The 144,179-nt window shown below is 41.1% G+C and overlaps 1 protein-coding gene and 1 non-coding gene across 13 annotated transcripts; both read right to left on the bottom strand.

Annotated features, from left to right (window-relative positions):
• Positions 1 to 58,870: 58,870 nt before the first annotated feature.
• INO80D (INO80 complex subunit D) lies at positions 58,871 to 119,535 on the bottom strand. 12 transcript variants are annotated; one of them, XM_069578100.1, is made up of 12 exons: positions 118,629 to 119,017; positions 106,459 to 106,772; positions 99,899 to 99,991; positions 99,547 to 99,793; positions 94,334 to 95,076; positions 87,402 to 87,510; positions 77,412 to 77,636; positions 73,532 to 73,641; positions 71,664 to 71,797; positions 65,011 to 65,228; positions 64,129 to 64,286; positions 58,871 to 62,700 (listed from the first exon to the last, which is right to left on the bottom strand). In XM_069578100.1, exons 4-12 carry the CDS (start codon positions 99,762 to 99,764, stop codon positions 61,535 to 61,537), a joined length of 3,081 nt encoding a protein of 1,026 aa, XP_069434201.1. In that variant the 5' UTR covers positions 99,765 to 99,793; positions 99,899 to 99,991; positions 106,459 to 106,772; positions 118,629 to 119,017; the 3' UTR covers positions 58,871 to 61,534. The 12 variants fall into 12 exon arrangements, with proteins under 12 accessions (XP_069434201.1, XP_069434200.1, XP_069434196.1 ...); XM_069578099.1 differs by having other exon boundaries at positions 106,459 to 107,043; XM_069578095.1 differs by lacking the exon at positions 106,459 to 106,772 and having other exon boundaries at positions 118,629 to 119,535.
• Positions 119,536 to 129,272: 9,737 nt separating this feature from the next.
• TRNAW-CCA (transfer RNA tryptophan (anticodon CCA)) lies at positions 129,273 to 129,344 on the bottom strand. The gene has a single exon. It is a non-coding gene; the product is annotated as a tRNA-Trp (tRNA).
• Between the last annotated feature and the right edge of the window lie 14,835 nt (positions 129,345 to 144,179).

Raw genomic sequence — 144,179 nt, forward strand, 5'->3', positions numbered from 1 at the left:
AGTCCTGATTTGTTCTTACCACCATCATTGTTCCCATTTCACAGAGAAGAAAACTGAAGATCAGAGAGTCCAGGAAGTAAGCAATCTACCCAAGGCTCTTCATTTAGAGACAAGCCTCCAACCCAAGTCTTCAGTGTCAGTCCAGTTCAGGTCTCATTCCTCAGGGCTGCCTCTCACAGAGCAGATCTTAGGTTCATTAGTTCACTTATTTAGTCTTGAAAACTGTAACTACATCTTATGGTCAGAATAAGTCACTGCAGAAGGAGGAAGCAGTCCACACGAACGAGCCGGTGAACGAGCTGAGCTCGAGGCGTTCTGCAAGTGTGGCAGCCGGACCCGCGTTTATTAAAACGCTTCCCACCTGCTCAGGCCCGTGTCCTCCACTATCCCGGATGGTCCCTGCCAGGTCCATATGGGTTCAGAGTCTGAGCCCCAGGAGTGGCGACCCCTGAGTCTCACAGACACGGAGAGCGGGGCTGGCTGCGCGGTTGGCGGGGTTGGGACTGGGAGCCTGACACGGACCCGGGTGCCGCTGCCGCCTCCCGGAGCCGCGGGGAGCCCTCCCTTTCGTGCGCGAGCCGGCAGCGCCCCCTGGTGCTCGGCGCCAGCACCAACACATCCCGGTGAGCGCAGCTGGCGCCGAGAGGCCATGCGTTCCTGCCAGCCAGACACTGGAGCAATCTCAGACTCTTGTTTATCTCAAATCTTCAGCCCCTCGTGGCCAGTTCAGACGATCTGACAGGTTTTCCAAAGGGGACTTTGTTGGCCTGAACACGTTCACCGGGAGTGAGGACGACAAGGAGCAAAATGACTGCAAGAATTATCAAAACCCTTAAGAGGCAGAGACAGATGGACAGCCCTGGGAGAGAAACCCGATGTTTCAGGAAGAGCCAAGCAAAGGAGATACAGAGAGGAAAACATGGAACTCAGCCGCCCTGAACACATCATTAAGACCAGCCACTGCTGAATGATAGATACAATGAACAAAATCGTTTTCCCATGGAAATAAAAAAAGGAGAAAGAGGAAAGGAAAAAAGATACATATGTGCCCAGGGAGATTTTTTTTTTAACGGTGATAACAGTACCAAGGGGCTTCCTCTGTGGCTCAGCGGTAAAAAAAATCTTCCTGCAGTGCAGGAGCCACAGGAGACAGGGGTTTGATCCCTGGGTCAGGAAGATCCCCTGGAGGCATCCCACTCCAGTATTCTTGTTGGGAGATTCCCATGGACAGAGGAGCCTGGTGGGCTATAGTCCATAGGGTCTCAAAGAGTCAGACACGACTGAAATGACTTAGTATGCATGCAGCAATACTGGAAAGAGGAAAATGCAGGGTCCTCTGAAGAAACAGGGAGGAGGCCACTGATTTGGAATTCACTTGAGGTGGGGATGACGGACTTTCCCTCTGCACCCGGCTTAAGAGTCAATCAGTCTTGAAATGCACTAGAGAAACCAACAAACAAAATATTCCCTTCTCCCACATCTCTCATGCAAAGTGTCCCAAAGAGGCTCCTGCAGAATGGAATTGAGCCGAACTCTGCAATGAGAACGCATACACGCTATAAAGGAACATTCTATATAGAAGCAATCAATCCAAGGTGATTCGCGTGATCAGTCAGTCAGAGGTGTAAATCCCTCGGGACGCATGAGGTGTGTGGCTGGTCTGAATGCCTATTTTCTAGGGGCAATGAATGAATGGATCTCTCCCTCCTTCCCAGACTCCAGTGCTTTTAGCAGTTGGCACTGTGGCAGGATTTATACAGTTCTTGTAAACTGTACCTTCCCTCTCTCCTTTCCAAAGGTTTCTTTCAATAAAATGCAGATGGAATTGTTCGAGAGTTGCTTTTCATGTGTTTATAGATTACTTCTGCTGGGCTGCTTATGCAGGTGCAGGTCTCTAGGCCTCTTTGTTTTTTATTTTCTCTGCCTATTAGGAAAATGGAAACATATGGATTCCTGGTCTGGGCCCAGCAGACCTTATAGAATCATATTCCTCTTGCCTTCCTCACACATCTTCCTGTAATCACATGACTCTGAATTAGCCTCTTAACTCCCTGGCGGAAAAGCCATAATATGGGAAAATTCAATAAAACATATACGCCGTCTGAATGCCAAAGCACTTACAAAAATAGATGGGAACGTGGTCATTTATACAACTGTGAAAGGAGAGTCTTAGCTGACATTGGTGATAAGTCACAGTTGCATAAAGAAACGACATTCAACATGGCAGACATGAGCCTGGTGTTCAGGCAAACTAAGATTGTTAAGTCTAATTGGGAAGACAGTAGCACTCGAGTATAAAGAAATTGCAGGCTTGAATCTGGATCTGCACCACCAATACCAACATTTCCAGGTTACATGAGCAGTTTGATGTAGAGATTTATTGACTATTCTTTGCGTGGAAAATGAAGAGTCTAGAGACATATGCAGAGTGTTCCCAGAAATGAACAGTAAAGCCCTGCTATAGGTTATATTTCCATGTCATAATTTTCTTTGAAAATAAATAACTCACCTACTGAAGGCTGCATGTGTTTTACGAAAATAGCCCACTACATTCCTTTAGGAAGAGGAAATCAGTTAATGTTCACCCAGGAGGCTGTCCACCATTCCCAGCAGAGTGCTCAATAAGACTAATAGGAACACATAGCATCTACGTTGCTCTAATTTTCAGGAAAAGAACATCCCTCAGGTGAAGATTATAATTTTGCTGTCCTTCTTCCATGCCAGTCTACAGACAGCCTAGGAAGGAGGTGAAACACGCAGACAACCATCCCCAGCTGCATCTGGATGAAAAGACAAATGCATCCTGCGAGGCTGCATTTGGGGGCCTCAAAGAGATTTGCACAAATTCAGACTAAAATATGGCGGGATTCCATGTGCTTCCCTGAGCCTTTCGGGAACACTGCCAAAGCTGCAGTCTAGAGGGAGTCACACGGTTGAACCCTGCCAACCAGAGTCTCTGACCATCTTCCTGACTCAATGGGTGCTCTTCTGTCTGGATAGATTTCACTTGGGTGGGGCACAGACTTTCAAACCTTCACAAGCTCTTCCCTGGACCCACTCTGGGATATGGAGCTAAGGTACCCCAGAAAGGCAATGGCACCAGATGCCCCCTGGTGAAGGATCAAAGAAGAAAGAGAGAAAGTGAAGTCGCTCAGTCGTGTCCGACTCTTTGTGACCCTGTGGACTGTAGCCTACCAGGCTTCTCCGTCCATGGGATTCTCCAGGCAAGAATACTGGAGTGGGTTACCGTTTCCTTCTCCAGGGGATCTTCCCGACTCAGGGATCGAACCCAGGTCTCCCGCATCGGAGGCAGATGCTTTAACCTCTGAGCCACCAGGGAAGCCCTAGAGGGTTACTGTATGCAATAAGTGTATTGTTGATGGAGATTTGCTTGGTGAACACAGTGAAAGCAAAAAAAAAAAAAAATCACGGATAAGGATCTACTGATAAAAATCCCTAGTGTTATTCAACTCCAATATAGTTCAGTCACTCAGTTGTGTGTGACTCTTTGTGACCCCATGAACCGCAGCACACCAGGCCTCCCTGTCCATCACCAACTCCCAGATTTCACCCAAACCCACTGAGTCGGTGATGCCATCCAACCATCTCATCCTTTGTTGTCCCCTTCTCCTGCCCTCAATCTTTCCCAGCATCAGCGTCTTTTCCAATGAGTCAGCTCTTTGCATCAGGTGGGCAAAGTATTGAAGTTTCAGCTTCAACATCAGTCCTTCCAATGAATACCCAGGACTGATCTCCTTTTGGATGGACTGGTTCGATCTCCTTGCAGTCCAAGGGACTCTCCAGAGTCTTCTCCAACACCACAGTTCAAAAGCGTAAATTCTTCAGTGCTCAGCTTTCTTTAAAGTCCAACTCTCACATCCATACAGGACTCATTTGGTCTTGTCCAATTCTTTGCAACCCCGTAGGCTGTAGCCTGCCAGGCTTCTCTGTCCATGGGATTCTCCAGGCAAGAATCCTGGAGTGGGTTGCCATTCGCTTCTCCAGGGGATTTTCCTGACCCAGGGATTGAACCCGGGTCTCCTGCATTGTAGGCGGATTCTTTACCATCTGAGCCGCCAGGGAAGCCCCAGTGAAGTTCTGCTTGGGAAACTGTTACAATGAGCCTCATGACTTGAACTTGGCTTTTCTCTTCGCAGATTCATGAGTCCGATTCTACACCAGGTGCTTCTCCAAAGAAAGTGAAACAAGGGAAGGGCAAGCAGTGGGATCCCTGACTCCAGCCTCCACTGTGGTTCCAGTTTGGCCGTATACGTATAACCTCAGGCACATTGCATGACATCTAGCATCCCAATTTTCAAATCTGAAAAATAAGAAGTTTTGACAAGATAATTTCTTAAATGGCTTTCATCCTTAAATCTAAAACTCTACACATTAAATGTTAAAAATAAACTATTAAGATGAGCTGCCCGTACCATGCAAATACAACGCTTGTGGCTCAGGTGAGCCCAGAATAGGTTTCCCAAGGTGGCAAAATTGGTCCTTTCACCTTTGTGTGGACTCGCCTTCTGACCGTCAGCCTTCATCTAAGAGAAGCCTGGTCAGAAAAAAAAGAACAGCCTGTGTTTTGTTACAGAAGCGTTTTCTCACTTGGTTTCTTATCGCAGGTAGGAAGATGTAATAAATACTAATTAAAATAACCTGATGCAGCATCTTTCATCTTGACAAATGGCCTCATCCCCCATCTTTACATAAACAAATTAGAAAAACCAAATGAGAATACATGGATCTAGGGAGAGCAAAAGAACAGGAGTTATACCCTGAACGGAGGCGATGCTACCAGTTCTACTGTGAGCCCGTGATCGCAGCTATTTCAAATGTAATTACCTCAGTCACCCCCCACTGGGCAGGGACTCTTAAGGTCTGCTAAGCTTCTAGTGCATGGCTTGTGCTCAATAAATGACAAATGCAATTATAATAATTAATAATTCATATATTAATAATGCAATCCCTTTCCCCACACTCAGTAATTGCCCGCGACATGCCGTGCATACACAGGAACGGGTGCTGCCAGGCACCCTGGAATTTCTCTACGTTTCCATAAAGCTGCATCTGAAGGTCACCTTGAAGAGATCACAGCCGCCCGCTAGTCTAACAAAGATGGCTGGCTGGCATGCTGCATTTTCTAGCTATCTCCTTCCCATGTCAAATATTTAGAACTATCTTTGAGAACCAGCCCCGAGAAATAAATGCCATGAAGACACAGTTGACATCTGTCTAGAAGCCTCACGGTGCCTTCCAGAGGCCCAGCCATCATGATAGGTCTCACGTCCCTGGCACCTCCTTTCTTATCCAAAACTTGCAAAGAGCTCAAGCAACCACAGTGTCCATCCGGACCCTCCCCCGGCAAAGCCCACCCTGGCAGCAGAGAGCCTTGGAGGCTCGTGGAGCCGCTGATCTGGGGTGAATTGGGGAACTCGATTTGGCAAATCCTCATTCCACAGTGAACAGATTGTTCATTTCGCAGGCAGTCACGAAAATCAAAAGCTCAAGCAGGTTATTAATATCCTAGCAAGCCTTCCCAGAAGAGGGTTAATGTTGATCTCTTTATCTCATCTGTGTTTTCTTTTTTTTCCCTGGCATTCTTTGATTTTTCACAATGCAGGTAATTCTACTCTGTTTGATCAGAACGCACTCAAGTTGTCTAATGAATTTCAATTGTCGGTTTATTTAGTTTTCCAACTGGCCTCTCCTCCCCGGACATTCCAAGCAATTTCCAAACTGGGATTAAAGCTCAGTGTTTCAACCTCCCACTTCATCCCCCACTCCCCACTCCCCATCCCCTACCCACTGTGCCTGCCCTTCCTCCCCCCAACCCGCTCCCCCACAAGCCCGTTTGCTGTAATATTAAGGCCGTGGTCAGCAGGAAGCACAGAGGCTGATGTCATCAGACAGCTCTCTAATCCTTCTGGAGCCCAGAAATGACTGACCTTTTGTTACGCATAAAATCCACTCCTACACCCTAACTCTGAGGGACCGGAAGGCAAGAGTTCTTTAAACTGATCATCTTGCTTCTTACAAATTGCTTTCTCACATTGGGTGTTTTTTTTTTAGCATTACTTTTTTCCAGGCTCCAAGTAAAAACCAACTAAAATAAAGCTTCTGGTTTCACCTTCAGAGAATGAACTGTATACAGAGCTAACTTTCAGACTTAATTTTCTATGTGTTGATTGGATCATTTCATCAAGACAATGCTTAATTCCAGAGCTCTGTCGAGCATACTGCTGTCACCGCACTACCCTAAGCAGCGACTGGCGATGAGACCAGGATCCCAGTGTCCGCTCCGCTCTGTCTTCCGTCTCCTGGTGGAAGCTCTCTGTGTGTATGTCTGGTGCACCTTGTGCCCCATGTGCGTTACTCACTCAGTTGTGTCTGACTCTCTGTGACCCCGTGGGCTGTAGCCCACCAGCCTCCTCTGTCCATGGGATTCTCCAGGCAAGAATACTGCAGTGAGCTGCCAGTTCCTTCTTCCTGATCCAGGGATTGAACCTGGGTCTCCTGCATTGCAGGCAGATTCTTTACCATCTGAGCCACCAGGGAAGCCCCTTATGCCTCCTGGGGGACCGAGTATGAAAGCCTTGAAAGATCAGGTTTTCTCTCCGCCCATGCTTCTGGTTCAGAATCAGTGTCCAAAGCATCTGTAATCCGTGTTAACACTCTCCTTTGAGGCCATTAAAAAATTATCTGTACCTTCAGTTCAGTTCTTTATTTTACTGAATTCCAGATTTCTCATTAAATAAAAACATTGCTCATCTGTACCTATACCCATAAAAGAAGCCCAGTATCACAAACCCATTGTCTTTCCCTATAAATCTGATCTTCCTCTCACAGTCTTTATACTAATTCAAAGACACTGCCATCACCTAGTCCAGGGGTTAGCAAACTCTATAAAGGGCCAGTTAATAAGTAGTTTAGGCTTTGGGGCCATATGGGCTCTGCCACAATTACTCAGTTCTGTGGCTGCAATGTAAAAGCAGCCACAGATGATATATCAGTGAATGGTGTGGCCGTGTTCCAATTAAACTTTATTTACAAAAACAAGGGATTGTCCAGTTGGGCCCTAGGGTCGTAATTTGTCAATCCTTTAGACCAGAAACCTGGGAATCACCATCTTTTCTTCTCTAATTCCATACATCCAATCAACATATGAGCCTGCCAGTTATTACCTCTTAAACATTTCTGATATCTGCTCTTCTTCACCATTTTTAAGTTCTTAGTCTACTTTAAAGGGGCTTCCCTTGTGGCTCAGCTGGTAAAGAATCTGCCTGCAATTCGGGAGACCTGGGTTTGATCCCTGGGTTGAGAAGATCCCCTGGAGAAGGGAAAAGCTACCCACTCCAGTATTCTGGCCTGGAGAATTCCATGAACTGTATAGTCCATGGGGTCGCTAAGAGTTGGACATGACTGAGCAACTTTCACTACTTCAAAGATATTGCAACTGAAAAATTATAGAAGATGCAAGAACATCAATATCCAAAGAAAACTTCTCAGGCATCCAGTTTGGAGGATTAATTTATGTTTACTGTGTTTCATCAAATCTAAGATCCCATTGACTGTATTAATAAGATATATATTATATTATGCATGACACTAAGAAAGATAAAGTACAGCCAAGGCCATAATCAAAACTTTCTTATCAGTTAGAACTTTGTCTTACACTTCTTGAAAACATTATTTTAGACATAGAAGACATAGTTTTTCATCAGTTTTGTGCATACATGAAATATACATATATATGTAAAATAAATCGGTTAATGCATTCCTAAAACTTGACATGAAGAGTCTGATTTACACATCATTTTCCTTCTAGAGTCATGGAAGTCTGTATCTTTCAGCTCAATAGACCATCAGGGTGATGGAAAGGCAGCATTTCTTAGAATAGTGCTCCATGATTTTTTCCAAGAATTCTCCCCAGCCCCTGACACATATTCGACAAGTTTTCATGCTGTCCCTTTCTTGATCTTACTAGAATGTGTCAAGCAATGCTTGCCAACAACAGCTAGGACTCATATTCACTCTCCAAGGAGTCCCTTAGATTGTGATTCAAAACATTGAGGATCTTCGGTGTCTAGTTGTGCCATCAGGAAGAGTAAACTAATATTCTCATGCCAGCAACGACAGCTAAATCTTGAATTTTGCCTCACAGACAGTGATTGCAAAACAATCCCAATTTCAGACAAGTTAACGTAAAAATAATGTACATCCATGAGGTATGGCACACATTTTAAGTTAGAACAAATGTTTATTGCATGTATGTAACATTTTTTATCATTCCCCTACTTCAACCAGTTTTTTTTATTAACTAGTTAACTACCCATCATTGTTATCTATAAAATAGTAAGGGCATTCCTGCTCTACATACCAAACAGGAATTTGACAAGCTCAGCTTTTGCTGGAGATGAGATTTGGGCCTTAAATGACTCTCTTTCCATGAGTATATGTCACAAGCAGCTACACTGTCTCACTGCCATTACCTTTGACAATTAGAAAAAAAGGAGAAACTAGTTTTCCCTCAAAGCTTCTCCCAAAGGACTTGAATGGTTCTTGTTCTCCTACTGACTTGGCTTGAAAAGACTCAATCATAGTGGCAGAATGAGCACTAAGATTTTTTGCACGGGGTGGTTTCAATTCTTTTTTTTTAATTGGAGTATAACTGCTTTACAATGTCATGTTAATTTCTGCTGTACAACAACGTGAATCCACTATATGTATACATATATCCCCTCCCTCTTGAGCCTCCCTCCCACCCCCACCTCATCCCATCCCTCTAGGTCACCACAGAGCACCAAGCTGAGCTCCCTGTGCTACACAGCAGGTTCCCACTAGCTATCTATTTTACACATGGTAGTATATATATGTCAATGCCCCTCACAATTCAAAAAGACACACGTACCCCAATGTTCACTGCAGCACTATTTACAATAACCAGAACATGGAAGCAGTATGACATGTCCATCAACCGATGAACGGATAAAGAGACCGTGGTACATATTTACAGTGGAATATTGAGGGCATGCTGAGTCACTCAGTCAAATCCAACTCTTTGCAACCCCATGGACTGTAGTCTTCCAGTCTCCTCTGTCCATGGAATTATCCAGGCAAGAACACTGGCATGGGTTTCCATTTCGTACTCCAGGGGATCTTCCTGACCCAGGGGTCGAAACTGCATCTCCTGCACTGGCAGGTGGATTCTTTACCACTGTGCCACCTGGTATGCCTTTGCAATGGAATATTACTCAGCCATAAAAAGGAATAAAATTGGATCATCTGTAGTGATATGGATGAACCTAGAGTCTGTCATACAGAATGAAGTAAGTCAGAAAGAGAAAAACAAATATCCTATATTAACACATATATAAGATTTTTAAAGCCAGAGCTCCTAGACCAAGGATTATACCATGACCTCAAATTAGAGGTCTTATGGGATCCACAAGATATAAAAGAGTTAATTCCACAATGAAAGTCTTCTGAACCTGAGAGGTGAGAACATTCTTTCAGATTCATCCCAGGAGGGACATGCACCCACAGAGGAAAAGCTTCTGAGACCTTAAGGCTTCTATAGGCTAGCTCCTCATCAGACACTGGGGCTGGCCCCACCTTCCTCCTAGAATGAGTTGCTAGTTCAGGTATCGATTATGGAAAGATCTTCCCCTGGGTCAGGAAGATCCCCTGGAGTACGAAATGGAAACCCATGCCAGTATTCTTGCCTGGATAATTCCATGGACAGAGGAGACTGGAAGACTACAGTCCATGGGGTTGCAAAGAGTTGGATTTGACTGAGTGACTCAGCATGCCCTCAATATTCCATTGTAAATATGTACCACGGTCTCTTTATCCGTTCATCGGTTGATGGACATGTCATACTGCTTCCATGTTCTGGCGATTGTAAATAGTGCTGTAATAGTGGGAACCTGCTATGTAAATTATTCATTTACATAATGTTAGAGCTGGAAGAGACCTCAGAAGCCAACCCCGTAAGGCTCCAGCTGGGAAGACTGGAGAAAGTGGTTAAGCCCACGGGACCACTCCAAACCAAGGACCGAGTGTCTAGACCCCGAAACCAGCGTTCCGTGCCCCACACCTTGAGACCTCTGCTGGCGAAACCCCTCAATTCTCCAGACAGGAGCTACCCGCGAGACAACTGTTTAGTCAGTAAAGTAAAATGCCACTCACCTCAAATTCTAGAAACGGAAATCATCTTCCCCTCACCACCCCCCACCCCAGCCTTGAAAAGTAGATGAGAATGGTGCTGAGGAAAGTTCCAGCTTCTTTTAAGCTTTATATGGAATTCATTAACGCGCATGGGGAAAAAAGGCTACTGTCTGATTTTTGTGTGTTTCTAAAAGACAGCGTTGCTGGGAAAAGGAAGCCAGGGGATGGCTGGATAAAGCCACCAAGCTTCCAGCTCCAGCCCTCAAGAGTCAGACTGCTCCTGAGAAGACACAACAGCGTGAAGCCCTGTCCCTACACACCTGTATCACCCTGAGCTGACCCACTGCTGTGTGCCCAGGAGAGTGCAGAGGTAGCAAGTGATGGCGGAGTCACAGGCTAGAGGAAGGCAGACCACTGCGCTCTGTTTTACTTCAGCTGTAAATTTTCTGGGCTATATGAGCGTGACAATTGATTTATTTTTCATTTAATACAGATTTATCCTGTGACGCTTTGAACACTCACTGACTCAGAATGGAGAATTTTCAGTTTAGTAAAGCAAACGCTCAATAAATATTATTGGATATGAAATTTGTTAATCTGCACTTCCCCTGTTTGGAGATAACCAGATTTTCTGCTGCCCCATTTGACAGATCTCCAACCTCTAGCATTTCAATGTTAATCTGAAACAGTAAGTGACCAAGGCTCAGAAATTATTTTCTTTTCAGTCAAGACCGACATTAAAAAAAAAAATCAAATTCTTAAAATCGCCCCAAAGAACAAGTCAAGAATCCCTGGGGAATCTAATCAGATCTATTATGCTAACTATGAAGACACTATTGCCCCAAGCCCTCAAGAAAAGATCTTAAGGATATAGAAATTAAATTGCCACGTCTAATGGATTCCCAGTGTGACTAAATCATTGTATTATTTCTCATGTTTGAGGAGATACACAAATTTCACGGACATGCCCACTCCCGGCTTCCATACTCCTGCTCTAACAGCTGTCGCCTTGCCCCGGTGTCTAAGGTCAGGTTCATTGGTGATGGAGCCCAGCGGTTCTTACTCAAGTGGGCTGAATGCATGAAAGAGTTTTCTGTTGACATTATTCTGATGCTTTTAGAAGACCCCCCTCCCTACTCCGTCCCAGGGAAGATTCCGCCTGGCCTCTTCGTGATGGGAGGTAGAGGCGATTAAAGCCACGGGCTAGATGAAAGCTCTTTCATCTGAGAGTCTGAATAGCATAGGATGGTTTGGGTCACCCAGCTGAACTCAAATAAGCTCTCCCCCTCCCACCCGACCCCTGCCCCCTGCCATGGCTCCCAACCTTCACCTTTATTTTCATCAATTTGCTTCTTCTTGTTCCCCATTTCTCATGCAAACTCTAGAGAGAAAACTAAATCCTTTCTGGGGAAAGGATGGCACAAATACATTCCACAAGCATAGTAACGAAAAACTGTGACCTTTGCCTTTCCTTTCCTGAGCTCTCCCATTGATTGTCCTTGTCTTCCAACTGCCACCTCAGTAGCATAATCTAAAATAGCCCCAAGGCTACAGGCATAATGTTCAGTTCTTTACGCTCAGTTCCACTTACTGCATTTCAATATGGTGTATCTGCGTATGTACGTATGTGTGTGTGTATATATATTTCTATTTAGAAGTAATTATTTAAACTATATTGAAATATGAAACAAATGTTATCATCATACAGTTTCATAATATGCATATGCATTATCTGAATAGTACAGTGTGTAATTTCATTTTTTCTCAAGTGAATTATAAATAGTGTTAATATATTTTTTAGCTCCCTAGAGGGCTTCTTTATCTGAACTCAGACAGGGACCGTTTCCTCTCTTCTTTTGCTTTTTTTGTTTTTTTTTCTTTTTTTCTGACTGTGCCAGGCAGCATACAGGATCTTCCCTAGCCAAGGATGGAACACACCCCCTGCAGTAAAAGTACCAAGTCTTACCCACTGGACCATCAGGGAAGTCCTCCTCTCATTTGTATGAATTCTTCGCCTAGTGAACACTAAAAGTCCTGTGATGCCTAAAGTTTAAAGTTACCTCCTCGGGGAGTCCTTTGCTCTGATCATTTTTACCAGTTGCTAGGAAATTATTTTCATTTCCAACATCAGTTTTAGTTATGTTTTTTTGTTTGTTTGGGTTTTTTAAAAAACTTTTTAAGGATTCCCTTTCAAAAACAAATTTTACTGGAGTATAGTTGGTTTACAAAGTTTCAGGTGTACAGTAAAGTGAATCAGCTATGTGTATACATATAGCCACTCTTTTTATGATTTTTTCCCACCAAGTGATTACAGTATTGACTAGAGTTCCCTGTGCTGTACAGTAGGTCCTGACTGGTTATCTGTTTTATGTATAGTATGTGTATATGTCAATCGCAATCTCCAAATTTATTCCCCCTTTTCTCCTCTCGTAACCATAGTTTGTTTTCTACATCTATGACTCTATCTCTGCTTTCTAAATCAGTTCATTTGTACCATTTTTTTAGATTTCACGTACAAGCGATATTATATGATATTCATCTTTCTCTGTCCAACTTACTTCACTTGGTATGACAATCTCTTGGTCCATCTGTGTGCTAAGTTGCTTCAGTCATGTCTGATTTTTTGTGACCCTTTGGACTGTAGCCAGCAAGGCTCCTCTGTCAATGGGATTCTCCAAGTAAGAATACTGGACTGGTTTGCCATTTTCTCCTCCAGGGGATCTTCCTGACCCAGGGATCGAACCCACGTCTCTTTCATCTCCTGCATTGGCAGGCAGGTTTTTTTACCGCTAGTGCCAGCTGTGTTTAAATAGGGGCTTCCCCTTAAAAGTGTATCTACCTGTTAGAGAAAGAAACCAGAAAACACTGTGACTACATCTCAAACTCTCCCTTTAAAAAGAAAAAATCAAGCTACTATTTGAAATGGGCAACAGAAAGAAAAAAAGATGGTTCTGAGTAGAAAGCAAGGTGTACAGCAGTTCAAGAGGGGATGCTGGTTATACCTGGCCACAAGAGTGATGGTCAGAAGGCAAGAGGCACCCCTCGGCAGAACAGGGAGATATCCAGATGGCAGGCTGGTGTGCATGGGCCCTGACCTCAGCCCGGAGCCCACAGACAAGGATGGGGCACCAAATGCAGAACTTGGAAGGAGGAGGTAAGAGAGAACTTCCAAACTCTCACACAGGCTCACTCACTCATAAAAAGGAACCTAAAATAGGATACAAATGAACTTACTTACCAAACAGACTCACAGATGTAGAAAACAAACAGGGTTAGCAAAGGGGAAAGGGGGTGGGGGAGGGGTAAATCAGGAGTTTGGGATTAGCAGATACAAATGACTACATATAAAATGGGTAAAGAGCAAGGCCCTACTGTAGCACACAGGGAATTATATTTAGTTTATTCAACTAAACCACAATGGAAAAGAATATGAAAAAGAATAGGTACACACTGAATCACTTTGCTGTGCACCAGAAACTATGGCAACATTGTAAATCAACTATATTTCCATCTTTAAAAAAAAGATTAGGGAGTTCCCTGGTGGTCCAGGGGTTAAGAATCTGCCTTCCAATGTAGGGAACGGAGGTTCCGGGTTCAGTCCTAGTCAAGGAACTAGGATCCCACATGCTGCAGGGCAACTAAGCCCACACACCACAACTACTGAGTCCACACACCACAACTACTGAGTCCACACACAACTACTAAATCCACACACCACAACTAGAGAGAAGCCCGTGTACTACAACCAAGAGAACGCATGCCACAGCTAAGACCCAACACAACCATAAATGAATAACTAAATATATATATAAATATAAAGAAATAAAACAATGCATGAGTACTTGATTCCATATGAAGTGTGAAAATGTTAATCACTCAGTCGTATCCGACTCTTTGTGACCCTATAAACTGTAGCTCACCAGGCTCCTCTGGTTCATGGGGTTCCCCAGACAAGAATACTGGAGTGGGTTGCCATTCCCTTCTCCAGGGGATCTTCCCAACTCAGGCATCAAACTCAGGATTCCTGCATTGCAGGCAGATTCTCTACCACCCGAGCCACCAGGGAAGCCCCAATTCCCTACAGACTATTTTTTAAAGTGTGCTATATTTAGATCTTTAATATGTATAATTAAATAAATACCATCATGTTGGGGGCTTGTGGCTTGAACACATGAATTGGGATGTGGGACACAAACACGCAGTCCATTGCACAACTATATACCATAAAACAATCCACGCCTCAGTGCCATTCATCAACAGTTGATTTCTCAAAATCTATGAGTTCAATGATTTCATCCAGACTCATTATGTATTTGGGATCCAGCTGGGGGGCAGCTGTTTCTGGACTGGATCCCTTGGGGCAGCTCAGTGGCCCATGTCTCTCTCCTCCAGTGGGCTAGCCTGGCCATGTGCTCAGGGTGGTGGCAGAGGAAGGAGAGAGAGAGGCTTTTTCCATCATTTGATTGAGTCACATTTGTTACCATCCCATTGGCCAGAGCCCATTCCCAAGTCTGAGCCACAGAAGCTTGGAGCACACCATAAAGTTACATCCTCGGTGGGGGGCACAAGGGGGACCCCTGGGATAACCATTTAATTCCCACCACCACTCAATAGCTGCTCAGGTATCTTACCTCTCTGCAGACATTCCTCTTTCCTCTCCTGAGGGGCATCAGAAAGTGTATGTAAGTATGTAAGACCCTTTCCAGCACCATGATTCTGTGACAATTGCCTTAATGTTACATTTCATGTATAGCTTTATCCTACTGATGAAAGTTAAGTAGTATTTTTACCCTAGTTAAATGGTATTTTAAGTGATATTTTGACATATTGTGGGGATGAGGTGATTTTAAGTTTACAGTGTTCAATTAAACTAAGATTTCTTGAAAGAGCTAGAAAGTAGGACTGCTCCAGTTTTCAGCAAATCCACTCCTGGATATATATCCAAAAAAATGAAAAACACTGATTTAAAAAGATACATGCACCCCAATGTTCATAGCAGCACTATTTACAATAGCCAAGGTATGGAGGGAAACTGTCCATCAACAGATGAATGGATAAAGAAGATATGGGCTATATATATATATGCATGTGTATGTATGTATATATATACACACACACACGTACACAATCGACTACTACTCAGTCATAAAAAAAGAACAAAGTTCTGCCCTTTGCAGCAATGTGGATCAACTTGGAGGGTATCATGCTAAGTGAAATAAGCCAGACAGAGAAAGACAAACACTTTCTTTTTTTCAGATTCTTTCCCTTTTTTTTAGATTTCACTTACATGTGAAATCTACAAAACAGGACAAACTAGTGAATATTTTTTAAAAAGAAGCAGACTCACGTGTAGAACAAACTAGTAGTTGGAAGTGGGGAGGGACAATACAGGAGCAGAGGGGGGAAGTATTATTAAGGGATTGCAGGAAATCATGTGTGGGAAACTTTTGAAAACTGTAAGTACTATAGAATGTAAAGCTTTCATTCAATTTAAAAACAACCACAATAAAAAGACTGCTCAGGTTCTGTCTCTCCTCTGCCATCCCCGACTAGTCTTTTTCTCTGAAGAGAACTAGGGTTGGTTTAGGTAGCATCAAGTATCCAATGGGGCCTATTCTCAGCATATCCCAGTGTGGGTGAGAAAGATAACACCACATCCTGAAAAGCTACAAGGTGCAGGGAAAGAAAAAGACAAAAGAGCTATTATACCGACAGTCTGACGAATTAAAAAAAAAAAAAACCCTCGATGGAGATTTAAGCAGAAAATCTAAGACTATGAGCTCGAGAGTTGTCAGGATAATTGAGAACATTATCCTAAGTGATAATGAACTAATGTAGAAGAAAGGTGTTTTTTCAGCACTGGAAACAGGTTGTACCAAAATATCAAATTCAGGGAGATCCCAGAGAGACAGTGTGACACGCGTGTTCTGGGGGTGAAAGGGCTCCCCCATCCTACAAAGCTGAGCACATTCATGCCTCCCCAGTGTAGGGAGGCGAAAGCCTGCAGCAGATTCTGGTGTCTGTAACTGGCCCTCCCTTTCTGCAGGGGGGCAGGGTCAGCCCGGAAGGGGTTGCAATGGCACAAAGCAGGCAAACTCTTGCCTGAGCAGCCAAGAGTGTGGAACTTTGTCTCCGGGGAAGGTGCACTTCACTGCTCCTTCCTGAGTCCTCCCTGTGGCGACCCGGCTATGGCGCCCCTGAGCAGAACTCAGGAGCTCAAGGAGAACCCTCACCTCCTCTTTTCCATCTGGGGGACCGAGCCATTCAGTTCAGGCTGGCTGAGGGCAGGCTGTTTGGACCAGAAATCACTGTCTGGACGTGTCACCCAGCATCTCCCATGTCAGGGGCCATGCTAGCCCCTCCACACACACCAACTCTCAGGCTCACACTCTGTGAGTACCAGCTCCCTAAGTACAGACAAACCAGCCTGGGAGGACTCACAGGGCAGGAGCCAAGCCATGGGGAAGAAGATGAAATGTGGTCAGCCGGCGCAGCGTTGGGTGACTGGTGGGAGGAGCTGGTGTCCTGCTCAGTCCTGGTTCCCCCATCCCCTCCCAGCCCTCCTCTGTCAGGACAAGGCACACGGCCTGCCATGGACGTGTGTGGATGTGGAACTCCACACTCAGCCCACACAGTGACTCAGAGACGCCCGTGAGCTGATGCTGTCCCAGTAGTCACCAACGCTCTGGGCGCTGCTGGTGATCGAGGCTGTGCCAGTGGAGCACCATGCTATAAAAGAGGCCAGGGAGAGACTTGGGAACATCTGGAGCTAGCAGATAAAGCAACTGCTGGAAAGTCTCTTTCCATTGAACTAAGATGCGAAAAATGTAGGTTATCAGCTGACACACATTCACAGTTTGATTCCACACCTGGATTTCTGAGTAAAACTCTGAAGAAAAGATTTTATCCAAAAGAAACCTAATAAAGCTATTTTGATGCTATGTCCCTTCTACGTCTTTTTTTTTTTATCATTTATTTGGTTAATAGACAGAGGTGAATCAAAATTTTTTTAAAAACAAACCAAATGCAGGAGACATAAGAGATGCAGGTTTAGTCCCTGGGTCAGAAAGATTCCCTAGAGGAGGGCATGGCAACCCACTCCAGTATTCTTGCCTGGAGAATCTCATGGACAGAGGAGCCTGGTGGGCTACAGTCCATAGGGTCGCAAAGAGTCAGACATGACTGAAGCAACTTGGCATGCACGCAGAAGACACCCTCAAGCCGTATCAGAAAATCACCCAAGTAATGGTAGCTCAGTCGGTAAAGAATCTGCCTGCAGTGCAGGAGACCCTGGTTCGATCTCTAGGTTGGGAAGATCCCCTGAAGAAGGAAATGGCAAACCTCTCCAGTATTCTTGCCTGGAAAAATCCCGTGGACAGACGAGCCTGGCGGGCTACCGTCCATGGGATCGCAAGAGTCAGACACGACTTAGCAACTAAACCACCACCATAGAAAAACACAAACACGGAAAGGAAGCCAAATGGTAGAGACAAAGGCATGGCCCTGACTCGGAAGGCAGTGATGTCTCTACTTCCCCAGTCTGCACTCTGTCTGCACTTCCCCTTATCTGCCTTCTGTCTCTCTGCTGCTGCTAAGTCGCTTCAGTCGTGTCCGACTCTATGTGACCCCACAGACGGCAGCCCACCAGGCTCCCCTGTCCCTGGGGTTCTCCAGACAAGAACACTGGAGTGGGTTGCCATTTCCTTCTCCAATGCATGAAAGTGAAAAGTGAAAGGGAAGTCGCTCAGTCGTGTCCAACCGTTAGCATGAACTGCAGCCTACCAGGCTCCTCCATCCATGGGATTTTCCAGGCAAGAGTACTGGAGTGGGGCGCCATTGCCTCTATCTGCAGACAGACATGAGACTGAATACCGCAAAATAGGCTACTTTTATACTAACAGGAGTTCAATAAAAGTGAAATACGTAAAAGCTGGGGCTTATATATTTTTATTACGATATTTTCAGCCAAGCTTCTAAAAATTCTCTATGTTGGGAGAAGTCTAAGCCTTGTATCTTGCAGGAAGAGACATAAGCAAACAAAGCTGGCGTGTGTGCACAAAGACAACCCCCGCCCGAATAAAAACCCCACCTTTCCTACAAGAACCTAAATTCAGGCTCCACTCTCCTCAGCCCCACGTGATTTGGGGCAGCTGGCTTTTTCATGCTGGTCTTCTTGACGGTTTTAGGTGCCAAGGAGGTGGTCCCCGCAAACTGCATCTTTCTATGAATCTTTCATAAAAGCACTTTTTCCCTCTTAAGCAGTGGTAATCTGATGTTCATGGAGATTGATGAGGAGCCCTGGGTGTCAGCAGAGAATCAGACAGATGGCAATTGTGACAATAAATAATCGTAATGCCTTTCACTCTCTTGACCTCAACAATTCAAGGGTCTCAAAACACAGCAGAAACTTAGAATTATAGGGCAGGAAGAGACCTTGGGAAAGGGCACCTCATTCATCCTTCCAGCTTCTCACCCAGAGCTCAGATTAAAATGAGGCGCTCTCATCGGCACTTGGCCTCTGACTGCAGTGGGGCGGCTGTGTTGCTGGCGAGAACACCGATGTAGCCCATGAGTTATGGGACACGCTTTCTCCCTGCCCCAGGGGAAATCGAAGCTTCCAGACTCAATGGCAGAGAATACAATGAGCTTGAGCTCCAGAGCCCTCCCAGGGAGATGCGGAAGCTGAAGAGAAGTTGGTGCCAAGGACCTGGCCAAGAGCACCGTCCTGGCAAGAAATGGCCACTCCGGCCACCAGGAAGGAGAAGACGCTGGGGAGCCCGGCTATGCCACAGACCATGCTGGCCCAGACCCACCACACCATGGATACACACTGTAAATGACACACCTCTTGGAGCCCAGGCCAAGACTTCATATGTGTCAATTCATCTTCATTGGCTGCTGATCAGCTGTTAAGAGGGAACTCTTTAAAAAAAACCTTTTATTGAAATATAGTCGGAGAATTCCATGGACAGAACAACCTGGAGGGCTGCAGTCCATGGGGCCGCAGAGTCAGACACGCCCGAGCAGCTAAGTACATAGTTGGTTTACAATGTTGTGTTAGTTTCTGCTTACAGCAAAGTGAACCAGTTAAACACATATCCCCTCTTTTTCAGATTCTTTTCCCATGTATGTCATCACAGAGGGTGGAGTAGAGTTCCCTGGGCTCTGAGAAGGAACTTGGCATGAGCTGGTAAACAACCACTCACCTCACCTCTCACTCCCCAGCCTCCATGATAGGGCACCCGGTGAAGGACAGTGTGCAATTATTTCCAGATGGGGTGGGGACAGGCAGAAGAGTGCAGTTCCCAAATCTCGGCTGGGCATAAACAATGGAAGATCAAGTACAGAGAAGAACTGAAGCTTTGCTTTCAGTTACTCTTGTCTTCCCATTTCCCGTCTTCAAGAACCAATTTGAAATGAACATCTGGCAAATTGGCTGTAAATATCCTTATGCTTAGTTTTTCTTCATTTCAAGGCCTCTTGAGACATTCTGCCCCCTTCATGGATTCCATAATCATAAATATTCCAGCCAGACCACCCAGAGTTCTCTTGTTTTCTGTCCTGAGATCTCTCCTTTCCCCCTTCCCTCCTGAGTCTGAGCTGTGTTTTAATTCTCATCTCTCTTGAAAAAGATCATCTTTGACTAGAAAGACAGGAACCCCTATACCCATGAAGATCTATAGTAACACCCTTGTTCTTGAGATGCAAATACAAGAAGTAGCAGTGTTTTAAAGCCCTTTGGGTCTTTGCAGTTTCAAAAATTAGCAATCTGAATTGAAGGAGTTTTAAATCTTAACAAATTTCTCAACTTACTTTTTCCAATTAAAAATATATATATATGTATATAGTAGTGTTATCAGAAAACTGACCTTTAAGCAACAAATGCCCACAAGTAAATAGTGCAGTTGACAAATCATTAAGAAAAAATGAAATTCTTTTTATGAGTCCTATTTATGGCTCAATTATCCTATCCTAAGTACTGACATAGAAATAAATTAGTGGGTGCGCGTGCGTGCTAAATCACTTCCAGTCATGCCCAACTTTTTGCAACTCTGTAGATTGTAGCTCTCCAAGCTCCTCTGTCTATCCAGGTATCAGTAAAACAAGATAGATTCGAACGTTCGAAGTGTTCTAGAAATAAACTGTTCCTCAAAGGCACACATACAGCTCCTCCTCTGCCAGCCAAAGCACAGACCTTCCAGAGAAAGTCCAAGCATCATAGTACGACAGTGCTCTGCCATCTGGTGGTCAAAAGTGAAATAACAGTCAATCCTAAAGGAAATGGATCCTGAATATTCATTGGAAGGACTGATGCTGAAGCTGAAGCTCCAATACTTTGGCCACTTGATGCAAAGAGGTGACTCTCTGGAAAAGATCCTAATGCTGGGAGAGACTGAGGACAACAGGAGAATGGAGAGACAGGGGATGAGATGGTTGGATGGCATCACCAACTCCAACTCAATGGACATGAGTTTGAACAAACTCAGAGACAGTGAAGGATAGGGAAGCCTGGCGTGCTGCAGTTCATGAGGTCACAGGGTGTTGGACATGACTTAGCGACTGAACAACAACTCAGCCAAAGTCTGCAAATAGTCATATAACTTCATATAAATCATGAACAGTAAGGTTTTCTCAAGTTCTTTATCAATGAGGCAAAGGAAGTTGGGATTCTGAAAAAAACAAACCAGTTGTGGAGAATCTTCTCTAAGGCTTACAGGCTCTTACATTGCTTGGTTGGATGAGCCTGACTGGTAACCAAACAGGTTCAGAAAAACTGCTGTTAAAAATGGAAGTCTGCAAATCCCTTTGGTCAAATGTCTGCAACCGTCCATCGTGTCATGCACATGTCTACTGGTGGTCAAGTGGAGGAAACAAGTAGCTCATTTTGACAACACAGTTGATAATGGATATCAATGGATACTTGATAATACAAGACAGGGACCTGGAACACGCTGAGAACCACTCGTGGGTTTATTTACCCAGCTATGCTCTTCGTGAGCACTTCCCAGGGGGCTGGTCTATGAAAAACCAGTTCCAGAGACAACTTACAAAACTGGTCAGAGATGTTTGGAAAACCACCACCCCTTCTCTAGTCTGCCTTCCATTTATTCTTCCGAGGAGATCCACAGGTTCTTTAGCATATGAAAGCCTCAAAAAATTCTGGCAGTAAAGGTGCTTGGCTTTGCTTAGCTCAGAACATCTGAAGTTTCTTGAACCTCTGAATATATTTTCTGGCTTCCTTATTATACTTTTGTTCTTGGGTACTTTTTTGTAAGCTGTGTGGTTTTATTTTATTTTTTATTTTTTTTGGCCACATCATGCAGCCTGTGGAATCTCAGCTGAATCTCAGTCCGACCAGGGACTGAACCCACATCCTCTGCTTTGGAAGCAAGAAGTCTAAACCACCAAGGAAGTCCTGGGTCTTTTTTTTTTTTAATTGTTATGATTTTTAATATCAAAGAATTTGAGGAATACAAGTCTAAATGCAGTCTAAGCTTTTACACTAGTTGAGCAACATTTTTGAAAGTTCCCTAACCTCTGTGTGCCTTCTTTTTTTCAGATGTAAACCAAGAGAGAAAAAGGAAGACAGAAAAATTATTTTATCTCAGTGGTTCTTAAACTCTGCCCTTGTCTCCCCACACACAACTTTGAACAGTCTCTGTGATGGGTTACCTGAAGCCATTATTCTGTGATAACACTTCATACTAGCCAGCTGAGATGACATACTTGTTCCTTCTCCTCTCCACACTCAACTAGACTGTGAAGGAATAATAAAAGCATATTAACTTATACGGAAAAACTAGAAGGGGAAACAACCAAAACGTGTAATGTCGAAAAATAAGAGATGGATGGGGAAATAGCAACTGGTTTAACAGAATGGAGGAAGTTACAACATGCGGTAGATTGTATTTTCCAAAAATGGCACAACCTTTCCTCCTGTTATATGTATTCTGCAATGTCAGCTTGCCATTCTCCCTTTAAGAAGTGTGGTCTTACTTCCGTCTCCTTGAATCTGGACTGGCCTTAATGACTTTCCTATAACCTACAGAAGACTAGCAGCTCTGCCTGGGTGTCTTGGAAAGCTCATTCCAACAACTCCATGCTGTGATGAAGCCCAAGCCACATGAAGTAGTTACCTGTAGGCTCTCTGGTTCACAGGTCCAGCTAAGCCCAGACTTCGAGTCATCCCAATCCAAATGGGACACAGGCGAACAGAGAACCTTGGATAGAGAAGCAACTTTCCCTGTCTATTCTATCTACAGCAACACCCTCATCCTGCTTCACTTTTATTCATAGCCATGATTTAATTCATTTGTTTATTATTATTCTCCCTTGCTAGGATATAATCTTCCTAAGGTCAGAGGACCTTATCTCATCAACCGCTATATTCCCAACACCCAGAACAACACCTGGCGCATAAAAAATAGTCAATAAATATTTGATGAATAAGTAAATGAATAAATTATTTTAAAAGGAATGGGGATGCAATCAATGTAAGGAACAAAATTAAACTTCAAAGAGGCATTAGTTGATACCCTCAGAGAGGAGTATAGTGTCCAGATAACAAGAATTGGAAGTTAATGGGATGGTGGATTGACAAAAATAAACGGAATGAAAAAGAGCTTTACAAAGTTCTTAAATTCAGTAGAAGGTTTATTAGATTAAGGTGACAAAATCTTCCAGGAAGCTCAAACAAAAGAAATGGAGATGGAAAATTACAGGGAGGTAGGGAACAGAGGAGGCAGGGAGAAACAGGGGATCAACCAAGTCGGCCTCACTTCTAATACAAGTTCTGGAAAATAAGAACAGAGAAAATGGAAGATAGCTGAGCAGTAGAGGGACAGCACCGGAAGGCCTGTGTGCCCCAAGCCCGATGACCACAACCAGTGGAAGCAGACCACAGAGGATGGGGACTCAAGGAAGCACGGGGCTGGAGGCCTGTGCGATTTGTCGAGCGCTTGGAGACACCATTATAAAAAGCATCTTGTTGGAAATTTCTATTGAAGTGCTTAGGGGAAAAAATGTTTATATTTTGGTAGATCCACAGAAAATGAAGACAATGATTAAAACCAGGAAAAGCAAAACATGATGTGATGTCAAAGAATTAATCAGTCAATCTAAGAAAGAAAGGGAAAATTGTATTTGAGCCAAACTGAGGATTATAACCCTGGAAGAGCATCTCTGAAAGCGTGGGAATTGTTCCACCCGTTAGAAGTCAAGGCACGGTTATATAAGTTTCTTGAGACAGAGGGTTGTACATCAGATGACGGATTATTGACAGTTTACACAATCCAGATCTCAGCGTCACCATGGCCCCTTGCAAGATCAAGAAGGAATGCTATCTTTTAAGGAGTTGTCCTGTTGATGCTGGAAGAAGGTTGCTCTTTATGGCTGAGCAGGTATTTCTGCCCGCGGAGGAGGTTTGGTTGACGCATAGTGCAGTACACAATGCATAGTGTGGGAGAGAGGGGGTTGAAGGGCAGAGAAAAACAACTGTGTTTAAATTTTTCCTGTTTTTGCCATAAAATATGAATTTTACTTCATGAGTGTAATCGAGCAGTAAAGAGATGGGACATTAATTTACCCCTCAACTGTGATTTTGGGAGGATGGGGAACAGAAAAGCAGAGAGAAGGGAGGAGCATGTAAGGAGCTAATTCTTCAACTACAGGGAGCCAAGAGATGGTGTCTGAATGGGTAAATACTACACAGTAACATAAGCATGCTATGAATCAGTATGAAGTAAATACAGAAGAAACAACCACTGAGTTCTCAATGCAGGGCTATGGAGAGCAGATACAAACAGAGCAGGAAATGAGTGCTATTCTTTGAAGCCTTTTGATATGCACTGACTTTTCAGCTAAGTGCACACGTGTCTTTGAATAAATACATTCTTGTGTGTGTGCAATTATTTCAGTCATGAATGACTCTGTGACCCTATGGACTGTAGCCTGCCAGGCTCCTCTGTCCACGGGATTCTCCAGGCAAGAATACTGGAGTGGGTTGCCATGCCCTCCTCCAGGGGATCTTTCCAAACCAGGGATCAAACCGATGTTTCCTGCGTCTCCTGAATTGCAGGCACGTTCTTTATCACTGAGCCATCTAGAAAGCCCTACATATACCACACATACATTTTAAAAGAAAAGGAAATTGAATGAGATACATGGGGAAGTATAGTAGATAGAGTGGTTCTAGGCCTGATTTTGCCTTCCTTCTTCTTATTTCACATTTTCCAAATTTTCTGAAAAAAAAAAAAAATTTAATGCATTTGTAAAGGAAGTGTTCCAACAAACAATTTTAAGAAACATACTTACAAATATTTATGCCAAAGTCATAGTCCCAAAATGTTGATATGCATAGACATTACCTGGAGAGTTACTTAAATGCAGGAGACCAGGCCTCACCCTCTGAGATCTTGGACCATAAGAGATGCTCCAAATAGACCAAAGGGCTTCCCTTGTGGCTCAGCTGGTAAAGAATCTGGCTGCAATGTGGGAGACCTGGGTTCAATCCCTGGGTTAGGAATATCCCCTGGAGAAGGGAAAGTCTAACCACTCCAGTATCCTGGCCTAGAGAATTTCATGGACCACAGTCCATGGGGTTGCCAAGAGCTGGACACGACTAAGCAACTTCCACTAAATAGACCAGAAGTATCACAAATGGTTCAAAATTATAAAGCAATACCCAGCCAAGAAATTTTTTTTAATTTTCTAAGTTACCCAATCCATATTATATATTCAACAGATATGAAGTTTACATAGTGCCTTTCTAGCCTGGGCAGTTTTCTAATCGTGAGTGTGTGTCCCTGCAAATGCCTCTGCTTTGCACATGCTCTCAGCAGGTGCCAGCTGGGGTACAGAAATTTACATTTGCAACATTTGGGGAAAAAGCTATGACAAACCTAGATAGCATATTAAAAAGCAGAGACATCACTTTGCTGACAAAGGCCCACATAGTCAAAGCTATGGTCATATACAAATGTGAGAATTGGACCATAAAGAAGGCTGAGCACTGAAAAATTTATGCTTTCAAACTGTGGTGCTGGAGAAGACTTTTGAGAGTCCCTAGGACAGCAAGGAGATCAAACCAGTCAATCCTAAAGAAAATCAACCCTGAATATTCACTGGAAGGACTGATGCTGAAGCTGAAGCTCCAATACTTTAACCACCTGATGCAAAGAGCTGACTCATTGAAAAAGACCTTGATGTTAGGAAAGATTGAGGCAGGAGGAAAAGCGGGTGAAAGAGGATGGGATGGTTGGATAGCATCATCAACTCAATGGACATGAGATTGAGCAAACTCTGGGAGACAGTGAAGGACAGGGAAGCCTGGCTTTCTGCGGTCCATGGGGTAGCAAACAGTCGGACATGACTGAGCAACTGAACAGCAACCCCAGGTGATGTCAGAAACGTAACTCTAGGGCTTTATTCCACATGGTGGTGCTCTCCCCGTTTGGTCCCTGTACCTCACTGTCCACATAAGACCCAGTTCTTCATTCAGCTCACAACATCTGGGACCACTCTGTAACTACAGGGGCAAGACAGACACTGAACTTTCCTGGAAAGTACAATTTGGTGGAGAGCAGCAGTAGCAGCTTGTAAATTCAACTGAAAAAAAAAGAAAAATTAACATAGTGAAGCAAATTCCCTCAGGAAGTAAAAGTGTTCAAGCATCACTCACTCAGCTAACCGCTCAACCCTCCATCAGGGGATGGCATAGAGAGCTTCCCACAGCCAGGAGGTGGCTCGATTTCAAGGTCTCTCATAACCTGAGAGTGATGGTTACCTACAGCAACTTTTCCTTCCCCCCATACCACCCCTAGGTGGTTCAGGGGTAAAGAATTTGCCTGCCAGTGCCGGAGATCCAGGAGACATGGGAAAAATCCCTGGAGAAGAGAATGGCTACCCGCTTCAGTATTCTTGCCTGGACAGAGGCACCTGATGGGCTAACACTTTAATATGCCACCCCCTAGCCCCCTACACTCACCCAACCCTGAGAACATTTAACAGTGTTTAGAGACGTTTTTGTTTTTTAGAACTGGGGCATAGAGGGTGGGGTGCCACTGGCACCTACTGAGTTGAATCCAGGACCGCTGCTAAAAATCCTGCAACGCACAGCACAGCTCCCCCCACCTACTCCAACAAAGTATGCTCTGACCCAAAATGTAAATAGAATCTAGATTGACAAGCTGTGTGCTAGAAATTGTGATACAATTATTCAAGTAAGATAAAAAGATTGGCTGTCCTCTTCTTTTATCACAATAAAGCTCTATTATCTATTAATACTTGTCTTGATAAAATGTGTTCCATGTGCAAAAGTTAGAACCATTTACAGACAGGTGCATCACTCAACCTTTCCCGAATAGGATCAAAACACACACTATTGCCACCTCGCCTTAGCAGGCCCAGCTGTAATCTCATAAAAGATGCTTTGCATGGTATGCTTTTTTTAAGTCTTAATTCTAAACAGAAGCTGGATATGGTGAAAAAAATAAAATAAAATCTGTATAAAAAGCAAGAAAAAAATTTGATGAGTGATGTCCAATGCTAAAAATAAAGTAAGAGGTGTTAGTTTCCTAATATTAAGGAGACTATAAGACGCTATAAAACACGTTTCAAGATAGCAGCATGGCATTTGTTGGAAAGAATGGTACATTGTTAGAATTGTGATATCATGCCAGAAATAAAAGATCTGGCAATGTGCTAGGATAAGGTGCCCCATTAGGTTTTATCACTGCGTAGATGCGGCGAGGCCAACAGATCAGGAGATGATAGCCATTGAAAAGAATGTCTGTGACTCATAACTCTCAAGAGCAGGGAGAATGCCACGCCACCAAGGGCCACACAAGGATGCACCAGGGTCAATTAGGAGGCAGAAGAGGGAAGCAGGGGCAAGAAACTTTTTTTTTCTTTTTTGGCCACACTTAACAGTATGTGAGATCTTAGTTCACTGGCCAGGGATGGAACCCACAGCCACTGCAGTAGGAGCTCCGAGTCTTAACCACTGGACAAGGGAAGTCTTTATTGTGGTCTTCATGGGAAGGAATGGGTGAGACAGGGTAAGCAGGCTAGTTTGAACACTTTGAGCAGGCTGGGCACAAAGGGTATCTCTAGTTTCCTGGTGCCTGGCCCCAGGTGACTAGGGCCGGTGGACAGGGGCCCCGAGTGTGACAGCCCCAGGGAAGAAGGTGATTGGGGTTGTGGACTCTGGATCAGTTGTTTTTGACAAGTATACTGGGCGCAAGCTGTTTCCTGTCTCTAGGAACTGGCTAACCCTGAGAGGGGCAGTCATTTCAGGGTCATCCAGGCCACAAATAACAAAGCATCAGAATATGGAAAACAAAATACATGGTTAATACAAAAAGGGAATGTCAGAATGAATAACGAAATATGTGAAACAGTAAACTTATTCTTGCTGAGTGTGCATAGCTCCATGGGAAGAAGATATATGTCCATGAAAGGCGAATGGAACATGAGAGCGTGGTTTCTTTCTCTGCTGCAGATCAGGTTTAATTCAAATAGGTGGGTCATATACTGGGTTAACAAAACCAGACATACACCCAAATGCCATTTACTGAAGAGTGGATAACAAAATGTGGCATAGTCATACAAAGGAATATTGTTGTTTAGTTGCTAAGTCACGTCCGACTCTCTTGTGACCCCACAGACTGTAGCCTGGCAGGCTCCTTTGTCCATGGGCTTTTTCCAAGCAAGAATACTGGAATGGGTTACCATTTCCTTCTCCAGGGGATTTTCCTGACCCAGAGATTGAGCTCACATCTCCTGTATTGTCAGGCTTTACAGCTGAGCCACAGTGGCTCAGCACAAAGGAATATTATTCACCAATAAAAAGGAATGAAGTACTGATACAGGCTACATCACAGATGAACCTTGAAAATGTAAAGCTCCATGAAAGAAGGCAGACACAAAGGGTCATATATTGTATGATTCTACGTATATAAAACATCCATAATAGGCATTATAGACACAGATAGAATGTAGATTAGTGATTGCCAAGGCTGAGGGGAAAGGGGAATGAGAAATGATTGCTAACTGGTACAAAGTACCTTTGGTGGGTGATGAAAATATTCTAAATATACTAAAAAAATTGAACTGTACACTTTAAAATGGTGAAATTTATGGTATATTAATTATATCCCAATAAAGCCGGTATAAAAAATAATAAATAAGTAAACAGACTGTGCAAGTTTCTTCCTAAGACATGGTGATGAATGTCTTGTGAGTAAGCAAGCAGGCAGGGCTCAGGGCTGGCTGGCAGCCCAGAGGAAGGACCAGCCCCCAAGTCCCTTCCCCACAGCCTCAGTGGGTAACTGTATTCCACCCTAAGCTATTTATGACTTTGAGACTTGAAGGCTTTTGATAGTTGAGAGCCTCCTATTAACATGCAAATACGCCTGGGAGAGTTATAAAATAGCAATCACTCCCCAAGGTGGAAGGCAATCTTGTGAAAGAAGGAACTGCGGGCCACCTGCATTCAAACGTGTTAGTGTAGGTATGGCCAAAACATCTGTGAGCCTCAGCTCAGCCCTCAGCCGCACGTGTGTGTGCGTGTGTGTGTGTGTGTGTGTGTGTGTGTGTGTGTGCAGAGAGGCTGACAGCAGGTGAAAGCAGATGAAGGATAGAGCATGCCCCAATCTGGAACAGAGGGTAAAGGACGTGGAGCCTGGGAACATCAGGGCTTCACAGGGAGTCAGAGCAACAGAGACAAGCCCACACACACACCAACAGGACCCTTCATTCTCCCTGAGGAGACAGCGCAGCCGCCCGCATCAAGATGGGACTTAAGAACAGACTGAAACAGATCTCAAGCAGGCTTCGGGGAAAGCAGAGCAGGACAGATGTGAAAAAAAAAATCAGCAGCCACAGCATCTGAGGCCAAGAGGCAGGGGGAGTGCTGCCTGGACGTATATTCCCTTGGGCATATATCTCCTTCCCATGGACCCATGCACACCCAGCAAGAAGGAGAGTACGAGTGGGCCCAGCTGGCCTCACCCAGGTAGAAGGAGATGCCAGGAACCAAGGGGCGGGGCCTTGAAGCAGCAACACCAGGACAGGCACGATGAGCCCGAATCGCTCCCCGCCTCAGGTTCTGACTGAGCTTCCGTTCTGTACCAACTGAACACAAATGATGGGAGAACCAGGCCGGCCCTCACCAGCCTCAGTAGGAGGAGGTGCGCTAAGAAATCTGTTGCCGGTCGATGGACTGCCAGGACTTCTCTGCGCCAGCAAACATGACTGAAGCACACGTGTCCACCTGGCACAGGCCCAGTGGCACATGGAGAGACCGACACTGGGTCCCAAAGCAGTGGGGAGCTAGCTACACTCAAGAGTCAGAAAGGAAGAAGATGCTCTTTCGGTGGTCCCTGGCAGAGAAAGACACCCTCCTTTTAGACTCTGGGACAGCATCAATTCAGAGAAGAAGGTTGAGGGCGGGAACCTAAACCGGGTCACCAGCTCCTATTTTGTGAGCAGATGCAACTGATGGTGTGAAGAAATGGTTCTCAAGAAGGAGAAGAGGAAGGCACACCTGGAGACACTGCTGTATCCAGAAGCAGGAAAGCATCCTGCATCTCAAACTTGAGCGAGCATCAGAATAGCGGGTAACGGACGACCGGCCCCCACCCCCAGCACCTCTCTTCCTTGTCTGGGGTGGAGCCTAACAATTCCTGGATGAACTGATGCAGATGCTGCCCATCCTGCAGCCAGCTATTCAAAACCAGCCCCCTAGATAAACTCTCACCTGTTTTCTCAAGTCACCTGAGCAGATGGATCACAAGAGGAAACACACACAGGTCTACAAGGAAAGGTCCAGGGACAAACAAGCTAGCTAGAGAGAAACAAGGGGAGAGATTCCATTGAAAAACACAAGTAGGGACTACATTGGATAAGAATCCACCTGCCAGTTGCAGGGGACGTGGGTTCGATCCCTGGTCTAGGAAGATCCCACATGCCACGAAGCAACTAAGCCTGTGTACCACAAGCACTAAGCCTGAGTTCTAGAGCCCTCAAGCGGCAACTACTGAAGCCTGCACGCCTAGAACCCGTGCTCCACAAGAAGGGAAGCCACCGCAATGAGAAGCCCAAACACTGCAATGAAGAGTAGCCCCCACTCGCTGCAACTAGAGAAAGCCTTCACACAGCAATGAAGACCCAGCAAAGCCAAAATAATTAATAAAAAAAAAAGAAAAACACAAGTAGTGGAACAATAGTAGCAGCTAACATGGATTTATTGTGCCCTTAGCCTGTGCAGAGCATACCCTGAGTACTTAATGCTTTATCTCACTTACACCACCAGCAAGCTGTGGTGCTATTCATATCCCCTGTTTACTTGGACTGGGAAACCCAAGCAGGAGGGAGACAAGCAACTGGTGGTGCCAAGATTCAGGTCCAGCTGTAGGGCCCGCATCTTTAACCGCTGGGCCCTGCTGCTGGTATAGGAAGGAGAGGTGACACTGGGAACAGGGACGCTGGAATCTTCTTTCCCTCATGAATCCTCCTGCTAGACCTTTAGGAAGGCAACTCCACTCTGCAAGTCAGTCACTCTCTGGAGAGAAAGGAGGTAAAAAAGGGAAATGTATTTATCGGTAGGGCTGCCCAGACGGAGCGCCTTAAACCACAGTATTGCTTTGTTTCCCGTTCTGGAGGCTGGCAATCCAAGAAAAAGGTACTGGCAGGGTTCATGCCTTCTGCTGGGGTCACCTGGGGGTTTGCCGGCCATCTTGGGCGTCTTTGGTGAATGGACACATCACCCCATCTTTGCCTTCATGTTCACATGATAGTCTCACAATGTGCATGTCTCTCCAAATTTCCCCTTTTTGTAAGGGCACATTCATGTCGGGTTAAGGGGTCTGACGACATAACTAATTACTGGGTTTGCCAAAAAGTTCATTCAGTTTTAAGTAAAGATGCATTTTTCATTTTTACCAAGAACTTTATTGAACAACATATTCACTAACGAAATGAATTTTTTGGCCAACCCAATACACCTGCAATGACTTAAATTCCAAATAAAGCCTTGTCCTGAGATGCTAGGGACTTCCCTGATAGCTCAGTTAGTAAAGAATTCTCCTGCAATACAGGAGACCCTGGTTTGATTCCTGGGTTGGGAAGATCCACTGGATAAGGGACAGGCTACCCACTCCAGGATTCTTGGGCTTCCCTTGTGGCTCAGCTGGTAAAGAATCTGCCTGCAATGCAGGAGACCTGGGTGCAATCCCTGAGTTGGGAAGATCCCCTGGAGGAGGGAAAGGAGATGCTAAGAGTTAGGGCTTCAACATTTGAATTTGAGGGGGGACATAATTCAGTCCATAACAGGAAGCAAAAATCTTCCTGGTGTGAACTAAAAATGCCTAGATCCTAAAGACATCAAAAATATTTGCAACCTGCCACATGTACACACTAAATAAGAAGCCGCCCTTTTATCCAAGACTTCAAAATCGTCGCCTACAATACAGAATCAACTAGGAAAGAAAGAGGAGTCCACTAAGGGAGTTTTGTAATGAGAACTCTGTTTTCCTAACACTTTACTTCAACTTTAATGCTTCTCTTTCAGATGTATCTACGATCCAATTATAAGGTAGAAATGCAGCCAGTATGGTGAAAATTGTCTTCAGGTACTTGGCACTGATCCATGTGTGAACCTCTCCTCTTCGAACAGTATTTGAATAAAAACAGTGCTCATTTGGGAAAAGCAAGGCTGACTCAGGAAGGATGGATGTGGTGATTTCTCTAACAGAGGTCTAAGAAGGGAAGCAAATAGAACCGATGTTCTGTATCAAATTACCTGGGAAAGACTTAGTAATGTACTGATCTTATTATTTGAGATTCTCCCACTTGCTTCCAACACTTGGGGTGGGATGGGGCCAAAGGTAGAAAAACACAGAGCTTGAATCTTAAGAGAAGTTCCTATGACTAGGGATGGACAGAACAACTTTTCTTTGGGGACGGAATGTAGCCTCCTCATTAACTGGAGAGATGCCAGTTCACATCCAATGAGGAATTCAATTTGGCTTCACACACATCATGCTTGTTTAGAGGGGAGATGATGAAGGCACTTGGGTTCCAGCCTTTGCTGTAAAAATCTCATTCACACTCTCCTATAGTCACTGTTTGCTGGACTCTGACGACGTGTCAGGTGTTGTGGTCACAATGTTAGAAAGTCAGCTTGAACTGGCCCCCCTCTCATGGAGCTCTTCAACCTTGAACAGTACTTTTCTTCATGTATTAGTTCCACAACCCAAAATCTGAAAATTGAATTTCCCTAAAGAATTCAACTAAATTCAAGAAACATCTACCTAGCCCTTAACATAGTGCCAGATCGTGTATTCAAGGCCAGAAGGCTAGAGAGCAAGGAAGGAAGATGGGGTCTGGGGTGAGTTAGATGGGACCGTGCCTTAACAATCAAAACTGCAATGAGACCTCACACCGGGCAGAACGGTCATCATTAAAAGATCTACAAATAGGACTTCCCTGGTGGTCCAGTAGTTAAGAATCCACTTGCAAATTCAGGGGACATGGGCTTAATTCCTGGCCTGGGAAGATCCCACATCCTGAGGAGCAACTAAGCCCACGAGTGCCAACTACAGGACACTGCAACGTGGATTAGCCCTTGCTCTCTGCAACTAGACAAAGCCTGCACGCAGCAGTGACGCACAGCCAAAAAAATAATTTTTTAAAAAAACGTCTACAAATAATATGCTGGAGAGGGTATGGAGAAAGGGGAACCCTCCTACACTGTTGGTGGGAAGGTAGTCATAATTTTACATAGTGTTGCCACTATGTAAAACAGTATCCATATTCCTCAGAAAACTAAAAGTGGAGTTGCCGTATGATCCAGCAATCTCACTTCTGGGCACATATCCAGAAAAACCTCTAATTGACAAGATACAGACACCCCTATGTTCCCAGCAGCGCTATTCACAACAGCCAAGACACGGAAGCAACCTAAAGGTCCAGCGACGGATGAGTGGATAAAGATGTGGTGCGCATACACGATGGAACGCTGCTCAGCCACAGAAAATAATGCCGTCTGCAGCCGCACGGAGTTACCCAGAGATTATCATACTAACTGAGGTCAGAGAAAGATGAATAGCGTATGCTACCACTTATACCCGGAACCTAAAACATTATACAAATGAACTTATGTGCCAAACCAAGACAGACTCACAGCCACAGACACCAAACTAAGTTACCAAAGGGGAAAGGGCATAGGGGATGGACAAACTAGTCTGGGATTAGTACATACAAATTCTCTCTATATATAAAATAGAGAACTATAGTCAATATCCTGTAATAAATCATAATGAAAAAGATAAAAAAAAAAAGAAAGAAATGGGCTGGGGAAGGCAGCTACAGGACAGATCAGTGCTCACCTGAGGTACAGGCACCAAGCCAAGGAGGGACTGACTCTGGGTGCAGAGGGAGAGCAGGAAATTCGTTGTTACTAATGTCCAACTCTTAACCCCATGGACTGTAGCCCCCCAGGCGCCTCTGTCCATGAGATTTTCCAGGCAAGAATACTAGAGTGGGTTGCTATTTCCTTCTCTAGGGCATCTTCCTGACCCAGGGATGGTATGCAAGTCTCCTGATTGGCAGGCGAATTCTTTACCACTGAGCCACCTGGGAAGCCCCCAGTGGAGTGATGTGTGTCCTTTACTCTGGGTTTTAGAGGAGTAGATGCCTTCCCTGGTAAAGAACTGGGAAGGGATAGCCCAGGCCGAACATCCAGTATGAACAAAGGTCCTCAGCATGGAAGCGCTACACTGGCGAGAAAGGTACTTAACACACACGGTGCTCCTCAGTCACATGGCTCCCATCCCATCTGCCACCCTTCCCTCCTATTCCCAGGAATTCAAAAATGTGGTTCAGAAGCGAGTTCAGGAAACAGCCGGGCTCCAAGAACCATCAGAGCAGTTCAGCTAAGTCAATGTTGGAAACTGAAATATTGACATGGGTCAAGGCGGTGATAGACAGCTTGTCACCTAAGGGAGACTGCTACTGCTAAGTTTAGCCCAGTTGGAGGAAAGTGAGAGCAGTCAGATTTGGGGACTTTTCAGAGAAGCTAGACAATATATGTGTGTGGGGGTATAAACATACATATATAGGAAAATATAAAATATATATATATATAATGTGTATCAGTCACACATACATACACAGGATGGATACATATGTACACATATTCTTTATATTTATATTTTTCCTCTTAATGTTCTTGACAGATGCAGGGCAAATAAAACACATGTGTAAGTGTGGGCCAAATTCAGACCCACATTCCACCTTGGTGTAAGTCCAGAGGAAACTCAAGTTCCGAGAGGATAAGAAACATGCATGGGCCAAGACTAGCAGGTACGGTGGCTAGGGTTCAAATTTTGCTCTATTGGACTCCAAAGCTGAGCATGTGGGAGCCTGGGAAAGGACAAGGCAATCATTCCCATTATGGAACCGAAAGTTCTGGAGGAAGAGGAAAGGAAACTGTGAAGGTACAACCTGGGACGGGGTTGGCGATCTAGAAATGAGATGCTCACAGAAGAAATATTCTTTAGATAATTAGGAAAGTCAAAACACACAGGCACGCTCCCATGTGAAGAGCAGTGAAAGGAACTGGCCAAAGTGAAAATACTCAGGTGCCAAAAAAGACAGACCAAGGACCAGCAAAATGAGACCACACTGGGAGTAAGCACAACTGCCAATACTAAATTATTGAGTTAATTCTCAACAATGGCTTCAAACAACACAGTGAAAATGTATGAATGAAAGGAAAACACCAAACTTAACCTGAAAAGAGAATCCTGGACTCGCCATCCCCAGCCCTTCCTTCAAGCCTCAGTCTCTTTCTATCAGTAATTGAAACAACATCCTCCAGGCATATTGAAGACCACAAGAAGTGAGCTCTGCCCTGCAGGGTGCCACAGGTGAATATCTGCATATGTCAGAGGGAAGCGCATTTCCACCAGCCTCCCCTGTTCTCCAAAGACAACCCAGAGCCTTGCAAACATCATCAGAATTTCTGCGGAAGGTGAAATGATGCACACATGTACCCTCCCACTGCATGTGTGTGTGCGCGCGTGTGTGTGTGTGCGTGTGTGTGTGTGCACACGTGCATGCAGATGTCTGTGATCTGTGACACTGGCAGTGAACCAAGGTAGAGAGGAGAGAGGAAAAAGGAGCCTTGAGAGACAGGAGAAGGGAGAGATATTTAAACTAAATGTAACCTTTCAGTAACATTTCTTTCTGCAGCAGCCATACAACTACTGAATTACACAGCTCTTCTTGGGTTACACCTTAAGGAAATTTTTTGATTGAAAATAGGGATTCTTTTCAGGAAAATGGGGAAAGCTACCTATTAAGATGCATGGTATCAAGCCATTCAGGCTGAAGACATGGCCAGATATGCCTTATTGGGTATGAATGTGCAATGAGAACATTGTCCTGTCAAGCCTTTGCTGTAATTAATTACACACACCTTTTGAGATTTCAGCGTACATGAAGCTCTGAGGACTTCTTGGGGAAGATCCACAAGTCACAAAGCAGATCTCTTTGACACAGACTGAACATCAGGTAGTAAGACATTCCCTTAGCTTGATTCATGGAAAATAAAAGGAAAAATAACTTAATTTTGGTATTTGTGACAGGCAGGGCCTGGTAATCTACAAAGGCTCCACAGACCACAATCTAATTTCTCTTTGCAAGTTTCCTCCTCTTCCAAGAAGGCCAAACTGGAGGAAATAAGAAAGCAACAACGTTTCATTCCAAGCCATTTCCTGGAGGAGCAAGGTTAGGGGGTGAGAAGGACAGGGGCATGTGACCCCAAGGACACACAAAAGCCAGGGCGGGCTGGGGGAAGGGGGCAGTGGGGGGAGGATGGCACTGCCCCAGCCCCTCCATCCCAGCCCTAGGCCAGGCACACGGTGTGAAGTTCTCCCCTAAGAACTCCTTTTGCTCTCAGGAAAACTATTTTTCTACTTGACATCTATTATTAAAGCTTTTCTCCCCTGTACACTCTATGCTCTGGTCAAAACGTTAACAGCCCACTTTGATAATCCTTTCGAGGTGCCCCTGTCCAAGCAGCTGACACAGGTGCTGAGCGGCGGGCTACACACCTGCCCAAGCTCACTTTGCAAAAGTACAGAGTAAGAAAGCGACCAGTGAGGGATGAAGTACTGACCCTGGACAGAGGGGGTGGGAACGTCCAAGGTCAGGCAGCTGCTTCCTCACCGCATCTCAGCACCAAGCTGATCTGGCTGGAGTCATGGGGGTTCCATGTAACTAACCTGCCTTTTTTCCTTTTCTTTCTGCCTAATGGCATGTGTGTGTGTAGAGAGAGAGAGAGACCCACTCAAAGAAAGACCTACTGCAGGGGACACAGGTTAACTGTGGTGTGGTGAATAAGAATCCGCCTGCCAATGCAGGGGACACAGGTTCAATCCCTGGTCCAGGAAGATCCTACATGCCCATGTGCCACCACTATCGAGAGCCCGTGAGCCTCAACTACTAAGCCCATGCATCCCAGCTACCGAAGCCTGTGAGCCTAGAGCCTGTGCTCCACAACGAGAAGCCACGGTAATGAGAGGCCCACACACCGCAACTAGAGCAGCCCCTGCTCGCCACAGCTAGAGACAGCCTGCGTGCAGGGATGAAGACCCAGCACGACCAAAAATAAAAATAATTTCAAAAAAACTTTTTAATTAAAAAAACTAAGGCATGAAACAAGATATTTTCTAGCCAAGAAGAGACTATACTAGATGTGTGTATGTGTGTGTGTGTGTATATATATATATATATATATATTTGTATCCCTCAAACATATATTTCTCGATTATGTTAAGAGGAGATAAAACAGTATTAATATTCACATCTCGTTTTCAGCCCAAGGAGCTCACTGGGCCCAAGCAAGCCTGGATCTGCTACTTACCTTGAGCTTATTATTCATTTCTGCATTTATATCTCTGGGCTTTTATTGCATGTATATTTATTTTCTTTATGAAAATCATCATTTCCATGCACAGCAGAAGATCCATGTTTAGTTCTCCCTCAGGTCTCCTCATTCTTTTCTCTGAATATTGAAAAATCTCCTTTTTTTCAGAAAAAAAAATTGATTAGACTTGTTTATTGGATGAAAAAATCCATTTTTCAAGTGTAAAATGAATTAATAGGAAAGTAGTTATTTGGGAAAACTAGAATTATTGAATCTAGATTTGTGTAGCATATCTTATATTACAGTTGACTTTGAAGAAAGATATGAAATATAGATGATATCATTCTAACTGAAATCTCTCTGGAAAACTACTCCTTGGCTTTGAAAGAATTTTAACAAAGAGCATTTTAGAGGTAAAGGTTGAATCACATTGTAGGTAAAAAACAATTAAACATCCACAATTTCAATGACTGAATCAAATACAAGAGGACTGAGAAGAGTATCATTACATTGTTACAATAAAAGTTATGTTTGAATTTAAAATAGGTGAATTTTACAGCATATAAACTATAACTCAATGTTATAAATTGAATGTTTGTGTCCTCCACAAATTCATGTTGAAACCCTACTCTTCAATGTGGCCTTTCAGAAACAATTAGGATTAGAGGAGACTATGAAGATGAAGTCCTCATGGGTGGGATTAGCGCCCTAATAAGAGTGAGGAGAGAGTTTGCTTCCCCTTTCTGCTCCCCACCACAGCAAAATACCAGAAAGTACCCATCACAACCCGGAAGAACTCAACCATGCGGGCACCCTGATCTCGGACTTCTAACCTGGGAGAAATAAATTTCTGTGGTTTATAAACCATCCAGTTTATGGCACTTTGTTATAGCAGCCCAATGTATTAAGGCATTCGGCAAAGCTGTCACAAATACTACTAGAGTTATTTATTCAAAACTATTTGCAAAGACTAACCCATTATTTATAGGTAGGAGGTCTACTGAGTGCTCACGAAGCTCCATGAGTCATCTCACTTATCCAGAGAAGAGGAGAAAACCAGGCCACAGTGAAAAGCTGGTCTCACTCTTCCTGGCTCTGTCCCCCGGTTCACAAGACTTGGGTGTCAGAGGGCCTGGTCTATTCCCAGCACTTGCTGTTTTGCAAGACAGGGGGATAATCAAGCCAAGGCCACAGAAGTTTGTAGAGAAACAGCCAGAAACTAAAGTCCACAGTCTCAACTGCTTCTTTCTCCATAGTAGGTTAACCATTAACTTGAGACCAAACAAGGACTTTGTCTTTTTGTCTGAGGCTTCCCTCTTCTATGGTGACACACCTGCTTTTCCCCACCCCAGCTGCCAGCCCACCTTGGAAAATATTATCAGGCAATAGACTCCCTGTGGAAGTTCACCTCAACCCAAGGGTCCATGCTGGGAGACAGGGAAGGGAAAAAAGAAAAACAGAATCTGCAGCCACACTCTGCAAGCCTCTTATTTGCTGTCCAGTATGTCGCCGTGCAGAGGCCACACCAGCATGCCTTCCTGGAAACAGACGGGTCAGCTGAACCTACCGGAAGTCCTCTGAGGGTAGCTTCTCACACTTGAATCCCCCAGGAATCTGACTAAAATGAAGATTCTGATTCTTTAGGTCTGGGCTGAGCTCTGAGAGTCTATTTCTCATGAGTGTTCTGGAAATGCTGATGCTGCTTGAGCAGGGACAACACTAAGTGGTGAGGTTCCAGAACAGCGCTCACTGTTCAAAAGAAATGTAAGGCAAGGCAAAAATGTGAGCCATGCACTTAGTTTTATATTTTCTGGTAGCTACATTAAAAAAATGTAAAAAGAGGGACTTCTCTGATGGTCCAGTGGTTAAGACTTCATGCTTCCACTGTAGGAGGCACAGGTTTGATCCCTGGTCGGGGAAGCTTCCCTGATAGCTGGACTTCCCTGATAGCTCAGTTGGTAAAGAATCCACCTGCAATGCAGGAGACCCCAGTTCAACTTCTGGGTTGGGAAGATCCACTGGAGAAGGGTTAGGCTACCCATTCCACTGTTCTTGGGCTTCTCTCGTGGCTTAGCTGGTAAAGAATCCGCCTGCAATGTGGAAGACCTGGGTTTGTTCCCTGGGTTGGGAAGATCCCCTGGAGAAGGGAAAGGCTACCCACTCCAGTATTCTGGCCTGGAGAATTCCATGGAATGTATAGTCCATGGGGTCACAAACTGTCAGACATAACTGAATGACTTTCACTTTGTTTTCATTTTGGGGAAGCTTCCCAGGTGGTGATAGTGGTAAAGAACCCAACTACCAATGCAAGAGATATAGGAGATGCTGGTTGGATTCCTGGGTGGGGAAGTTCCTCTGAAGGAGGAAATGGCAACCCACTCCAGTATTCTTGCCAGGAGAATTCCATGAACAGAGGACCCTGGCGGGTTACAGTCCATGGGGTCACAAAAGAGTCAGACATGACTGAGCATGCACACACACACACACACACACACACACACGGGGAAGTAAGATTCCTCATGCTGCATGGTGCAGCCAAAAAAAAAAGACAAACAAAGGATAAAATACAAAGAAAAAGGAAAGTGACACAAGCTGGAGATAAAACAATCCCAAGGAAAACAAACATGCCTCTAAACCCTTAACCTCTATTTGCTTTCTCACTTTCTCGCCTTAGTTCCTAGGCTACACATAAGAAGATAACTTTGGGAGACTTTTTTCCTGCCTTGGTCTAGAAACAGGAGGAGACTTGATGCTGCCACTGAGCCATATAAAACCAGGCTAAGAGGGTCCCTCCTGAGTCTTCTACAGAATTTGCTTCTATAAGCCGTAGAACTGGAGGACCATTGACTTCATATTCCCTTCAAGGCATGAATTCTTTCAGAAACAAGAACAGTCAGCCCTTCCTTGAGAATTTTCAGAAAGAGTTCACCATCTTGATAAGACATCCCTTTCTGTTTTTAAGAAATGTTACAAAACTATTTCTATCATGTTGAAATTTACCTCCATTCAATGTTCATCTGCTCATCCAAGTCCCATTTTCCAGAACTATGCAAAATATATGTCATCGTTATCCTTTAAATAATTGGAGACAGATGTTCTGGCGTGCTTGTCCTAGATCTCTTCCTGTTCAAGTCTGCCAACACCTACATATCAGTTTGAGAGCAATATATATAATACTATAATTGTTCAGAAAAAGGATTAGTTAAGTAAGCTGTAGTCAATCCATACAGTGGATTATTATGCAGCCATTAAAAAATGATGATTGAAATGCAGATTTATTGACCTGGAAAGATTTTAACCATATGTTAAATGATTAAAAAGCATGCTAGCAAGCCATGCTAGCTTACTCCTTGGAAGAAAACTTATGACCAATCTAGACAGCACATTAAAAAGCAGAGACATTACTTTAGCAACAAAGGTCCATCTAGTCAAGCCTATGGCTTTTCCAGTAGTCATGTATGGATGTGAGAGTTGGACTATAAAGAAACCTGAGCACCGAAGAATTGATGCTTTTGAACTGTGGTGTTGGAGAAGGCTCTTGAGAGTCCCTTGGACTGCAAGGAGATCCAACACTCCATCCTAAAGGAAATCAGTCCTGAATATTCATTGGAAGGACTGGTGCTGAAGCTGAAACTCCAATACTTTGGCCAAGTGATGCAAAGAAATGATTCATTGGAAAAGACCCTGATGCTGGGAAAGATTGAAGGCGCGGGGAGAAGGGGACGACAGAGGATGAGGTGGTTGGATGGCATCACCGACTCAATGGACATGGGTTTGGATGGACCCCGGGAGTTGGTGATGGACAGGGAGGCCTGGCGTGCTGCGGACATGACTGAGCGACTGAACTGAACTGAACTGAGACATGTTGTAGGAGCATGTGTTGTAGGAGTGTGCTTAATTATCCTTAGGAAGCAAGAATTTCTGCTCAAGGTGAAGATGAGGTGTGAGGTCAGGTTTGAGGAAAGAGGAGAAAGTGTGAACATGTCATTTAGAAGAGGGAGAAGAGCAAAGAGATTGCTTATTTGCTAGGCAGCATTAAAGGTGAGCACACTAGAATTCAGTGGCCATAAAATCATGCTTAAGGCCCCCCTATTTATAATCCCTTTTTAAAGAATATGAATTGATCAATGGAAATATTAACTTTACTACTAAAATCATATAACTCTAGACTTTTTGAATTAGAAGATATTTTAAATATTATCATTCAACTTCTTGCTTTCATAGTGAAAAAAACTAGGAGATCAAGGAATTTAAGATGTTTGCTAAACAAGGTCCCTAGGAAAATTAGTGGCAGAACTCATACCTGTTTGGTGGGGAAAAGAATAAATAATTGAATGGTGTCTCCCCCAAACATAGACTACACATCAATAACTAGAATGTATAGATTCCAGATAAATATAACACTTTCTTGCTACAGATATACAATAACAAGATGGGAGTTTTAAGTGTTGTGAAGGATGGTTCTTGCATTACAGTGGAGTTAGTCTAAATTACCCTTCTAATTCTTTTTCATTTAAACTTTTATGTATTTATTTTTGGTTGCACTGGGTTTTTACTGCTGTGCATGGGCTTTCTCTGGCTGCAGTGAGTGGGCTTCTCATTGCAGTGGCATCTCTTGTTGCAAAGCACAGGCTCTGGGCATGCAGGCCTCAGTAGTTGCAGCTTGCAAGCCCTAGAGCTCAGGCTCAGAAGTTGTGGTGAACAGGATATGGGATCTACCTGGACCAGGGATCGAATTGGCAAACGGACCCTTATCTACTGCTCTACCAGGGAAGCCCTACTCTCTAATTCTGATGTTGTACACTTCAGAGGAAGTGTTCAAGAATACGGCGCACTAAAAGCACCCCACTGGCAGCGTCAGGACTGCTAGGATAACTAAGGCCAACAGCTCACGTAAAACCTCCTCCCCTAAAGCCTTCAATTACAGCTTTTGAAATAACAGAACTGGCTGAAGCCCCTTATTTCCTCTACCCATGCTACAATACCTGTGTTTATCCAGCAGGAAATGTCCATAAAACAAGCAGCCAGAGGAGGAGGTAGGAGACGTAGATGCTTGAATAATAAAAAGGACAGATAATTTGTCTTGAATAATTGATGCACTGAGGCTCCAAGGCTATTAATCTGACAAGCATTTCTAATGGTGCTAAAACTAACCCAAACGTTTCCCATCACCAGCCAATGAATGGACCACAGTTTGCTCCAAAGTTCACACTGTAAAGAAAGGACAATTACATTGCTATTCCAATAAACAGGAATGGCCACCGCAGGGAAAATGTCTGTAGACACAATTTGGGAACGTTTTCTCCAATCCAGTTTGCTCCATAGCATGATTGTACTTGTAAAATTTTTCTATAGGATATTGGGAAAGAACTGGGGAATGATAAGGACAGATATACCATGTCCACTGATAACCGCCATGTGTCGAGGCTGGTAGATTCCACCGGAGCCCTGTCAGATTCAGTTTATTATTTATGTAGACAGCAAAAAGAGCAAGGAGTGAAGGTGCCAGCTCCTTGCGTCCTCTGTCTCACAGAGGGATCAGGTGACTACAACATGAATCACAGGAAGCTCTGTTGCCGAGAAGTCATCGCCAAGCGGAGCTAATCAGTTTAAAGCCTGCAGCTGTGTCCTCACAGTGGGGACAAGGTCTCAGACCTCATCGGAGGCTGGAAATGAGGAGGAAGATGGGAGACAAGTGAGAAATGGCCTGATAGCATCTTCTCACAAACCTCTCCTGTTCTGAGACAATCCAGGGCCCATGTGGAGACATGCACAGATCACCAGGGCAGAGCCGTCCCCCTACACCATGGTGGGCTTAGAGTCTCTGGGGAAAGATGATGAACAAGAGGGAGGAGTCTGACGTGAGAAGTCAGTCAAAATAGTCAACAAGGCTCTGATTAGAGAGCTGAGTCACTGACTGGTTAGCAAAGGAAAGAGGATAAACAGGCAGCTCCGGCTCATGGAGGTGGGACCCACCAGGAGTAAGGAACTGACAAACAGCCCATTGGACACAATGGTGGAAACAAGCAGGAAAAACTTTGGTGTAAAAGAGAGATCCAAACAGTTGTTTGCTTAGCACTCTATACTCCACAGTAAAGACACTGTGTTCAAAACAAAAACAAAAATTGATAAAATTTTAGATTTGGAAGGAATCTTAGACATGATATAATGTGAAGATTTCCAAACATTGAAAGTTTTTAGCTCCAGAACTCACTGTTCAAACAAAAACCCACGAGAAGCGAAGTGTGTGCATGCTAAGTCTCTTCAATCGTGTCTGACTTTGCAATCCTATGGACTGTAGCCCACTAGGCTCCTCTGTCCATGGGATTCTCCGGACAAGAATACTGGAGTGAGTTGCCGTGCCCTCCTCCAGGGGGTCTTCCCAGCCCAGGGATCGAACCTGTGTCTCCTGCAGCTCCTGCATTGCAGGTGGATTCTCTACCCCTGAGCCACTAGGGGAAGGAAAGGGGGACAGTCTATCCCACTCCACCATTTTCTAATCCCATCCACTGCTCTGGGGGGCCTTGAGGACATGCCCAGAGCAAGTAGAGAAACCCCCTAATTTAGCTGAATTCTTGCAGTTTACGGATAAGGAAACTAAGGTCCAGAAAGGTGAGGCTATTTTTCCAAGGTTAAACTTTTAGTTTAGAGAAACAGCTTGCACATCTGAGCATTTCTTCACACTATAGTGCTGTTTCTACTAAACTATCATTTCTAAACTGCCACACAGCTTGATTTAGTAATACAAAATCGCACCAGTAAGGAATTGTTCCCAAGAAAAACTGACTTTTAGAATTCTATAGTTCTGAGACTGAAATTATACTTTTAAAATTCACTTTTTGGACATCTCTGGTAGTACAGTGGATAAGAATCTACCTGCCAGCGCTGGGGACAGGGGTTCGATCCCTGGTCTGGGAGGATTCCATGTGCTATGGAGCAACTAAGCATGTTTGCCACAACTACTGAGACTTCGAGCCAAAAGTACTGAAGCCCGCCCACCTAAAGCCTGTGCTCCACAACCAGAGAAAACACTGCAGTTGAGAAGCCCGCTCACCACAAACCAAAGAGTAGCCCTTGCTCGCTGCAACAAGAGAAAGCCTGCGTGCAGCAATGAGGACGCAGCACAGCCAAAATAAATAAATAGTTCACTTAAAAAATTAATAAATAGGACTTCCCTGCTGGTCCAGTGGTTAAGAATCTGCCTGCTGATGCAGGGGACATAGGTTTGATCCCTGGTCCGGGAAGATTCCACATGCCTCGGGGCAACAAAATCTGTGCGCCACGACTACTGAGCCCAGCTGCCTTACAGCTCAGGAGCTGGCAACAGAAAAGCTACTGCAGTGAGAAGCCTGTGCACCTCTGCTAGAGAAAGGCCACCTACAGCAGTGAAGACCCAGCATAGCCAGAAATAAATAAATAAAAATAAATTACTTTTTTCTTCTACTAGACTAGTTCCATGGCATCAAGAATAGCTTCTATTTTTAGTAATTTAAGCATTATAAGACATTTAAGAATATGTGACTTTAATGTTTCATTGCATTTTCTACCAATATTTTAGTTTAGTCTCAGACGTAAAATACTTCCCAAAGGAGAGCATCTCCAATTTGTAAGTTATGTCAACAAGAAAATATGATGAATTAATATAAATCAGATTTATTGCCAACTTTTCATGAATAAATGTATTTTGTTAAGTAGCTTGTTAATTAAATAGGAGTATGATAAGATAAATGATCATAATACAAATAAGTTATAGCCCCACGTTTCTTGTTATTTTCAGAGAGAAATGTTGTAACAGCCATGAACAGGAAAACGTTATACTTTCAATGCCAAAATTCAAATATAATTTTGGCACTGCTAGTCCATCATTATATGAAAATTAAATTAAAAAGACACCGGTACACACTCTTAATGATTAATATTCTGCACAGGTTTTGAGCAAGACATGGATAAATGAAATGCTGACAATTTATCATATGCTGTGACAAATGAGTGTAATAGACAAGATCACCAACTTTGAATATCAAGATATATTTGAAGATTCCTTGTCTTCTCCCTACCCAAAGAAACCAAATGTATTATCTGGCTTCTGCTTGCATCACAATGAGTAACAATTTACTGAGGTTCTGCAGCATGCGTTGGGCCCCCATCCAAAACAATAAGGGTTTTTAGAAAACAGCTATCCTAATGTAGCTTGTTCTTCTTGAGCAGGCATAGGACATAGAAAGATAAATTAGTCAAGGAAACATATTTTGCATCAAATTATTACTAGAGGCAATGGATGCAGCCCCCAAACAGAAGTGACAAAGGATTTCTCTAGAGGAGGGAGTCTTCTCGAGGGTAGGATGGCTTGAAGGAGAGGAGTTCTTAGATAAGCAAAGGGAAGGTCTTCACAGTATGCACTATCACAGGTCTGCTGCTGCTAAGTCGCTTCAGTCGTGTCCGACTCTGTGCGACCCCATAGATGGCAGCCCACCAGGCTCCCCCGTCCCTGGGGTTCTCCAGGCAAGAACACTGGAGTGGGTTGCCATTTCCTTCCCCAATGCATGAAAGTGAAAAGTGAAGTCGCTCAGTCGCTCAGTCGTGCCAGACTCTTAGTGACCCCATGGATTCCAGCCTACCAGGCTCCTCCGTCTATAGGTCTAGAAGGACTATGGGTGTATGCACTGAGGTATGTATGGATGAGTTTGGCTGGAAGAGAGGAGCTGGGAAGGGAAGCACATTTGTTGTCGGTGATCACACAATGAAATGTGGTTCTTACAGGTTAGAAGAGACAAGATGAGGATCCTTGAAAACAAACCTATGGGACTTTCCTGGTGGCCCAGTGGTTGAGAACCCACCTGCCAATGCAGGAAATGTAGGTTCGATCCCTGGTCCATGAAGATCTCACATGCCAAGGAGAAACTAAGCCTGCGCACCACCACAAAAGAGGCCTCCACAATGAGTAGCCCACACCCTGCAACAAGAGAGTGGCCATAATTTGCTATATCTAGAGAAGGCCCAAGTGCAGCAACCAAGACCCAGTGCAGCCAAAAATAAAGAAATAAATAAACAGTTAAAAGAAAGAAAAACAAAAACTGAAGCTATGTGGGGACCTTCCAACGAGGGAATGCAAGGAGACTGAATGAAGGAGCTTTCCACTGGAAATCATAAATTACTGTCGGCCAATCGGGGAGTTTCGGGGAAGGTCAGTCTGGCAAGAGCTACGTAAAGGTTTGGTTTGAGGAAGATTAGAAGCATGAATACCAGTTAGAAAACAGATGTTTTAGTTACTGGTCTAGTCACCCAGTGATGAAAAGCTGGGAGAAATCAAGATGACTGAAGCTTCTAGTATGGGTGATTAGGAGTCTTTATAGTTGCTGAATGAATGAGAGAACAAGAAAGCAAGGGACGAAATTCAGAGCAAGCGCTGGTTTAAAAGGGAAAGATGGTAAGTTTAGGTTAGACAAACTGAATTTATAGTGATGACTGAATAGAGAGGTGAAGGTCCTCAGGAAACAGTAGGAGCTGGGAGGCTAAAGTCTAACCACAATCAAAGCTGTAGACATAAGTTTGGAGTTAATCTCCAGAGAGGTCCACATTTAAGCCAGGTCAACATTTAAGGCAGTAGAAGCATCCTACACTGGAAGCTCGTGTACAGAAAATAACAGAAGGTTGAAGAATGAGTGTGAGACATGTTCAAATTTAGGGAAAAGAAAGAGGAGTTGGAACTAACAGAGAACCCAGAAATGACGTAATCTGAGAATTAAGTGGAGACACAGGACAATGTAACGTTGTCCATGCTGACTGGGTCAGAGAGGTTACAGAGAATGGCATCAAAGTTCATTAATAACTTTGGAAAGAATAGCTTCAGGAAAATAAGGTGGAAGCTAAAGTGCAATGGTTAAAGAGTAATGGTGGAAAAAGCAAGGATAATGTTTAGCAGTAAATAGAAATGAAAGCTATTGAAGAGAAAAGTAAGGGAAAGATGTTAGTCTTAAAAAAAATCTGTGACACAGAGGCTGAGTACCACAGAGCACCATATTGACCTCTCTGCATTGCAGGGGTGATACATGGTTTGGCTCTGTAAATTTGATTTCTACTCTTAGTAGGTGACATGCACATCTTTTGATAAAGGACCCTCTACTAATTCCTTATATTCTATTTTCTTAAATGCTTAAAAAATAATTATACATATTTATTTTCGGCTGTGCCGGGTCGTCGTCACCACACTGGCTTTGCTCTAGTTGCGATGAGCGGGGCCTATTCTCCAGTTCAGTGTGCAGCCTCTCACTGCAGCAGCTTCTCGTGTTGCGGAGCACAGGCTTTAGGACACGTGGACAGTAGCTGTGGCACACAGGCTCAGTTGCTCTGCGGCCTGTGGGATCTTCCTGGATCAGGTATCGAATCTGTGTCTCCTGCACTGGCAGGCAGATTCTTTACCACTAAACCACCAGGGATGCCCTCTTAAATGCTTTGTAATCCAAACTATATTCTACAAGTCGGATACAGTGATACATTTTGTTCCACTACATAATACTTTGTACTATGAAAGAGTAAATATAGGACTTCCCTGATGGTCCAGTGGTAAAGAATTTGCCTGTCAATGCAGGGGACATGGGTTTGATCCCTGGTCCAGGAAGATCCCACATGCCTCAGGGCAACTAAACCTCCGTGCCACAACTCCTGAGCCCATGCACCCTAAATCCTGTGCTCACCAAGAGAAGCTACTGCAATGAGAAACCTTAGCACCACAACTAGAGAGCAGCCTCCGCTGGCTGCAACTAGAGAAAGCCCGAGCAAAGCAACAAAGACCCAGTACAGTAAAAAAAAAAAAAAAATTAAATGTAAAATCTATAAATGTTAAAAAGCAAAACACAAATAATAGTTAACAGGGCTTCAGTAACTGAATCCATCCTAGAATATTTTGGAACTTGAGTAAACGTAACCCTACCTGTTGGTGACCCATATCCTCTTATGTTACAAAAATCAGCACTGCCTTTTTCTTTAGAAACTTCTTGCCCAAGCTTCTTACCTATCTGCATCCTCCTTCTCCACAGCTAACTTTTGTTCATTTTCCTATTTTCTTTCCACTTTCCCCCAGACACCTATGTTGTTTGTATCTTCCTTGAGTCATAAAATGAGCGTAACTAAAATAACCAAGTGTTTACTTAGTGTGTGCACTAACCACTGCACCTGCTTTCCATAGGTTGCGTCATGTAATCCTCCCATTGCATTTAATGGTTGAGGAAAGCGAAGCAGGGAGAGGTTAAATGACTTACTGGAGATCACAAAGTGTGTATAGTGGAGCCAAGATTAGAATAAAGGAAGTCTTACTCCAAAGTCAGTAGCCGTCACCAGTTGCCACAGTGCCTCTCACCAGATCCTCTAAGTCTCTTCAGATCTGCATTCTTTCTGTCATGAACTTCTTCAGAGTGCTGAATCCATGCAGTAATACTTTCCTGTGATTATGGGCAACCACACGGTGCTAGGGGCTGGGGCTTCAGGCGCTAATTGTACGGACACTGGGTGTCCTGTCCAGGTGGGATGGGCAAGTAATTGGAAAGGACTGTGAGGGGTGAATGTCTACAGGCCCTCATGAGGCCAGGGGTGGGGAGGGCCTTTCCTCAATACTATCACCCCTAGGCAAGTCAGTCTGCTAGCCTCTGTAAGAGACTCTGGAAAAATTATTTAAGCTCTTTTAGGCCTGTAAGTAAAATATAATAGATTATGTAGAAGTGGTCTCCAAAATTTGTCCTTATCTTTCTTCCTCATCATTTATAGCTGGTTTCAACAAGCAACTCTATGTCCATAACTTCCGATCTCTAACTTCAGTTTGATTCTCTCTTCTGAGCCCTAACTCTAACCAGCGGGCCATGCCAACAGAGAGGATATCCCTGTTTCTGACTCAACCTTTATGTATTTAAAAACATTGTAAAAAATAATTGACTCTGAAAACCATTATGTGTTGAGAGTGGTGCTGTCCACTCTCACCATCAGTACCACTATTCTTCCAGAAATCCAGAGATGAAGTCTTGTTTTCGTTTCTCTTCCTCCTCCCTTGCTCCTGACATCTGAGTGGTCCCAAGCTTTTTTTTATTCCTTCTTCCTTTCCACTTTTCACTGCCACAGTCTTGACTTCATTAGCAAGCCTAACCATTGCAGTAGCAACATCCCAACTCACCTCTCTATCATGAACCTCTTAAATGATGGTATCAGATTAGCCCCCATCCCTCCCTTGTCCCACTGCCTGATCTAGCCTTCCATGCTCATTATGCTCTCATCCCCATTAACTTCTCCACTCTATTCCTCACCACCCTCCCTCATTCATCTTATACGTACAGGTCAAGTTAACCTCTCACACAAACCGTGAGGCACCTGACCGAGTATGCACCTTCCTCTCTGTGGAATACTTCCTCTGTTTTCGGATGTCCAAATACTGTTCATCCTCAAATGCTCTGTTCAGATGCACTGTTCTCTACAAAATTTTCTCTCCCCTTTGGCTGGAAACGATCTCTTTTGACATGAACTTACATAGCATTTTGCTACTCTTCTAAGCACTCGACAATTTCTACCTTGTTTGTATAGTTACACATCTTCTCTCTTCTATGTGGTAGTCTTGAGGGTGTAGAAACTCGTTGAGATTCATTCTCACATGTCCCATTGTCCTTAACAGGAAGTGCTCAAACATATAAACAAGTGAATAATAATAATAAAAAAATGAATGGAAGGCCCAAAAGACAGATCAATGGGAAGACAGAAGAACAGAAGCAGCAATAGCATACCACCAGCAGCTTGAATGACATTTCAGAATACTAAGCAGTAGGCATCTCTCTATTACAGAGATTTAGAGTAGGAAAAATAACTGACTACAGTCACAACAGGTTAGAGAATTTTCCAGGACACCAGTTATGTGAAAGAAACAAACTAATACCTCCTTAATGTTCAGATCCACACATTTCTAAAAGCTACAAATTAATGTAAATGTTTTTTAACAATACAGGTGTTTTTTTTTTTAAAGAATTACTGTTAATGAGGCAGATGATAGGGTAAGGAGCTGGAGATATGCTAATAAAGAAATTAAGTATTAATTTTTCTTTGTGAATTTTGTCCTAGCCTCTATCAGTACCACACAATTCCTCAGCACAGAAAATGAAGCATTCCAATCTACATATTAAAAAAAAAAAAGTAATTCAATTTCAAGGAGATACAAGGCAGGCACTTGATAATGCCTTAAAGGAGGAGTGTTAAAAGTCTTTTGTTTGTACTACTTTGGTTATACAACATGAAGTTGTTCTTATACTTTTCAAACTATGAAAATGAAGAGAAAAAGGTGCTCCTGATAAATTAAATAGAAACTGACTTGCAAGACCTCCATTATAGTACGTAACAATTTCCTATGCAACTTCTGCTTGGATTTCAAGGTTGGATACCACTTTAAAGTCACTTTGAGTAGCACTTAATTGATCCACAGATATGATACATGTTAATCACTGTTAGTCTAAACCATGAATAAAGCCCCCCGGAGTTCTTGCCAAAATATAAGATATAAAAAACATGTATATATACTCTAGCTAACAAAGGGGAGAAAATCCTTACTCTGGATTAACAGCTTCCATCAACATCCAGGCAAAAGAAATTAAACCAACAGCAAGGCTACTTCACAGCAAGATTTATTAATACATCCAAAAGAAAGAAAGAAAATCATTTTGTCACACTATATACAGATAATACATACAGTGTTTTATACACATATTACATCAGTTTTTACACAAGAAAAATATACATAAAAATGTAAACTTTTGTATACAAAAACCCTTAAACAAATTAAACAAGGACCAGAAAACAAAAGGAGACCAATCCATTATTATTTCATCAAATTTTTAAAATGGTAATACAGTACATTCATTGAGATATACATGGAAAATGTGAGCCATCTCTTCTTGTTTAAAGGGAAATTACAAACCAAAGCCCATCATTTCCCCAAATGTGGTCTCCCCACCAGCAATAGCACACCCAATATCATGGATACGCCTTTCCTCAGAACTGGGGGCCCTGTCCCCAAACCTGCCAATCTCATCTTGCTCCTACAATCTGAGTAGAAACAAGTGGCTTCTAGCTTTTGTGCATATAACTAAGCTTCTAGCCACTATTAACATAGAGAAGAGTCTCAGTTTGTAAGTTCCCTTTAAGCAGCTTTAAATTTTTTTTTTTTTTTGTATCTATATTCTAATGTATGGCCTGTTGAACATACTTGTGTGCCAAGGTAAAGGAGAACACTGAAAAGGGCTTTGAGGACGGCTCGTCCTTGCTACCGTGCAGCTACTTTGTTAGAACATATTTCAAAACTGTGCAACCTGTTGTTTCACTGGTTTTGAACCTGTTACCTCACCTTTGATTTCCCACTGCAACTTGGTTTCAGCGTGCACTTCAGTACTCTGGTTAGTACCATACAACTGCCAAGAGGCTTCTGTTAAAGGCTGCTTCTGATATCAAGTTTTAGCTAAGCTACTCTGTGAAATCCCTCAAACCCCAACTTCTCTATTTGTGTCTTCAGGGTATTCTTACTCCATCTGTTTTTTGTTAACATCTTACAATTTAGGATTGTCCATCTACACTCCTCTCTCTAGAAGGTCTTGAAATGGAATCTGCTGCCAACTCATCACAAAATAAAATACTGAACAGTTTTTTCTTAGTATTCTTCCATTCAGCATGTCAAACTGATATACTAAGGAAAAATACCTGAAGCTGTGGGGAGTAAGAATTAAATCTAGGTCGGGTACATGCAGACTTGGAGTTCTTTAAAAAAAAAAAAAAAAGTCTGGGAAGACCTTTGACTATATAAATGTAAAACCTGCTTAAGATAGCTTCATGAGAGAGCTGTCTTCTCTCAAAGTTGAATTTTGAACAAGGCAGAATAACAAGTAGGTGATAAATTTCCCTGCAGCTAGAGAGTAGTTAACTTCCCCCAGGCAAAATGATCTCAATGATCATTAATTATTAACGAAAGGAAGAGGCAAATTGGTGAATTAAGTTGATCTGGGAGATGGTGGATGACATACGGTAATGGAAATGTTAGGGTTGCTTTATAACTGAAATAAACAGGCTGGTTTGTGGTATATCTCCATTTCAGAGAGAGGAAGACATATAAGGGGCCTCAAGTGAGTCTCCAGTTCTCTTCCTCTCCTGGGATAGGTGGCATTTTTAAAATGACAGTCTCCCTTTCAGTTAAAAAAAAATAATAATAACAATAAAAGGAAAAAGAGGAGAAATAAATAATGTGTGGACCTCTTTAGATGAGACTTCTAAATGTTCTTTAAATAACTTTTGATAATGTATTTTAAATCATTACATACAACTGCTATTGCAGTGACAATATTCCAGTAGGGGTAGCATTTTGCTAAATGTAAAAGATTGCCATTTAAAACTCATACATATACATGTGTATATACAATATATCAACACTATTTATATACATATATATCTAGAGAGCAACATTTCATTGCCTTTGAATATCTATATATTCACTCACACAATATATACTAGAGACATACTGTGTGAGTATATAGGAAAGTATATGTACACATGCTCCAACATGTATATATACACTTCTGTCTGTGTGTGCATAAAAGCTTTAAAGGCACAATATATAGGGATGCAAGTTTTCCAGAAAGCTGCAGCAAAGTTAAACCAGATGTCACAAATGTGAGAAAAGTCAAAAGGAAATATAGCAGAATTCATTAAAGCAGTTTAATCATGAAGAAAATGAGTTATAGAATTCAAGAGGCTTTCCATTAAAATGAAAATGGTAAAAGTATGATCAAATCACAAAGTAAAACAAAATTTTAAAATGACAAATTAGTCACAATAAATGACAAAATAAATATAATACTAATGTCAATCATAAAAGCACAATTATATTTTTTCAATTTAAGTAAAACATCCCCAAATTGTCTAGGTAAAACTTTCAAAGTAGTTCTGTTTGAATGTTGGTCTTTTGTTTATTGGTTGGTTGTTTTTGAGACAAATGATGCCCAATTTTCAAAATTACCATAGAAAGTATTGCCAAAATTTGTGTCTTCCAGGAAATTTCAGAGACAAATGAAGTGTTAATGAAATATGGTTAGGCCAAATGATTCTGGCGAAAAGGACCTAATAAAGGAGAAAGAAACACAAAGAAGCGTGATTTTTAAGTGGTGAGAGACTGACTTAGAAGTCAATGAAAATGAAGAATAGTGGGATTGGCCAGTAAGAACAGTTCTAAGAGGAATTCATAAACAAGACTATAATCCTAAGGACCTTCATCTTTGTATGCTCTGATAATTACGCTAGACTGTCCCTCTTCTTGCTTATAGAATAATCCACAATTCTCCAAAGATGTATAATCTTGCTTAACAAAGGCTGTTTATCTATTATACACACACTTTTTTCTTTTAGGGAAATATATGTATATAGATTTATCTATACACACACATATACATACGTGTATATATAGATTTATACAAATGTATAAATAAACATAATACTTCTCAATCTTTCCATCGACAAGGCAAGTTCACATTCAGCAAAGTGCCACCACATCCCATATACACATCTCTGTACAGATATACACAAAAGGGCTTAGCTTCACCCTTCAATCGGGGGAATTTATTCTAGCAAATCCCATTAACCAGTAACTGAAGGGAGAAATGGCACCAATACAACCTCCCTTCTTTCATTTGCATGCATATGTACAAGAAATACGCAGATTTTTAAAAAATCCATAAAGCAAGAGTGAATGAAACTGGGAGATGCTGCAAAAAATACAACTGTAAAAACATACAAAAAGCTTTCCTAGGTCTTGAGTATATCTAAAATGAATGAGGCTTCAAAGAACAACAAATCCAGACGTTATTTATCAGAAGTTGTTTTAACATGTTTCAAAGTATGATTTTTTAATGTTAAAAATAAATGTGATTGGAGCATTTAATAAAACTCTAGCTTTGACTATTTTAGACCACCAGACACTTCAGTAATGAATGTATAGCAAAATGACAAAACTCAAAATACAGGAATGCATTTTTTTTTTAATTGCATATAAACCAGATAAAAAGTCAAGGGTAGCATAATTTTCCTATAGCCAAAATATGGTGGTTTGGGGGCATGCTAACTTCATAAAATAACAACACAACTGAGTAATTTAAAAAAATTTTTGGAAATAACTGAAATCAACCCAGCTTTGAAATGTGCATGGTGAAATGATCCCACCAACTCTTTAAACAAAGGAGCCCCTTTAAAAATGTCATTCCTTATAAAAGGCCTCTACTTTTATTTCACCAAGAAAAGGTGATCCATAATATTTTATAACTCAGAATATGAAGAAATCTATTATTAACATAAAAAAGGTTCAACTGATCTCTGGTCCCATCACCCCAATAGACAAACACAGCTCATGTCCAGGTCTGTTTTTCTCTTATTTTTACACTGAAAAGCAAGAGGCTGGTCTTAGAACCTGCTGTTTCTTGTGTTATTTTAAAAACGTAGCATAAGCTAATCAAAAGCTTGAAATAAAATGCACATGATATCAGAGCTAGCCTTTTAACATAACACAATCAAGAATTTGGTGTATTTATACAACAGAGACAATGAGAAAGGAACTCCAACGCCCTCAACTAAATAAATCGTATTTCTACCATACATTCTGTTGCCTTTCTCTTTTTATGTAAGCACACATTCATTTCTCTCATACACGTGCCCCCAATGTATATTTTTGCATGTGTGTAAAAACACAGACAAATACATGCACACAAGTACTTTAATTCTATTTTTAAGTCACAGTGGGAATTCCTTAGTGAGGAGGGATAAAAAGTTCCTGAATAAGACACTGAGAACATCTAGATTTATTATTTTTCCTATTTTACTTCCCAACTTACAGAATAAACTGTAATTAAAAGAATAAATCCATAGGAAATAAAAGAGGTCTTAAAAACTTAATTTACAAATTCCAGCTACAGTAGTTGGGAGTTTTTACTTGATCTATGTATTTCTATTTACCCTGTAACTAAGCTTCTAGCCATCTTAAGTGTAAACCACAGATCATTGACTAAGGAAACGTGATTTCTCAACGGTTCTATGAGCAGGAATAAATGGTCTAAAGGTGTTCTACATTTTGAGGCCCCAGGATATCCTTCTATTTTATATATCTGCAAGGTAGCAAAGGATAGCTATACACCTTGACACGGCAGAGATCCAGTGTAAAAAGGTGCTTCACTAGTTTGTTTTGTCAAAAAAAAGAAAAAAAAGCTCATATATAATTTTTTAGCTATTAAACACATAGGCAACATAATTCATTACACTCAATACAGCTTTAGTATAAAACATAATTTATGAGGTGATGTTAATAGCATAAATTAATATACCTTTTCTCTTAAAATCTACAATAAGTATTCTGAAAGCTCATTGGGGAAGGAAATTTTTAAATAAAAGTTTTAAAGCTGTGCATGGTGGGAAAGGATTCTGTATGCTGAGGCTGAGATGAGAGCCTGAAGGAGAAGGAGAAGCGTCCCAAGCAAGACACCATGGGCTACGAAACCAAACGTTTTCTCTTTCCTGCGCTCTCTCAATGATGAGTCACCTTTAGTTGCTTTTAAAACTAATTTATTTTAAAAACTGCCCTAATTTCCACAAGGAATCCCTGAGACATACTCAATACTATACAGTGAAAAGAATTATCACTGTTGAGAGGAACTGATTCAACCCTTCCGAGCAGATGAAGACAACGTCCTAAGTACCAAACTTCCCTATCCCTTCCAGGCTCATCAGCTGGAGCCAATTGTACTTCAGTGACGCAGGGTGGAGCCATATCAGGGCAAATCAGTCTATTCTCCAAGAAAAAGCAAGGGTGGCGTTTAAACTGCACAGGAGCCTTCTGCACTGCATGTTGAAAAGTTTTCCATGAGGAACTTTGGGTGCATATAGAGCTTACTTCAGTGGCCCCCAGCTTAAAAAAAAAAGAACCTAGTGAAAGAAAAGGTTCTCTTGGGCCAGGAGCAGTACAGATCATGCATGTGTGTGTGCTGGGGGTGGGCTGAGCAAGCAGGCAGAAGGGAAAAACGGAAGGAAAGCTGTGCTCTCCTACTTTGCTAAGAGGGAGACAGGTTTTCTCTTAGAAGACTGTTTTCCCAGACTGCACTTGAGACCACCGCAACGCTGCCATTCAAAGTAGCCAAACATTCCCAAGCTTTGGGAACCTGGGGGGAAAAAAAGTCATCCCACATTTGCTCTTTCACTCTCTCTCAAATGCCACATTTCCTTTCCTTTGCTCTGTGTCACAGTGCAGAGAGAGGGAAGCTAACAAAAAATCAGAGGAGGAGTAAAAAGAGAGAATTTTTGCTATTTAGAAATAAGGCTAAGTTTGACCCACAATTTTTGCATTAATGACACTGGTTATTAGAAGAGACATAACTACTCATTTATGGTTTACGTTTTCTTTCCTAACTCACTGATCAGAAAAAAACACTTGAGATATTCAAATATATTCTTCACTGACCTCTTATTACATCTTTTTAAAGATAGTATTATTAAAAAAAAACATTGCTTTAATTTACTAAACATGGATTTTGTGTCCCTCCAATATATGATATTGGGCTTCCCTGGTGGCTCAGAGGGCAAAGTGTCTGCCTGCAATGTGGGAGACCTGGGTTTGATCCCTAGGTCGGGAAGAGCCCCTCGGAGCTAAGGAAATGGCAACCCACTCCAGTATTTTTGCCTGGAGAATTCCATGGATGAAGCAGCCTGGTAGGCTACAGTCCATGGGGTGGCAAAGAGTTGTACACGACTGAGCGACTTCACTTCAATATGATATTAGAAATCTTTATAAAGTTCAAGGTAGTAAGCAGTCACTACATTGTTTTACTTTTCTATAGAATGCCCATTAAAATTCAGTTGTTTCCAATGTATTGGGGGGCAAACAAAACCTATGTTCTGTCACATATATATTTCCACACTCACCTTTCTCCAAGAAATATAATTCTCGGCAGGAAAAAAAAATCCTTGGAGCAATGTAGCTGTCTGTGATGAAACATTCGGACTGACTACACTTTCTTCCAGGGAATCCTTTAAATTGCCTCATTAAACTGCAGAATTCTGTTGACCATTTAAACAACCACTGCATTATTCTATATACACCAGATTAAAAACAGAATTTAATAAGTGTTAAAAGAAGGCTAAAAAGAAAGAGGATGAAGAAACCAGAAACTAAATACCTAAACAAATTTTAAATGAATTTCAAACCTATTAGCTTGAAATGATAGTTTAGTGTTATTAATAGCCTCAGCTCTTTGCAATAACAAACCACAGCAACCTTTTGAACTCACTTGGAGAAAAAAGCAACTTCCCTCCCACAAACACTGCAGATGAAGCTACCACCACCATTACCAGCCCCACAAGGCAGGGGCACAGGAAGTACTGCAGGCAAGTATCAGTGAACTTACAGGACAGGGGTGACCTACACAGGCTCAAATTCTAGTGCCAAATGATAAAAGCCCAATAGTATGGATCAACAGAAATATTTTTTTCAGGTAAGAAGAAAATCACACAGGTAGGGCAGCTGTGTGTATCATGGACACTGTCTTGGCCTCTGTGGATTTACGATCATGGACCGAACGACCTCTGATAAGGAAAAGCTTTAGTGTTAGTCACAGAAAATGATGCTACTTAACTTACAGTTGAGAGATTAGGCTTATTTAAGAAATAAATCTTATAAATAATTATTTGGCAAAGATAGAAGTATTCGCTTTCTTTAGCCTTAAACCACTCAATAACTATGATTTTAAGGAAAAGAAAAATTTTTTTCCGACTTTATGTCCATACCTACTATTTGCTTCTCATTAAATTATACTCTTTTCATGGAGGGACTCTAGGCACATCAAACTGCCAGCCAACATGAAATTGCTCAAGAAGTCATTTATGAGACAGTTCTAGTTCACATGGTAGGTTACTAGAGAAAAGAATTCTTCGCCATATAAGCTATGTGGTGATAATTAGAAAATTTTTCCATTGCATAGTCTGTCACTTGGTGGGTTAAATGTAATTGCTATTTACTATTGTGGATTGTTTACTAACGACATAATCTACCCAGATGTGCAAATAGCTAAGCCATTTTTACAGGGGAAAATCAATGTCTTAAGCACTTTAACTAAAATAATATTAACAGTTATGTAGAGACCGTAAAGGAGAAAAACACATCTTTCCTTCGGATGCTGTAGATCACAGCCAGTGAACATTATACATTAGCATGGAATTCAGATTCCCAGAGCACAGAATGTATCCATTAACTGCAGCAACTTTGTAAATTGAATCACATTGACACAATCTAACTGGCCTTTATAAATGGTCCCAAAGAACTGCAGAAACAGAGTGAACCTTCTTTGCCACTATTTCTCATAAGTTGAGTTTTAACACTAAAATGACAACTAGTATCCCCGTAGTAAGATAGAACTTTATATAAAATTTGTTTCTGATTCCAGTACTGCCTTATTGGAGCATTAAGTGCTATTTTAAAAGACACTAATTTTCATATTTCTGGAGTAAAAGATATTTCATTCCTTTCTTTCCATGTTAATAGCAAACCTGCTGCTAAGAGACTAAAATTGCTCCATTAGCTCAACCAACAACGTAACGGTTATCTCTGGGTTCACAGATGTTCTTCTCTTTCCAAAAAGGGACTCACAAGAAACAGCAAGAGTAAAGTGAATCGCAAGCTTGGATATTTGTTTTGAAGTAGACAAAATGGAAGAAAAAAAATTTTTTTTGCTACTTTCTTAAATCTACACGGGTACTTTCTACGGGTGCCCTTTCTTCAGCTATTATCATGGGCATCTACACAAAAACGAATTTACTCAAAAGTTTTTGGTGTGAAGCTGTAACTGGCAACATTCCTGATCATTTCATGCCTCCTTACCAGAAAGCAGGAAAGGGCTTAAAAATGCACAGAAAACAGAAAATTGCAAACAATAAAATGTGCAACTTACTGCAAACTCAGTTTTGATAACTGAAGAATTTTAAGCAGCTACCACAAGGGACAAATTGCCAGGAAAATTCAAATCGACATCCCATGACTTTCCCTTCACTGTCAAAGAAGGGCTGATAAGAAAGTCAATGTGTATGTACCACTTTTACCTCAGTAAAAAAGAAAGTCAACGGGCTGCTCTGCTACAACCTGTGATTAGTACACAATGGAGACGGAATCGAATCACTAAGAATGGACAATTAGCATGTGATGGTTATAATGGGATATGAAGAGTTCAGTGAACTAAATGACACTTTTGAGCGGAGGTAACTACACATAATCATTTCATTACAGTACATTAAAATTAAAAAGCTTACTAACATAGGTTCACAGGTGAGAAATATTCAGATTATCTGTTCTCACCATTCAGAATAAAAATTTACGGTGCTACCAAATATAATTTTGCTTTGTGACATAATTTTATAATTTAGAAATTTCTCAATCTGCAAAAAAGGCAAAGCTATTAAAAAATAAATCTTCCAATCAATTATCATGATTAAAAAAAACCTAAATATATTACAAACATATTTTTGGCCCACAAAAAGAAAATTTCAATAAATACAAAATAGGGCATATCATGATTTCATACAGTCATGTGACATTACCCCTCCATAATCTCAGGCACGTGGTATCTGCATAATGCCTGCTGATCACCATCATTCCTTTAAAAAGCAGAGAAAGAAAAGCTTTCAAAAGAAGGGACTGGTTAGAATTAGCATGGCATAAAGAGAAATACATAGAGGAAGTAGGAAAATACATCCAAATCTTTACCTATTGAAAAGGAATTAAGATCAAATATTCCCTGACAAATGAATTATTATATCACATCATTAATAGATATGTTCTCTCTATGCATCTTTTAAAATATATATATGTAAATTAGACTAGATTCAGGTATAAATAGCCAATGGTATCTCAAGGGACAGTGAAACTTCTCAGCAAAAGCAGAGAACAGATGCCTTTAAAATCTAGTTCCACGGAGGGTGGGGGGTCGGGGAGAAGGCAAGTTAAAAAGAAACCTCACATATTCATCTCATAGTCACCAACTTACTAAACTATCCAATATGACTTTTAACCTTCAAGATCTGGTATTTCAAAAAAGTTCCCCAAACTTAAACCTAAATACTTAAAATTATTTTAAAAGTACCAAAGGGTGAGTAAGATTTATGTCTAATTTCCATATTTTGCTTTGAAAGAAAAATTTAAAATGTATATCCTTCAGATATTACATGTCACTTCACAACTGGTACATTGATTCTACAAGTGTCATTAACATTTTACAAACTTTACCAAAGAATCACTACTGTAAACATGAAAAATCCCAAAGCAAAAGATGGATCAAGGAGTTCACAGATCCCATCTCTCCAAACCAATCTTGAACTATCCTGCTTTTCACATCAAAATATTTTCTTTAATTACATCTTGCGAATATATTCCATGGAAGAGGGATTCAGAAACAAATGTGTGTCTAAAAAGGCAACGCAACCAACCACCAGACCTCAGAATCGCAGCAACCCCTGCAGTCCCTCTGGCCAAGCTCTTCACCACATCCGCCGGGCACTGATGTGAATTCAGCTTTTTGTGTTCTGGGCTAACTTAGCAGAAAAGGGTTGTGCTACTCACGCCGCCAGACCGCCACCCTTCTCCATTTACCAAGGTCGGCTAACTCAGTGGGAAAGAATGACCAACCTTATTAGGGCTCTGAGATGTGGGAAAGGAGAAGAGACTTCTACTTATTAGGAAATAAGGAAAAAAAAACAACAATGGGACAGCTGCTTCCTGCCCTGCACAGAAATACACGCGTGGGTGCACACATACACACAGGCAGTCAAAAGACTAATTCTTTTTCTTTTTAATTAAACATGATCACAATTAGGAATGGAATCCTGGCCTCATGTGGTGTTTGAGCAGTTAGTGCTAAGACAGAGGCCTGAATCTGCCTCTGCACACCATTTGCCATCTCTTACACAGAACTCGATGAACAGGCTCATTCTAGCTAGAACCACCTGTGTAAAGACCTGGTATTAGAATGGAAAGCGTTGATCTGCAATACTAGGAAATAGTAAAGGGCACTGGTAATCTGAGGTATCTTCCACTTCTAGGACTTGCTGCTGAAAGTCGATTCTATCCAGTCACTGTGCTGAGCCGCTAAGGAAACCATTGGGGGGAAGGTGGACCCGCCAGGAGGGAACGAGCACCAGTGCCAAGGAGCACATGTGAACACTGAAGCGAGGTCCACCGCAGGGGGAACTTCTTTAACTGGAAAAGGGGAGTTCTCCTCTAGTCCCCGTTTGTTATTTTTAAAATCTTCTTTAGGAAAAGGGGCAGAGGGGGTGGGTGATAAAGAGGGAAAAGAAGATAGAAAACACCAGGTTCCCCACCTGCCTGCAAACACACAGACACGCTCAGTTAGGGGAGGTAAAGGGAGGAGACGCGTTATTGGTACTTGTAGCTGTGGCACCTGTTACTGTGAAGCCTGTGGGAGGCGCTATCGAGCTGTGGCTGGGCTGCAGGTCCTTGGGAATGCCACTGTGAGAACTCAGCTGGTGGCCGAAGGCTGCGCTGAACTGAGGGAGTTGCTGCTTGGGGGAGGTGGAGGCCAGCAGTTCAGCGGAAGGCCCCATGCCACTGAAGCTGGTCTGCGGTAACCCCGGAAGCACACTGGAGCTGCTGGGGGTCACGGTGGCGAAGGCAGGCTGTGTGGTCTCTGAGTTCGAAGTGGTGGGCGGCGTGGAGAGGGACGTGGAAAGAAGATGCCCATCAGCGACGAGAAGGTTGCTGAACGGAGAGGGGTCTCCGAGGTTGACGGGGAGACTGCCCCAGTGAGTTCTGGGGTTCACGACCCCTCCGAGTGGCACCTCAAGTGGCGTCGGGAGCAAGTGCTGCGCCATGACGGGCATCTCTGCTGAGAAGGTAGCTGCCATGTTATCACCAGAGTAGGATGTCGTGTGGGGAGAGGTGATGTGGTCACTGTAGGGAGACGGCACGTGCTCGCTGTCATAATGGCTTCCATGGGGCGAGGAGTGTGAGTGATCACTGCTGTATTGCTGTCGTGAGGTGATTAGGTCATCTGCCTTGCTCAGCAGCTGGGCAGGATGTGGCCTCTGGGAGGCATGGCTGCCATCATGAAGTCCATGAAACTGTCCTGGGAAGGCTCTCTCCCCAAGGGCACTCTGGCTCATCAGAGTGGCAGAAGTAAGGCCGACGCTGGCGGGGGCCGAGAACTGCCCCTGGATCTGCCCTGCCAGGGGTGTAGGTGGGTTAGACAAGGTAGCTGAACGGAGCAGGCTCTCATCCAGCTCTAGGCTAGAGAAGTTGTCATGGACTATACGCCCATTCAGCAGCTCCCCCAGGTCCGTGTTGACCTCTCGGCTCAAGGACGGGATCCCCGACGCTCCCGTCCCTGTGGAGAACACCCCTATTCCTCTGTCTGACAGCTCCTGGACGGGCACACCGTCTGACTGGGTGAGCACCCCAATGGTACTCAGGCACTCGAGAGAAGTCACGGCCTGCAAGGCCCGTTCAAGTTCCTCGGCCTCTTCGGTGGTGGGGAGGAGGTCTCCGTTCTTTCCTGGGTAAACAAGAGCTATCAACAAGTCAGTGGGGCTTCCGCCATCCTGACCACAAAAACCATACATTGGAACTATCTGTCACGATATTCTACTAAGGGCTGGGTTGGAGAGCAAGAGTGACATATTCACGGCAGGACAGGTGAGCCTGAACCACATTTTCGGGTCACTGACAGCACTCTCACAGCCATCTCAACACAGTGTGCAATGCTCAGGAATCTAAGGATTACCTATTTAAAACCCGGGGTCACTATCTGATTATAGGTATGTTTTTACCCAAAGCTATATTAAGACATTAAAACAGAAAACATATCAGTCGGTTCACATTTGAGACAAAAGGCTGTGCAGGAGGAGCCCTGTTAGCTCTTCTGCTCTTGGGCTCTTTCAGCTGGAGGGACAGCCGTGAACCCAGAACCCAGAACTCACACGTGTATCTCAGCACAAAAGCAAGTGCTCAGCTCACTTCGTTGGTTACCTTTTCCCACGTTTGTGCATTACTCTCTGCTCTTCCCCTCTCACATGTCTCCCATTTCTAAGGAATTTTCATAAAATGGAAGCCACACTGATTTCCTTTCCAATATCAAAAAATCTACTGTTAGGAACTGGAGTAATCTCTATAAAAATATCCAGTTTTTAATGGTGAAGGAAACATTCTCAGAGTAGAAAAGATTTCCCTTGAAAGCACTAAACAATTGGTGGGGTTAAGCAAACTTTGTTGTGGAAAAGTGCACTTCAACTGAAGTACCGGGTGGGATATCAAAATGAAGACAAGTTCTGAAAAGTTCAATAAACTCAAGTTTAAAATGTCTTTATTCAAAAACAAACTAAAGTAGGGACATTCCCTGGCGGTCCAGTGATTAGGACTCAGCGCTTTCACTGCCACGACCCCTGGTCAAGGAACTAAAGATCCCATAAGCCATGCAATGTAGTCAAAAAGAAAAGGTTAGAAAATAAACTAAAATTACTGATTTTGGGGCTTCCCTTGTGGCTCAGTTCAATGCAGGAGACCCAGGTTCAATCCCCGGGTCGGAAAGATCCCTTGAAGAAGGGAATGGCAATACACTTCAGTATTCTTCCCTGGAGAATTCCATAGACAGAGAAGCCTGGTGGGCTACAGTCCAGGGGGTTGCAAGAGTTGGACTCAATTTAGTGACTAAACCACCACCACCACCACCACCACCACTCATTTTAAAGGAATAAAGTTATAAACCTAGCTATCAAACCTACTGATTTACTAAGCCTAATTTATCATTTTTTAAAAAATGTAAGCCTTCTAAAGAAAATAAAATAGCTTCAGGCACTTTATACTTTCTGTCCATGTTACATGTGAGGAGGAATACTTTGAACATATTTTTTAAAAACTATTTCCCTCTTTTTAAAAAAAATTCATTTGAAAAACGAGTTTTCTTGAGTCAAAATACTGACCATACCTTCAAAAAAATCGAAATCTTGTAAGTCATCAGGTAGCCGTGGAAGGACGTCAGAGAAGTCCTCCTGGTTCAATTCCAAGTCGTGTGGAATGTCAGTGATCTCATTGGCAATGTCATCCGGCAACTCATCAGCGCTCAGCTCCGGTGTGGACGGGCTCCTGGGGAAGATGACACAGTTGGCCCACCATTCCCACTTTACCTTTGCACCAAGTCACCAGAAGCAGAAATGGAAAACCCTAACTCAAAATAATCTCCTTGCCTACTTTAAGATCTAAAACCAGAACGGCAGACCTCACCATATGCAGTCACATATTTCTACAATTTTTCACCCATGTATTAAGAGAAGGAAACCAGTTTGAGATACTATTTTTACTGCAAATTAGTAGAGTGAATTGCAATTTGGTGTACTAGTAGAACGAATTACAATCTGGTCTATCAAGTGTGTCTTACTATTTTCTGGTAGAATTTTCAATCTGGCCAAAATAATTAAAAAAAGAAAAAGATAAAACTGAAATTTGCAGCTGAAACAGAAGCATCATTCATCGGGTCAAAATGCTTACCCCTGTCAAAATTAATAATGTATCACATTTCTGATGGAATGTTTCTGTTGGAACATATATGCAATTTCTGTTGAAACAGAAAAATCTGAGAATAGACAATTAAATTCCCAATATCAGCATCTGCTCTCTTGGGTTTTAATCAAAAACTTTACTTCAGATCTAAACCTGTCAGGTATCTGGTAAAAGTCCTACTGGAAACTACAGAGTCTAGGCTGATACACCACAGGGTGCCTTTAGCCTACTTCCAACAGGAAAGGAAGCCGATGTTCTGAGAACAATCAGAACACGTAAAGGAGACGTGAGTCTTGGCGCAGTCACTGACCGCATGTGGGAGGCCTCCACTGGCAGTGAGACGCTGGTGGGCATGCTGAGGTTCCCCTGGGGGACTGCAGGGGGGATGGGCTTCTGGGGTCGACGAGGTCCACGCCTTCTCTTCTTCTTGTGTTTTTTGGTAAGTGCAGGAGGCTTGGTTTTTTTCCTGGGTTTCCTCTGCTGCTGGTGCTGAACTTTACGGGAGCTATCTCCTCTCAAGAAATTATCCTTTGGAATGAATAAATGGGTATTTTTAAACTCAGATTATTCAGGAAAAAGCAAACCGCTATCTGAAAAAAACACTTATATCTCTTATTATTTTATACAGTGCCCCAAACTATTATAACAATAATTAAATGAATAAGAAATTCATTTTAAAATTTAATTCACATCAATTCAATATATACAGAAAGCTCATTCCGCACTTAAAAAGGCATTGTCACAGGTGCTGTGGTATAAAGGAACTGAATAAAACTTGATTTGCACTCCAGAGGAACTTACTTGGTATCCCATGGGAAACACATGAATACGAGTATACATAAATACTGCAGGAAAAACTGGGCAATGATGATATAAATACCATCTAAGGGTATGCAAATGGAAAATTCATTATTTGTAGTTATATGGGATTAAAGGATAAACAGGACTTTCAGTTGTTGGGATAAGGGGGAAGACCACTCTAAGCTAAAGGAAATAGCACAAATGAGACAAAAAGGACAGCAAATAACTGAGGATGGCCTGTTGCTTGAGGATATGATGGAGGGTCAAATATAAAAATCAGCTGTGAGGAAGTCGGGCACCAGATCCTGTATGACTCTGAATACTCTGCTCAGAATTTTAAACTTTATTTTGTAGGCAATCGGGAATGATTTTTGATGACAGCAAATGTTTTAAAAGGATTAACTGGACTTCCCTGATGGTACAGTGGATAAAACCCCACCTGCCAATTCTGGGGACGTTGGTTCGATCCCTGTTCTGGGAAGATCCCACATGCTGTGGAGCACAGCTAAGCCTGTGTGCCACGACTACCGACCCGCACTCTAGAACCTGCGATGTAACTACCGAAGCCCATGTCTTAGAGCCTGTGCACCACAACACGAGTGCACCCCTGCTCTCTACAACAAGAAAAAGGCTGTGTGTGGCAATGAAGACCCAGTGCAGCCAAAAAATAATAGGGATAATAATAAAAGGATTAACTAACCTGCCAGTAGCACTGTAAATGAATAAAGAGAAGAGGCAAGTGAGTGAAGGCAAAAATTCCAATCAGAGGGCGATTTCAACAGATATCAGAAGATAAACGGCTGAGGGCAAAGTGAGCAAGAACAGAAAAGCAAGGGCCTGCTGAGAGAGAATTCTCAACATGTGACAGCTGCGTGGATGTGGTGAGGATGAGGGGAATATAAAACTCTCAAGTGTTTCTAGAGTTTCTAGTCGAGGTGATTGTTAGGTGAGGATGCCGTTCGTGGGATACCGAACACAGCAGAATAAACAGAATCAGAGTTAAGGAATTCAGCTGGGCTCACACACAGTTTGAGGTGTGAAGATGGCAGGGAGTGAGGGCAGGAGAAAATTGTATCTGGTGCACAGGATGCCAAGAAAGGGATGGAGGTGTAGACTTGGAAGTTGCGACACAGTGGAAGTCCTTCAAATAATTCACATGGTAAAGAGAGAAGACAGTGGGGAGACAGCTTTATAAAACTGCTGCAGTTAAGTGAGGAGGGAAAGGAAAAAGAACCAGCAAAAACAAGCAGCTTGCACTATAACTAGCTTTCTTCAGCTAGTAGCCTTAAATCTAAATATGGTATTTCATCAATTCCCAGATGCACATTTTACTATCACTACAGTCGGGGAGCATTTTACAATAATGGCATATTATTATCTCCGTCAGCCAGGTCATTATAGTTGCTGCTGCCTACATGTTCGAAGTTGGTCGTAGCTCTCTGTACTCTCCTTGTTTGAACTGAGGTTCGTGCATTGTTGGTTTTACAATGTAGAGGAAAAACATGGGTATGCAGAAAGGCACAGAAAGAAGCAAGGTAGAAAATTGTTATTAGCGAAGCAAATATTCATTATTAAAGAACTGACCACAATCCCCACCTCTACCTTTTTTTTTTTTCCGCAAAGCAACAACCAAATGAGAAAGGAAAATAATCACAAAGAGAACAAAGCTGTGTTATAGCACGTTATATACTGCCTTTCACACATCAAGAATTAGCTGAAATCAGGAGTGAAATAGAAGATAAAAATATTTATGTCTAAGTCTAAAAAAGCTATTTTGATAAGTATAAAATAAAAAATTTAAGTGATAAGAAATGCACTGTGCAACATTTTTCCATCTGGGTGGTATATATAATAATTGTGGTTTTTATGATTGATTTCACCTTTGAGTTGATGAATTCAGTAATAACTTTTATAACCAAATACATTAAAAGATCTGAAGACTAATAAGTATCAGTAGCAACAAACATACCAAGAAAGAATAAAACTAAGCATAAATCCAAGAAATCTAAAGGAAGGTTAATCCCAGCCAAACACCTGAATCCAAACACAATTACAAACTCAAAAGTTGCAAACAAATTTAGAAAACAACAGAAGACAGGCTGCTTTCCAGCCTCTGTAATTCCTTTCGGTTCAACACTTGATATCTACATTTTTTATGCCCACTATGCAGTGAATAAGCAGCTGCCAGTCCCCACCAGGAGCTGGCATGCACTCCAGGATCTCCCTCTAGCACCAGCGTGGGTCTTGAATATGAGGAAGTCAGAGAGCTCTAGTTAGAAATATACAAGCCCTACTAGTTCTGGTTCTAGGCTTCTTCCTTACTCTTCTATGCTTATGCTGTGTATCCTGACAACACTCCACAAAGAATTGCCCGTGACCGAGGCCCCGCCTGGCTCTTGCTATCCCCTTACTTGGCTCCTCCAGAAAGCCCAGCACCCATGTCCTAGAAGCATTCCTTTACTTATGCGACTCACAAACACTGTTCATGAACACTGTTCACTCCCAGCGTTCTCAACTGTCCCCTTCTATTAATATTTCTCTGCAGGACAACAACCCATTTAATAACTTACCCTCTGTTCTATGAGTTCATTCCTGTTGAATACCATGTTCTGTCTGCCAGCCTGGACCTCGTACAGCTTGAGTCGCTTCTACCAATGGCTGTCCTATCCAGAATCTCCCCCAACCCCACAAGCCATGTGCCTACTAATAATTTATTCAACAATTACTTATGGAGTATCTTTGCTCCAAGCACTGCAGATACAGCAACGAACAAACAACGTTCCTGCCTTTGTGAAGTTTACATTCTAGTAGGGGGATTCAGAAAATAAATTAATAAACAACATGAGGTAAATACAAATGTTAGGAAGGAAAATAGGTAGAGTATGAAGATTCCCTGGTAGCCCAGTGGCAAAGAACCTGCCTGCCAATGCAGGAGACTTGGGTTCGATCCCTGGTTTGGGAGGATCCCCTGGTGAAGCAAATGGCAATCTATTCCAATATTCTTGCCTGGGCTTCCCTGATAGCTCAGTTGGTAAAGAATCTGCCTGCAATGCCGGAGACCCCAGTTCGATTCCTGGGTCGGGAAGATCCACTGGAGAAGGGGTAGGCTACCCACTTCAGTGTTCTTGAGCTTCCCATATGACTTAGCTGGTAAAGAATCCACCTGCAATGCGGGAGACCTGGATTCAATCCCCGGAGAAGGGAAAGGCTACCCAGTCCAGTATTCTGGCCTGGAGAATTCCATGGACTGTATAGTCCATGGAGTCGCAAAGTGTCAGACATGACTGAGGGACTTTCACTTTCTTTCACTCATTCTTGCCTGAGAAATCCCATGGACAGAGGAGCCTGGTGGGCTATAATCCATGAGGTCACAAAAGAGTCAGACACGATTTAGTGACTGAACAACAACAGATGAGAATAAAAAGTGGCAGGGAAGAGGGGAGGTGGAAATGAACGGACATTTGATCAGAAATCTGAATGATATGAAGGAGTGAGACATGGAGAATTTGGGGAAAGAACATTCCAGGAAAAGACAAAAACAAGTACAAAGCCCCTGAGATGTGGGGCTGTGCTGTGCTGTGCTGTGCTGAGTTGCTCAGTCCTGTCTGACTCTTTGAGACCCCCCTGGACTATAGCCTGCCAGGCTCCTCTGCCATGGCAAAAGGAGGCATGAAGACTGGAGTGGGTTGCCACGCGCTTCTCGAGATGGAGGCATACGTAAAGCGTTTAAGAAAGAGCAAGAAGGCCAGTGTTGCTGGAGCTCTAGAGGTGAGGAGAGGGTGTAAGATGAAGCTGGAGAGGTTGCTAGGGCCAGATGAGGAAGTGCCTCACAGGCACGATTAAGAATTTTGAACTGGATTCTAGATGCGATGTGAAGCCAATGGAAGGTTTTGAGCAGGGAACTAAAACGATCAGATCTATTTTCTGAAAGGCCTGCTCTAAAGGCTACATACTGAACGATTCCATTTATAAGACACTGGAAAATGTAAACAGAGACAGAAGTAGATCAGTGAGGATAAAAAAGGGCTGACTACAGAAGGCAGCACTAGTGACTTTTGAGGGGGTGATGAACTATTGTGTATCTTGATTGTGGTGTGTTTATGCAACTGTATGCACTGTCAACATTCACAGAACTGTACAATGAAAAGAGAGAACTTTATTATATGTAACTCAAAGACAGTGGGACCCATGTACACGGTCTACACCGACTGATATGCAAGCAGCACGTGGGTGCAGGAGGCATGGCACGAGGAAGGGAGCCTAATTACGAGACTTTTACAATAATGTAGGGAAAAATGATGGCGTATAGTTGGAAAGTACAGCCATGAGATTAGCATGGTTTTTACCATCGAGATTCTCTCACTGGCGCACTGATGGAATACAAGTGTTGCTATACTCTCTTATGTAATTTTCCACTTAAAAATAGCTCAAACCAGTGTCAGATTCTACAACTGCCTCCACAGAGAAAACCATTTGTATCATTTGTATCACTGTAAAAACTTTGCATTGAAACTACCTTTAAAAAACCTGATTAATATAATTTTATTTACACTATATTTTTATTATATAATAAATATTATTTTATGACTAAGTTTATTATACTAATTCAACCTTATGTTTGCCCAGCTGAATTTGTCTAAGTAGAATATTTAACCAGCTGAAAAGAATGAACTGCTTTCAATTTCTTTAGAAGTATTCACATAATTGTTATACTGATCAACTCACTGAATCAATAAAGCAGATCCTGAAGTATAGACCCCCGCTTTTTAACAATATTTTCCTAGTCTTATTAGAAGTATGCTAGAATGGTGATCATTTACTTCAGTGGTTTGAAAGCTACAGAGCCTGTGTTACCAAGGGTCCATGAGACCACAAATGAAGGTCCCCAAAAGTGGTTCAAAAAACATATGAAAGTCATTCTTTAACCATGATAAAGCCTCAATGAGCTAACAAAAATGTCTTTATTTTAAACGTTAAAATAATTACTCAACATTTGTATGCATAATTTTAGTATACAACATTTCAAAATATATGGTCAATAACGTAAATCTAAAAACCAAAAGACATTCAGGAAGAAGCAGCCAGTAAACTTAATATATGACAGCTGAGGTCTAAAAAGAATGAGGTCTAAAAAATTCTCGATATGCACTTAGCTAGTGGCCATGCCAAGACCACGGTGTTACAATACGAAGCCCTGTGCAGCAGCCACTGGGTGACCCTGTCGCAGCCCTGCAAACTGAAATATGTTCATAGCAAGTAAAGGCTGTCTTACTCAGTTTTTTAGCACACAGGCACCTAGCACAATCCTTTGCAAACAGCAGAACTCAGGAGTGGTCTCATGAGGAACTGCCTTTATCTTAAGTGATTATATAATTCAGACAGTTCACTGATTGAGACTTGTCTCTCCTCTCAATTATTCTGCATTAATTAGGGCTTATGCTACCAGCACTAACTAAAGCAATAATTAAATTCAATGGGATTATAATAGGGTTTGGCTTTTGGCTGAAATTTCACCAGATAAGCAAGACATTCACAGAGTTATATATACAAGTAAAGCAAAAACCTAGAGAAATGAGGCAAGAAAGATCTTGGAAACTCTGCTTAAGTATAAGAAAATGTATCTTAAGAAGTATAGACTAAGGTATAGATAATAAGCAAAATGACCATATCTAAGTAACTACTAAATATTTTCTAGTTTCTTCTGTAATGAGGGTATAAAATTAATAGTTTATTATCAATATTTTTTTTTTTAGTGAAATACAACAGACTACAAAATATGAGGTACTAAAAGAGCTTCACAAAACTTGTTTCAGTGATATATATACACACATCATTTGTACCAAGTCACAAAATATTTCCTACTGTGGATAGCTATCAAACCATTTAAAGCCTCAAACTATTATATATAAGATGGATAAACAACAAGGTCCTATTGTATAGCACAGGGAACTATATTCAATATCTTGTGACAAACCATAATGGAAAAGAATATGAAAAAGAATGTATATACATGTATAACTGAGTCACTTTACTATAGAGAAAAAAAAAATCAACACATCATCATGTCAAATATATTTCAATAAAATGTTTAAAATACCAATATGAAAAAAAAAAACAAAAACCTTGAAAGCCTATGTTGCAGAAAATAAAATCTGAACTTACCATTTTTTTGGCATGTTCTTCACACAGAGGTGTCTGGTGTGTAATGTCAAAGACGGGCACAGAACACTGCTGTCCATCTGCGAACTTGGCTGTGCAACTTGAGAAGAGTTGCTGAGAGCGGTTTAAAAGGATATCTGGGGTTTTCTTAAGTTAAGAATAAAATACACTGAAACAATTTAATTTTTCAATTTCTATATAAAATGTATTTCTTCAGTTACTTGTGCTTAGTAATCATAAATTTTGTTTTCTACAAAAGCTAAAGAACCAACCCAACTACTATTACAGAAAATGGTAACAGTTGAATTTATCATCTTCAATTATCAGAAGATACTTCTAAAGGAGTCTATTTTGCTAATGAGTTCCTAACATGAGTCTCGCTTATGACCATTCTGATTTCTGTTATTTAGAGAAGCAGGGTCATTTCCTTCCTAACATACTAACTCCTAAAAGTTATACTATGATGGTTTAAACAACAACAAAACTTTCTTTTAAGGAAAATTTCTGCCTAAGATACTAATCAAGAATAAACAGTTACAGATTTAATTACAAAAAAACTCATCTATCCATATTTGAATTTTTCACTTCACATTTCCAATACCAAACTCAAACTTCTAACCTATGAAAAATTACTTTAAAATTAAACCTGTACTATTAAAAGTGGAACACCAGCTTTTTGTCATCATCATTTTTAAGCATTGATACTTTTAGCCACTATATATTTCCACAGATATACTTTATATCTATTAAGGGAATATCTTTCATTTATTCCTTTATGCTTTTACAATTAAGCATACAGGAAAAAAACCTTTACTGCACAGAAACTGTTGCTGAAAAAGCTGTGAAAATACAATACCAAGAGAAAGGAAGGAAAAACTCAGAAAGATAGTAAAGAAAAGTAATTGCTACTATATTAATTTTTAAAATCCTACTCAACTTTAAATGTTTAATAGAAGTGAAAGTAATAAAATTTCATGATCACCCTGAAGTTCCTTAACATAGGTTTTCCTCATGTATATTGTCTTATGATATTGTCTTTCCTAGTTAGTGATGTTTGTTATCTTTCATACATTTCAGATCAGCAATGTACTCAATAAAAAGAGCAAATTAATCCCACAATAAAAAAAAAACACAAAAAACTGTAAAACTGTTTAACTTTCTTGGAAGACTAAAGACACGGTTTTTGAATAATGGGGTTTGATTTTCCTGTCAATGAGTGTCATGGTTATCTCTTACAAACTACCTACAACTACTGGAAGGACCAGAATCCTATTTTTAAAAAAATTTATTTAAATGACAGCCACTGGAAGAACTTACTACTTGCTGTCCATTTTGCTCATTTTGATATAATTGCTGAATACAGAATTATAATGACATAAGCAGAAAAATGGAGAAGGCAATGGCACCCCACTCCAGTACTCTTGCCTGGAAAATCCCATGGACAGAGGAGCCTGGTTGGCTGCAGTCCATGGGGTCGCTAAGAGTCGGACACAACTGTGCGACTTCACTTTCACTTTTCACTTTCATGCATTGGAGAAGGAAATGGCAACCCATTCCAGTGTTTTTGCCTGGAGAACCCCAGGGACGGGGAGCCTGGTGGGCTGCTGTCTATGGGGTCGCACAGAGTCGGACATGACTGAAGCGACTTAGCAGCAGCAGCAGCAAGCAGAAAAAAAAAGCTATTCAGTTTTTGAGCAAAACAAATGCAAGAAACTTTGAGTAAACACCAAGAAAATCAGAAGTAATAAAAAAACTATTTTAAATACTAAACAGCTATGATTTCAAAAATCATTCACTTGACCTAAGAATGAAATATATCACCCAACGAGTCAGTACTTTCCAATGTGCCCTCAGGTTAGTTAGGAGGATACGTTGGAAGCAATGTCTGGTGAACGGAAGGGCTTTGTTGGTGCACTGTTCGCCCTTCACGGTCCCACTGCACGCTGCAGCTTCCATCTCCTTCAACGTGGTCCGACTTATGCTAAGGAATGAAAAACATAAGAATTTTTTAAAATGCTTTAAGAATCGAGGGCAATTATTCCATAATGTTACTATTTTATAACATTCACACTTTTAACTACCTAGATTCATTAATTAATATGCAAGTCTGAATTATAATGACCAGTTGTAATATTTCCCCAATTGACAAAACAAATAATTACATTATAATTTGGCCTCAGCTATGTCTATCTATTTTGGGGTTTTGTTTGGCTTTTTTTAAAGTGATATTTTGGTTTCTTTTACTTCACAAGGAAGCAGTAGAAAATAGTGAAGACCATGAGACTAGATCAGACGAGACCTGGTTCTGAATTTTGGCTCTACCTGTTACTAGCTCTGTGATCTGGGGCAAGTTACTGCCTTGCTTAAGTCTCAACTTCCTCACCTGTGGAGTGCAGATAAAGAGTCCTCTAGCTGACAGGCAAGCAGCAAAAGACATATCTAAAACACCACATGCAGTATAGAGTATGGTACATGGTAAAGAATCAATGGTTGTCAGTCACCACTATTATCAACGTTGTTAGATTTTGGCCTCAGAAAGCTTCTAAACAATACATCTGCAAAATAATGAACCTAATACATGAGGAATGGGATGCCGGAACAGAAAGCTAAGCAATGAAGAATCTCCTTTCCACCCCTGTCTCAATTTGCCAGCTTCTACTTGCTCTATTAATTAATATATGTTCATTTTATTAGTTTGTAATCCTTCCATAGTTTCATACAAACATTAAATTTTTAAAAAATTTTAATTCTTGGAAGTATAAAAACTATGCTATCTATGTAATTCTATCAAATATCATAAACTATTAGGCCTTTACACGTGCCTGAGTATGGAAAAAGAATCTACTTGGTGCATTGAGTCACCAGTCAGGCATCAAAAATTGAAAAATCTTTTGAATTGTTTGTTTCTAGTATCCTTCTAAGGATTTAAGTGAGATGATATACATTAATTAGAAAAGGTCATATAGAATCTAAGTTCCAGATAATATTTCTATTACAACTGTAACTTTCATATAGTGAATGTAAAAAGGCACTGCCTTAGAAGCTGCTTTAATTAAGAGTTCTACTAGGTTTGTCAGGATCATGAGTGAGGAAGTAGGTCATTAAGCTCACAATTTCCAAAAATTGAAGCTTTACTATTTTGGCAGCTAAGCCCAATTTCTCTTGGTCTGGATTTAAATAGAAGGTAGCTCTCTAATTTGAAGGGATAACTTTCATTGAACTCTTTAGTAATTTACTCAACCATCTGCCAGGCCTAGTGGTACAACACAGCCCTCACTTACTTTATCCTAAACTTCAAAGTAAACCATTGGCTTCAATTTTAGAATCATCATTATGTTCTAACTCACCAATCTATCTCTTAAAATAAACCCAAAGTCAGGATTTCAATATCCCCATAGAGAATAATCCCAACAAAACAAGGATTTTGATGCTGTTAACATGAAAATATTTACTGTGGGCTTCCAGTTTATATGCTCTACTGGATCCCCTGTTAAAAAAGAAGACTCCACACAAACAATTCTACCTTTCTGCAGAATTGTGGGCTATAAGATATTGAGACTCAGGTTTATAAATGTTAAGCTATTTCAATGGTTTATTCTACATGCTCACACATAAATGACAAAGTTACTAATAAAGAATATTTTAATGTTTAGTTTATATCTAAACCATATTTTAAGAATACCTATTAGAAGGTAGCCATTATAGTTTCAATTTCTAAACTATTTAACAGCAACTTTTTAAATGTTTTCTGTGGAACTAGGCCTCTGATAACAAAAATATTAAATACAGAGGAAGTTAGTCAACTGAGTTGATTTTTGAAGACCTTATATGTAATGTAAAGCAGTAAGGAACTAATCACCAAGGAATGATTATGGCACACTGGCATATGATTATCAGCAATGTAGTGAGCAATAAAGCATTTTATTAATCATGGGGAACATAGATGATATCACATAAATTTGAGATCTGTAATTTGAGTTCATCTTGGTGTCTGTCTTGCAACACATGGTTATCATGAAATTTTCTGAAAAACATCACTAAAGGTGGTTTGGGAGATGATAAGAAGGGGTCGATTCTGCCAGTTAAAAATCATAGCCAAGTACAGTTTCCATACAGATAGCGAATTGTCCCAAACTCACAGTATAGTCTCTTTATACGTCACATCTTTGACAGAGTTGTACAATATATGAGACCCAATATACACAACGATCTACATCTAGATTGCTCCATGCTGGACAGAACTAAAATTCCTACTGAAATTACACACCTGAAAGCATTATATCATATAAATGTTAGATATCTTTATTTTAAAACGTGTATCAAAATGAGTGAGTTCTTTTGATAAACAGAAAACAGACCCTCACTTGTTCAATTCTATTCATTCATTCATCAACACTGGAGATTAAAAACAAAATATACATTGTCCCTGCCCTCGTCTGGTATGACAGAGAGACATTAATAAGTATAAAATTCTACAATGAAGCAGAGTACAGATCACAAGAGCGTATGTATTAGGAGATGAAACATAGTCAGGGGAATCTGGGAATGTTCCTCTGAGAAAAACAAGTCTCTGACCACGTAAGAAGTAAGTTAAGCCCTAAATACCTTCTCGTGCAGACACTACCTCCATGAGAGGAGGCTGAGAGTTCTAAAAGCGAGAGGAAATACTGCAGGCTGCAGTCACTATGGCGGTATGTCAGATACCCATAAATAGTTTCAAACCACTCCAAATATGCCAAGAAGCAGAAAATTCTTAAGGGCATATTATTTTTTGAGATACTCAACTGGAAAATAGGTTACTTTGTTAAAGCAAATACAATGAAAATCAAAATACACAAAGTGAAAATGAAATTTCAAAAAGTATAGTATCGTTATGTAAGGAATTTGATCAATAGCTACAAAGCAAAGGTTAATTTTTAGTTTCCAGCTTGTTTTAAACCCCTTTTCCCTCAAATGACTCACGATCGTCCATGAAAAATTAAAATACACAGACTACAAATGTTTTAAACTTCATCAATAATCCCATCATCTTGAGATAATTCTGGTAATATACAGGTATATAAACCCCAAAATGTTTTACATATATAATGTTTATTTGCACACACACACACAGAGAAAAAGACTAGAAGGAAAAAGAATAAAAATATTCATAGTGCTCGTTCTGTTTTGTGAATGGTGATATTATGGAGATTTTCTGCTATTTTCCATATTTTTCAAACTTTCACAATAAGCAAATATCTTCATTATAAACAGAAGGGATTTTTTTCCCCCAAAGAAATCCAATGTAATAAAACATTCTGAGTATGATATTTGGGATAATGTATATATTACCAGAAAATGTAATGGAAATGCTCATATAAGAAAAAGCTTATTATTAAAGTCAAAAACATAAAACACCACTTTGGTAGTTAAAAAAAAAACTATAAGTATTGCTTTTACAAGAAATTACTTAACAAGAAATGTTTTAAGCATTGTATTTTTTAAAGACAGGTAGCATTCTCAAATCCTCTACTAAAATTCTAATCGAACTCCAGCAAAATTCTAGTAATACTTTTTTTTTTTTACGGTCAGCTGTGGCAGGATTATTTTGCCATCGCTGTAGAACTTTGAGCAACAAAACCAAAATACAGGGCTTAAGTACTTCAGGATAATATGTCCACCACTCTCTGTGTCTTGACTATCCTCTCAAAAAATAGAGAAAACAAGACAAGGTGAGTTCTTAGAAAACAGGTGGCTGTGTGGAGCTCTGACCTGGCTCGACTGCGTGTAGCTCTCTGCAGTTCCTGGATCAGCTGGCCAGCACACTCTGGTTCTCTACTAGCCGCCTGCAGCAAGGCCTTCCTCAACGTGTGCCGGCATTTCTTTTGACGAGAGTCTGCCCGCTCCAGGCGGCAGAGGTGCTTATATTTCTGCTGAAAGTAAGTGCAAAGTTGGGTCACCCTGGAGCTCCTACTCTCCGTGTCATCATCATCCGACCTAGAAAGCGCAGGGAGAGAAGCAAAAAACTTGATTACATGGGAGGTGCAGGTCGAGGAAAGGGGGCTGGATGTACAGGGCTGAAACTGGTGGCTCATGAACACACACGATGAAACGAGAGGAACAGAATTCAGTAGAGCAGCTGAAAACGAGTATAGTGTTTTAACACTAAGTGGGCAGTAGAGACAATCCAATGCTCTAAGAGGCTTAAACTTCTTAATCTGTCATAATTGAGACATTCCATTTATCTGTGTCTTCTAAATTTTAAGTGAAGAGGTATCTGGGGGAAGAAAATAATTTCTTTACTTCTATTTACTAGAAAGTCTGAATAAATGACATGAAGGTTATGATGAAACACTCAGCATAATATCATAAAAGATAGGTCATACCAGAAATGGAGCAGTGAATACATCTAAGAGCTGCCCTTTCATATGCACTGGTTTTTAACTACCTTCTTTTGCTAAGCACTAAAGGAATTTTGATTGTAGGGATCACAATCATTCTACAGCATTTGTTCAAACTAAGGAAATATCCTAAACATTTCACATCCCAGGGAATTACACAGAGGCTTTTCTGTCTTTGGATTCCCTAAAGAATCCGCTTGCAAATGCAGGAGACGCCAGCAATGTGGGTTCAATCCCTGGGTCAGGAATATCCACTGGAGGATAGAGGAGTCTGGTGGGCTAGAGTCCATGGGGATGCAAAGGGTCAGACTCGACAGCACTTTTTGTCTCTAGGCTAATACTGATTGATGGGTGGCCCTGGCTGGAGCACTATGTTGAAAAGGATGCTGAGAGCACATCAGGCTCAAAAAGAAACAGTTCAGTGGTTAGTTAGCAATGTCTACCTGTCTACCACCAGGGAGAAGGCAATGGCAACCCACTCCAGTACTCTTGCCTGGAAAATCCCATGGACGGAGGAGCCTGGTTGGGTGCAATCTATGGGTTGCAAAGAGTCGGACAGGACTGAGTGACTTCACTTCACTTCACCAACAGGGAAGTTAACAAAGTCATTTTCCTAGGGAACAAATGTGACCTCATTCTTTTTTCTTTTTTACTATTAGGAATAATGCACATAAGACTGGAAAAACCAACCTGTGTTATATATTACCTTCCTTCTCTTATATTATAACATAAACAACACACGCGTGACACTCCAAATGATATATAGTATCTTACTAATTTGCAGTAAATCCTGCTCGGTTTCTCTTCTCTTCTTGAGTGGTATCACTCCTCTTTCCTTCAAAATAGCTCATAACCAGCTACACTGTAAACTTCTGTTTAGTATATGTCCTAAGTCATGTTTTCCTCAGCACAGTTTTTACTACAGATATACCAACTGAAGGATCTCACTTCAATCTCTTCCTCTATTTGACATTCAACATTTGCTCTATGTCTGTCATGCTTTGTGAAAAGCTAGGAGCTATTAAAATTTCAAATTTCCCAAGACCTACCCTAGATATCCGTGCATGTGTGCTAAGTCATTTCAGTCATGTCCAATTCTTTGCATCCCTATGGACTGTAACCCGCCAGACTCCTCTCTCCATCCATGGGGTTTTCTGAGCAAGAATACTGGAGTGGGTTGCTATCCCTCCTCCAGAGGATCTTCTGGACCCAGAGATTAAACCCCTGTCTCTTATGTCTCTTGCACTGGCAGGAGGATTCTTTATCACTAGCGCCACCTGGGAAACCCACCCTAGATCTACTGACCCAGAACTTCCATGGCATAAAACACAGGACTCTTTTAATTGCTCCCTAAGTCTCACAGCAGGTCTCCACTTGAGAGTTCTGGTAGGGCCAGTAAATGCTGTTAGTATGTTTAATGTGAGATAGAAAACAACAAGTAACATAGGAGAGGTACAGATAAAATGCTTTTAACGCCTACTGAAAAGACTCCAGGATGAAAGGCTTTGTAGAGGAGATGACAACAGAACAGAACCTTGAAGAAAAGGTGGAATTTGAAGATGAGAAAAGAAAGGGATCTCACAAGGATAAAGCAATATGCCAAGAAACAGAGATGGACAGGATGGGGAACAGCAAGGACTGAAGAGCTTAGGTGAGCTAAGGAGCAGGGTATGGAGAGTACTGATGGGTAAGGCCAAACATAAAGGCCAGATTAGAGAATTTAACCTGTATTCCACAGGCAATGAAGAACTCTGTAGATTATTAGGAATACAGCTAACAATAACTGAGCTGTGCATGAGAAAGACTACACATGGGCAGATATAAACGGAGAAAGAGACAGAAGAAAAAAGTAAAGAAGAAGTTATTATAAAACCCCAGGGAAGGGCTTCCCTGGTGGCTCAGTGGTAAAGAATCCACCTGCTAATACAGGGGACATGGATGTGATCCCTGGTCCAGGAAGATCCCACCTGCCTCTCAGCAACTAAGCTTGTGTGCCAGAACTATTGAGCCTGTGCTCCAGAGCCCGCGAACTGCAACTACTAAGAAAACGCGCCATGACTACTGCCCCTGTGCACCGAGAACCTACAAGAGTTCTCTACAGTGCAATGAAGAGTAGTGCCTGCTCACCACAGCTAGAGAAAAGCCCTGCTGCTGCTGCTGCTAAGTCGCTTCAGTCGTGTCTGACTCTGTGCGACCCCATAGATGGAGGCCCACCCGGCTCCCCCGTCCCTGGGATTCTCCAGGCAAGAACACTGGAGTGGGTTGCCATTTCCTTCTCCAATGCATGAAAGTGAAAGTGAAAGTGAAGTCACTCAGTCGTGCCCGACTCTTAGCGATCCTATGGACTGCAGCACACCAGGCTCCTCTGTCCATGGGATTTTCCAGGCAAGAAAGAGTTCTGGCAGCATCAATTGGCTGTGACTCGGCACAGCCAATAAACAAATAAAATTAAAAAAAAAACAAAAACAAAAAAAAAACATCTCCAGGTAAGAAATAACAAAGACCCCACACCAAGATGGCAGCTGGGCAAGTATTAAAGACGTGTCAGCTTGGCAAGGAAGAAGCCAAAGGGACAATTATCACCCAGCAGTTCCACTGGCAAAGACCAGGAAACAGCAGCAAGAGAAAATCTGGGGTAGGAAATAAATTCCATTTTGCGTGCATACATGCACAGTCAAGTCCGTCTCTTTGCAACCCCACAGACTACAGCCCACCAGGCTCATCTGTCCATGACAAGAATACTGGAGGGCTTCCCAGGTAGAGCTAACTGTAAAGAGCCCTCCTGCCAATGCAGGAGACGTAAGAGACTCAGGTTCGATCCCTGGGTTGGGGAGATCCCTTGGAGGAGGGTGTGGCAACCCACAAGATTCTCCAGTATTCTTGCCTGGAGAATCCCATGGACAGAGCAGCCTGGTGGGCTATATAGTTCGCATAGGATCACAAAGAGTCAGACACGACTGAAGTGACTTAGCACACATGCAATAATAGAGTGTGTTGCCATTTCCTTCTCCAGATCTTCCCGAATCCACGAGTGAACCCCCATGTCCCGTATCTCCTGCATTGGCAGAAGGGTTCTCTACCACTGAGCCACCTGAGAAGCTCAAATTCCATTTTAGACCTACGTAATTTAAAACGCAGTGGAGCCATCGAAGGGAGTGGTAGAAAACCCGTTGGAAATTATAAACTTGAGCACTTTTAGGGAAGAGATACAGATTTCAAAGTCAACAGCTAACAACTGGGAGTCACTAAAAGTAAAACACCACAGAGATAATAGAAAGAACAAGACACATAAGGGCCATTATCATAAAAGAATTCGGTGACTGGGCATGAAGGATAAGAAAGTCAATAATGACTTTGAATCTGCATAACTAAGAGAATGGAAGTGTCATAATAGAAAGAGGAGAGAAACAGCTAAGTCTTTAAGGGAAAATAAAGATAGGGTGACTAATCAACTGCCAACACTGTTATTTAAAAAGACTCTATTATTGCACAGAAAATGGACTGAATGAATGGTTCTCAGGTTAACCATGGGAAGCTGCACCTGGATGTAGAGGCATGTTATGTCGTGATAAAAGTTTTCAGAGCTTATTCATAACTTTCAAATTTATCTTGCTGTGGCCCCATAACGGGCAGTTTGCAGACTAGTACAGGTTCACAGACCATCCTTGGTATGGTCCTAAACTAGATAGTCTTCAAGGTGCCTTCCACTCTAAGACAGCTTGAGAGTAATACTTCAAGGGGCTTCCCAGGTGGCTCGGTAAAGAATCCACCTGCCAATGCAGAAGACTTGGATTCGATCCCTGGGTTGGGAAGATCCCCTAGAGTAGGAAATGGCAACCCACTCCAGTATTTTTGCCAGGATAATCCCCTGGGCAGAGGAGCCTGGCAGGCTATAGTCCACGGGGTTGCAAAGAGTCCAACAGGATGGAGCATGCAAGTACATTCTTCAAACCTAGTTGCTGAGGAAGATTACCAAACTAGGAAGAGAAAGGCCAGGTCCTACCATTTACCAGCAGCGACAAGAGGTTGTACCTACAGCATTCCTCAGTAAGTGTTGTTTCCTTCCTTCTTTAAATTTTTTCACTGGTGAAATGAGACATAGCTGGCTCCTCTATCTCCCATGGTTAAGAGAAATAATATGTGTGAAATCACAATATAAGTACAGGCATTAAGATGCTACTAATAGCCCCACGTACACAGCAGTAAAATTCTGAACCTGATTTCCTAAGACTTTAGGCCTGTCTGTAATCTCAGAGCAACAAGAAATTTTACAAATAAAATTCACGTTAATTTATTAAAACAACAAAAGAGCAAAAACTTTCCACAAAGAAAAAATTCAGGACCAGATGGATTCACTGGTGAATTATACAAAATGTTTGAAGAATTAGAGGGCTTTCCTGGTGGTCCAGTGGTTAAGATTCCATGCTCCCAATACAGGGGCATGGGTTTGATCCCTGGTCGGGGAATTAAGATCCCACATGCTGCAGGGCGCAGCCAAAAAATGAAACAACACAAAAATAAAAACTACAGTAAGATGTCACCTTCAACCTGTTGGAATACCTACTATCAAAAAGAAATAACAAGGGCTGGTGAGGCTGTAGACAAAAGGGAACCCTTGTACACTGTTGATGGGAACGTAAACTGGAGCAGACACTTGGGAAACAGTCTAAACAGTTCAAAAAATTAAAAATAGAACAGAATTACCACATGACCCAGCAGTCTCACCTCTGGGGACATACAATCAATGGAAATGAAATCACCGTCTCAAAGAGATATCAGCATCACCAGGTTCACTACATCAACTCACAATAGCCAAGATGTGGAAGTAACCTCAGTGCCTACACACAGATGAATGGGTAAAGAAATTGCAGGAGATGTACATAATAGAATATTATTCAGCCACAAAAACAAAAATCCTGTCATTCGTGATAACATGGAGGGACATCAAGGGCATTATGCTAAATGAAATTAAGTCAGAGAAATAAATGCCATATGACCTCTCCTTGTACGTGGAATCTTTAACAAAAGACTTGATTGGTTGATGCCAGAGACAGAGGTATATGGGAGGAAAAACAGATAAGCTATGTTTTAGGGCATTTTGTTTTATTTATTTTTTAGTTTAAATCAACTGAATAATAAAAAAGGATTCTGCTTAGTCTCTCATGGTAGAAAAAAGACCGCAAAAGAAACTTTTCGAACACTGATACCAACAGTCTCACTCAGGAGCTGGCGGTCCTACACTCCATCTACATTGTCTAACCCCATCTTTCACATTCAAGCATATACATGTTTTCTCCATCAGCTAATGTAGTAATATTAAGGATAATTTAAAAATAAAGAAGAGATGTAATTTTCCTAAAAAAAAAAAAAGTCGAATAGAGATTTCAACATCCCATTCTCAGTAACTGATAGAACAAAATGAAAGGAAATCACTAAAGATGAAAAGAAAGAAAATCAGAGAAAACCTCAACACTATTAACCAAGTTGACCTGACATTTACAGAACACTCTAATCTAAATGTGATCTCTGATCACAGTACAATTAAATGAGAAACCAATTTCTGATAAATCTCCAGATATGTGTAAACTAAATATCACTTCTAAATAATGCATAGGTCAAACAAGGTATCGAAAGGGGTATCAGAGTTCCCTGGTGGGCCAGTGGTTAGGACTTCCAGATCTTACTGCCAAGGGCCTACGTTCAACCCCTGGTCAGGGAACTAAGATTCCAAAGGCTGCACAGAGAAAAAAAAAAGGAGGTGGGGTGGGTATTAGAAAGTATTTTGAATTTAATAAAAATGAAAATATGTCATACCAAAATTTGTAGGATGCAGCTAAAAACAGTGTTTAGAGGAAAATGAATAGCACCAAGCATCTATGCCAGAAATATCTCAGATTTACATGACTTAAGCTATTATCTTAAAAACTTCAAAAAATTAAAGCCAAACAGAAAAAACAATAAAGAACAGAAAGCAACAAAATAGGACTTTCCTGATGGTCCAGTGGTTAAGACTCCACACCCCAGTGCAGGAGGTAGGGGTTCAATCCCTGATCAGGGAAGATGCCACATGGTGGAGCCAAATAGAAAAGAAAGCAATGAAATAAAAAATAAGAAATTAAAAAGGAAGAAAAAGCAATGAAACCAAAAGCTTTGTTTAAAAAGATTTAAACCTATTATGAAGCTATTTTAATTAAAACTTTGAGTTATTGGCACAAGGACAAACAGGCCAATGGAAGAGATTAGAAAATGCACAAATAGACAAACAAATATATGTCAAAGGTTCCAATGCAATGGAAAGCAAGTGCTCAATAGTGTTGCTTAAATAGAAAACTCATATTGGAAAAAAAAATGATCCTTGGTCCTAACTCACATCACATATAATATATACAAAAATAAATTCCAGAAAGACTGCCAATAAAACAATAAATCTTTTAAAAGATATTATGAGAAAATAGCTTCATAATCCTGGCATAAGCAATGATTTTCTCGAGTCACAAATAAACTAACCAGAAAGGAAAAAAAAAAACAAAAAAACACTAGTAAATTGTACTCATTAAAATTAAGAACTTTATTCTGTTGAAGACATTATTAGGAATGTGAAAAGGTAAGTAACTCCTGGCAGTAATTACTGTTCCTTAATAATACATTTAAGATATCAACTTACTTCTGCTACTGAGAGATCTCGGTAAAATCCTGCTGCTACTGCTAAGTCGCTTCAGTCGTGTCCGACTCTGTGCGACCCCACAGACGGCAGCCCACCAGGCTCCCCCGTCCCTGGGATTCTCCAGGCAAGAGTACTGGAGCGGGGTGCCATTGCCTTCTCTGACCAGGCCCCTCCGTCCATGGGATTTCCAGGCAAGAGTACTGGAGTGGGGTGCCGTTGCCTTCTCCAAAGCATGAAAGTGAAAAGTGAAAGTGAAGTCGCTCAGTCGTGTCTGACTCTTAGCGACCCCAGGGACTGCAGCCCACCAGGCTCCTCCGTCCATGGGATTTCCAGGCAAGAGTACTGGAGTGGGGTGCCACTGCCTTCTCCGAGTAAAATCCTGAGAGCTCCGCTTTGGCATATGCATCTACAACTAAACTAAGTAACCAAGGAACCTCTGCCAAAACAAGGCCAAACTTTCTCCCCAAATTTCTTTAAGTACCATTTTAGTTTAGGAAGAAAGTCCATGAAAAGGTTCTTCAGAGGGGAATGCAGTGATCAAACCGCTGTCCATTTTTCTTCCCAAAACACAATGAACGCATTGAGGGATTTTAAATGGCAAAACCTTTTGAGAAATCTCACATGGCAACAATTTCGTGAAGATGTAATGGACAGGCTAGGCAGGACCAGCTTCCTAGAGCTCTCCATTTGCTCTTACGGTGGAGTACAACTAGAAGCTGGAAGGAAGCTGTTCCACAGGTCATCTGCAGTATAGGACAAAGCTCCCGAGAGAGCACAGCAGTACATGCAGACGTGCAGCTGCAGGCACAGGAGGGATGATAAACCAACGCAACCCCAGCTTCACCCAAGGGAAAGAATGCGGTGCCCTGTGCCTGAAGCAGAACACTGCCTGAAGCATAATACGAGTTCACCGAGATTATGCTGAGTGAGTGAACAAACAAATGAGTGAAGAGGAAAAGATTAAAGGGACAGCTGGGCAAGAACGAAAGACAACTGCTTGTAAAAAGGAGAAATACACACTGAAGGGAAAGAAGGGCCAGGAAAGCAGAGTATCATGGTGAGTCAAGGAAGCTGGCAAAACTGGCCAAGAAAGTAAAGTGCTACAGAGATAAAGACGATGACAACTGGTCACAAGTCTAACACAAATTCTGAGAACTCTGCAATTAAGGAAGAAATGGAATACAAATTGCTCCTGATCAAAGGCAAATACTGCCAATACTAATGTTCAGGTCACCTGAAGAATTAAAATAGGATTCTTGGCTACCATTTGCCAGTCGTTTCTCATGAATCAGGTATTATGGTGAGCATTTACTTATGTTACCTCATTTAGAGCAATTTGTTAAATTAACTCAAAATAGTCTAAGTCAAGCTAAGCTGATATGAATATCAACCTTAGGAAACATGTTTGATATTATCTATAACTTGGAAAGAAAGCTTAAGCTCAGTTGTACTTCCATCTGAAAGCAAGAAATGCTAATGATAGGGAAATGATCTTGAACTAACATATAAAACAGAGCCTCAGAGAGAAAAAAAAACATATAGCATTTTCCAATACTAACTCAGAGACAGGAGAGACAGGGACAACTATATGGGATATAAGTCCCAAGAGTGGAAACGGAAGCATTAGGCTATTAAAGGTTAAGAACAACGACAATTAATAAATACAGCTAACTCTCCTGCTCTAACTCCACGTCCAAATAAACTTCTGACTATAATTTGCTTCCCGTATAGTTTTGCTTAGTGAACATTTGTACCACTTAATGATTGTACTTCTGGCTATAAACTGGCATTTTGGCTTATATATTAGTCTCTAGTGAATCAGTTTCTTAAGTCTAATCATCTCTGGGTATACTAACAAATCACATTGTATGCCTATAAATTCAGAAAACAGACCCTAGAATGTATATCCATACAAGGATACTTTGAAATTCTAGGAGCTGGTCTGGGGCAGCTAGTCTCCCTTCTATCTTGTTGAACATCTATTCAACAGAACTTAAAAAAAAAATTAGCTGAATCTGTAAGTCACCTTTTGGCCTCACAGAAAAGGATCTATCTCAGTCCTCTCACAATGTACCCAGAGCATAGCCCCATGATGCTCAGGCAGTCCTCTGAAAGAGAACTGAAGGGGCTGGGCATTAACCTACAGCTTTCTGATAAGGCAGGTACCAAGAACCTCTAATGAGATTACTTTGGAAACTACTTTAACACATTAGAAATATTCAGCACATTAGAAATATTAAAGAAAGGATCAATCTTGCATAAGATGGAGGTGAAGTAAAAAGAACTATTCCCAGCTACTGTGTGGATAGGGCCAAAGAGAATGGAGAAATCAGACAGGGGGACTCCAAGTAGGCCAGGGACACTGGCAAGTTCCTTAACCCGTCAAGGCCTTGATTTCCTCTTCTATAAAATGAGGAAATGGGATCAGATAAACTCTCAGGTCCCCTTCAGTTCTAAAATCTATTACAACTGGTTCCTTCAGTCATAACTGAAAAAGGTACTGAAACAAATTTACCAAGGAAACATAAACATCACTCTCCTCAAATAATATATAGTACATCTCCTCTCAAGTGGAATCTATTTTTACCTCCATTACAATAAAACTACATCCAGTAACATTTAAAAAATTTGCATATATAGGAAGAACCCATTTACTACAGCGGAAATCGAAGAATAAAAAGGAAAAGGAGGACTCACGTGTGTCTTTCGTATCTGAGGGTCTCTCGAATGGACCAGGCCACCTGGTATGGCGAGGCCTGCTCTGAGTCCTCAAGTTCTTCTCCACTCTCTTCAGACCAGTCCAACCCTAGGACAGGGGAGAGGATGTGGCAAGTTAGAAAAAATTCATGTTTATTTAAAATTTAGATGAAAAGCTACTTGAAAGACATAACCCAATACCTGTGGCAAACACTACCATAGTGTGAATAAATGCCTCCTGATGAGTGTCATCCCTGTTTCTAGCAAAGATATCAATAATGAATGTATAACATGCCCTCAAATTTATAACAACGACACTGTAACAAAAAGGCTCAGAGGAACTTCTACAGGATGCCTCACAAAGGGAGAAGAAACTGCAGAGTTCAAGTCAGAAAAAAATAAAGGGTAGAATTTCTTGAGTGTCAAAACATATACACTAAAATAATGTCAGAAAACCAGAAGAGATATTCAAGGCAACGGGCAAAGAAGCCTAATGTATGTTCAGGCAAGAAAAAGCCAAAAGGTACCACCGGACTCGTTCTATACCACAACAAAGAAGGGCCCTCAAATAAATTGTTAAAAGCCAGGCACACTGCATCCCCCCTCTCCCAACAACATCTCTGGAGGAAAGAACTCCATCCACAATGCAGGGATGTGCCCAGTCTTTTGTTCCCCAGGGGAAGAGAGAAGGGCAGGACTGTTTCCAGTCACTCAGTTGTGCCCAACTCTTTGCGAGCCCATGAACTGCAGCATGCCAGGCTTCCCTGTCCCTCACTGTCAGAGTTTGTTCAAATGCATGTCCATTGAGTCAGTGATGCCATCCAACCATCTCATCCTCTGTCATCCCATTCTCCTCCTGTCCTCAGGGGCAGGGTAGCAACGTTCTATTTCTAATGTTACTGGGGTTTCTTTTAGTTAAACAAAAGCTGTCACATTTTGAGTTCCATTTTGAAAACAAGATTAGAAGGAAAAGCAGAGAAACAGACTATGAATAATGCTTATTCATTTTGTTAAACGCATTATTTTTAATGACTGGATAATTATTAGCTTCCAACATAAAGGTTCTGCCTTTTTAAAAGTTTTTTATCTTGAAGAGGTCTTGATAAATACTGATTCTGCATAGTCTAAAATACAACAGTGTGTGGACTACTTAACATATTCAAAACCACTATGAAACTTTAATTAGACACCCTGATGACTAGTACTCAATGTCTTCCTTCTTGAGACCCTCAAAAATCAGAGACAGTCTTTAATATGCACAATTAGTTATAAAGGATCTCACAGATTCCTTCCATAATTCAAATGAGTTTAATGTCCAATATAATTGCTTAGTCATGTCCAACTCTTTTGCAACTGCATGGACTGTAGCCTATCAGGCCCCTCTATCCATAGAATTCTCCAGGCAAGAACACTGGAATGGGTAGCCATTCCCTTCTCCAGGGGATCTTCGCCACCAGGGACCAAACCTGGGTCTCCTGCATTGCAGGCAGATTCTTTATTGTCTAAGCCACTAGTTCACATGTGCCAAACTAGGAAATTAAGAAAAGGTTCACCGAAATGCAAATTAGAAATGCTTAAAATTAAATAACATTGCCACCAGCATAAAGAAACTCTAAACCTAGTTCCAAGATGACTATTCAAACTATCAGGTCATCTTAAAAAGTTACTTTCTCTAACTAAAATAACTATTAATTTGTTAAAGAGTAAGTAAAAAAAAAAAGTGATCACATCATTAGCTTCAGGATGTTGAATCTTTCAAACACAAAGTGACACTTAAGGCACCTTTAAAAATTAGAACATGAACTGTTATTTTTTAATTTTCCCTAAAAAGTCAAAATAATGTCTACTAAGTAAGTCACCTATGCTTTTTCTGAAAAAGCCAAGATCTAAGTCATAAGAACTGAGATTGAAGTGCTTCTCCTGTTGTAAAATTAACTGTCCAATAAAGCAAACCTTTGATCTTGGCTTCATTATCACCAGTTTCAACGTAACTAATTGAGATAACCAACCCAAACGGGACGGGAGGAGCCAAATGCAGTATTTAACTGCGTTTTCCTTTAAGTATTCTTTGCTGACATGAATGCAGACTTGGTTGTAACACTACATTACAATTTCTGGTTTCTCCAAAATAACCTGTTTTAAAAACTTGGTGGCAGAGAACACAAAACATTGTAAAACAATTATCCTCCAATTAAAAAAATAAAATAAAAATTAAAACCAAAAACTTGAGTTCCTCAAACATTTACATTTTCTAAAAATAAAAAGACAACACTTTTCTATGAGTTTTAGTTCTGTTCAAAATGACTGAAAGTCAGCCCTCAACATAACATAAAATTTCAAAAGCTAAAATATTATCAGTATCTAGAAATAAATAGAAATACAAATAAAAATTTACCAAATGATGTGGGTAAAAGCTGGAACCAGAGGCAGATGTGCAAAGAAAACTTAGGTCTCTGCCTCAAAACTAATGCCTAAAGAGTTCCAAATAGATGACTGAAATAACAAAAGGACTAAAGAAAACGTTGGTAAATACATACATATACATATATATATATGTTTTCTTGGAATGAAGACAGCCTAAACAAAGGGAGAGGAAAAAAACACTGATTCAAAAAGAAATCTTAAAAACAGAGAGAGAGAGAGAGTTTACATAAAAAATTTTAACCTCCAAATTCCAAAACCTTTATGCTGCTGCTGCTGCTGCTAAGTTGCATCAGTCGTGTCTGACTCTGTGCGACCATATAGACGGCAGCCCAACAGGCTCCTCTGTCCCTGGGATTCTCCAGGCAAGAAAACCGGAGTGGGTTGCCATTTCCTTCTCCTGCTTTACTGGACAGTTAATTTTACAACAGGAGAAGCACTTCAATCTCAGTTCTTATGACTTAGATCTTGACTTTTTCAGAAAAAGCATAGGCGACTTAGTAGACATTATTTTGACTTTTATGGAAACTTAAAAAATAACAGTTCATGTTCTAATTTTTAAAGGTGCCTTAAGTGTCACTTTGTGTTTGAAAGAATTCACCTTTCAACATCCTGAAGCTAATGATGTGATCACTTTTTTTAAACTTATTCTTTAACAAATTAATAGTTATTTTAGTTAGAGAAAGTAACTTTTTAAGATGACCTGATAGTTTGAATAGTCATGAAAGTGAAAAGTGAAAGTGAAGTTGCTCAGTCGGGTCCGACTCTTAGCGACCCCATAGACTGTAGCCTACCAGGCTCCTCCGTCCATGGGATTCTCCAGGCAAGAGTACTGGAGTGGAAAGCCTTTATAATGGGTACTAAAAGCAAATAACAAATGGGAGGGAGGGGAGGCTTTGCAACAAACATGAAATATGTGTAAAAGGCCCTTACCTATCAAGTAAAAAGAGAAATGCTTAATAAAAGTGGATGAAAAAATTGACAAGATAAAATAGGAAATACATATGTCCAAAAAAGGCAGTATGAACCAATAGTCAAAACTACATTATTAATCTAGAATAGCAGTTTTTACTCAAAGTTTGGCCTACAGATCCCCAGAGGTCCCTTAAACCCTTCTGGGGAGACCTCTAGGTCAATACTACCTTCAAAACAATATTAAGATATCATTTGCCTTTTTTACTGTGGTGACATTTGCACTGTTGATGAAAACAACAACAAACCATGGTGGGTCAAACTGCTGATGCCTTAGCATGAATCAAGAGGGGCAGAAAACTGTACTAGTTGTCAATATGTTCCACACAGTGACTTACAATGAAATGAAAAAAAGCAAACCAAAGCTCAGTTCTGGAGTAAAACTTGAATTTATCACTAATGGTATAACAAATTCTTGAGTCAGATTTTTCTGATATGATTAGTGTTAATATTAATGAATGCAACCTAAAATTTTAATATAACAAAATATGTCAACATTTGGGACATGTGTGTAATTAAGTAAGCCAGTATTTACCAAATGACCAACATACGGTGTTACAATATCATCCATGGGTAAGATATTCATTCAAAGTACAAGGCAAATCAATGGATTTTAATGTAACTGTATGCAAAATTCCTTGATATGGTTTCAGATTTCACATTGAAACTAATCTTTAAAAACTATCACTTGTCAAGTTATGGTGAAGAACCAATTACAAATATCTACAATTGTTTGGAAAAAAACGATTAAAATACCTGCCCTCCTTTTCCTACAACAAATGTGTAAAGCCTTCTTTTTATCTACTAACCAAAACCACATTCAATCAGGACACAATGAATGCAGATATCTAGCTGTCTTCTGCTACACCAGACATTCAGTTTTGCTGAACAGGGACTTCCCTTATGGTCCAGTGGTTAAGACTCCATGCTTCCATTGCAGGAGCACAGGTTCAAACTGTTGGTCGGGGAACTAAGATCCATCCCATAGGCTACACAGTGGTGGCCACAAAGATTTGCTAAACAAGGTCAAAAAATGCTTTTCTTCCCATTATATTTGTTTTTGTTTTGGAAAGTTATTTTTCATAAAAAGAACATGTTAACATGCAGTAAGTTTACTGTTATTTTTAAATGAATTAGTAATTTTTAAATTTCTCAGTTTTAACTTCTAATCCAGTAACTAGCAACAGATATAACTCACATATATAAAATCTCGACAGTGACCTCAACAACTTTTGAGAGTGCAAATACAGTGATTCTAAGTCCAAAAATTTGAGAAATACTGGTCTAAAGTATTAAAGCACACCTCAGAAGCTTTTTATATGTACTGCCAAATTTTCTATCAAATTAGTAAAGGCAAAATAATAATAATAATATCTAATATCCAGGTCTATAAAGAGGTAGAGAAACTCATACACTGCTGAAAGAAAAGTAAACTGAAAAAACAATTCTGAAGGCCAATTCGGCAATACATATCAAAAACCTTTTTAAAAAGTGAAAAAGCTTGGAATCAGCAATTCTGCTTCCAGGAATCTATTTGAAGGAAAAATTAAAGATGTGATGGTAATTATTTTACTGTAAGGGCTATACAGCTGCAATACTTTATAATTAAATAAAGTGGAAATGATTTAAATTAGAAAGAGAATTCAGCTGTGACAAATTATGTTGTGTATGAAAAATTACTAACTTAATACATTATAAAAATTTTTAAATAGGTTATAATACTGTACATGTAGCAGGAATTTAATTTCATATATCTGAAAGAACATGCCAAAGTATTAACAAATAAGTACTAACAAGGCTTGCTTTGTTATATTTGCTTATCTATATATTTTTTCTGTAAGCTTCAGTAGTTTCTTTAATAAACAAAAGTCAAGTTTTGTTGTTTAGTTGCTAAGTCCTGTCTGACTCTTTATGACCCCATAGCCTGTAGCTCACCAGGCTCCTCTGTCCATGGGATTCTCCAGGTAAGAATACGAGAGTGGTTGCCATTTTCTTCTCCAGGGAACCTTCCCAACCCAGGAATAGAACCTACGTCTCCTGCATTGGCAGGTAGATTCTTTACCACTGAGTCACCTGGGAAGCCCAACAAATGTCCTACATTGCTTAATAACGAGTGAAACAATATAAAGCTATATAAGAGTTATCACTCCCATCTCCCTAAAAACACATCCTGTCCAATTCCATCCCATATGGCAGCCAATGTTAACAGCCTAATAGTGTACATTCATTCACACTTTACGCTTGTAACAAAGAGACAAACATTTATTCACATGCTTGATCAACAGATACACTAGTGTCCTTTGTTTATTCATTTTGCTTACTTTTACAAAAATGGGACAGTACAATACCACGGTATTTTTCTGCTTGTTACGATATCATGGATACATCCAGGTAAAAGAGATTTCACTCATTCTTTTTATTTTTTACTTATTTTTTTAAATAGCTGTGTAATACCTTCATAAAATGTATACATATTAGAATTTACTCAAAATTTCCCACAGGTTATAAAGGTGGTTTGCAGATTTTTAGTATTGCAAGTAATGCTGCAATAAACATCCTGGGACACATACCCTTATATTCTGGTATTTTTTTAAATACACAGAGTTCCAAAAGTGAGCTTGCTGACTATACATATACTTTTAATTAGTAGATATTGTTGCATTACTCACCAGCCACGTATGAGATCCCATATTCTCATTAACAACGGATATAATTTTTGCTAATCTGATGGTAACTGATTGTTATTTTAATTTGCGTTTCCCCATCTGTTAGGAGGATTGAGGTTTTCATTTGTTTATTGACCATTTATATTTCTTCTTCTTCTATTCCCATCCTTTTCCCATTTTTCTATTGCTGTCATATCTCATGCAAATAATCTTTCCTAAAGTTAGAATCATAGCTCACAACACAAGAATAAATTCCAAATGTATCAAAGGTTTAAATGAACAAAAATAAAACAATCAAACTATTAACAGAATATGTAGAATATCTGTATAAATTTGCTATCAGAGGATTTTCTTGATTAAGTAGAAAACTCAGAAACAACAAAGCAAAGATAGATATTTGTCTCCACTACAGTTTTCTGTAACTTTTTGCTTTTAAATCATGAATAGGCATTACTTTAAGAATTTTTTTTTAGAAAACTGTCAGCAGATGCCAACAATACTATCTTTATTCCAAAGTTCTGTGATAAGACATGTCAAGAACTTCATTAGACACACAAGGACTGAGCTCTCAGAAGTATAAACCAAACACAACTGCTTCCATTATTGCTACTATCCTACTAGAAGCTGTAACTGGAATTCTAAACTCCCAGCTCCTATTTTTCTCTATCCTGTTCACCAATTACTGTTCTCTCCAGTAGCATGTTTATCTTAAGGTGATTTATCTAAATACAGAGTCTTGATTGGACAGTCTGTCCAAGTATTCTTCTACCCCTATTACATATGAGAAGGCTATGAAAATAAAACCTTGTGCAAAAGGGCACATTTCGTTATATTACACACTTATATGACACGGTAAAAGAAATGGTAACTCACCTAAATGGGGAAACAGATCAGTGTCCAACTGATGCTTTTGGGTGCACAGTTTCACCAGTCTCTGCAGTCGACTTATACAAGAGAAGTGTGGAGAGAAGGCTGTGGCTTTCATAAGGACCCGGTCAGTCCTGGGCGGGTCCACGGCGGGAGCCCTACTGGATGGCAGGAGGGGCAGAGGCCTCTTGTGAGACAACTGCCTTGCTTGTGCTATAGTGTGTGTGGTGGGGGCCACTCCCTGCATTGGTAGGCTGGTGTTCTGAGGTTGAGGTGACTTGCAGACTACACCCTGTGGTGGCGCTGGAGGTTTTAAAGTGGGTAAAGGTGACAGGTGGGAGTGCTGCTGCGGAGGCTGCTGCTGAGAAGGGGCAGGAGGGGGACTAAAGTGCTCTTGCCGAACTTTTAAAATCTCTGTCTCTCTCTGGCGCTGCCGATTCTGGGCCAACTTGCTCTGCAACTTCTTTCTCACAGTTGCCCCTTTCTTTAGGTCATCATCTTCCTCGTTGAAAGCAAAGGGGTCTTCCAACTCGGTTTCCAGGTAGTGGACAGGGACCCTTGCCCCTGGTGGAGAGAGGGACATTCCATCCAGTCCATTGGGCATCTTCAAGGCCAGTGTGGGCACTGTCAGGCTAAAGGCCATGGTATCCATCTGGTGCCTGACCTTGACCTCATCTATAGGGTCATTCTTTTTCTTCCTCTCTTTTTTCGGGATAAAGCCAAGTACCTGCAAGTGGCTGTTGCAGTACCTATAAAAATACACACATATACAGGAGACTGTTCATAATACATCTTGAGAAAAGTACAATACAAAGCTACATATCATAAAATGTGAATCCTTGTATGCTCAAAATGCATGACTATAATAACTCTGCATTCGTGGATGTAATTTATACAACTTCCATTACCCTCAAGCAATCCGCAAAGTCTGTGCAGTTTTGCTAAAGCAAATAAATGAATTGCACATGCAAAGAGGCTGCCAGACAGAAGCAAGTCATTCAAATAGTGAGTGGTCCTGGATAAGCACCTACCTATTGGTTCTCATGTGGCTTTGTTATTCTCTATTTATAGCATACAAAGTAGCCCATCAGGAATCTAAAGGATCACTTAACCCTAATTCTCTTCCAGAGAAAAAAATCACATGTCCCAATGCCATTCAAGTATCAGAGATTCACAAAGATCTTATGACATAACACTTAAGAATGTCAAATGTCTACTGTGTGTTCTACACACACACACACACACACACACAGAAGAGGAGAAAATAATACAACTAGTTGGTGTGATTACAGTTAAATGAGTTTCTCAATAGCCATGTGTTGAGTACATGAATTATCTCTTCTAACTTCTACCTGCAGTAGGTACCAAAATAATGCCCTTTATACAGATGAGGAAGCTAAATTTTACATAAATTAACTTACCCAAAACCACCTACATAGAAAGTGACAGAGCTAAGACTTAAACTAAAAATCAAAGCTCATTTAGCACAGGTAACAATATTTAATATCCTGTGATAAACTATAGTGGAAAAGAATATAAAACAGAATGCATGTATGTATAACTGAATCACTGTGTTGTACAGCAGAAATTAATATGCAAATCAACTATACTTCAATTTTAAAAAATAGAAGAAAAAAAATCAAAGCTCTTGAAGACTCTTATTAAGAATGCATGTTATTTGAATAAAATTACACTGAAAACCTATAGAGGTTTCTAACCAATAGAAAAGTCATTTGTCGTTTAGTTGAAGTCATGCTCAACTCTTTGCAACTCCATAGACTGTAGCCCACCAGGCTTCTGCATCCATGAGATTTTCCAGGCAACGATATTGGAGTGGGTTGCCATTTCCTTCTCTAGGAAATAGAAAAGTAGTATTTCCCAAACTGGCACACCTCATGCAGTTCTAAGGTATGCTGACAAGTATGCCATGCTTAAATAAATTTGGGAAAATGCTGGCTTAAACAGAAAGAGATAATAATTATATCATTTGTTTCTGCTGAACAATCTCTCAAAGCATCTTATATGATATGTGCATTATACTCCAAGGGTAGAAATGTACCCATGTGGCACTGTTTCCCAAACTTACTTAAAATGGCGCCTATTTTTACTGCAGCATATCTCATAGAACATAGTTTGGGGAAAAAGGCAATAACGTAAATAATGTCAATTTCCAAACTCACTGGGCTGCAACAGAAAAGCGTTTTAAAAACTGTTAAATACACAGATTCACCAAAAATAAGGACACATGGTTTTGCTGCTTTGTCTCACTCTTTCATTGTAAATACAACTATTTTGAAAAAGCTTTCTGGACTGTAAAGAGACTCTGCACTGCACGTGTATGTGTGTGTAACTAGCAGGTTTGAGCTAGGTCCTACCTACTCTAAATAGAAAAGATTCGTAAAACTACAGCTAATAAGGAAAAGGGTTTCAGGTATAATTGTATTAAGCTTCCCAACAAAGTGTTGATGGTTTTTGTTGTTTTCTACTCATTTTCAAATTATCAAAAGGATTAGTATTTTTAGAGAGGAGTAATGAAGTGGGGTTTTTTAAGTTTAGAAATCGAGCTGCTCTGCTCATTGACATGGGCCGTCTAGACTGGTAAATGAGACTACTATTCGTGCATCACCTAACCCAGCGGAGGCCAAGCCACAGGGACAGTCCTCCTTCAACCCCACCCTCAGCCCACTCCAGCCACTGTCACACTGCGACCACATAATTAGAATTACAACAGCTTGCTTAGTTATGAACAGCATTTAAAATAAGTGTATATTTAAAGTAAGTGTGTAAATATGAATTTCCAGTCAAAAAGAATACAGGGAAATGCCTGAAAACGTGTTCCTCTGTGGGGCTGAAAATGTCAAATTAGACTATGTTGATAGTTACACACTCCTATAAAGACATTAGAGAATACTGAACTGTATACTTCAAATGGGAAACTTGATTCATATATGAATTATATCTGGAGCTGTTTTAGGAAAGAATATAGGAAACAAGAAAATTTCTTGGTAAATACATACTACTAAATAAATATATATATATAAAACTATACCAAATTTAAATTTACAATACTATATAAAATAACCAATTTAATATAACCATTTATCTCTGAAATATCAAGGCTACAGTACTAGGCCTTAGCTTTCCACTGTAAAAGTATATTAGAAAATAGACATTACTTTTTAATTATACCAGTACTTCTAACTGAACTTAACACTATTCTATCCAAAAGATGGAATTCACAAGTTAGCATTTATAATACACACCAGGTAAGTTATGCACTTCTTCTAGCTGACTACTGACAAGATATTTTTGTCAATTAAAGTCCTTGGGAATTTGTTTTCTAAAACTATACATAAAATCATTTCAAATCCCTAAGTGTCCAACCCTTAACGATGATAAAAGCTTATTTTCAAAAAAATATTAATATTAATCTTTTCTACATTGTGTCAGATAGTATAGTTAAAAATATTACATTTATACACAGCTTTAAACATATTATGATATGAATTTAACCTGGGTTTCTTGAGGTTAAGTAAGAATATTACTTCCTACCAACATCTACTTTAATCTGTTTTCAAACAGCCCTACAACAACAAAAACACAAAAATATTAACAGCATTTGTGTTCATATGGTCTTGGACCAATTTTGAAAAAATATATAACTCAGTACTTTTTAAGCCCAGATTCTCCTGACAGAGCAACACAAAAGTCCTTTCCTTTCTTGCTCTTAAAAAAAAAAGAAAATTACTTTGAAAATAAAGGTGAAGACATATTAAATTAATTCAGAGAATTAATATTTTGGAGAAATTCAGAGTGACTCTCAGTTTACTTCTTGGTATCTGCTGTTAAGATAATACTTTTCAACTGAATTGGAAAAAAAATCCAAGGTTGACAAAAACTGCACCTCTGATAAACTGAATTTAAGACAAAATTATAGAAATGTGATTATAACGGATCTTGATGTGAAAAAAGTAATAAAAATAATCCCAGTCCATTCATTCTTCAAGTTAAAAAGGGGTAGGAGTAAGAAATTATTTTTAGTCAGCTAAAACCAACTGGACAGACATGGTTAGCCTAATATACTAGTACCTTTCTCACCTGAGATTAAAATTTTATTCCTTTCCTCACTAAACAGCTGTTTCTAACTTTCAGGTATTGTAATTTGAAACCTGAAGTGCTCATTAGATATTCTAAGAGAGTATTTCCAAATCACCACATTATGCTGTACTCATTTTGGTGGGATATTTATCAACACAAATTATTTATTTCAGCCTAAAAGTTTATAAGCTGCTCACCATGACATACAAAATACATGAATCCTTTTCAACCAATTTACACAGGTGACATTTGTTTATATATAGGAACAAAAAATAAAGGTTGTATATGTATTTTTTTAATATAGAAGTAAAAAGTTCAAATTTTCTACCTAAAGACAAGTATTTGAAACTTTCAGGAAAAGAAGCATGCATCTCTCTGTAATATTCTACAGTGATCAACATGGTTTCTGAAGAACTGACAAAAAGAGACATAAAAAGAGAGATTATATGTGAATACAGTATAAATTTTCCTAAGTATATGAAAGATGAATAATCAGCATAAAACTCCTTTAAAAACATCTCATTATTTTCTTTAACTCAAATTCACAATCCCAGTCATAAAGCCTACTTTACTATGAAAATACAGGTTCTAAATTATAGTAAACATAGTTTATAGGGAACTCTTTTTAACCAAAGAAGCCTGAGAGGAAATAAATTTTCTGAATGATTCAAGTAATCATTCTTTTGAATAATGCTTTTTCAATAAGTATATATCATTTGCTACCTTTCAAGTGCAGATTTAAAAATTCCAAAATTATTATCATTAACTATAACAACAAAGTAGTTCCTATCATTTGTCTCATTTAGGCTGACGAAATCCTAAGTAGAAAAATCAGAAAATACTTTCTAAGGCTGTAAACCAAGAATATCAGTACCAAGACTTCAAGCAAAAAAAAAAAAAAAATTTTACACACTTAAACATACTTCACAAAGAATTCTCCAAAGTTACTATTCCATTTGCTAAAAATTGCCATCTCTCATCTTTAGAACCATTCTAAAGTTTACTTAGATTAACCCCTGAACTCAACATTTAAATTCATCATATCACACATCAAACAAAACAGAACCAACTTCCAAGCTTGCTGATTCAATCAAAGGCTGCTCCCCACTGTCAGCGCTTACCTGCGGTCCTCCGATTTAGGAATGGGGTTGGTGCAGCGCTGGCTGTTATACTTGGCCACATATTCACATTGCTTGAAGGGGGCAGTCTTGTCCTCCAGAACGTGTCTGATACAGAAAGCGTAGCCGTTGAGTCGCCGCTGCTTGCACAGTTTGGGGCTATATGAGCACAAGGGCTTATTGTCAACCTCAGAGAAGTGTATATGTTTCCCTTCATACATCACGTGACTCTATTCCTTGTGAACATCAGCTAAAAGACCACCACAAAAAAAGAAACCCAAATGATAAATCAGAGAGTATAAGGCAGGTTTAAGTTGAGAATTTCACTGAGGGACTTTGGGCCCCACAGCCATACCTGATTTTAAATCTTCTGCACCATAGCAATGTTAAGAGAACCCCAAGGATACCACAGTTTGGAATGCTGCAGAATCAAGATGAAGCAGATTGTCTACAAAAATATCAAAAGGCCTAGTTAACAAATAGAAATAAGCAAAGTTTGCTCACCTGGGAAGTAAAATGCTAGGGTATCACCCTTCCTAACAGGATGGATTCTTCACTGTAATCCAACATCCCAGTATTGAATTCAAATAAGACACAAAATATTAAGTTAACCTACCACTCCAAATTGAACTAATAATTTTTGCTTTAACTCGTGTAAATACCTCAAAATAGCAGGGTTCTTCCACCAAACTCATGTTATAAGGTGACGGGTCCTTTTTTTTTTTTTCTTTACTGATGGTTTTACCTTATGCCGATTTTCAGAACTCAAATCTCTTTAAAATGGCAATGGAATGAGCTCTCCAGACCCAAAACTTCCCCCAGATATTCTACATTTTCTGATGTGTTGGCAAAATATTTAGCAAATTGTAACAAAATATTTCTATGAAATATTAAAAAAGAACAAATTCCTGTTTTTTAAAAGTTATTTTTCCCTCTAATACTCCCCCACACCTGTCCCATCCAGACTATAGCCTTGAGCCCAAAGACTAGTCACTACCACATTTCCACCATTCAGTTGAGTGCTCTGCACCACAGAATGCTCCCAACTACACCAGATAGTATAATTACCATGGCTGATGAGTCTCTGGAAGCTTAATAAGACAGAAGGAAGAAATCACACAGTAGTCACTACCTCTCAACACACAAAAGGTCTCGGAGTTACATGTATGATAACACCATACCGTCTACAAGGAAACTGAAACAACTGATCGGTCACATTAGGACATAGGGGGCTGCTGTGGTCCAACCTGCTTGCTCCACACTCCAGAAGTCACCAAGACAAATGATGAACAGCTTAGACATCAGCTACAGAAAACCTCGAGAAGCACTCTCCCCTTTACGAAACTAAATAAAAAACTCCTTACATCAGTGAATGACAAGATACACAAATCCCTGAAGAGTCAAAAGATATGTTTGCTTAAGTCAGAGATCTGCCATGATAACTACAGTGTTTACCTTGGACAAATCATTTAACCTTGGTTTTCTCATCTGTAAAATAGAGATAATATTAGTAGCTATGTTATGAGGTTGCTTCAGGGATCAAATCACACAAAGCATGCAACACACTAAGTACCATGCCTTGAACAAATGAGAGTTATTACTCATAAAGTTCTTATTATTACTACATTTTACCTGCTGATGATAAAGGTAGAAAATTTATATTACCTTTAAGAAGCATTTCACTTACATCAGTAGAAAAAAATCTGAAATATTAACTTGGGTAATAAAAAAATCACACATTACTGAGTAAACCTAATCATGCATCAATGAAAAACAAAAATAAGAACTTTGCCTTTTCACTTTATTAGGAGGCAAGGAAGAAAAGCTGGACTAAAAATTTAAATTCAGCTGCCATGAAGGTCTAGATGTTCAGTACAGCAAATTATTTCAAAGCAAACCCATGCAGTTTCATTTTTACACTCTCTTTGGCCTGCTCATCTACTTGGCAAACATAAATCTTTCATGAATTAGTTAAGTAAATCTATATGAAATTCAGGAAATAAATAGGCTGGATATAACTAACTGAAAAAAGGAATTTACATATTCAATTTGATTGCCATTATGAAAAAAAGCAGCCTATTTATCTAGATGGATAAGAATATTTTATAAATTACATGAAGGGTAACATTCACTTTTTATTCTGACATATCCCAGGAGGCATCATGTCTATTAAGACTGATGATTCCCCCTTGCTTGCCAATGTTCATGTATCCTTTTTCCCTATTTGAACTGGCTAGAACTGTTGAACCAATGTTTATAACAGCAGCCACTGTTACTCCTAATTTTAAATAAGAATTGCTTCCAGTCAATGGCAGTAAAATGCTGACTTCTGTGTTATGTTAAGGAAGTATGAAGTAATTCCTATTTTATTAAGAAAAAAACAAACTCAGAATTGACAGCTAATTTTTACCAAATTTTTTTTCAGTTTCCAGGGAAATGATCATTTTTCTCTTGCACTTTAAAAAATATATACTAAAAATATTTACTATTTAGTACTTCCTGATACTGTACTCTTACACTCCTGGGATGAAAGCAACCTGGTCATCACGCATTACTCTTCTAATGTAGACTGGGCTATATTTGCTAATATTGAGGATTTTTGTATTTTGAGAATGTCTAGAGTTTTATTCTGTGTGTGTGCCTGGGCAGAATTAGGTATTAATATTTTAAAAAACAATTTATAAAATCTATGTTCCTGAACAAGTTAAAAAGCACTGGAGTTGTAACATTCCTTAGAAGGTTGCCTGGGCAGTGTTTTGTGCAGATCAGGTTTTCAAATTTACCTGTATACAATTTAGCAATGTGACCTCTTATACTTAATTTACTAAATATCCTCGACTCATCTTTGTATTCTACGTATGTCCATACACATTTGTGATATTTGTGCTTTCCCCTTTTGTTCATGATTGGGTTCAGCAGGAGTTTATCTGCTTAATATTTTTACCAATATACTTTCTCCTGCAAAAAGAAAGAAAAAAAAAAACCTCTTGGAATTATCAGTGAAGTGAAGTGACGTGAAGTCGCTCAGTCGTGTCCAACTCTGAGACCCCATGGACAGTAGCCTACCAGGCTCTGCCGTCCATGGGATTTTCCAGGCAAGAATACTGGAGTGGGCTGCCATTTCCTTCTGCAGGGTATTTTCCCAACCCAGGGATCAAACCTGGGTCTCCTGCATTGCAGACAGACACTTTACTGTCTGAGCGAAGTACCTCCACATATTTTCTAATTCATCAATTTCTGCTCTTGTATTTGTTAATACTTTCTTTCTGCTTTCTTTCCACTCTTTTTTTAACTTCTTGGCCTTAATTCTTTTACTTTCATTCTTTTCTTGCTTAGTAATTTGTTTACATCCATGAATTTTCCTGAGTAGTGTTTTAATCATATCCCATAGGTAGTACTACATATGCTGATTTGGATTTTATTTTTTAATTTCTCCTTTGACCCAAGAGTTATGTAACATTTTTGGATGGCAGTTTTAGGCTTCCCTTTGTTTTAGTTCTAGTTGAGAGTAAGGACCACTGCGAATTCCCTGGCAGTCCAGTGGTTAGGACTCCATGCTTCCACTGCAAGGGACACAGGTTCGATCCTTGGTCAGGGAACTGAGATTCCACACACACACACATGCACACAAAAGAAAAAGGAGCATATTGGTGTCTCACTGATTCCCTGGGCCCAGCAAAGGACCAAGCTTCCAGAGCCCTGAAGACAAGGGGTAACACTCCAAAACACGGACCTATTTCCCATCCTGCCTTCACTGACCAAGCAACTGCCAAGAACAAAGGCTGCCTCTCCAGACCCCTAGCAAACAAATGAGGTACTTCCTCACAAATGGACAGCTTCTCTGAGGGTTGCACAAGTATATTTGGGGAGAACTCGACCAAGCTGAGGAACACCTGCCCTAGGAGGCTGAAGAGATGCCACAGAAGAATCTGGATGTCATGAAGGAGGATAACGGTTCAGGCAGAGAGCAGCTGCTGAGATTACTAGGAAGCTGGAGAAACAGGAGAAGAAACACTGGAAGGAAACAGCTAGCTGCAACTGCCCTCCTATCATCAGAAAATAGCAGCTGTGTGGAAAAGGAGTATAAGGAAAGAGGTCTGGGACCTTGCAGGGAGCCGGCTTGAACACACTCTGGTTCCCTGGGCTTGGCTGCCTCCCAGGAGGCTAGGACCCCAGTGAAGAAAAAGCCCCAGGAGACTCCTCGGGAGAATGGGATGAGAGACCTATCTCTCTTTTTCCAAACCCAAGAAGGAGAAATCTTTTTCCAAGGAGAAGCTGGTTAGCAGTGATCTTGAAGACACAGCTAGCATGGAAGTCTTCCCAAGAGGAAGAAATCTTTCCCCAAAGAGGAACCAGTTTGTGACCCTGAACTGTCAGAAACAAGAGTGTCCCCAAGAAAAAGAGGAAATTCTCTTCCCTGGAGGAGCCACTCAAGCAGGGGGGCCTTCAGAGTCTGCTGGCAGCAAGAAAAGCAGCTCTAAGAAGTTCCAAAAGCTATCCCAGGAAGATCGGAATGGACACCTCCCTGGTGGGGCATAACCCACAGAGATACTTCTCAAATCATCCCCTGTATTCTAATAAAAACATATTTCACAAGGAAAAAAGAAAAAGAAAGAGCATAACCTGCATATATCTCAGATTTTGGATTTGACTGCATTTTTATTTGGGGACTAATAGGTGCTCCTGGAAAAAAGCATTTGTTGTTTCTAGGGTATCTTGCTAGTTACACCATATATCATGCTATTAACATTCACTGTTATTTAGTTTGTTTTTTCTGTCTACCAAGGGATAAAACAAAATCTCCAACTATAACCTTATTTATTTTCCCTTGTATTTATTCTATAAATTTTAAAACTATATTATTTGATACAGAGATTTCATTATCATTAGACTGTCACTTTTTATCATTAGAAAAGGCAATTGATGTTATTTGTCTTAAATTCAACCTTGTCTGATATTAGTATCTGGAGTTCATTTTTTGAACCTGAATTCGCTGGTTAAGTCTTTGCCCATCCTTTTACTCTCAGGTTTTCTGAAGCACTATTTAAGATCACAGGTCAACAAACTCTAGCTTATAAGACAAATCCGACCCATTGCCTGCTTTTGTACATAAAGTTTTATTGGAACACTGTCCTGTTCATTCATTTGTATATCGTATATGATTGCTTCCATGTTGTAACAGGAGAAGTGAGTAGCTCTAACAGACTGTACGGCCACAAAGCCTAAATATTTACTAAAATATTACTTGCTTTTCCCTTTTTAAGTGCATCTCTTAACAGGGTTTTTTCCCCCCTCCAATCTGAGTCATTTTCTTTTAATGAGTTCATCCAATTTATAATTTAATATTTACTTACATGACAAATGTTTCATCTTAATTTTACTACCTTATTTTTTGTATTGTTTAGCTTTCAATTCTATCTTTTTATTACATATTTCATTTTATAGCCTGTTTTCTTGGAAGATTTATAGTCTGTGTCCTTTAAATCACATTTCTTTACTCCAAACTAAGAAAGTTAGTGTGGTTAGCATTCCTGTGATTGACCTTGCTATGAATGAGAAAAAATTACATTTTTGTTAACTACCTATCATCCCAACTCAGTATTTCTTCCTTATGTTATTTCTACATTGTTATAGCTTACGACACTTTAATGTTTGTCCTATATTCAAAATTATTTGATGCTAATCACTAATCTTTTAACTTAGTTTTCAATCCATCTCTGGATTCAATAGTTTATAATTTACTTACCTCCATTCTCCATCTTGCCCATCAAGGGCTGACTTACTGAAAATAAGCCATGGTTTTTCTATTTTAAAATATGTCAATTGATATTACACTTAAACTAAAGCTTGCCTGGACATAAAGTCTTAGGTCATATTTTCCCCATATTTTAACATAACAATAAGAGTCTTCATAGGAATTCTCTGGTGATCCAGTGGCCGCTTTCACAGCCAGACCTGGGTCCAACCCCTGGTTGGGGAACTAAGATCTGCAAGCTGCATGATGTAGCCAAAATAATTTTTTTTTAATTTTTAAATTTATAAAGTCTAGGAATCATTTTAGAATTTAAACTCATTTTTTATTGTGGGAAACGCTTCCTTAATGTCTTGAAACTGTTTTTCTATTTCATTTATTCTATTGTATTTTTTAGGGGTATCAATTATAGGCATGCTCAATTTACTGTCTTCCATATCTGTCTCTGTCTCTAGGCTTTTACTTTTTCCATTTTGAATTGCTCAAATTTCTCAAGTTTACCTCCATTATCCTCAGCTATCAGGTATATGTGCTACTTTGAAAGTGACCTTCATTTCTATAATAACTATACATTTCTCTTTTATTTCTTACTTTGGTTCCATTAGCTCCACTCTTATATCTTATCATTTATTTCTTGAGCGTTTGTATCTATCTATAAACTTCTGTTTCAGAGGAGCCATGTCTTACCCCAACTCTCCAGACCGCCTCCTACCATAAGGAACTATTTATTCATAATTTTTACTTTCTCAGGTCTTTCTAAAAATGATCATCTCCAGTATTTCTCCCTTAAGGCTTGACTCAATGCTGGACTAGTCTCCCCTACTCAAAAGGGCCCACATGGCATAGATTTTGGAGGATGATCATTTAGGCTTTATTTCTCTTCAGCTGACCAGATACACAGCTATATAGCTACATGCTGCCAGTTTCTGCTCTATGCTTAACTTCTTGCAAAAATAGTTCAACTGTACAGCTTGTTTAGAGAAGGGCATGGCAACCCATTCCAATAGTCTTGTCTGAAGAACTCCACGGACAGAGGAGCCTGGTGAGCTACAGTCAATAGGGTCGCACAGAGTTGGACACGACCGAAGCGACTTAGCACACATACGGTTTGTTATTCAATCCCATCTCTCTCACCACTCAGGGAGCACAATGTACATACCAACCTTGCCATTCCTAGTGAGGGGATCACTGGTTTTGTCCTCATGGTGTTTCCCAGCACTCTGCTTGAGTTATATAGAGGAAATCATCTCTCCTTGCGGAGAAGGCGATGGCACCCCACTCCAGTACTCTCGCCTTGAAAATTCCATGGACGGAGGAGCCTGGTAGGCTGCAGTGCATGGGGTCGCTGAGGGTCGGACACGACGGAGCGACATCACTTTCACTTTTCACTTTCATGCATTGGAGAAGGAAATGGCAACCCACTCCAGTGTTCTTGCCTGGAGAATCCCAGGAACGGGGGAGCCCGGTGGGCTGCCGTCTATGGGGTCGCACAGAGTTGGACACGACTGAAGCGACTTAGCAGCAGCAGCAGCAGCAGCAGCAGCATCTCTCCTTGCATCCTTTCTTGCCCTGGGTCAATTCCCACTGCACTTAAATAATACTAATTCATACATTCAAATTATAAGGTTTTGTTAGCAAAGACTGAGTTTCTCTTCTGTTTCTCATTCTCCTCATTCTTTTTAGTTGGTTTAGAGAGAACAGAGATGTCAGTATTCTGCCATCATTAACCAGAAGTATCTTTTAAAATTCTGTGTAGTAAAATATACCAAAATATAAAATCATAAAACAAACTTATCTAATTTTTGCAAACATATTCTTTTGCGATCATTTTGAATTTATTTTAACGAATAAACATGCTATTAAAGAAGGTACTAAATTTGATTTATAATCACTATGTCACATCCACGTGATTCTAGCTTTAATGGCAAGTATTCGTTTATTTATTAAACACTTATGACAAGTCCATCATTTTCTGAGAAGCTAGAGTATATTAATGGTAAAAGACAACTTTTTTTTCCCTTAGAAGACTACAGTCTATGCAGTGCACGTGTGCTCAATTGCTTAGTCTTGTCTGACTCTTTGCAATCCCATGGACTGTAGCCCGCCAGACTCTGTCCATGGAATTTTCCAGGCAAGAATACTGGGGTGTTTGCCATTTCCTCCTCCAGGGCATCTTCCCGACCCAGGGATCGAATGTGCCGTGCATCTCCTGTGTCTCCTGCACTGGCAGCCAGCTTCTTTACCACTGAGCCACCTGGGAATCTCCATAATCTATGCAGTGAGATGCACTCAAAAGAAAGGAAATGAGTAACTGGAGGATTTTACCCACAGCTCTGAGCACCCAAGCTCCTCCAGTCTCACCCTAACCAAAGACAGGCCCTCTGTCCAGAACAATGGGTGTCTTCCTCTTTGTATCCCCTCCTCCGGCCAGTCCCAGCCTTCAGAACACTGCTTAGTTGTCACCACTAAGATTCCCAGAGGCAGTTAGTTCCATGCTCTTTTGAGGTACTCTGTGCATTTACCTGTTTTAACCCTCATTAGAGTCTACTTTGCTTGTTCTGCACTCTTCCCTCTTAGGAAATGAGCTTCTAGAAGGACAGTTTCCTGTTCTTCATTATTCCCAGAGCCTAGCACAGTGCCCAGAAGTAAATAGCTGCTCAGTAAGTACACACTGCCTACATAAATGGCTTCTGTGATAGCAACTCAATTCTAGGTTGTCTACCCTAAACAGGTTACTAGATTCACCCACCAATAATTAATTTTTAAAAATCACTAAATTGGTACTTAAGTCTACACAGTGATTTCTAATAGCCATAGCCATTTGCCAAGAGAAAATATAATTTAGAAGCTTTAAAATGTTTGAATATCGCTGTATATCTCATGAACATCAAACGTTTCAGGGGCTTCCCATGAGGCCCAGTGGTTAAGAAACCGCTTTGCAATTCAGAGGACAGTTCAAATCCCTGGTTCTAGAAGATCCCACATGCTGCAGGGCAACTAAACCTGTGAGCCTTGAGGCCAACGCACCTAGAGCCCAAGCTCCACAACAGGAGAAGCCCCTGCAGTGACAAGCCTGTGCACAACACAAACCTGGCACAGCCAGAAATAAATACATACAAAAAAAAGTTTCATCAGATAGAGTCATGTAATTTGCCACTCAAGGTCTATTTAGCAAATAACTTTTTTTAAAAAACATGTTTTTTAATAAATGTAAGAATGCATTAAAATCTGCCTATTCAACATCCTTCTAAGAATTCATTAATCTATCCATTAGCCCATCTTTCAGCATTTGCTACAAGATGCCAAAGCTCCTGCTAACGATCTCTATGCCATTACTAAGTGTTTAATTGCAACACCTTAAAAACAATTTCTCTCCAAACGTCATGTTTTTTACATCAACCTGTGATTATTTTTTCTATTTCTTTGAATTGTAACATTTCTACAATCTTACTAAAAGCCAACTTTCCATCTTCTTTTTAAATAATCACCTCGCTATTCTCCATTTTCAAATCCCTCTTTTAATAAGCCCAATTTAATCTTTATAGCTATAATTTCAATTCCCTGATGTGTTCAGACTTAGTTTATACACTATAAAAGGAAAGAATGTTCGGGGAAAATGGCTTTCTGCTTTGAATCTAACTTCTTTCTTAATAAGTATTGTTTAATCAAATAATATTTGATATTATTTAATATCAAAATCACTTGTCTATAAACTGGAAACGACCATTAATACAGTCTTCCCTATCTTAAAAAAGGTTCTCCTTTTTTAATTAAAGAAGTAATCATGACAAAAGCACTAAAATAGATTTCAAAGAAAAAAAAAAACCCTACATTTAAAAAATTTTGTATATCTAGCCTCCCAACACTGAAGTTCTTTACTGCTACTCCACCAAAGGTGCAGTTCACATGGCCTTCATTCACTGACATTCGCTGTAAAATTTGAGGAAACATATAATGTATGAGGGCCACATGATCTTAATCAAGTCTTATATTTAAATATGATCCCACTGAAATACTATCCCATTGTCTAATCCATTTAGAACTTCACCTTTTAATATACGATGAATATCACTTAAAAAAGTCTTAACCAGACCAAATTTATTACTACAGTAGATACTATCTTCATCTGTGCAAATAGCTTGCTTAGAAACAGAATACAAACAAGTCTGTGCTTCCTTAAAGAGAATTAAGGTAATTAAGCACTCTCAGCAGCACTAGAATATACCCCTTGAAAGTGAAAGTGAAAGTGAAGTCGCTCCGTAGTGTCCGACTCTTTGTGACCCCATGGGCTGTAGCCAACCAGGTTCCTCCCTCCATGGGATTCTCCAGGCAAGAGTACTGGAGTGGGTTGCCATTTCCTTCTCCACAGTATATTCTTTAATATACCCTTATTATTACCAAAAAGCAAAAAATACCTGAGAAGAGAGTCCCAGAAAGAAATTTTTCATGGCAAACATATCCATATACTAGAATTGAAGAGAAGGAAATATGGGTCGCTGTAAAATCTTCCTAAAAAATCCCCCTTGTTATTATGTGCCAGTCGCTCAGTCATGTCCAACTCTTTGCAACCCCACGGACTGTCCATGGAATTCTCCAGGCCAGAATACTGGAGTGGGTAGCCTTTCCTGTTCTCTAGGGGATCTTCCTAACCAAGGGATCAAACTCACGTCTCCAGCATTGTAGGCAGATTCGTTAGCAGCTGAACCACAAGGGAATCCCTTGATACTATAGGTTGAGTTTAATGAAAAATAAAACAATTCCCTTCCATAGTCTCTTTTTTCTTACAAATACAGAGGAATAAGACATTAGTAGGAAAAAAGGAAAGAAAGATAAGCTTTTAACAAAAGCAACCTACAGCCCTTTCGGTCTTCCAACAGCAACCAGAAACCAATTTGCAAAATATGAACATTAGTCTCTTTGGGACTGCCACTATATCACCTCCATGTGGAATCTCTGTGTGTCATTACTGCTCTTTTGAGTCTCCTGTTTCAGAAGCATGTTCATTTCACTGCCACACTATTTTCTCCTAATTGCCATCTGTAATTTTATACAGTCTACCCCCCTTTAAGGACCTGAACCTACAACATACCTTAGTTTTTTTTTTCTAATCCAACGTGAGCTTAAATTCTCAGCTAACATATTTAATACAAATGAAAAGAATTTTTGCTTATCCCAGATCATATAAAGTTGGAAAAGCTTAAAAAGTCTGAAAAAGCTTAAAAACTTAAAAATTGTCCCATTAAAAATAACTTTTTTGAAATGTTTTGACTCAACTTCATGCAGCATAGAAATGTGAAACTAAACAGATGAGTATATTGATTTAAAAAAAAAAGGCAATATCCCACACATCAGTGTTAGACTCAAAAATTATAAAAATCTATCAACTGGTGTGATTCAAAGATCAGTGAGAAAATCTGCCTATCAGCCCAAAATATAAACAATATTCAACACAAAGTGCAAAGGAGAGTATTTTAAGCTAAGTTAAATGCTTACTGAACGTCTGCTGCTGCTGCTGCTAAGTCACTTCAGTCGTGTCCGACTCTGTGCGACCCCATAGATGGCAGCCCACCAGGCTCCCCCGTCCCTGGGACTGAATGTCTACTATGTGCCAAATACTGTGCTCAAATAGCACTGTGCAAATAAGTCTGCATTATGAATTTCAATTAAAATGACCTTTATGCTAGTTGAGCTTCTTACCTAATTTATTAGAAAGGTAAGGAGAGCTCATGCAGCAGTGGAGAGCACTTACTGGCTTCAGTGGGTATCAGAGATGGGGCTTAAAGCAGGCTCAGCTCATTACTAGGTGTTTGACCTTGGGCAAGTTATTTAGGTTTCAGTTTTCTCAGTTGTAAAGAGGATTGTAATAGTATGTACCTACCTCATTGAGTCACTTAGGAGAATTAAATTAGGTATTTCAATATGCATGTATCCAGCACATAGTAATCACTTAATGTTAACTACTATTAGAAGCAGTTAAGTAGTGGTTTATTGGTATTATCATTTTAATCAAAGATCTGCAGGGCTGAAAGGCAGTCTCCAGCTGCTGGTGGTTCTCTGAATGACACAGTGTAATTCTCCAGTAAATCAGGCCCTCCCACCTTCTTGAGGCTAGAGTAACAGAATCAGCTAAACACTGTTTCCTATTATTATCCATATTAAAAATCTAACATTAAAAATGTTTTCAACATTCTATAGAACATCTAGACACTGGCGTTCTTGGGACAAAAATACTAGCAAAATGAGCACTGTTTGATTGGGTTACGGCATTTATTAGCTCCAACTAAGACAAATGCTTTCTGAGTTTCTATCCCTGCTATGGGGTCACTCTCAATTGTTACAGAAACCCTATATTGCATGACAAAAACAAAAATTAAGTTGTAGCTACAGTTCTTTTGTGCTAAGAATCTGAAACTAACGGCCTCTTTGTTGCTCAATTCCAGGTACTCTTTTCCATCCTTATCTCACTTGACCTCTCTGTGGCATCTGACACTGCCGACCACTTTCTCTTTCTCGAAAAATCTCTTTTTGGCTTCTCAGTCAGTGGCTTCCTTTCTCTTGGCGCCCACACGTAAATGTCAATGTTCCCGAAGATGCTTTTAATCTTGTTTTATAAGGATGCAAGGTGAAATGCCTACATGTGCCACAGGGGTGGGGCAAAGACTGGTATACTCTGCTTATCTACAGGCAGCAGACTCAAACCAGTTTCAACAAGTTGTTGGAATTAAAAGACACACACACACACACGGACCTATGGTTTCCAGATCTTCCAATTTTTCAAAAATAGACAAATCCAAATTTTCACACAAAAATCTTCCATGTCAGTAGCTCATTTACACTGTTAAAACACAAGGTACGTGACCCTGAGCAAGTTATTTTACGAATCTGTTTCCTCATCTATAAGGTGTCAGTGATGAAAGTGACACCCAGACAGTGAATGTCAAACAAAAACTTTCACCGGCTTCCATCCTGATGTCTGTTCTACGTTACCCCAGCTGAATATACATAAAACTGTAAATATGTATAAATATATTTTACTGGAGCAGGGACCAGAAAGTTTATCAGATTCCCCAAAAAGACTAAGCATCACTAAGCCAAATTTTTCTCCTTCTACAACTTCAGCTGTTATCTATACAAGGATGGATCCCAAATCGGTGTCCGGTTACCCGAAGACCACTTTACCTCCGTAACCAGCCTCTCCACTGACTTCTCTCCAAGCCCACTGCCATTGCCATCACAGTAGTCCAAACCTTCAATCTCTTCTCAGCAGCTGTCCACTTGCCCTCCTTTGTTTCACTTTTTTAGGATCTGAATCCTCTAAAATGCAAATAATTTGGCCAAAGGCCTACATAAAAGTACAAGAAATCCAAACCTCTTAAGTACAGACTCCTTAGGACCTGACCAAGCCAACCACTCCCTCTCCCATTATAGATTCCTACTCCCCCAATTCCTACAATTTGCAATACAGAATACTCCTTTGTCAGGTCCCACCTCCTGGAATGCCTATCTAACTCCTCCTATTTGCTCTGGGCAGAAACCCACCCCTCTAGAAAAAAATCCTTACTTCTAGCCCCAGGCCAGAGTAAATAAGCTTTCCTTCCTCCAAGCTAAACTATCCCTCCTCCTTAAATGTTGTAAATGTCAACTTTATTTTTCTTCTCCACTAGACTAAAAACTCCTCAAGGGCAAACAAAGTATCTTTTTCTTACAAGGCCCAGTTGTTTTTCAGTTGCTCAGTTGTGTCCAACTCCTTGTGACCCCATGGACTGCAGCATGCCAGGCTTCCCTGTCCTTCCCCATCTCCCTTGCTCCAACTCATGTCCATTGAGTCGGTGATGCCATTCAACCATCTCATCCTCTGTTAACCACTTCTCCCCCCTTTGATCCTTCCCAAACCCTAGCAAACCCTACCATCACCTCAGACAAGCATCCTACCTTCCCAAGGTGAGCCTATGAAATCAGCCACAGACTATTCAGCTTTTCAAAGCCATGCAACACACACACCTGCACGCATATAGCTGCAAGTTTAAAAGGAGCTAGAAGAAAACCCACCTTCTTTGCCCTCTGGTGTACTTACTTACCACTTCCTTACATTTACCAACTCAAGAGTTCAATGGCAGAGACTAGGCTAACATAGAGCTGCTGAAACTTTCTGTGAATATACTGCTAATTTTTTACTGGCACAAAAATATTTATTTGCTCCACGAAGGTAATTATATTGTCTCTGTACCCAAACACTTACTAGTAGTATTAATATATGCTGAGTCAAGCACTCATTCACACTGAAAAAAATTAACATTGAGAATATTAAAAATCTTTAAAGGAAAATATTGCAAAGACCACATATGAGGCTTTATGTGCAGTTCCTCATGTATTCACAACAGCCCTATGAAGGTGTTATCATCACCCCCTTTCACAGATGAATAAACTGAGACTTAATGAGATTAATTTATCCAAGTCACACAGGTAGGATTCAAAGCCAATGTGACTCCACTGCCCAAGCTTTTAACCAATACAAAACTATCAGTTCAGTTGCTCAGTCATGTCCGACTCTTTGCGACCCCTGTCCTTCACCGACTCCCATATACAAAAGTATACAACATTGGTATGCACGTGATCACAAAACAAACACACACAGATCACAAAATGTTAACAATGGTTATCTCTTGAATAGAATGAAAGTCTTAGACGAGAAAAGTGTCCAACTCTTTGTGACCCCATTGACAGCAGCCCACCAGACTCCTTGTCCATAGGAGTTCCCAGGCAAGAATACTGGAGTCCGTAGCCATTCTGTCCTCCAGGGGATCTTCCCCCACCCAGGGTTGGAACCCTGGTCTCCTGTATCACAGGCAGATTGAATGGAATGAATATGAGAAAATATTACCTTGGGTATCCCTGGTGGCTCAGACTTTTACCGTCTGAGCATATGCCTACAATGCGGGAGACCAGGGCTCGATCCCTGGGTTGGGAAGATCCCCTGGAGAAGGAAATGGCAACCTACTCCAGTATTCTTGCCTGGAAAATCCCATGGACTAAGGAGCCTGGTAGGCTACAGCCCATGGGGTCGCAAAGAGTCAGACACTACTGAGCGACTTCATTTTCACTTTTAAATATTACTTTTAATCAGAAAAAAAGTGAAACAAGAGAAACAGTATAGAGAACAGAAGAGTAAAGTGGCCTGAAAGTGAAAATGAAAATTGCTCAGTCATGTCCAACCCTTTGCCACCCCATGGACTATACAGTCCATGTAATTCTCCAGGCCAGAATACTGGCGTGGGTAGTCTTTCCCTTCTCCAGGGGATCTTCCCAACCCATGGATCGAACCCAGGTCTCCTGAACTGCAGGTGGATTCTTTACCAGCTGTTGAGCCACAAGGAAGCCCAAAGTGGCCGAGGGGAATAGTCTAGAGCACAGAAGAGTAAAGCAGCCTAGGTGAGTTAAGAGGCAAGTACATGAGTTACCTTATCTAATCTTTATAGCAAAAGAAAAAAGTTTTTTCCATTTTACAGATAAAGCTGAAGAACCTGTCCAGTGCAAGAACTGGCTGGGATCAGAACTCAAGGCCCAGTTCAAATGTGGCTGACTATAGGGTACTATGCTACAAATAAAATGCAACCAAAAAGCTGTCTTAAAACCAAGTCACATTCAGGGAAAGAAACCGAACCAAGTAACCAAGCATCCTAAGTGCAATCAGGGAAAAAAGAGGATCGGGAAAAGAGTATCTCTGTGAGTGTCCCAAAAAGCCAGGACGAGTCATTACAGTTGAGGTTCTGGGACAAACTATACCTGATGGAAGTGAGAAGAAGACTCCACTGCTGTTTGTTTTGCAAAGCACAGAGCTGCATTAGCATAAATTAAATGGGCTTAGATGGAACACCATTGTATATGCAGTGGAGTATCTCCTTTGGGGACAATTGGCTGCCTCCAACCCAGTATCATCCATTCATCCATTGTTTACACTTTACGGGGTATGTGGGGGGAAGAGACTGGGTGCTACCAGTCTGAGAACATTGCTGTCTAACTGTATTCAGATATAAATGACTTCTTACCCATAACTATGGTTCCAAACCTGGATAGTGAGAGCTGCTAACTCTGGGGGAACAATTCAGGTAAGACTGAATAGATCAGCCTTTTTTTTTTTTTTTGAAGTGATGTTTAATTTTGGGTGCTCTGACTTAGAAATTTTAAAATCCATCTAAACTGTAACTTCAATTCTCTGTAATAGTATTAACATGATTTACTGAGAAAAATGGTTTGGGGTAGGGTATACAAATTTCCTTACACAATCTTTCAGAGGAAAGAAAACTTGATTACTTCAGACTTATAAATGAAAATAAACATCTACTTTAGAAACTAAATATTTAATAGTGAAGAAGTATACTACCTTCTTCCCTGGTGGCTCAGAGGGTAAAGCATCTGCCTGCAATGCAGGAGACCTGGGTTCAATCCCAGGGTTGGGAAGATCCCCTGGAGAAGGAAATAGCAACCCACTCCAGTACTCTTGCCTGGAAAATCCCATGGACCGAGGAGCCTGGTAAGCTACGGTCCATGGGGTCAAAAAGAGTCGGACACGACTGAGTGACTTCACTTCACTTACACTATCTTAGCCACTAAAAATTAATTCAATATTTGCCTTGTAAGTCTTTTTTAAAGTTTCAAATACAATGTAACTTTTTAGATTACCAAACCCACTATTCCTTCCAAAGTAAAGCAGCCCATGGAATGATTAGATCAGGAAAGACTGCAGGGGTGGTGGGGTACAAAACTTTTGGGATTTGTACATAGACACATTTGAAAGTCAGGGAATATGAAGCCAACAATACACCTTAAAAATATCAAATTAAGAAGCAAAGAGATTTTTTTAAAAAAAACCTCAAAATGTCCTAAGAGATTCATAGACTGATTTCTTCCATACAGTATGCTCTAAAAATAAGGACAAACTATAACATAAGTAAAAATTTTGGGTACACAAGTATATGAAAACATCCAAATCAACAAGCAATTTAAATAAATCAGTAAAGTTAAACAACCATTAAATGTAATTTACATTTTTTGTATGAAATCCACACAATTTCAAATATCAAGCCTTTCTTTCTTAAGCAAAATACTAAATGGCTGGATGGCTGTCATTGTAGAGAAACAGGAGTTTTATTTCAGGCAAACAAAAGGAAAAAGAGACACACTTAATAAGACTCCACAGAAGGAATCTCTCTTCCACGCAAACGAAGTCAGCACTGACCCCTGTGGTGGGTTACCCACTGCCCTGCAAGTGCCAGCTTCTCCTGGATAATACTCTGGGGGTGAGTGGTCAGAGTGTGGAACACCTCTGCCAGCCAACTTCACAGCCTGGGACGCACAGACCTACACACAGTCTCCTGCCCCAGGTCCAAGTCTACTTAAAAACAGCTGGGAAGAAAAGAGCCAATAAAAGAGGAAAAACCGCCTCCCCAGACAATCCCACGCTGGGGGCGGGTGGGGGGTGGGGGCGGGCAGGGCACATTAACATTTGACTTCCACACACTAAAGAACACCAGGAGGTTAAGTGGAGCCACAGGAAACATCCCATCCCCGAAAACCAGGAAATTTAGATTTGGAAATTTAAGTTTTATACATTAAAAAAAAAAACAACTTTCAAAACTCACGGCACCAAAATATAGCTAAAATTAAATCCATTTAACCATAGAAGGGGGGGGGGATAGCCAAACCACACTGTATTCAGTTCCCTGAGGGCTCTTCCACAGACCCTTCTGAGTTGCGGCAATAACACGTTTCCTTAAAAATCCCTCACTTTTCTATTTCTAGGGTCGAACAGAAGAGTATCACAAAAATCCAAACAGTTTTTATCAGAAAAAATAAACGGACGATCCTTAAACGGTAGACCTTGTTTCAGGAGCTGCCCTGCCCACCTCCACTTCCCTCCTCATTCTTAGTGCTTCCCAGCGGGGTCCGTCCTGACAACCAGGGTCCCCGCCTTGGGTCCAGTCCCCGTGTTTGTTTTCACGGACAGTGACCAAACAGGACAGGAAAACTCCTCCATCTAGGGGCTGCTCCAGACATCCAGCCCCCGTCTCCCTCCCTGACAGTTTCCTCCCCACTCCCTGCATCTTTCCCTCTGCAAGGCTGTCCAGAAAAGGGGGCTCGGGACTCGAAGAAGTCCGGGATGGGAGGAAGGGTGGGCGCTCGATCTGAAAATAAACACTCTCGCTTCCTGGGGTAAGGGCTAAAAAAGCGATTAGAAAAGCCTGCCCAGTAGAAATACCACCTGAATGTACCTCCTCCCTTTCCCACTGCAACAAGCCCAGTCACTAACTAATCAGCTAAGACAAATCCCTGGAAAACTTTTGCAAACGGGCAGAGAGGACCCTCTCCCCAGCCGGGGGGCTCCCGGGGACGGGGCTGGAGTTTGCAGCCCTGGAAGGGCTCACCGGGGAACGGGGTGGGGCGCGGGCGAGGGGTGCAGGGGCGGAGTACCTTCCACGGACAGGAACTGGCAAAGAGTTTCAAAATAGCCGAGTGCTCTCCCCCACGCCCTCGGGGGTCGCGAGCGCTAGGACCGGGGCTCCCCGAAAGGAGGCCAGCCCCTAATTCGGGCCTAAAAGGAAACTTTCCGGGCCGCGGCTGCACCTGACTCCTCCACCGCCCCTCCACCCCACCCCACGCCCGCAAGGCCGCCCGCCCCGCCCCGGCCTGGGCCGCCCGGAGCGCAGAGGAGGGGGAGAAATAAATCCAACTATTACCGGAATCGGGGGTGGGGGACGTCGTCGAGAGACTCGGGGGAGGGGGCGGCTGGACGCCCATTCCCCACTCTTAGGCCCTGACGCCCCTGTCCCGGCCACCCCGGGCCTGCCGCCCCGCCGGGGAACCTCCGGGGGGCCCGCGCAGGCTTCGGCCCAGCAGCGCTGCTGTCCCGCCCGGAGGCCCCGAGGGACCCGAAGGGGCGCGGGGAGGCCCGGGGTGTGGGGGCAGGGGGCAGGGCGCGGCCGCTGCGGGGCCCGCCGGCCCGAGGCCTAACCGGCACCCCCCACCCCCCCGCTCCACACCCCTACCCCGGCCCGCGCAGGCCGCGCCGCTCGCCCCGCTCCGGCCCCGGCTGGACCCCTGGCCGGCGGCCCGCCGTCGTTGCCCGTGGGCGCCCCCCAGGCCCCCGAGTCCCCAGCCTCCGCCACCCCGGCGCCAGCCCTCTCACCCTTTCATTCTCTGCCCGGGGCCTGGCGCGGGCCGGCGAAGCCCCGGCCTCACGTAAGCGTGCTCGCCGCCCGCCCTGCTTGCGCGGCCCAGCCCGCCGCCCTACGGGAGCCCGGGGATGTGGGCCGGGCCTGGGGCCGCTTCTGCTTACCTTTCAGCTGCTTTTTTTTTTTTTTCTCCTTCCCCCCTTTTCCCTCGGCTGGGCTGACAGATCAGAGTGAGAGGCGCTGGCAATGGACTAGGAAGCTCGGCTGCCGCTGCTACTGCTCCCCCCTGGGCTCCGGCGAGAGCCTTTCCCTGTCAAGCAAGAGGGGTGAGGATCATATTTTTATTTTGGAAACTAAAAAGTGCTCCCAGGGTCGGTGATTATTAAGGGGAAATCCCTGAATATACTCTCCAGCCAAGAAGGCAGGGCTGCCGGGGCTGCACAAGAAGAGGCAGCAGCCTCCTACAGCACCACTACAGGCACTGCGAGGACATAACACCAGAGAGCCGCTCCTCTGCCCTCCGAAACGACAACTTTCCTACCATCTTGGAGGCAGAGCAAAGGGGGGCCAGGGGGAAAAGTGCACCCGCTCCCGATAAAGTACAAATTTCTACTTCTCATCTCTGGAAAAAAGTCTACACCGGCCGTCTCCACCGGCGCCTGGGGGAGAAAGCGGGGAAGAAACTGGGGGTGCCTCAGGAACGTTTGCGTTTACTCCGGGGGGAAAATGTTTCTGCATCTTCTGATGGAAAGAAATCTTTACAAGACACAGGTTTTCCGGTGATTATTGATTTCTGTTTTCTATTTAATTTTTTTTCCATGTTCGTGATAGCGGTATTTGAATTTTTTTTCCATTACAGATCTAAGTTCTGGGTTTGATGGTCAGTTTATAAATTTGAACTTCAAGAGATTTCCTAGCCACTTTATTTGTCTGCTTATTTATACGTTTTTGTGTATAGAGATATTTCTTTCCTTTTATATATAAATTTGTGCTATATATTCCCTTCCAAACTGAGATTGCTGAAGACAGTTTTAAAGGGATGTCTTTTGTCTCCTTTTCCCAAAGCAATCTAAATAAAACCTCTTGACTCTCCAGAAAGGCAAGATACAGCTGTTTATTTTTCACAGTGCAAATTAAGACAGAGATCCACTGGGGGGTTAAATACAACTCAAGTATAACTGACCATGTTTCTAGAAATAATCCTAACGCTCTTATGGTCTGCTTGTGAAGAAAGATTACTGGGAAACTGCAAATAGGCTATAAAGACAGATTTAGATTTTCTTTAAGTAAAGTTGCTTACTTAGAATTATATCCAGGCATTTAATTTTTTTGTTGTTGTTTAGTTTATATCCTTTAAAATTTAGATTTTTGGTGCATTGCACATGTTGCTGACCACTTTCTGTGGCACAGAATTGAGAATGAGTATGTCTGCTTTTGTTAGAGTTGAAATGTTCAGAACTTCCAATGTGTTGCCAAGCTATGAGTTACTTTTAATATATTACAATGGATGTCATGAATCAGCTTTTCTTAAATGAGCAAAAGGTTAGTAGATAGAGGGGATCAAAGTTACCCAGGATAGGGAGATGAAAGCTGAGGTAACAGAGAGATGAGGGGCAGAAGGATGCTGCTCTCTTGCAACAATGCCATAGAAATCTTACTGGAGGAGAGCAAATCGCAGAGATATTTTGCTATTTTTGTAAAGAAAGAGAAGAATACTAGAAAATGAACAAAAGATCTTTTTGTATTTCTACAGGGAGTGATGAATCTTGTACTAAAAGTTATTTTTCTGATGCAGATTGCCTGACATAGTGGAAATGAATTTGTAATATCAGTGCCTTGTATCAGTAGAATATTTAATTCCTTTAATTTAAAATTGACTAAAAAGCATGTAGAAATAACTGATGACTCACCTTAAACTGTTTATTTTTTTGAGCTTTCAAATGTCAAAATTCCCATAATGCTAAAGTGAGTTCAGATAATGCATATAACAGATATTAATTATTTTCATTCTCACTCGAATCTTTATTATCTCAGGTTGAATACAGTACCTGAATAGTCTTGGTTTTTTTCTGGGGTTTTTTCCTTACTATTTGCTAGAAAAATCTGAGGTAATTAAAGTAAAATTAACTGATTCTTAGCATCTCAGAAGCCTCAGTTTTAAAGTTGTGTTCAAGTTACAATTTTTTTTTTTTTTCACTGTTTAGAAATCAAACACTTCGGTCATAACAAGGAAATCTGTTCCCTTAATGAAATCTAGCGGAGTTGAAAAATATGATTTTGAGTAACTTGTTTCTTATGTGTGACATGACTTTATAAAAATACTTTGAATTTTTCAAGACATTAAGATGTGTATGATGTAAGCTGACTGCACCCTTTTATGTAGTCCCTCTTGTGACCAGCAGGCTTTTTTGAGTGATACCTGTCTGGGGATAGGGGTATGTGCATCACTTCAGTTCAGTTGCTCAGTCGTGTCCGACTCTTTGCGACCCCATGAATCACAGCACTCCAGGCCTCCCTGTCCATCACCAACTCCCGGAGTTCACTCAGACTCACGTCCATCGAGTCAGTGATGCCATCCAGCCATCTCATCCTCTGTCGTCCCCTTCTCCTCCTGCCCCCAATCCCTCCCAACATCAGAGTCTTTTCCAATGAGTCAACACTTTGCATGAGGTGGCCAAAGTACTGGAGTTTCAGCTTTAGCATCATTCCTTCCAAAGAAATCCTAGGGTTGATCTCCTTCAGAATGGACTGGTTAGATCTCCTTGCAGTTCAAGGGATTCTCAAGAGTCTTCTCCAACACCACAGTTCAAAAGCATCAATTCCTCAGCGCTCAGCTTTCTTCACAGTCCAACTCTCACATCCATACATGACCACAGGAAAAACCATAGCCTTGACTAGACGGACCTTAGTCGGCAAAGTAATGTCTCTGCTTTTGAATATGCTATCTAGGTTGGTCATAACTTTTCTTCCAAGGAGTAAGCGTCTTTTAATTTCATGGCTGCAATCACCATCTGCAGTGATTTTGGAGCCCCAAAAAATAAAGTCTGACAGTTTCCCCATCTATTTCCCATGGAGTGATGGGACCAGATGCCATGATCTTCGTTTTCTGAATGTTGAGCTTTAAGCCAACTTTTTCACTCTCCTCTTTCACTTTCATCAAGAGGCTTTGCGTTCCTCTTCACTTTCTGCCATAAGGGTGATGTCATCTGCAAATCTGAGGTTATTGATATTTCTCCCAGCAGTCTTGATTCCAGCTTGTGTTTCTTCCATTCCAGCGTTTCTCATGATGTACTCTGCATAGAAGTTAAATAAGCAGAGTGACATTCCTGTTTGGAACCAGTCTGTTGTTCCATGTCCAGTTCTAACTGTTGCTTCCTGACCTGCATACAGATTTCTCAAGAGGCAGGTCAGGTGGTCTGGTATTCCCATCTCTTTCAGAATTTTCCACAGTTTATTGTGATCCACACAGTCAAAGGCTTTGGCATAGTCAATAAAGCAGAAATAGATGTTTTTCTGGAACTCTCTTGCTTTTTCCATGATCCAGCGGATGTTGGCAATTTGATCTCTGGTTCCTCTGCCTTTTCATGTGCATAACCTGGTGCAAATATGGTACCATTTCAGTGTCTTTCTCTTTGTAAAGTTTGACTTGTACAGGGCTGTGATCCATCAAGTTTTTCCATCAGCTGAGCTAAATAGCCTAGTCTGAGGGAATTACAGCCCAAACAAAAAAGAAATCCTGCTACAATTGCAACATGGGTGAATTTGATTGGTCAGTGTTGACTTCTACTGATAGCTGAACTCATTTCAGGTGTTATATCTCTTAATTCCTAGAAACTACAGGTGCTAACAAAACTACTGACATAGTTAACCTTAAATAACCCGATTTTGCCAGGTAAAATTCCTAGTACTCAAATTTGGCTAACATTAAGCACCTGCTTCTTGAGAAATCTATATGCAGGTCAAGAAGCAACAGTTAGAACTGGACATGAAACAACAGACTGGTTCCAAGTCGGGAAAGGAGTACGTCAAGGCTGTATACTGTCACCCTGCATATTTAACTTATATGCAGAGTACGTCATGAGAAATCCTGGGCTGGATGAAGCACAAGCTGGAATCAAGATTGCCGGGAGAAATAGCAATAACCTCAGATATGCAGATGACACCACCCTTATGGCAGGCAGAAAGTGAGGAAGAGCTAAAGAGCCTCTTGATGAAAGTGAAAGAGGAGAGGGAAAAAGTTCACTTAAAGCTCAACATTCAGAAAATGAAGATCATGGCATCTGGTCCCATCACTTCATAGCAAATAGATGTGGAAACAGAGACTTTATTTTGGGGGGCTCCAAAATCACTGCAGATGGTAACTGCAGCCATGGAATTAAAAGATGCTTGCTCCTTGGAAGAAAAGTTATGACCCACCTATTAAAGACAGCATATTCAAAAGCAGAGACATTACTTTGCCAACAAAGGTCTGTCTAGTCAAAGGTATTGTTTTTCCAGTAGTCATGAGTGTGAGATTTGGACCATAAAGAAAGCTGAGTGGCGAAGAATTGATGCTTTTGAAATGTGGTGCTGAAGAAGACTCTTGAGAGTCCCTTGGACTGCAAGGAGATCCAGCCAGTCCATCCTAAAGGAAATCAGTCCTGAATATTCATTGGAAGGACTGATGCTGAAGCTGAAGCTCTAATACTTTGGCCACCTGATGCAAAAAACTGACTCATTGGAAAAGACCTTGATGCTGGGAAAGATTGAAGGTGGGAGGAGAAGGGGATGACAGAGGATGAGATGGTTGGATGGCATCACCGAGTCAATGGACATGAGTTTGAGTAAACTCCTGGAGTTGGCGATGGACAGGGAGGCCTGGCATGCTGCAGTCCATGGGGTCACAAAGAGTCGACACGATTGAGCGACTGAACTGAACTGTGCACCTAATATATCTTGTAACTTTGCTGGATGCTTTTTTTTTTTTTTAAGTTTATTTATTTTCATTGGAGGCTACCTACTTTACATTGTAGTGGTTTTGCCATACATTGACATTCATGTCAGTGTATGCTGTACACTTTTATCTATGCGCTCTGGTTTCATTCCCCTAACAGCTCCAAAAAAATACTATTTTTCTTTCCTTCCTCCTCTCCTCCTATTCCTTTCCCCTTCTTTCTTCTTTTAAATACTGTTGGGCTAATTTCCTTCACTTTCAAGGAGTGTAGATCTTCTTGGGCTTTCCAAAGATTCCAAGTCCTTTTGCTGTATAGTTGCTGAGGTGCCCACCACTGCTCTATACTTTTTATCTGGAAATGCTGTTTCTGCCATTTTTTTGTAATTTAGTCACTAAGTTGTGTCCAACTCTTCTGGGACACCATGGACTGTAGCCTTTGTAGCCTTCCAGGCTTCCCTGTCTGTAGGGTTTCCCAGGCAAGAATACTGGACTGGGGTGCCACTTCCTTCTCTAGGGGCTCTTCCCAACCCAGGGATCGAACCTGCGGCTCCTGCATTGACAGGCATATTCTTACCACTGAGCCACCTGGGAAGCCCTTCTGCCATTTACTCTTTGCCAAAAACAGAGTAGCCAGCAGTTAGACCCCCCTTTCATTCACTAGTGGCAGCCAGTGGCTTGTTTCACCCTTGTGAAGTCTAGTTCCTATGTCTATCCATTGTTTTGAGGAATACGTATATATATATAGATAGATAGATAGATATGTATATGTGTCAGCTGAAACACTGTTTAAGAGAGATTTCCTTCCTGATCCTAAAAGTGCACAGTATATGTGGAGCACTAGTGTAATTAGAAATGTTATTTATGGTTGTAAAATTGTACTTTCTGAAAAATCTAAACAATGGATGAAGTGACCTGGAACCATGAATGCCAAAGTTTACCTATGTGATCTTTAAAGGAGTGCCTTAATTTCACAAGTAGCTTGTTTAGCCGTTAGCTGAAATAAGAAATGATTGCCTTAATATTTTTACTATTATTAGAAATTTTAATTGATCTGCCTTTTGGTATCAGTGCATTTAATTTTTCAAAAATTAACCACCTTATTGTGAACACTAGTGAAGTTATGAAAATACGACCTAGGGACTTTCCTGGCAGTCCAATGGTTAGGACTCCCATACTTTTCGCTGCAAAGGGCCCGGGTTCAATCCCTTGTCTGGAATCTAAGATCCCAAAAGCCACAGGGTGCAGCCGCAAAAAAGAAAATACCACCTAGATTCACAGATTGTGTGGATTTAAAGTGAAAGATTTATGCATGTTTAATGTATTAGATGTCTGTAAGCAATAAAGCCATCAAATGTGTGCTGACAGAATCACCAGTGACATCAGACGTTATTATACAGATTTAGTGGGGGGTTTTGGGAGAAGTCAGGGTGTGATTATAAACCTTCCCTAATCACAGAAATGTTTTTCTTAACATTTCTAAAGGCAAACTCTGAAGTCATATCAAGAGGTCCCTAGTGTGAAGATTTCCAAAGAGGTAAAAAGAAGTGGGGTGTGTTCAGAGCCTAAAAGTTTTCGAAAATCATACTGTTGATGTCAGAGAAAGAGCAGTGAGCAGTCCTGAGGAGAGATCTTAGTTCCCTGCCCAGGAATTAAATCTGGGTCACCTGGATGAAAACCAAGAGTCCTAGCCACTAGATCACTGGAGCTAGAAGCAGAAGGGCCCTGGCTCTTGCCCCTGTTTGAAAGCAAGAATGTTTCAAGGAGGCAAAAACTATAGAAACAGGTACGAAGTTTATAATTAGTTTATAATTAGAGACACCGCACAATGTGTGGGAGATCTCACAGGAAAACAGTTTGTTTGTCCAACTCAGAAGCAGGGCAGAGATGTACACCCAGAGAGAAAGGGTATGGGCATCCTCTCTAGAGAGGAGGAGTACGGTAAGTCAGCAACTAGGCAGAGATGCACACCGGGAGAGGAGCGCGGGCGTTCTGAGTGCAGAGCAGTGCGGTATGGAGGCGATGTAGATCACTTCTATAGGGCAGTCCTTCCAGGTCTTTGTTTACCCTTGGCCAGTTACCTTGTTTCTTTCTTCACACCTGACTGATCCGTGGGTCCTCCTCAAGATACATGTGCATTTTTGCTAAGCTGGATCCCACTCTAGAGGCCTAAGAATGCATGTCCACACTTACTATGGGTGGACCTCCCACAAGCCTTCCTGCACACGTGCATACAGGGAGGCTTTCCTTGACCTCAGGAGCGGGTACTTATCTCTCTGCTCTAGCAGAGCTCAGCTTTTACCACTAGCTTTGTCCTTGGAGTATCTGGGTGAGAATAAAAGCTTGGATTTTATTCCACTTGACAAATACCAGCTGTCCAGCCTAGAGGCCCACTGTCTCCTGCCTCACTATTATGGTGGCCATAAATGTTTTTTTTTTTTTTTTTTTTTACTTTAAGCATTTCTGTTTTGGAAACATTTGTTGGTAATGTTTCTATCTAAAACAAAGATTTTAGTTTTCTTGTGGTTTTTATGCCCTGATGAAAACATCCTTAAGACAAGCATTGTATTTGGGAAATATCCTCATTCTAGCTTTAGGTTATTCGAATGTGAAATTTCTATATTAGAGATTAAACTACAGTCAAAGCACACACGATCAGGTAATCTCCAAGTTTTGACACCTACCCAAGGGCATTGAATCCTGGAAACAGCTACCTGATACCAAGCCAGAAATGTCTTTTTTTCCAATCCCCATAAGGGATAGAAGATACTCTCCAGGAGGCAGATAGTCACCTGCAGCAGCAGGGACAGGACATGTCCCCAATGCCATATCACTGCCTTCTTGTCACACTGCAGGCAAAGAATGTGACATCACTTCAGCCTTGGCAGTCTCTGGCCATTTCTTTTGACCCTGACCTTGAGTTGCTCAGTTGTGTCCGACTCTTTGCAACCCCACGGACTGCAGCATGTCAGGCTTGCCTGTCCCTCACCAACTGCTAGAACTTGCTCAAACTCATGTCCATTGAGTCGGTGATGCCATCCAACCATCTCATCCTCTCTCGTCCCTTTCTCCCATCTTCAGTCTTTCCCAGCATCAAGATCTTTTCGAATGAGTCAGTTCTTCACATCAGGTGGCCAAAGTATTGGAGCTTCAGCATCAGTCCTTCCAATGAATATTCAGGACTGATCTCCTTTAGGATGGACTGGTTGGATCTTCTTGCCATCCAAGGGACTCAAGAGTCTTCTCCAACACCACAGTTCAAAAGCATCAATTCTTTGCCACTCAGCTTTCTTTATGGTCCAACTCTCACATCCACACATGACTACTGGGAAAACAATACCTTAGACTAGACGGAACTTTGTTGGCAAAGTAATATCTCTGCTTTTGAATATGCTGTTTAGGTTGGTCATAACTTTTCTTCCAAGGAGCAAGCATCTTTTAATTTCATGGCTGCAGTCATCTGCAGTGATTTTTGAGCCCCCCAAAATAAAGTCTCTCACTGTTTCCATTGTTTCCCCATCTATTTGCCATAAAGTGATGGGACTGGCTGCCATGATCTTCATTTTCTGAATGTTGAGTTTTAAGCCAACTTTTTAACTCTCCTCTTTCACTTTCATCAAGAGGCGCTTTAGTTCTTCACTTTCTTCCATAAAGGTGGTGTCATCTGTATATTTTGATTCCAGCTTGTGCTTCATCCAGCCCAGCATTTCTCATGATGTACTCTGCATATAATTTAAATAAGCAGGGTGACAGTATACAGCCTTGAGGTACTCCTTTCCTGATTTGGAACCAGTCTGTTATTCCATGTCCAGTTCTAACTGTTGCTTCTTGACCTGCATACAGATTTCTCAGGAGGCAGGTCAGGTGGTCTGATACTCCCTTCTTAGACTGAGGAAAACACCTTTCCAACTGAAGCTGTGTTTTAAGTAATGGTTAGTAGAAAGAAGGGGCTTCCCTTGTGGCTCAGACAGTAACGAATCTGCCTGCAGTGCAGAGGATCCAGGTTCCTCTGTGGGTTGGGAAGATCTGGAGAAGGGAATGGCTTCCCACTCCAGTATTCCTTGCCTGGATAACTCCATGGACAGAGGAGCCTGAGCCTAAGCCTGGAGGGCTGCAGTCCATGGGGTGTCAAAGAGTGGGACACAACTGAGCGACTGATACTTTTCACTTAGTGGAAACAAACACCCCCCAAAGTAGTATCAAAGGTTGGATTTGAGCAAAATTGTAAGTGATAGTCAACTTTTTCTAAAACTTTTAATGAGAAAACTGTGTCCCAAAGGTGATTATTAGTTAAAACATTGTAATAAGAAGAGAAATCCATGGACTCCTCAGAATAATAGGCAGAGATCAACACAAAGGTGACTTTCTGGTACGTTCCTGGTTAAGCAAGCTTTGTAGACCCACTAGGAACTTAACTACTATTTCCGTGGGAAAATTAATCCCAGGTTCCAAATAGCTAATTTATAGTGATACTCTGCAACACAATCCATTAATAAGTTTGGACTTCCTCTGCTGTAATATCTTTGCCATATATTTGTTACAGGGTGCCAGAATTCAAGTAAGGATGGGGAAGGGGGGTGGTGGGAAATCCTCTCATTCAATTAAAGTAAGGAATAACCATTAACACAATTTAAACAGCTTGATCTAAATTCAGGTAAAGGAGATTTTGGAAACTATAAAATGATGAGGCCAGGTGTAGTACACCAGTAAGAAGAAATGGCTTCAGTCAATCAAAATTGTGCTGTTTGTCTGTATACACTGACGTTTCTACTTTATGCCTGAGTGCTGTATGGTCCTATAGTAGTTATTTGCATTTTGTTTTCTTCTTAAGGAAAACCAGAAAAAGAAATGAAGGCATAGACGTAGGTAAAATTTTGCTAGAAATTACATAACCTAGTCTCCTGCTATTGGCCTGATGCTGTTTTACCCCACAGAGCAAGCCCTGCCGATTCCTGTCATGATGCCTCTGTTCTCAGCTCTGCCAATTAAGTCCCACTCTGCCCTGATGCTTTGCTCACAGTCTTCTTTCTGAAGCCTTCTGGTGCCAATCTGAGTGTACCGTATTCTTACTCTAGTGCCTTTAGTTGTTTTCCAGAACTTCTTTTCCCCCTGATGTGTGTTCTTTTGTGCAGGAGGAGCTGAAGTAGTTTAAGAGGTTAGTCTCCAGTCCAAGCTATCTGGTTTAGAAACTTGGCTCCACCATTTTCCTTGGTAGTATGACCCTGGGCAAGCTACTTAGTCTCTCAGGGATAATAATAGTACCTACCTCATTGTATTGTTGTTGAGGATTACAGGGCATAATGCATAAGGCAGAGTCTTAGTGCCATGTGAAGGTCAGCTGCTCTCTGGTTACTTGCCAATAAACATCTTACAGGCAGCTCAGCCCAAGGTCAGGGAGTGCTGTTTTGTTTGTGTTTTGTTTTTAAACATTACCAAGACAGTGGACTTAGCAGCACTAGTCACAAGTTGAATTAACTCAGTACAGAAAAATACGACAACTGTGATTATGGCATACCAAATATCTACACCACAATATGTACAAAAACAATCAGTTGACTCTTTTTTCTAAATACCCAGATAGTTGGTAGTCTGCAGCAAAGAATTTTAAGGTCAGCTGAGATCTGGGTGTCCTTCAGACTCATTCAGGGTCTTAAAAACTATAAAATGAAATACGGAAGAGTCCATACAGAATACAGAAGAGAAATAATGTAACCAGTTTACGCCTTTTCATTAGCTGTTCTAAAGAGAGAGTGTTAGTTTCTCAGTCGTGTCCAGCTCTTAGCAAGGCCGTGGACCATAGCCCACCAGGCTCCTCTGTCCATGGGATTCTCCAGGCAAGAATACTGGAGTGGGTAGCCATTCTCTTCTCCAGGAGATCTTCCCAACCCAGGGATCGAACCTGGGCCTCCCGCATTGGAGGCAGTTGCTTTACCATCTGAGCCACCAGGGAAGCACATTCTAAAGAGAGAGAGAGAGATGCATGCATTTAAATTTCAACATGAGATCTTGAAGAAGACTTCTCTGACAAGAAGGCATGGAAAGGTTTATGAAATATCTTCAAAAGAAGTCACCCCACACACACAAAAAATAGGTGTTTGACACATATTTCCAATGAAATGTTTAATAGGGCAGGTACTACTTCATTGTTTAAAATGTACCTACAGTGTTAAATAGTAGACAAACGGGGGAGTTTCAGAAAACCATGTGTGACTCCCAAAGCTAATATTTATTTACTAGCTGTACAAACTAAGTTTCCCCAGCCCCTCAAACCACAGTGCCCTCATTCTCAACATGATTGAATAAGATGATAGATGGACCATATAAAGTATACTGTATGACATGTAACAGCCACTCCACAACTGTCCATTCCCATTTTGTCCCTGAATTCATAGAAAGTGCCTGGAATTAAGGTAGGATTTTAATTAGAAAACTGTAAAAGAGGATCTTGCTCTAGAAGCAATTCCAAAAGTATTGAAGAACAAATACTGAATGAACCCTACTTACATAATTTCCCCAGTAGCTCAGATGGTAAATAATCTGCTTGCATGCGGGAGACCTTGGTTCCATCCCTGGGTTAGGAAGATCCCCTGGAGAAGGGAATGGCTACCCACTCCAGTATTCTTGCCTGGAAAATTCCATGGACAGGAGAGCCTAGTGGGCTACAGTCCATGGGGTCACAGGGTCAGACAGGACTGAGCAATTTTCACTTATGTATTTACTATTTTCTTGCATGATTTGTGTGAGGTTTCTCTTTTTGACTAGTTATTACTGCTTTTGACAAAATTATTTTTTAAAAATATGATCGAACTGTATATTTTCACAAGAGGCTCAACCAACACAAAACCACAAGTGTTTATTCACTTAGCCATGTTCCAAACAGCTATGCATTTCCCTGGCACTTGACTCTTAACAGAAAATGACGACGGGGGACTTCCCTGGTGGTCCAGTGGGTAAGACTCTGTGCTCTCAATGCAGGGGACCCAAGATCCATCCCTGGTCAGGGAACTAGAACCCGCATGCCACAGCTAAGAGTCTGCATGCCACAGTGAAGATCTCAAAAGCTGCAACTAAAACCCAGCACAGCTAAAAATAAATAAGAAAAATTTTTGTAATGATGACAAGTCGTCTTGTTCAGGGTATTGCATGATACAGTGGCGAGAGACCTCACCTCAACCTTGTGGCATGGAGTGTTTACAAGAGGGAACTTAAGAAATCAGTTTGGCAGCTTATGACCTACTGGAGAGAATAGTGATATAGAAGAGAAAATATCCAAAGTCATTGTGGCGGTTGATGTATTATTTCACAAAAATATTCTCTTCAGTTACAGATGCATGTATATATATTTTTATGGTGGATTAGGGACAAAAAATTGAAGAGATACTGGTGTATCTTATGAGGCTGACATTTGTAGTGTCCTGCAGTAGTTAAATAGTGAGCAAACCAGTCCCCATCCTCATTGGCTTTATAGTCTTAGCACAGGATAAGGGTTTGAACTGACCTGGTTGAGAAGAACTTGGAGACCACTGGGCTTAAAAATATTTTAAGTTCCCTACCCCACTCCCGATTCCCACCCCCCATCTCTGGCCAAGCTAGGCACCTCTGTGGTAGATTTGTTGGCTGATTATAACGTCTGACCCTGGATAGGTTATCTCATCAAAATACAGTTTAGCCATGCAGTTTTGCTTGCCATACCTCAACGACACCAAGGAGCCAATGTGTGGTCGGAAGAATGAAAGACGACCTGGGAACACTAGGTTTCCTTTGCTGAGAAAAATCAACAGGCTTGTGATTCAAGTCAATGAAGAATTAGATCAGCTGAACATTAAATTGTTTACCTATAAGTCAAAGATAACTTGAATCTCAAATGAGGTGTTTATGACTGAAAGGAAGTGGTTTTTTTTTTTTCCACACAGCAGGTTTTGACTGTATAGAACTTGATTCAAAAGATGGGATTTATTGCAAAGGTTGACTCCTAACAGTTAAAAGTAAGAGACAGCCAGATTTGGTTAACCTTCTCGGTTAGTGGCTTATTTACTGCACGCTCAGTGGGCATGGTACTTGGTTAGGTTCTGCAGGGAAGTAAAAGAAGATACTGATATAATTCACAGTTGTGAACTTAGGATCTAGTTGCAGAGGAAGATAATATCCAGGAAGCCCTTGGAGAACAAATAAGAGCTTCTAGTAGGGAATGGCAGGGGCAGAGCAAGAAGAGGAGGCTGCCTTGGTCTATTGTGGGGGATCCACCCAACTGAGTAGCCCAGGGACCTCAGGCTGCTCTCAGAACTCGGAGCCTCTCCCACGCCTTCTAAAAACCAATGGGAGTGCTTGTGTAGATTTAAGGAGAACTGTGGACAGCTCTACCACAGTCCTGGCACGTAGAAGATACTAAATCAGTGTTTGTTGAATCTAAATGGAGAAAATTTTTATTTACCTGGACAGAGGAAAGAAATAACATTTGCCAAAGCAGGAGTGAGCATGTCTCAACAGAAGGTGTGTTGGGAAAGATAGAGGAAAAGGAAGTAGTAGGGGAAGGGCTCAGTTAAGAGGATCTTGAAAGCCAAGGCAAACAGTTTGAACAGATGTAACAGGCAATGAAGAAGGCAATTATTTATACTTGAGCAAAAAAAGAAAAATCTGCTATTTCATTATTCAAGGAGTACCTATGAGTCATTTCTAGTGTGCTAGGCACTGTGGTTAAGATATGGGGAAATGGCATCCCTGCCCTCAAGTGGCTGACAAGAAAAGTAAGGATTATTGCTCTGGGATGTTTTATTTATATACAGATCCTAGTTTTACTTTTTTTTATTCCCCTCCACCCCTTGCCCGGCAGAACTATCTTAGTTCCCTGACCAGGGATTGAACCTTCACCCCTTGCATTGGAAGCACAGAGTCTTAACCACTGGACCCCCAGGGAAACCCCAGATTCTGGTTTTAAAAATATAAACTCCTTGAAGGCTAGCTGTTTTGTCTTTTTTTTTTTCCCCTCTCTTGATCTGTTTTGTTGACTTAGAATGTAGAATAGTGCCTAGCACAAAATATGCACCATAAATATTTATTGAACTACTTTGAAATTTTGAATTTTTAAACAGTACAATCTCTTTGAGACTAATAAGATAATTAACATATGACTTTTAGATAGGTTAAGTGAGAAAAGTTCCAAGAAAGCTTGTGTTGGACTTACTGTCGTCAATCTCAATACAAGAGTCCAAGATGATTAGTAAAATATCTGAACAATTCTAATTATGTTGATAACTTTTGAGCATTGTATTCCATTTGACCATGTTAAAGTCCCGCTAAAAAAAAAAACCTGGGAGTGGTGTTAAGTATTCTACTTTTTTCTATTGGCATATTCTGTTGTACATTCTTTTTTTTTTTTTTTTGCCACACTGCTCGACTTGTGGGATCTTACTTCCCTGACCAGGGATCAAACCTACATTGGAAGCACAGTCTGAACCACTGGACCACCATGGAAGTCCTTATATACTCCATTTTTAAATGACTAATGTCAGTTAATACTGAAAACTTGACAGGTTAAAAAATGGAAAATACAGTCTAAGAGAATCATCCAAAGTAAAAGACAAACATACAAGAGGAAAACAATATGGCTTTCATTAAAGCTGTTTGTGTGGAAACTCTTGAGCATATTTGAGCAAATGTCTTCAAGTATTCCCTTCCCCACTTTTTAGGATGGGATCAATTTTACCATCTGCTCTTCCAGGTAACTTGGCAGCTGTTGATTAACTAACATTGTTCCCTGAGTTTTGCTGTCACCATAGATGGTTCTGGAACATAAGAACAAAAGATTTATCAGAATAGCTTTCCGAACACAAGTTTCCTTTAAATTATAGACAGGAGAAAAAAATCAATATTGACCAGCTGGGAAGAATTAAATAAATATTTACATAGTCATAAATCATTTCAGTTTTCTCAGAGCTTATTACTGTGACGTTTTATATATCTAAATGTCTTAAATGTGTAAAGAAAGAGCAATTAAGTAATTTAATACCAACAGAATTTAGACTTCAGATGGGGAAAGAGTGGATCATCTCAGTTGTGGTAAGATACACAGATGCTTCCTGTTGCTCTGTCCAGGACGATGTTAACATTGACCTCAGAGGAGGCCGTTAAGCCAGCCTTGAGCTAGATGGTAGGCACTAGGTTTCTCTCTATGGAGGAAGGAGGGAAGAATTACCTTACTTACAAGTATAAGCAGCAAAGTCAGAGTACTTCATGCAATAATATGATGAGGTGATAAATTATCACTTAATCTCTATAGCATGTGTCCAGTTTTCTAAAATGAAGCTGAGAAAAAAATTATAAGGAAAGAGATTCATGATACCATTCTTAGAAAACTTAGGCAAATACCCCATGCAGGTCATTTATCTTTTTTTTTTTTTTTCCATCTTATATGAATCAAACTGTTCGTACAAACTGTGTGTTAGTTTTTTTGCTTCCCTCTCTGTTTCTTAAATTCAGGAAACGTCTAAAATGTTAATTCTTTTAAGCTATTGAAAAGATTTTGTGTATTTATACTTTTACATGCTAACTTCTTAATTTGAAATAAAAGTAAAAAGCAAACATCAAAGCAACAACCACAAAAGCCTCTACAATGTACTATATTGTCCGATTTTTCATTTTCGGATTTCACCCATTAATAGTATTTGCTTTCATTAATCTCTGCCACTGCGTCAAAGTCATTACAATGTTGAAGCATACCAAGTCTCCCAAAACACACCAATTCTTCCAAAATTAAGCCATCTTAAAGGCAAATAGAATTATTAAAAGGCAAACAGTAAGCAGCATAACTTACCATTTCACACTGCAAATGCTTTTTATGTTACCTAACAATTGGAAAAATAAGTTCTATAAGTGAATTGCTTACTATTACATGGGGTTGCCCAGTTCTACAGAGAAATAGCTTTGGGTATGTTCTGTTGTAATTTTTTTCTGTTAACTAAACTACAGACTTTATTCTGACTTTTGCCAGTTTACCACTGATGTCCTTTTTCTGTCTCAGATACTCAAATATTCCTTATCTTTCATGACCTCCACACTCTTGAAGAGTACCAGTCCATTATTTTGTAGAACGTCTCAATCTGAGTTTCTCTAATATTTCCTCGTGATTAGATGAGGGAATCTGAGACATGGCGTGTCCTTTCAGAGCATGCTGTGAGGGAGGATGTGATGCTGATCTGTGTTGGGACTGGTTGTGAGGTTTTGTACTGCTGCTGCGACACAGCTCCACAGACCTAGCACCGCGACACAGCACCCAGTTCTCATCTGGAGGGCGGGGGTCCAGGCAGACTGTGGCTGGTCTCCCTGCTCGGGGTCTCCCAAGGCCAATACCAAGGTGTCAGCTGGGCTGCGTTCTCATCTGAAGCTGGTGGTCCTCTTCCAGCTCATTCAGGTTGTTGGCAGAATCCAGGATGGATGGTTTACCTGCTGACTGGCAGTAGGAATCTCGCTCAGTTCCTGGAAGCTATTCTCAAGTTCTCACCTGCAGCCCCTCCATTTAGAAGGGCAGCAGGAGAATTGCCCTCCCTGACGATCCCTCTTACACTTTGCATCTCTGACTTCTAGACCCATATTTACAAGACTCATACGATTAGGTCAGGCAAACCCGTAGTCTCCCTGTTTTTAATGTCAGTTGTGTCACATGATATAGCCTAGTCACAGGATTAAAATCCATGGTATTTACAACCTGGAAGATTACGACCGGTGTGTCCCAAGAGTGGGGAGGGAAAGGCAGGGAGTGAACATCTCAGCATTCTGCCTGCCACATTCCTGCTATTAGCCTGGTTCCTTGGTATAGCTGGTGTCTTCTGGTTTCTCCATTGTAACCTTAACTGTCTTTCCATTTGTAATTAAAAGATACCTGGGGGGGAGGTCATTTGAACTATGTAAACATTTTATTTCTCCTCAAACATTCCTACACTAATGTTAACTCACCAGTGGAATTGTCCATTCTCTGCCATTTATTTATTTGCTTATTTCATTGCAGATTCATGGATACGTATTTTATTTGGGAGGTTATAATCCAACACTGTCATTATTTTGCTGTGCTAATTGTCCCCGCTTTGGCCATTGCAGGCTCTTTCATTTAGCTCCTGTGCCCTTTCCATGTGCCCTCACACTTTCTCAGCACTTCTTTACTTTCTAACACTGTGAGATACTCTAGATTCACCTTGTGTTTTTTCCTGCTCAAGCCCCAAAAGAAATCGTTTTTCCACAGATAACTCCAGTTTTAATCCAAGAGAACTAGAAGCACCAGGCTTCCCTGGTGGCTCAGATGGTAAAGAATCTGCCTGCAGTTCAGGAGATCTGGGTTGGGAAGATCCCCTGGAGAAAGGAATGGCAACCCACTCCAGTATTCTTGCCTGGAGAATCCCACGGACAGAGGAGCCTTGTGGGCTATAGTCTGTGGGGTCGCAAAAAGTCGGACGTGACTGAGTGACTAACTAGAAGTCACTTCAGTTTGTACTGGCTACAAATTAGTGTCTCCACAGGTTAGGTGCAGATTAGTAAATGTATTTAGTTTCCACCTGCTATACTCACATGGTGCCACAAATTTGGTGGCTTAAAACAACACAGATGTATTATCTTGCAGTCCTCAGGTCAGGGATCTGAAATGGGTTTTACTGGTTGTCGGGAAGGGCTACATTTCTCTCTGGAGGCTCTAGGCAAGCATCTGCTTCCTTGTCTCTTCCAGCTTCTAGAAGCTACTTGCATTCATTGACTACTGATTCCTTCCTATGTCTTTATTTATGTATTTACTTTTGGCTGCATCTCGAAGCTTGTAGGGTGTTAGCTCCCTGACCAGGGGATGAACCCCATCCTGCAGCAAGAGCACAGAATCTCAATCACTGGACCAGGGAAGTCCCCTTTCCTATGACTAAAGCCAGCAACATAGTGTCTTCCAGGCTCCAGTGACTCTTGTCCTGTCCTGCTCTTATTAGGATCTTTCTGCTTACATTATGCCCACCCAGATAATCCAGAATAATCTCCCTATGTCAAGATCCTTAATTCAGTCACATCTGCAAAATCACTTTTGCCATGTAAGGTAATATTCACAGGTTGGGGGGAGGATTAGAACATGGACATATTTGGGGCCATTATTCTACCTACCTCGTGAATATATTTGCACAGATGGGGCCATCAGTCCACAAAAATAAGGCAAAAGGAAAATATCCCTTTAATAACATCCTTTTTTACTTTTTCTTCTTAGCCCCGTAAGTCACTTTAAAAAACTGCAGTATATTTTGCACATTTGTCCAAATCCTTGGTAAAAGTAGCTGTCATTAAACCTCCATTGATAGGACATCAGTTTTGATTTGTCCTCCAGCAGCCGTGAAGAGCTCCTGTTCATCCATCTGTCTCTCCTCCTCCTTCGTTGTTTGTCAGCAACAGCACAGATTTTACAGGATCGTACCCAGTTGTAAAAAGCAATGATTATAGTTTCCCACGATGCATTACTCTGCTGTCCAAAGACCTCAGTTTCTATAACACGTATGCACATTATTGGTTGGAAATTACATTGCCAGAGTGAAATGAAAAAAATTAAATGTTCTCTAAATACCCTTGCCTATAACTGTGTTTACTTTTTAGTTCACTTATAAAACCAAGGTTTTCCCATTCTTACTATTTTCAGTGAGCTATAATAAAATTTTTGATGTAAAGTATGTTGTGTAAAAAGCCATTTAAAGCTGTCTGTTCTAATCCTAAACTATGGATTGGTTGCATACTAAGTTGCAGGTTGGCTTCTAGGTAAACATTTTTATTCTTTCTTTTTAAAGGATGGAATAGCAACAGCACCTTACACTCATTAAGCACTTACTCTTGTCCAGTGTTTTACACGTATTAAATTATTTAGTCAAATCTATGAGGCAGGTGTGTTGCTATCATCATAGCATATGCAACCTCCATATCAATACGTAATAGTGGGAATTCCCTGGTGGTCCAGTGGTTAGGACTCCGTACTTTCACTGTGGAGATTGAGGGTTAATTAACTTAATTCCTGGATGGGGAATTAAGATCCTGCAAGCATGTGGCTCGGCCGAAAAAAAAAAAAAGAGAATAGTAATAGAGATGACATAGCTGCTAAGCAGTGGAGCCAAGACTTAAATCTAGGAAACAGATTATGGAGCTTTCTGTTTTAACAAATCATTTTGTACAGTATCACAGTGTTCTGTTTGTTTTTTTTTTTTTTAAGGAAGAAAAAGTTGAATATAATGATTTCTCCAAACCCTGCTCTTAACCAGATCATTTTCTCCAAATTGGCATATAGCTGAAAAACTATAATGTCAAAAGACTGTGATACATAGAGTGAACAGAAATTTCAGAAGCAGCCTAAATGCTGCACAGACTTAGTAACTCCAAGTCCTATTGAATGCACATAGGGCCCAGGACATTTCAGACTCCAGTTCATCATTGCTGCTGTTGAAATCATCCTTTTAATTTGATAGCGTGAATCAGGGAGAATGTACCAGTAGCTCCCAGCACAGTTATCTAGTTTACCATTGGCAGTTACTTTGCCATAATTGAGGACAGCTGCTGTCAAGTTAGGCATTTGCTATGATTTGAACGTTAGTGTTTCCTTAACATCACGTGTTGAAATCCTAAATCCCTAAGGTGATGGAATTAGGAGGTGGCACCTTTGGAAGGTGCTTAAGTTATGAAGCTGGAACTTTCATGAATGGGATTATTTCTGTTATAAAGGAGACCTTCCAGGGTTTCCTAGTACCTCCCACCATGTAAGGACGCAGAGAGGGATGATAGTCTGCACCCTGGAAGGGGGTCTTCACCAGAACTCGACCATGCTGGCTCCTGATCTTGGACTTCCAGCCTCCAGAACTGTAAGAAATAAATTCCTGTTGTTTATAAGCTACCCCGTGTGTGGCATTTTGTTATAGCAACCCAAATAGATTAAAACTATTATTTCTCCAGTTCTTAGAAAAATCCTGGAAGAAAACTTGGGCAAATAAATTTTGGCTGCCTCATAATATTCTATTTACATCTAGTCAGAAAGAATGCTCTTCATGTTTACTTTATACATTTCAGTACTTACATATTTCATTTATAGAAACATGTAAATTTTTCTATTCCAGAACACTCAAATCCAAAATATTTTTATGTTGAAGTTCATAGATATTTCTCATACTTAGTTTTAGAAATCTGTAAGTCTAGACAAATTGGAAAGGGAGAAAATGAATTCAATTTATATCCATGTTTGTATAAGTCTTTGAAAATGGATACACTCAGCAAGAAAGAACATTATTCAACATAGTTGAATGTTTTGGAATAAAATAGATGAAGTATATGAAATGTGATTTATATAGTCTAATAAAATACACATAATCTAAAATCTATTCAAAATGAATTTATATTATGATCTGAGAGTAAGTTTTGTCAACATATATATGACTGTTGTTGTTGAGTCGCTAAGTCGTGTCTGACTCTTGTGCGACCCCATGGACTGTAGCCACCAGGCTCCTCTGTCCATGGGATTTCCCAGGCAAGAATGCTAGAATGCCTAGCCATTTCCTTCTCCAGGGTATCTTCCTAACCCAGAGACCTAACCCATGTCTCCTGCATTGTGAGCCACCTGGGAAGCCCATATATATGACTCAGTTCAGTTCAGTTCAGTCGCTCAGTCGTGTCCGACTCTTTGCGACCCCATGAATCACAGCACGCCAGGCCTCCCTGTCCATCACCATCTCCCGGAGTTCACTCAGACTCACGTCCATCGAGTCAGTGATGCCATCCAGCCATCTCATCCTCAGCCTCTCGTCCCCTTTTCCTCCTGCCCCCAATCCCTCCCAGCATCAGAGTCTTTTCCACTGAGTCAACTCTTCGCATGAGGTGGCCAAAGTACTAGAGTTTCAGCTTTAGCATCATTCCTTCCAAAGAAATCCCAGGGTTGATCTCCTTCAGAATGGACTGGTTGGATCTCCTTGCAGTCCAAGGGACTCTCAAGAGTCTTCTCCAACACCACAGTTCAAAAGCATCAATATATATGACTACACATGACTAATTTCTACTAGATTGCTAATCAGTTGGAAGTGATTTTCATAAGTAGTCTTGTCTATCAATAACTTTAAAGAAATAGAAGATAGTTTCCTGAAGGACCAATAAAAATGTTTTATGTACAAGTATGATTAATACTAGGGACTTCCCTGGTGGCTCAGATGGTAAAGCGTGTGTCTACAATGCGGGAGACCCAGGTTCAATCCCTGGGTTGGGAAGATCCCCTGGAAAAGGAAATGGCAACCCACCCCAATAGTATTGCCTGGAAAATGCCATGGACAGAGGAGCCTGGAAGACTACTGTCCATGGGATTGCAAAGAGTTGGACATGACTGAGCGACTTCACTATGATTAATACTACGTTATCTGTAATAGAAAAAAAATAGGAAAGCCCTAAATACCACATCAATAGGGAAGCAATATGGCATTGTGGTTAAGAATTGCCTGGATTCAAATCCTATCTGCACAATTTACTGTGTGATCATGGACACATTATCTCACTCTCCAGTTAGTTTGCTTGTGCTCATTCGCTAAAGTAGTGTCTGACTTTTTGCGACCCCATGGACAGTAGTCCCCAGGCTCCTCTGTCCGTGGGATTTCCCAGGCAAGAACACTGGAGTGGGTTGCCATTTCCTTCTCTAGGGGCTCTTCCCAACTCAAGGATCGAACCCTCATCTCCTGCATTGGCAGGCAGGTTCTTTACCACTGAGCCACCAGGGAAGCCCCATTTGTAAAATGAAGCTAATAAAATTTACTCCACTGGTTTCTTATAGTACTTAGAATAGTTCCTAGTCCATAGTATATACTCAATACACTTTAGTTATCATTACTGATAGGGAATTGGGATACATCTTGGTAGAGGCACATGAGGGAATACTAGGTAACTTTTTTAAAAAAGACAGCTGTATGCGTTACTTAACTAGAAGACAGTCTGTTGCCAACTCACTTTGTCTCCCTCTCTCCAATGCCCTGCAAAAAACTTAGCTAGAGAGGGGCTGAATTTTGTGCATATATATTGAAGAACAGAGAGCAGACTTAGGGGCCTCTGATGGAAAATAAAATTATTTGGTGGGGGTGCGTTATAGGAGGAGAAAGGGAAGAGGCTTTGGGGCAATGTGGATTGTATAGAGAGAAAAGACCTGCCAGCTTTTTTTTTCTTTCTAGGCAAAGAAAACTGATGTTTATTAAAATGTTCATTAGGTGACATGCACTTTGCTGCCAGCTTGATGTAAGTAAATAATTCCATTTAGTCTTTGAAGTAACCCTAAGAGGTGGGTGTTACTGCTGGTTGACCACAAAATTATAGAGGTGAAATGGTTTGACTGCCACACCTGGAGCTTAACTATGCTATGCGAAGCTCAAAACCTGTATTGACTTCATGACTTCAAGATACTTCGCTCAACTCAACGCCTTTCACTTCAGTGCCTCCAAGGAAAGTGTAAGGTCTTTCATGAAGCAGACCACATCATCTGGCATCCATTTTGTCAGAGCTACTTCCCATTTTCCCAAAAGGGCATCTGTCCTTGCTCGCTGTGCTCCTTCTGTCCACTTGACTTATTGCTACTCAGCCCACAGGCCTCCTCACAGTAGGCACTTCCTCTTGGGAGCCTTCCCTGATAGCTCTTGATAGCCTCCCAGTCAGGGCTGTCACAAACATGTGTTCCCTGCTGTTCCCAGGGGACCTTGTTCTGTCACAGCACTTGCACATATATGCAATCATCAGTGACTCTTCTGCCTTTGCCACTGAAGACAGGGTCAGTCTCCAACACCTGTATAGTCCCCAACCACTGGTAGTTGCTCCATTAATGTACAGGAACTAGGGATGAATATGATCCCCTCTCCTTGGGCTAATTTTTTAATTGAAGTATAGTTAACTTACAAAATTATATTATTTTCAGGTGTTCAACAAGGTGCTTCAGTTATATATATGTATCAGTTCAGTTCAGTTCAGTTCATTTGAGTCGCTCAGTTGTGTCTGACTCTTTGCAACCCCATGAACCGCACGCAGCATGCCAGGCCTCCCTGCTGCTACTGCTAAGTCACTTCAGTTGTGTCCGACTCTGTGCAACCCCATAGACGGCAGGCCACCAGGCTCCGCCATCCCTGGGATTCTCCAGGCAAGAACACTGGAGTGGGTCGCCATTTCCTTCTCCAGTGCATGAAGTGAAAAGTGAAAGTGAAGTCGCTCAGTTGTGTCTGACTTGTTGCAACCCCATGGATTACAGCCTACCAGGCTCTTCCATCCATGGGATTTTCCAGGCAAGAGTACTGGAGTGGGTTGCCATTACCTTCTCCCCAGGCCTCCCTAGTCATCACCAACTCCTGGAGTTTACCCAAACTCATGTCAATTGAGTCGGTGATGCCATCCAGCCATCTCATCCTCTGTCATCCCCTTCTCCTCCTGCCCTCAATCTTTCCCAGCATCAGGGTCTTTTCAGATGAGTCAGCTCTTTGCATCAGGTGGCCAAAGTATTGGAGTTTCAGCTTCAACATCAGTCCTTCCAATGAACACCCAGGACTGATCTCCTTTATGATGGACTGGTTGGATTTCCTTGCAGTCCAAGGGACTCTCAAGAGTCTTATCCAACACCACAGTTCAAAAGCATCCATTCTTCGGCACTCAGCTTTCTTTATGGTCCAACTCTCACATCCATACATGACTACTGGAAAAACCATAGCCTTGACTAGATGGACCTTTGTTGGCAAAGTAATGTCTCTGCTTTTGAATATGCTGTCTAGATTGGTCATAACTTTCCTTCCAAGGAGTAACCGTCTTTTAATTTCATGGCTGCAGTCACCATCTGCAGTGATTTTGGAGCCCAAAAAATAAAGTCTGACACTGTTTCCCTATCTACTTCCCATGAAGTGATGGGACCATATGCCATGATATTTGTTTTCTGAATGTTGAGCTTTAAGCCAACTTTTTCACTCTCCTCTTTCACTTTCATCAGGAGGCTTTTTAGTTCCTCTTCACTTTCTGCCATAAGAGGGGTGTCATCTGCATATCTGAGGTTATTGACATTTCTGCCAGCAATCTTGATTCCAGCTTGTGCTTCTTCCAGCCCGGCGTTTCTCATGATGGACTCTGCATAGAAGTTAAATAAGCAGAGTGACAATATACAGCCTTGACGTACTCCTTTTCCTATTTGGAAACAGTCTGTTGTTCCATGTCCAGTTCTAACTGTTGCTTCCTGACTTGCATACAGATTTCTCAAGAGGCATGTCAGGTGGTCTGGTATTCCCATCTCTTTCAGAATTTTCCACAGTTTATTGTGATCCACACAGTCAAAGGCTTTGGCATAGTCAATAAAGTAGAAATAGATGTTTTTCTGGAACTTTCTTGCTTTTTCCGTGATCCAGCAGATGCTGGCAATTTGATCTCTGGTTCCTCTGCCTTTTCTAAAACAAGCTTAAACATCTGAAGTTCACAGTTCACATAGTGCTAAAGCCTGGCTTGGAGAATTCTGAGCATTACTTTACTAGCATGTGAGATGAGTGCAATTGTGTGGTAGTTGGGCATTCTTTGGCATTGCCTTTCTTTGGGATTGGAATGAAAACGGACCTTTTCTAGTCCTGTGGCCACTGCTGAGTTTTCCAAATTTGCTGGTATATTGAGTGCAGCACTTTCACAGCATCATCTTTTAGGATTTGAAATAGCTCAGCTGGAATTCCATCACCTCCACTAGCTTTGTTTGCAGTGATGCTTCCTAAAGCTCACTTGACTTCGCATTCCAGGATGTCTGGCTCTAGGCGAGTGATCACACCATCGGGATTATCTGGGTTGTGAAGATCTTTTTTGTATAGTTCTTCTGTGTCTTCTTGCCACTTCTTCTGTATATATCTATATTATTTTCTAAAAATTCTTTTCCATTATGGTTTACTACAAGATATTAAATATAAAATGAATATAACATTGAATTAAACATAACAAATGAACTTGATAAATCTAAAAGTAAAATTACTCTTGAAATGAGATGAAAAGGAAATTATTCTTAAAAAGCTCAGTACTCAAACAACCACTTTTGATTTTTGGGGGGTTTTAATTGCTTTCTGTAAGAAACTTTCCCGTTGTTGTATAATTAATAAGACTGTATTTAGTGGAAACACGTTAGAAGTTGGGATTTTGAGTCTGATATAAAGGGAGAACTGTCCCCTAACAGTAGCTTGCTAGAATAAATTGTTAATGAACTATTAGAAATCAAAGCCTGTCTAATTAAAAAATAAACATTTGCTCTTAAAAAAAATATATTGAATATAGTTCCCTGTGCTATGAATCTTTGTTGTTAATCTGTTTTACAAATAGTAGTGTGCATCTGTTAATTCCCTACACCCAACTTATCCCTCCCTGACCCCTCCCCTTTGGTAACCTTAAGTTTGTTTGCTATGTCTGTGAGTCTGTTTCTATTTTGTAAATAATTTTATTTGTACTACTTTTTATTTACTTGTGGCTGCACTGGGTCATCGCTCTGCTCGGGTTTCTCGAATCGTGGTGAGCTGGGCTACTCTTTATTGCGGTGTGCGGGCTGCTCCTTTTGGTGGCTTCTCTTGTTACAGAACACAGTCTCTAGGCGTGCAGGCTTCACTAGTTGCGGCACACATGCTTGGTAATTGTGGCTCAGGGGCTCTAGAACTAGGGCTCAGTAGTTGTGGCACACAGGCTTAGCCGCTCCAAGGCATGTGCAATCTTCCCGGACCAGGGATCAAACCCATGTCCCCTGCATTAGCAGGTGGATTCTTATCCACTGTGCCACCAGGTAAGTCCT

The sequence above is a fragment of the Ovis canadensis genome, chromosome 2, assembly GCF_042477335.2.
Source record: "Ovis canadensis isolate MfBH-ARS-UI-01 breed Bighorn chromosome 2, ARS-UI_OviCan_v2, whole genome shotgun sequence".
Taxonomy (NCBI): domain Eukaryota; kingdom Metazoa; phylum Chordata; class Mammalia; order Artiodactyla; family Bovidae; genus Ovis; species Ovis canadensis.

Coding starts and splice junctions, on each gene's coding strand:
- INO80D (XM_069578095.1), bottom strand. CDS start 99,764: ATGTATGAAGGGAAACATATACACTTCTCTGAGGTTGACAATAAGCCC. Junction 87,511..94,333: donor TGATCTGTTTCCCCATTTAG/GTGAGTTACCAT, acceptor CCCCTGTCCTAG/GGTTGGACTGGTCTGAAGAG. Junction 77,637..87,401: donor CTCAGATACGAAAGACACAC/GTGAGTCCTCCT, acceptor TGCGCTTTCTAG/GTCGGATGATGATGACACGG.